At 36.1% G+C, this 144,179-nt stretch overlaps 2 protein-coding genes across 3 annotated transcripts in view; one reads left to right on the top strand and one right to left on the bottom strand.

The window, feature by feature from the left end:
• Positions 1–17,882, bottom strand: part of LOC123537778 (dnaJ homolog subfamily B member 11-like) — a 24,993-nt gene extending 7,111 nt beyond the window's left edge. Inside the window, exons 1-8 of the mRNA XM_045321563.2 lie at positions 17,763–17,882; positions 12,739–12,895; positions 12,194–12,288; positions 9,077–9,209; positions 6,193–6,335; positions 4,640–4,722; positions 3,389–3,446; positions 1,468–1,579 (exon numbers count right to left, since the gene is read on the bottom strand). Of these exons, the coding sequence (XP_045177498.1) occupies positions 1,468–1,579; positions 3,389–3,446; positions 4,640–4,722; positions 6,193–6,335; positions 9,077–9,209; positions 12,194–12,288; positions 12,739–12,895; positions 17,763–17,833 (852 nt within the window). The 5' untranslated portion in view covers positions 17,834–17,882. The remainder of the gene's footprint in view (positions 1–1,467; positions 1,580–3,388; positions 3,447–4,639; positions 4,723–6,192; positions 6,336–9,076; positions 9,210–12,193; positions 12,289–12,738; positions 12,896–17,762) is intronic.
• A 10,137-nt stretch (positions 17,883–28,019) lies between these two features.
• LOC123538004 (acyl-CoA 6-desaturase-like) lies at positions 28,020–141,819 on the top strand. Of its 2 annotated transcripts, none has more exons than XM_053530773.1 (13): positions 28,020–28,157; positions 82,361–82,560; positions 89,318–89,458; positions 92,811–92,957; positions 93,955–94,056; positions 106,845–106,904; positions 109,498–109,563; positions 110,838–110,898; positions 113,199–113,275; positions 118,421–118,518; positions 121,625–121,801; positions 129,980–130,105; positions 132,830–141,819. In XM_053530773.1, exons 2-13 carry the CDS (start codon positions 82,378–82,380, stop codon positions 132,888–132,890), a joined length of 1,299 nt encoding a protein of 432 aa, XP_053386748.1. In that variant the 5' UTR covers positions 28,020–28,157; positions 82,361–82,377; the 3' UTR covers positions 132,891–141,819. The 2 variants fall into 2 exon arrangements, with proteins under 2 accessions (XP_053386748.1, XP_053386747.1); XM_053530772.1 differs by lacking the exon at positions 28,020–28,157 and adding an exon at positions 69,566–69,664.
• Positions 141,820–144,179: the final 2,360 nt, after the last annotated feature.

The following is a 144,179-nucleotide window of genomic DNA, read 5'->3' as shown; positions in this document are numbered from 1 at the left end:
AGGGATCGATTCCGTATCATTTTAAAGGTAGATTTTGGAATAAAAATAACACTGCCCATATTTGTACTGATGTGCAAGACGTTGTGGTTCGGACAAGTTATGTGGACGCTTATTAGGCACAAGGAAAAAGCGTATTCTTCAAAAAAATCCGAAGTCAGACGCTCTGTGCACGTGCCGGAAGGACACATTTTTTAAATCGATAGTATATATCTCCTTCGGTATATCGCATGTTACCATAGAGGGATCGATCCCGGTTTTCATTGCTTTGCGACGAAAATCGGTAGGATCGATTCCCTATTAAAGAAACACAGGTTAGGTATAGATCAAAGTTATTTTACAGTATTAATCTTCTTTTTTACTGAAATACCTTGTAACATGTTTTAAATATTTATCAAGTTAGAAAATATATCTAGTACTAATACAAAATGATGTTGCTAAGGTAGTTCTGCTGAAGTAATGGTATAATGTCATTTATCTGGATAATTGACTCAGTGTGCCGAGATAAAAATCATTTTATGAATTAATGACAACCATGAGTAAATTTATCAAAACAGTAACAGGGCTGTCTTTTTAAAGTTAAAAGATATAAAAAAAAACATTTGACTGTGAAATAATTCCAAACAATGTCTTTAAAATTAACTTGAAATATGCAGTTCTCTTTAATCATATATTTGTGTAACTTTATATGGCATTAAGCCCTCTTTCTAATGAATTAATCTTTTTAAGGTAGTGGATCCATAATGACACTCGGAAATTTCCTTGTGATTACATGAGCCGCACCATGAGAAAACCAACATAGTGCGTTTGCGACCAGCATGGATCCAGACCAGCCTGTGCATCCGTGCAGTCTGGTCAGGATCCATGCTGCTGCTAATGGTTTCTCTAATTGGCATAGGCTTTGAAAGCGAACAGCATGGATCCTGACCAGACTGCACGGATGCGCTGGCTGGTCTGGATCCATGCTGGTCGCAAACGCACTATGTTGGTTTTCTCATGGTGCGGCTCACATATTCTAGCAAAGCGAATTGACAACTCTAAGGACAAGAAAATAGCTGTTCATGTACATGGCTTTCCGTAAAATCCGGAGAAGGAAAATCGTATTTGGAGAATTGCTGAATAATTGTGATAACAGGTGACTGGTCCACTTCTTAAAGTCAGATGGGAGCTCTGAAAGTCAGGCACAGCCTTACACAATATAATTCTATTTTCACAGTATCATTTAAAGTATCCATCTATAAAACAATAATTATTATTACTTGCCAATCATTCAGCGATGCCTGTATTCAGTAGATATTAAAGCTGCATGAACATGATTACACTCATATGGCAAACTTTAACAGTGAAACTGATGCAACTAAAAATATTTAGAACTTGCAGCATGAGTACTTTCAGTGCAGCCGGCTTACACATTCACTAAGCACAAACAAAGATCAGTTTTTAAATACATCAAATGGAAGGATAACTTACTATATGACCATCTAAATGTGGAATATCCATTTCAAAACCTATCATTGCGTCTACTAATGAGATTGTAACATTTGTGTATAAATCATCACCTCTACGTTCAAATCTTGCATGTCTGAAATGAGATTGTAAAATTTGTGTATAAATCATCGCCTCTACGTTCAAATCTTGCATGTCTGAAATGAGATTGTAACATTTGTGTATAAATCATCGCCTCTACGTTCAAATCTTGCATGTCTGAAATGAGATTGTATAATCTGTGTATAAATCATCACCTCTACGTTCAAATCTTGCATGTCTGAAATGTGGTTGTAACATTTGTACAAAAACCATCCCATCTACCCACAAAGCTTGCCTGTCTGAGATGAGACTGTTACATTTGTATATAAACACATCACCCCTACACTCAAATGTTATATTCTGAGAAGGGAAAAGCATTAAATTTTCTTAAGTTATTGCCAGGGGAGTAGTTTAGTTCAAACTGACTTGTTGGCACATTAATTTGGTGGGTATTGGGGGTCTGAACCCAAACCACGTCCCCTTTCCATTAAAAAAGCCCCCCCCCCCCATGTTTTGTGCAGCATTTTGGGTATATCTGAGCTAACTTCTGTTGACATGTCCTAGGAAAAATTGTGGGCTTAATTTTTCTACATTTAACATACCACTAAGACAGGTAACAAAATATTTTCTCAAACACTGATTTTTCACTGGTAAATTCAGTCACCTTTATTCATTGCTTCACTAAAGAAACAACAGTCAAACTAGATCGTGAACAAATAGTTCTTTATGAGTTTCCGAAGTCAGTGAATTCCACACAGACACAGTGTTACTTTAAGCATTATCATATGTTAGATGAAACATTTCATCGTGCATGCAATACTATATAGTCACTTAAAAATAGTCATTAATTAAAAAATTTATATAGTCACTTAAAAATAGTCATTAATTTAAAATTTACTTTTAAACGTGCAATTCTGATATGTATAACTAAGACTAAAATTGTTTTGTCAACATGGTGTCCAAGGTGTCAAATTTTAGACTCTCTATTATTTTATCATGTTTAAGGTAGTTCTGCACGTTTGATAAACCGGAAGTAATGACGTAATGTCATTTATCCGTAAAACGTAGAATAAAGCCTGGATTCGGCGTATGGAAATGAAAATCATTTTATGAATTAATGGCAACTCATGAGTAAATTTGTTACAATGGCAGCGTAACTATCTTTCTAAAGTTAAAATATGATATTAAAACATCTGACACGTTAAATAATTCAAAATAATTGCTTAAAACCAGCTTGAAATGTGTGGGTCACTTTAATTATTGGCAAATATCTCAAAAGCTAGCACACGGACCTATACATTTTATTTCACCATATTATAGGCCATATGTTTATTTACGACTGTGAGAAGTTTCATTAAAATCTACATTGTAGAAAAAATTCTATTCGCAAAAATGTTATGAAAATTGTGATTTTCCCATAGACTCCCATTATGAAAACTGGCGTGATGTCCTAATTTTTCAAACCAGTGTAGCAAAAAATCAAGCATACGACCATATCTTTTTTATTTGCTGAATTTTCAAAGTATATTTAGAAGTATTGAAAAATCTACATTGTAGAAAAAATGTTGATCCAAACGTGCAGAACTACCTTAAGTGCGGAATACATACCGTGCGCATTATACATGGGAATCTACGGTGTGTATTTTTCCTGCACAGACAAATTCCTGTTATCATAAAGCATATAGATCTCTTAAGGATCCCTTTTGAATTCTCGATTGACAGTCCTGTTCTGTAACTGCTGCATGGTAAATCATGAATAATATGCTAAGTTGTAATGGTTAATTCCACTTAGTTGCATATTGGTTATTTGAATATTCCAGATACATGCATACATTTACAGTATATGGTTTGAACTTTAACTTACTTTTGCTGCTTGATTTTAAATCTGAGATCTCCTGGATCACCATCTATATGTGGCTCACCTGAAAAATACGAAAGCATATTTATTTCATGTCAATTAAAAAAACAAATTAAACAGGAGAGCCACAAGGCCCTGGTTTCATATAGATCAGGTAGAAAATATAGCTTCTTGTGTGTGTTCGGGTTAACATCTTTTTCAACTATTTTTCAGTCATATAAGCTACAGTGTCTACATGTGAACAGTGAGCGTTATGCCTAACTTTATGCTGCTATCTCAATGGAATATCTCACCACAGACATGTGACTTGATACCCCACCCAGTCATATTATACTGACACCAGGTTGAAAGGTCCTACCACTATCTTCTTAACGTTGAGTGCCTAGTGAGGAAGCTACAAGTAACACTTTTCACATCTTTCGTATGATGTGGCCAGGAAGCAAACCCATGTCCTTTCACACTCAAAGCGGGTGGTCTACAGAGGATGTTAAAATGGCCTCTTGCGTGTAAACATGTTTCTTTAGGACTTAGCCTTGTGTCCTAGTTTTTTCTTTTATTCCAGATGACCCATTTTGAAATTTGGCCAAGATTTCATTAAGACAAACAATGATTTCACCTAACAATCTTTATATGACCGCAGATGATCAAATTTCTAACAGGTAGAAAAGATGGCTTCTGGAGTTTTACAGGGTTTTCTATGATTTGACTTTGTGACCTAGTTTTTGACTCTAGATGACCAAGTTTCTATAATTTGACTTACTGACACAGTTTTTAACTTGAATCTGGATTTTATAAAGACAAACATTCAGAAGAAAGTTTTAGCTCAATCAAGTAGAAAACATACCTTATACAGTGTAAATGCGGCTTTTATATGATCTGATCTAGTAAACTAGTTTTTTTACCCAGGATGACCAAGTTTCAATCTCTTCCAAAATTTTATTGAGGCAAACATTCCGACCAACCTTGTGCCAAAACGTGACCTCCAGTGTTATCAGTAAAAATAGTAAAAATGGAAGCCACTGACAGACACAAGGGAATCACAATAGCTCACATTGAGCACGGTAAAAAAAGAATAAAAAATTAGCATATTAATGTTACACATGTAACAAAAAATTGATTGTAAAGCTGACAATTATAAAATCAGCCTGAAAATGGCTTCTTTTATGAACACACTCTCAGACCACATTATAATAGCAAATAATACAGCAAGAACTGGATTCCCTACAAAACGTTTTGACTGTGTACCAGTTATCTTACCTTCAGCAACAAAAGGATATTCTTGACCATCCCTCATGCCTGGTTCTATTTCAACTTCTAACGTCTTCTCTTCTGGCACAAACCTAGAAATCATACATCAGAGAAACCTTAATTCCTGTATAAGGTCTCCATCATATATTATTGTCAAGAGCGCAGGGGTCAAACCTGTAAATTACTTTTGAATGATCTGTTGCCGTAATTATATCCTCACAGATTACATTTAATTATTTTAAATACTCAACACATAGAGAATCACTTCAGTCTGTAAATTATTTTTAGTTAAGAAAACTTCCTTTAGTTATTTTTGTTTAAACACAACAAAGAGTGAATATCATTTTTCTAAAAGAAACTCAAAACACAATTTTTCAACATTGTTTGATCACTGAACTTCATAAATATGTTATAAAATGTTGTACACCATAACAAAATCTTGGTATGCTAGACCTTTGAAATGGGCCATTATGGGGATCACAACATAACTGATCTAATTGATGAGTCATTCTTGTCAACTAGAAAGCAATTATACAGGTCTACATTTGAACCCTGCAGTTTTTCAACAGCATTTCTGTTAATTATGGTGGGCAGTTTACCTAACAAGTGTTCTTTGATTTTGCACTAGTATGATCTTCTGATGTGAACAATTTTGTTTGTTTGTGTGTTTTGGGTTAAGTGCAAGTAATTGCCAACTTCTCCGCATGATTCAGAGTTGGCGGACAAAATGACTCTGGATATAATGTCTATTATCAAATCGTCACAGAGAACATATGCCTAGCCTGGGGATCGAACTTGCCAGCCTGAGATCAAAAGACCTGCACTCATTCTACAGAGCTATGCTGTAGGGCAAATGTAATAAATTATATTATGATTACATGTAATCAAAAAATATGTCAGCCCGCCCGCTTAGCTCAATAGGGAGAGCGCAGATCTATGGATCTCGGAGTCATGAGTTCGAGCCCTGGGCGACGCGTATGTTCTCCGTGACGATTTGATAAAAGACATTGTGTGTGAAATCATTCGTCCTCCACCTCTGATTCATGTGGGGAAGTTGGCAGTTACTTGCGAACAACAGGTTTGTACTGGTACAGAATCCAGGAACACTGGTTAGGTTAACTGCCCACCGTTACATAACTGAAATAGTTGAAAAAAGGCGTTAAACCCAAAACAAACAAACAAAAAAAAGGTGTCTGACTACATGTGATTATGATTACTAATTATAATCATCTCAAGTCTGGTACTTTTAAAGTACTTTGAGTGACAGATTGACTGATGGGGACAAACTGTAAGTCCACTCTGGTGAAAAAAGTCAGAGGACTAATAACACCATGTGTAACTCACTTGATACTTAGGCTGAATGTTACCTACTTGACATCAGGGTTGAATGCCTATGTTGAATGTTACCTACTTCACACCTATATTGAATGTTACCTACTTGACCCATAGGTTGAATGCTACCCACTTGACACCCTGACTGAATGTTACGTACTTGACACCTAGGTGGAATGTTACCCACTTGACAACGAGGCTGAATGCTATCTAGGATGTATGTTACTCACTTGACATTAGGACAGTCATCACAAACTTGCTGTTGCTGCATCTGGAAACGTCCTGGTCCTAACTGTGTGGTCACCATTTCAGTTCGACAATTACATTTTCTTGTACCTTTTGCTGGTTTTGATACAGATTTATAACGTAAAACCTGGAAAACAAAATGCTAAAATATTACAACAAAAGACAGACATCTCTTATTAATAAGTTTTCATACAGTCAGTAATATTAAAGGATACAATTACAGGATGCAGACTCTTATTTTTGTTGATTTACTTAATATGGAAGCATCAGCTAATAATTGTTTTATTTAACAGATTTAAATTCAAACAAGAGGGTCATGATGACCCTGGATCGCTCTCCTGAGTAATATGAGCTACATGTTTCAAATGTCAAACTGATGATTTTTAGAAATTTTTTGGAAGATTTTCCGATGTACAATCAAGTAACCCCTGGGACGGGGCCAATTTTACCCCGGGGGTCATGATTTGAACAAAGTTTGTAGAAGTCTACTAGGCAATGTTACATATCAAATATCTAAGATCTAGGCCTTCTGGTTTATTTTTAGCAAATTTATGAAGATTTCTCTATGTACAATCAAGTAAACTCTGGGGCTGGGTCAATTTGACCCTGGGGGGTCAAGATTTGAACAAATTTTGTAGAGGTCCACTAAGCAATGCTACATGTCAAATATCTAAGCTCTAGGCTTTCTGGTTTATTTTTAGAAAATTTTGAAGATTTTTCTATGTACAATCAAGTAACCCCGGGGTCGTCATCATTTGAACAAATTTTATAGAAGTCTACTAGGCAATGCTACATGTCAAATATCTAAGATCTAGGCCTTCTGGTTTATTTTTAGAAAATTTTCCTATGTAAAATCAAGTGACCCCTGGGCCGGGGTAATGATTTGAACAAATTTTGTAGAGGTCCAGTAGGCAATGCTACATGTGAAATATCTAAGCTCTATGCCTTCTGGTTTATTTTTAGAAATTTTTTGAAGATTTTCCTATTTAAAATCAAGTGACCCCTGGGGCGGGGTCAATTTTGACCCCGGGGGTCATGATTTGAATAAATTTTGTAGAGGTCCGCTAGGCAATGCTACATGTGAAATATCTGAGCTCTAGGCCTTCTGGTTTATTTTTTAAATTTTTTTGAAGATTTTCCTATAGAAATCTATGTAAAATCAAGTGACCCCTGGGGCGGGGTCAATTTTGACCCCGGGGTCATGATTTGAACAACTTTAGTAGAGGTCCACTAGGCAATGCTACATGTCAAATATCTAAGCTCTAGGTCTTCTGGTTTTTGAGAAGAAGATTTTTTAAGATTTTCCTATGTAAAATCAAGTGACCCCTGGGGCGGGGTCAATTTTGACCCCGGGGTCATGATTTGAACAAACTTGGTAGAGGTCCATTAGGCAATGCTTCACACCAAATATCTAAGCTCTAGGGCTTCTGGTTTTTGAGAAGAAGATTTTTAAAGTTTTTCCTTTCGGTTGCCATGGCAACCAGAGTTCTGCATGGAATTCAATTCTTTGAACAATTTTTGTAGAGCTTCACCCAAGGAACATTCCTGTGAAGTTTGGATGAAATTGGCCTAGCGGTTTATGAGGAGATGTCGTTTAAAGTAAAAGTTTACGGACGCCGGACGGTGACTGATCAGAATAGCTCACCCTGAGCCTTTGGCTCTGGTGAGCTAAAAATTAATCTTACAAAATTTAGACTTCATATCTCAATGCAGGACTCTCTCTTCACTTTCGAATCATTTGAAACTTTAATTTTTGCAGCAAAATATCAAGCAAAAATTTAAGTCTTCATTTAACAATTTTGTTACGATAAAATGATATATCTTACGAAAAACTCTTGTGAATACTATTTCTTTAAGAACTAGCTTAATGGTACAGTCTCAAAAACAACAAAAATCAATGATTCTTTTGGGCCCAACAAAAAATGTTTCGTGATTTTTTAAAAGCTAAAATACTTGAAAAAACTATCATCCCTCAAAAATGAAGTAACAAGAGCTGTCACTATTAGTGACAAATGCCCCCGAAGCGTGCCCAACAATTCTACAGTTGTCTGCGTAAAATATGCCAGAATAGTTTAGGTATGAATCATTTTGTGACCTTGACCTTGACCTGAGAGACCCGTGTCATAAGCACAACACACCTTCTCAATATGGTTAACATTTGTGTCAAATTATTTTCAAATCCCTTGGTTAATGGCAGAGTTATGTACCAGACAAAAAAAAGACCATGTTAACCTTTGACTTCTAATTGTGACCTTGACCTTGGAGCTAGGGGTCTGGGTCTTGCGCATGACGTCATCTCATTATAGAGAACATTTATGCCAAGTAATTTTAAAATCCCTTCATCGGTGGCAGAGTTATGGAACGGACAAGAAACAAATCATGTTAACCTTTTACCTCTGTGACCTTGACCTTAGAGCTAGGGTCTGGATCTTGCACAAGACACATCGTCTCATTATGGGGAACATTTATGCCAAGTTATTTCAAAATCCCTTGATGAATGGCAGAGTTATGAACCGGACACCTGTTAACCTTTGACTTTTAAGTTTGACCTTGACCTTGGAGCCAGGGGTCTGGTTCTTGCGCATGACAAGTCGTCTCATTATGGTGAACATTTATGCCAAGTTATTTCAAAATCCCTTTATGGATGGCAGAGTTATAGCCCGGACAAGAATCCGGACACACGCACGGACAGCGTGATTTTAATATGCCCACCTTTGGAGGCATAAAAAAAATTTAGCCCAAAAGTGTGGAAGGAGGACGTAGTTGACAGTCAGTTGGGTAAGATGAAAAAATAATACCCTGTACACCGAAACAAGAAATATTTCTGAAATTTAATGTAAAATATGTTTTAAAGTAACAATGCCATACCTCTATAAAATTACCAGAATATAATTCTTCTAAAGTAACTTCTAAATCCATAATCACGTCACCGCCTTTAGGCCCTTCATTATCTTCTTGATGCATTCCACCTCCAAAAAAGCTGAAATCTCCTCCAAAGAAACTGAAAAAATTGAGACGAAAAATTCAGCACAAACTATATTTGAGCCGCACCATGAGAAAACCAACATAGTGCGTTTGCGACCAGCATGGATCCAGACCAGCCTGCGCATTCGCGCAGTCTGGTCAGGATCCATGCTGTTCGCTTTCAAAGCCTATTGCACTTAGAGAAACCGTTAGCGAACAGCATGGATCCTGACCAGACTGCGCGGATGCGCAGGCTGGTCTAGATCCATGCTGGTCGCAAACGCACTATGTTGGTTTTCTCATCGTGCAGATCTTTTTATTAACAATTACTCAAAGAAATTTGTCTGTTCTTGAAGTTGTAACTGCATTCCGATAATTCACTCAACTTTTACCCTGCTAAATTTCTAAAATGAACTGGTCCATCATTCAATTTGGGCAGTATCACTTGTTTATCAAATGGGTATTCACTGAAAATTTACTGAGTGAATAGCGAACATTGCAGACCATGATCTTGGTCTGCAATGGTCGCAAAGGCAGAATCACTTGCCACCAGCAGGCTTAAGCTTTTAAAAATAGTTCAAACTTATTTCACCTACAACTTTCAATTTTGATTATTTTTTTTTGTTTAAGGTAGTGGACCCACAACGACAATTGGTAATTTCCGTTCAATTTTGTTTGTTTTGTATGTAATCTAGGCATTCTTTAGTTATCTAAACCATTGCTCATATAAGCTACATTTGTAGCTTGGGAATGCCAAAATAAGAGATGAGGATATGAAATTGAATGAAAATTGCCAAATTTATGCCATTACTGGTCAACTAACTTAACACCATTTTTAAAACATCATTTTAGTTACGTTACGGGGGTAAATTAATATATCCAGTGTTTCATGATTCTGTACCAGTACTGACTTGTTCTCTACAAGTAACTGAAAATTTCTCCACATATATCAAAGGTGGAGGATGAATTTTTATGACTTCAGACACATTACTTAGAGAACAAGTCAAGTGGTTAATGTCAAAAGGTGGTAAGTGCCTTCTTTATTTATATGTTATTATGACTTTCTGGCTCCAACCCCTTGAAGTGCTTTTCCCATGACTGGGATTTGGAAATATCATTTCATAGTCTAGTATAATTTTAGAGGTATATTTAACATCAATTAACTTTAAATTAACCGGACACTTAAAATTTTGGATGTCCACAAGTATATACAGCAAGTATATAGCTTCATCTGAAAAATTCGCATGCACTTAAATTTTGATTTACAAATGTATGTCTTGGCTATTTGCTGAAAAGGGTCTGTACATATAAGCTTTTGAATAATGCAAGAAAAACTAGAGCTATCACTAAAGGTGATGAATGTACCCCCCCGCATGCACTGACACAGTACATTGCAATTTGACGCACACAAGATTGCATAATTATGTGGACTGTATATGTATAGACTGTATGTATACAGTATAGTAACAAAAAACAAAGTCCCATAACTATGCAGAATATTTATCTAAAAGAATGTTACATGCACCATGCACAACTAGGGTTGGTACTGATCACTTGTGTGAAGTTTCATTAAATTGTGTGCAAGGGTTTGGTAGATTAGGCACGCACAAGATTGCATATGCAGACTGTATGTACATAGTATGTTAACAAGAAACGAAGTCCCATAACTCTGCAATTTTTGTCGCTGAAAGAACCTAACATGCCCCGTGCACAACTACTGTTGTTACTGATCACTTGTGTGAAGTTTCATTAAATTGTGTCAAGGGGATGAGGAGAGATGGTGCGCACAAGATTGTGTCTATGTATATAGTATAGTAACAAAAAAACAAAGTCCCATAACTATGCAAATTTTTTTTCTGAAAGAACGGAACATGCCCAAAGCACAACTACTGTTGTTACTGATCACTTGTGTGAAGTTTCATTAAATTGTGTCAAGGGGATGAGGAGAGATGGTGCGCACAAGATTGTGTCTATGTATATAGTATAGTAACAAAAAAACAAAGTCCCATAACTCTGCAAACTTTTTTTCTAAAAGAACCTAACATGCCCCATGCACAACTACTGTTGGTACTGATCACTTGTGTGAAGTTTCATTAAATTGTGTCAAGGGGATGAGGAGAGATGGTGCGCACAAGATTGTGTCTATGTATATAGTATAGTAACAAAAAAAACAAAGTCCCATAACTCTGCAAATTTTTTTTCTAAAAGAACCTAACATGCCCCATGCACAACTACTGTTGGTACTGATCACTTGTGTGAAGTTTCATTAAATTGTGTCAAGGGGATGAGGAGAGATGGTGCGCACAAGATTGTGTCTATGTATATAGTATAGTAACAAAAAAACAAAGTCCCATAACTCTGCAAATTTTTTTTCTAAAAGAACCTAACATGTCCCATGCACAACTACTGTTGGTACTGATCACTTGTGTGAAGTTTCATTAAATTCTGTCAAGGGGATAAGGAGAGATGGTGCGCACAAGATTGCGTCTACGGACAGACAGACGGACAGACAGACAGACAGACAACCTGAAACCAGTATACCCCCCCTTACAACTTTGTTGTCGGGGGGGTACAAAAAAAAAGAGAGAGAATTTCCTAGTCAAACTGAAAACTAAGAAATCTGATTTTCTTCTATCTTAACAATGCACACCAAACTGGTAGAAACCTGTGACTGCTCCTTCAAGTGGCTGAACCATAACCTTAGGGTGTATTCCATTAATTTCTCAATCAAACTTAACCCTTACCCTGCTAAATTTCTATAATGAACTTATCCACCTTTCAATTTGCACACTACCATTTACCATTAAAAGGGGTGCTTACCAAAAAGATACTGACTGAATAGCAAACAGTGTAGATCATGATCAGACTGCAGTCACTGCACGGATGTGAAGGCTGATCATGATCTACACTGGTCGCAAAGGCAGAATCAATCGTGTCCAGCATGATAAGGTTAAACTTTTCATCAACAACAGATATATTAATAAATAACATTACGGTCAAAATGGAATATCAAAACAATACCTGCTGAACACATCCCCACCATCCATATTACTTTTTCCAAGGCCCTCTTCTCCATGTTTGTCATACACCTTCCTTTTATCAGCATCTGATAAAGCCTGTAAATATCAAACATGTACAAAATTGAAAACTTTTTTTGTGAGATTCTGGTAATTTTAAAAACATTTTACTTAAATAAGGACAATGTCACTGGGGTTATAACAGCTTTTTTTCAGTGTTTTGGCTTTCAGAATTTTACACATTGGCATATAACTGTCAAACAGTCATCTGTAAAGACTTACATTTTTTATAATATCTGTTATCAAATTTGCTGTATTTTTTCAGAGAAAAATAATTTAAATTCAAATAAAAAACTTTTTTACATAGTATAATTTATGAACTGGGAACTTTTGTCTAGAATTTGGGAAAAAAGATACCTTTTCCAATTATGAATATGATCCAATTATAAAGGCAAGTAAATCTGCTGAAAAGACCTGGTTCAGGTGTACTACCTGTGTAATTAGATCTGTGAAACAACTGCTTTAAATACAAAAACATGATTATCATACTTCATACGCTGCTCCTAGGTCCTGAAATCTCTCCTCGGCCTCAGGATCATCTCGGTTCTTGTCTGGATGCATTTCTTTAGCAAGCTTTCTGTAGGCTTTTTTAATCTCATTTGTTGTTGCTTTTTTGGAAACACCAAGAATTTTGTAAAAATCTCGCCTGTAAAATAAAATTTGATCTAGAATATTTTGCAGTGGTTTAAAAATTGCTATAATCTGGGTCATAAGACAGCAGGTCGTGTATCACTGACACCATTCCAGTACAGTTGAACCTGCATTATTAACCATCTGTGTTAAGCAGCCACTAGCCTTAAGCAGTCAGTCAACTAATTTCCCATATCAACTTTTTGTTCTATGTTCAACTTGTCTTAAGTAGCCACTTGCCTTAAGCAACCAGACTAGCTGCTTAATACAGGTGTTCTATTTAGCTGATGTCGTCTCAACCTCATTTTAGCTAAAGCAGCTTCTATACCATCAGGAGTAATATTCTTCAACAAAGAAGTTAAAATAATCTGAATAGAAGAAGGAAATATTCAGCCATGTTCTGGCAGCTGGGTATACAAATTACCATTTCCAATTAAAGGATATTTATAGCTTTCTTTCAAAAAATACATTTTTACTGTACTTTTCACTAAGTTTATTAACTTCAGTGTGTAATGAAACAGATATGAAATTGCAGAAGGTAAGGAAATAAATCATTTTATTTACTATGTAACAATCAACATATTCACTACTTTACTAACAAGAGCTACAGGTCACAGGAGACAGTGCGATGGACTATTTCAATGCTGGATAGTGAAATAGGGCACATTTGAGGAAGTTGGAGGTATTAATTTACTGGAGTCTTTAATGACTCCAGTGTGTATTATGAAAATGGACAATACATTAAGTCAGAGTCAAAAGTATTTAGCCATATAACACAGATACATTGAAAGTGTATCAAAACATTAACTAAGTATGAAAGGGACATAATTCACAGAATATTTCTTTAAGAGTAATTCACCATGTGTCATGTATATCATCTAGCTTACAATGTGGAACAACTATTCAAGTTTGAATCAAATCCAATTAGTAATAAATGAGATAAAGCAAAAGTGCATCACAACTTTTTGTATCATATGGTCATAAATTGCAAGTGACAAGAGAAGTTACTTTAAATTTATACATATAGACACCCACGGTAGTGTATACCTATTTTTTTGCATTATCTTAACAACTGATAAGAAATAAAGTGAAATTTCATTAAAGGAAGTGTCTCGCTGTCCGGTAACCAGAAACCTAGAAAATCCTTAGACAGGCTAGGCGTCCGGTTACCGGACAGCTAGAACGCACCATATATTCAATAAATCACTTGTACACTCTGACTAAATTAGTATTTCATACACTTAAAATCTGGGTAAATTTTATAACAGGATGACTTAATATGTTGGTTTGGCTAATCTGCTTATTTAAGCAGAGTATTTTGATTGTAATTTGTCTGTTCTTCTGCTGATCCTGTTAACTTTACATCAGTAGTGGTCCTATGTTGTAACAAGAGGGCCATGATGGCCCTATATTGCTCACCTGAGTAGAGTTGCTTGCTTGAACAAATTTCTTAGCTAAAGCTTTAAGATCTAGGCCTTCTGGTTTATTTTTAGCAAATTTATGAAGATTTCCCTATGCACAATCAAGTAACCCTGGGGCTGGGTCAATTTGACCCTGGGGGGTCAAGATTTGAACAAATTTTGTAGAGGTCCACTAGGCAATGCTACATGTCAAATATCTAAGCTCTAGGCCTTCTGGGGTTTTTTTTAGAAAATTTTGAAGATTTTTCTATGTACAATCAAGTAACCCCATGGGGCGGAGCCAATTTGACCCCGGGGGTCATGATTTGAACAAATTTTGTAGAAGTTTACTAGGCAATGCTACATGTCAAATATCTAAGATCTAGGCCTTCTGGTTTATTTTTAGAATTTTTTTGAAGATTTTCATATGTAAAATCAAGTGACCCCTGGGGCGGGGTCAATTTTGACCTGGGGGTCATGATTTGAACAAATGTTGTAGAGGTCCACTAGGCAATGCTACATGTCAAATATCTAAGCTCTAGGCCTTCTGGTTTATTTTTAGAAATTTTTTGAAGATTTTCATATGTAAAATCAAGTGACCCCTAGGGCGGGGTCAATTTTGACCCCGGGGTCATGATTTGAACAACTTTAGTAGAGGTCCACTAGGCAATGCTACATGTGAAATATCTAAGCTCCAGGGCTTATGCTTTTTGAGAAGAAGATTTTTTAAGATTTTCCTATGTACAATCAAGTAACCCCTGGGGCGGGTTCAATTTTGACCCCGGGGTCATGATTTGAAAAAACTTGGTAGAGGTCCACTAGGCAATGCTTCACACCATATATCTAAGCTCTAGGGCTTCTGGTTTTTGAAAAGATTTTTTAACATTTTCCTATGTAAAATCAAGTGACCCCTGGGGCGGGGCCAATTTTGACCCTGGGGGTCATGATTTAAACAAATTTTGTAGAGGTCCACTAGGCAATGCTACATGTCAAATATCTAATCTCTGACCTTCTGGTTTATTTTTAGAAATTTTTTGAAGATTTTCATATGTAAAATCAAGTGACCCCTGGGGCGGGGTCAATTTTGACCCGGAGGTCATGATTTGAACAACTTTAGTAGAGGTCCACTAGGCAATGCTACAGGTCAAATATCTAAGCTCTAGGGCTTCTGCTTTTTGAGAAGAATTTTTAAGATTTTCCTATGTAAAATCAAGTGACCCCTGGGACGTGGGCAATTTTGACCCCGGGGTCATGATTTGAACAAACTTGGTAGAGGTCCACTAGGCAATGCTTCACACCAAATATCTAAGCTCTAGGGCTTCTGGTTTTTGAGAAGAAGATTTTTAAAGTTTTTCCTTTTGGTTGCCATGGCAACCAGAGTTCTCCATGGAATTAAATTCTTTGAAAAATTTTGAAAGGGGGCCACCCAAGGATCATTCCTGTGAAGTTTGGTGTAATTCTTCCCAGTGGTTTTCAAGAAGATTTTTTTACAAATTGTTGACGGACGACGGACATCAAGCGGTCACAATAGCTCACCTTGTCACTTCGTGACAGGTGAGCTAAAAATAGATGTAGAAATTTTTCATCCCTGGTCCGAAACCTGTGGTACTGAGAGCCAATAAACAGGTCTAGGATTTCTGTAAATATACGGACAATCCATAAATTTAAACATTTTTCAGTCTATAAATTTACAGACTGGGTATATGAAATTTGTTAAAATTACAATTTAAATCAAAACCGCAGGTTAAAATGAAATGTTTCACTTATTACATGCATAGATAGAACTAAAAGAAAGAATTCAGACAGGTTGGATCACTTTAATTTTTTCACATTTTCCGAAAATTCAAAGTCATCAATATTGACAGAAAATCACAAATAACCTTCATTTATGCATGCAGTCTTAAAAATCTTCAACCCTTTAATACCCTGCTGAATTTCAATAATGAATTTGTCCATCTTTCAATTTGGACAGTACCATTAACTGTTAAAAGGGGTGCTTACCAAAAAGATACTGACTGAATGGCGAACAGTGCAGATCATGATCTACACTGGTCGCAAAGGCAGAATCAATCGTGTTTAGCATGATAAAGGTTAAGTTTAAACATGTGGTTTTGTTTAAATTGTAGTTTTAACAGATTTCATATACCTAGTCTGTAAATTTTCCGTATCCGCACGACGGTCGTGCTGATTATTTTTGTTATTCGCACGACGGTCGTGCCAATTATTTTCGTTATTAGCACGACGATCATGCCTGGAAAGTCATGTCGATTATTTTTGATATTGATACGACTAAAAATACTGTATACATATGTAAAATTTAGTTATAGTTTTCCCTGCTTATCAGATCTCCATAATGAATCAGGGACAACCCGGACCATGGGACAATCCGGACCACATTAGGGAAAACCCTGACCACATTGGGGACAACCCGGACCACGTTTTAGGACGACCCAAACCATGTTCAGCAGGTATTGTAAAATTGCAAGACATAAAATAAAAACATGAAATGAAAAGAAATTTTGTGAAATATCTTTCACTTCACTCGTGAACAACAGCTACACCACTCTTGCAAATATTGCATAGGAATTTTAGGATGTTCTTTTGGTGAAAGATAATTCGATGTCTTCTTAAACTGAAACAATTATCCTTTAATTATTTTTGTTTGATTGTTTGAAATGTAAATGACCCTTAATTTCTAGAAAAACGGAGGTCCGTACCCCTAGAAAACCCCTAACAGGCTTGTCTAGAGGTACGGATCCGTACCCCTAGACACTTCCAACAAAGTAACGATCAAATATTATACTGAATAACTGTTTTCATTGTAAGGTAACACGCGGTGACCGGTAAATCTTTTTTAATGCATGACATACTTATTTCTTTACTCTTTCACGTTTTACAAATATGGTATATTGGTAATACGGTGGGTGGGGTAGCGCCGATGTCGTGATTTTCGTTTCGGACCAATTGAGTTCTCAAAATTTCCGGAGCCCTGCTGTTAATAAACCAATCAATTTCAAGCTTCGATTTTGAGAATAAATGTAATTTCACCATTTTTCATACACACAATCTGTAAATTTATAGATCGAAAAATCTGTAAATTTATACAGATAATCTGTAAATATACCACTTTCCTAGACCTGTTCATGTATCCCTGTCATAAAATTTTGATGATTTTCTTACTTTCATTTTGCCTTTTTCATATTTCATAATTATTTTTGTTATCTGAAAAGTTAACAAAGTGTCTACTGCCTGGGGTAGATTTTGAAACCACGAATTTCTTGTTATAGGAAAACTGGCACTGTTATTTAAGGCGTGTTTTCCTATATTACACGGGTGGAACGTATTAGCCAATCAAATGACAACACGCAAACTGGCAAAATTAATATGAATTTTATCACTAAAATAAGTAAAAACAGACTATGAAATTGGCACTATTGCAAGAACATATTCAAATCTATTTAACGTGACAATAATTTGACATACCCTGCCATGATTTGTACAAAAAGTACAAAAAACATTATCGCTAGCACCGCAACTGACTCCTTCGTGGCCATCTTGAATTTAACACATTGCTTCCTGTTAAATCATTTTCGAATAAAAATTCAGTATTGTTGTCATCTGCATTTATAGTCGGCAAGCCGGTAGTAACCGGCGACTACATTTGATACGCTTTGGATTCTTCAGCTGGTAGGAGAAGTTATTAAAATATGACAATAAAAAATGATATTGTAAATAAAAGAAAAATAAGGCAATTAATGAAAGGCCTCCGTAAAGGAATTAGGAGCTGAAAATTGCATTAGATTTTTATTATTTCAAAAGATAGCTTTTTAGGAAAATAGGAAAAATGTATTAAGAACTTATCCCTATCCTATTCAGTCGTATAATAAATTAACGACTGCTAGAGATTTCTAGCGAGCACTGATTGGCTGAGTCTTTACCTATGTCCACGTCACACTGCGTATATTTGGAATATTCTACTGCAGACGAAAAAAAAGATCTACATGAGCGCATAAAAGACAAGGGAAGTAACACAGTCTAAGGGCAAATTCTGTGACTGTCTCTTGTCTGTAAGACAAGGGAAGTTCAAGTAACACAGTCTGTATATTAATATAATTAAATTTCGTGTTTATTTTTACTTTATTGTCAAACTATGGGCCTTTCATTAGAAGATAGTATATAATATAACTTGGCGAAATGTTTCGGTTACAAGAAACATTTTGCATTTATTGTTTGAAAATGTGAAAAATATATGGCGTCGTAGGTTTCCGTTCATTTCCGTTCTTATTCGTGATGATGCTGGCGCGTGGCTTAGCGTGTGCTTTGTAATTAAGATGGTAAGAGGGATTTAGGGTAACTTTCATCAAGGATGCGACGTATTTTCAGCCTTTCAACGGCACGCAATGAACCGCAATAGCAGATATAGCTTTACTAGCCTTTTTTCAATCCAATCTTCAAAATATTAGCCGATAGTTCTCCGGCGATTTGATGCTCTGCATCAAAATTTTACTTGTATTTTATTGTAATTATCACACAAGACATAACAGTAAATGTACATCAAAACATGAATATAATATAAGTGAGAATATAAAGAAAACATCAACGAAATGCCTTTCAAACACACTGGATCCTAGAAGGATACAAGAACATAAAAATAGAATTATAGAGTATGAGAAAATATATGTTAAAACAGTGTCAAAAGTTCAATTATAAACCCGAGCGCTTTCGGCTTTTTAAAAAGGCCGTTTTCAAGGGTAGCATAAATCAAAACAATACAATAATGGTGTAAGTTCCGCCTGTATAGTTCGATATATAAATGCTAACTGTTAACTATCAGTTAGCATTTATATATCAAACTATACAGTACAGGCGGAATTTACGCCATTATTGATTTTGATAAATAACGAGCGACGAACATTGGCACAATGGCTACATTTAAAAAAGAAATGTTCCACATTTTCAATACCATGACAACAAGAGCAACCAGAATAATCTCGTAAATGTAAATGGTTATAAAAGAGATCATTGTTTAAGTTGCTAAATCGGTTTCTAATACGTTTTTGAATTACATTATAGAAGCGTTCTCCTATTAGATAAAAAGAAGGAACAACTGGAGATTAAATTTGCTCTTCAGTTTGTTCTTAAAAGATGTAAGTGTGTTAGCATTGCGTGTCGGAAGGTCAAGGTTATTCCATAGTGTTATTGAATCGGGTTTAACTGATTTTAAGTAAATTTCAAGACGTTTAGGCACTCCCAGCCAGCATGACTATATCGGCCCGATATAGATATAATGTCGGAATGTCGGCAAATTGTGCCGATGTAGGGCCGACGTCGGGCCGTTGTGAGTGAGTGAGTTAGGTTTTACGGCGAATCGACACAAAATGATCATATATCGCCGAGATCGAACCGTTGAACTGCCGCAAAATATTGAAATCGGTAGATCGACATCAATCAGTCCCAGCCAGCATGACTATATCGGCCCGATATAGGTATAATGTCGGAATGTCGGCAGAATGTGCCGATGTAGGGCCGACGTCGGGCCGTTGTGAGTGAGTGAGTTAGGTTTTATGGCGAATCGACACAAAGTGATCATATATCGCCGAGATCGGACCGTTGAACTGCCGCAAAATATTGAAATCGGTAGATCTACATCAATCAGTGTAACTATTTCGTAAGTCGGATTGACATCGGGCCGATATTGGATTCTCTAATATAGCTATATTTTTCAAAATATTATTGATAAACGTGAAAAAGTAATCTAATTGTTTATGTGTGCTAATTTATTAAGCAAATATGATGTATGCCAGAATTAATCAAACTAGGTTCCAAACAAAATTTGTAGACTAGACGGTATTTATCAAAATTTTATTGTAATAAAGGGAGGTTATAATTAAGATGCATTTTTGTTTTATGTAGAATGCCGCCGTAGAAATATTTATATTTACAAAAAAATGAAAATATAAATATGTTTAAAATTCTGATTGAACAATTTTAATAGTGTTAAGAATATACAGAAAACTTACGTAACTGTATAAAACATGTAGTATATAGTTGTGAAAAATATTATATCAATAAAATGAAATAACCATCATACACATGATGCGAGACACATCTGTTCTCAAGTAAATTACTCTGAGAATTTATAAAGTGTATATTCGAAGAAAACTTTGATGAAGCACTGCGTGTCACACTATTTCGCGACAACGATATGATCTGCCGATATCATTTTGATGTTTGCCAAATATCGTTTGCCAATGTCGGACCGATGTCATTATGATGTTGGCCCGATATCGTCTGCCGACGTCGGGCCGACATCATTCCTATTTGCATCCGATATTGAAGCCGATATCGGGCCGTTATAGACAACGACGTCGGTTTGATATCGGGCCGATATAGAATGCTGGCTGGGCTGTAATAAAAAGTTAGTGTTATTTCGAAGTTTATAATTGTTAGAATTATGAATTGTTGGTGGGAAAATGTCTGTAAGGTAATCCGGAAGAAGTCCGTTGTTTCCTTTATATGCTAATATTAATTTCTGTATAATTCTACGATCTGCAAGTGAAACCCAACCAATTTCCGTTAGTAAATTTTGAATGGAAACAGAACGAGTCAAACAAGTAACTATACGAGCAGATTCATATTGAAGTTTTTCTAGAGTGTCCTTTTCATATTGGGTACAGCTTTCCCTTACAACAGACGCGTATTCAAGCAGAGGTCCCAGATACGATATATAAATGTTGTTAAGAGTAGATCGATTAACTTTAAATTCTAACATTCTCATCGAGCCGAGTACTTTTGAAGCTGAAGTAGTGATATTGTTCATATGGATGTTCCAAGAGCCGTCATGGCTTATTGTAAGACCAAGCCGTTTGTGATCGTCAATGAAGTTTAAAGGGATATTATCGAAGGTTAAAGAAGGTTGTGCTATCTCTAAAAGAGAAAAACATGACCTCTGTTTTAGAAGGATTAAATTTTACAAGCCACTGCTTCACCCAATTGGATTTTTTTCTATATCTAAATTTAAAATAGTTTCTATATAAACGGAGTCTGACGTAAGCTATCGTCAGAAAAGAGTCTAGCGGTACTTATAACAGAATCAGAAATATCATTTACAGATACAAGGAATAAAAGAGGACCAAGACCGATCCTTGAGGTACGCCTGCAGTTAATGTCATAGCTTTTGAAAACGATTGTCCTATAAATACTTTTTGAGATCTATTTTCAAGGTAATCTGTTATCCAATTGACGACGTTTCCTGTAATACCATACTGCTTTAGTTTAAATATAAGGCCTTTATGCCAAACTCGGCCGAAAGCTTTAGATATATCACAGAAAACCATACAAGTTGCTTTTTTCTCGTCAAGAGATTATAAATCTGATTATATATATCTACAAGTTAGTACACGGTGTAATGTCCAGGAAGAAATCCTGACTGAATTTTATATGTAAGATTTTTGGAACTTAGATGATTGTATCACTCGTTCCATTACTTTACCTACACAACTAGTGATATTGGTCTATAGTTAAATCTTTAAGGTAGCAGGGTACACTTTCGAATTTTGGCCCCCGTCAATATTTGTTATAAAGAGAACATCGTGATTTTGGATGTCTGTAAATTAAGGTGAGAGATAATGATTATTAATTCTTTAGAAAATTTATACAGCCGATACATGTAAAATTCTGATGTCAGTTGGAAAACTAACTGCTGGTAGCTTTGTATGATCAATGAGACACCATTTCGCGGAAAAATTCAATTCACGGAAGGGTTCTGTGCTTGTTGATTGATACTCAGGAACATTTTCGTTATTTTCCGAAAAAACGAGCTGGATGGGCCCCCATTCCGTTTATGTCCTGACGTTCAGTAAGGACTATTAAATTAAGAAATGCAATGAAATTGGACAGTGTTCTTGCAGCGGGATCATTGTAGACTGTTCAAAAGGTGCAAAATTGATGATTCTGGCACGCTATTTTTCATGGATGATGTAAACCTTTCGCTTTGATAACTTTCTTTATTCTTGTATGAGAATCCTGATCTTGCCATTAATTAAAAGCACAAAACATGCACGCAATTTATAAAATAGCCACCCAAATTTTGCTCTGCTCATAGGGGAAGTGCAATATTGCGACTCGCTACATGTAAGACCGTCCGTGCCCAAAATTTTCGCATCTAAGTGTACCTTGCTACCTAAAGACATGTCTGCTTTCTTTTAAAGTGGCATTACATTCTCAACTTTCCATGAAGCTGGGTATCTAGTTAAGATGAGCGATCTATTAAATGAAGTACAAAGTGGCTTAGCTATGGTTTTTGAACATCCCTTTAACATTTTATGACTAATACTATCTGGAAAACATGCTTTGTTGACAACTAAGTTTTGAATATATGCGTATTCTTGCAAGAGACACAATTCAAGTACGCTCTTCGGACCTTTTTATATATTTGTTTTTACCTATTAGATCTACAGCTCATAATACCCTTTACGTTGATATTGTTTACTACTGTTAATCATACTTGTCTAATTTAGCATATGTTTATTTGACTCAAAATAATTTTTATCTTATCTTTTCTGTTGGTAAAATCTCTTAATTAAGTCTCGTTATAAAATGTTTTGTTATGTCTTACTGAAATGTTCTTGTTGATGGATTTTTGAGGCAACCCGTCCGCTAAGTTTTTTAACCACGTGCAGTTTCTATGTGTGGCGGTGCGTGACTCTGGCTGTGTTTGCTGTGCTTCCAGGAAGTCTACCCTTACATTTTTATCGACGCTTTTGCAGTTATAACTTTTTTGTCTGATGTTGGGTTAGGACAACCTCCTGGTGATTAAAAGAAGAGAAACAAATGGATGGCAATGAAAATTAAACAAAGACACTGAATTTTCCATCCGAAATTCTGAATATTATTGAAATTGCGTAAGAGTAAAGAATTACTATATATGTAATGTTATATGAATTTATTAATTGTTTGTCGGGGTGAGATTTGTGCAACTTGCTGCGTTATAACCAATTTCATTTTTAATTTCATTTCAATCAGATATTACATATATTGATGGACAGCCTTGGGCCTTTTGAGCAAAACCAATCTGCTCTTTCTATAAAATGGTTTGCTAGATACATGTAATTAGATAATTTAAGAAGCAAGAAAGTGATATCCGAGTTATGTAAACAAATTAAAAGTTTAAATATAAATGATAAATAAAATCTAAAATCAGATTATTTGGAAGAAAAGAATGCAACCAAGCCAAATATTTGAATGAGTCCATTCATTCTATTCTATTTATGAGAGTGAAATTGTATTATACAAATACATGATTCCAACGTTTGCGGCTTTTGAAAGATTTGAAACGATAACTCATAATTAAAGAAGACTAAGACGACGGTGCAGTGTTAACTAGTGTGTTTCTTTAGCCGACGTCGGAAATAAGTCTACATAATGTCGGCTACATGTCTGTTTTGTAGACTTTGATTTGTTTACTGGGAACCCAAAAAGCACTTGGTATCCTTAGGAACAAAGGGTACGTGCATGACTCCCCAGAAGCAGTAATGATGCCTTTTTGATCTATATGGTTAATGTCAAGTGGTTACTGACCTCTAAATGTGTCTCTAAATATTTAGCCGATTGCAATTAAGGGACATATTCGTGAAGTGCATTATTAAAGGCAATAGTTGGGCATTGAGTTTGTAGTTTGGATTCCCGACACTGTTACATTTGCACTAGTCGTACCTACACAAGGACGACCAGGATGTCAATGGCCTTATCGGCATCACGGTATATGCGTTCTTATTAAAGGACACCGCCACTTACAGCTAGCCGAATAGTGTATCCTACACTGTCTGGCACATTGTTGGTATACACTAGGTCGTAGTAACAGTAACATGTAATCACAAAGGATTTAATGCACTTATGTCAAAATTATATACTTAAAATGGATACATTTAACTTCTAGTAATGAAAATATTTAGTGTGTTTTTAAAAGTGTTGTTTTACAAAATCTACTAACAAATGATGTCCTTTTTTCTAGTTTCTACGGTCACACCTAAAACTGTGTATACAGCTTTGCGGGTATTTGTCAAACAAAGTTAATTTGCGGAACATAGCCATGGACATCTGTAATTGTTTAAAAATTCAAAAGAGCGTGAACGGCACAATTAGAGAAAAGTGACGTCACACGGAATCTATTCTGGAAAACACACTCTATGGTGACAATTTAATTCTATGATTACTACTGTCATGGTTTTTGTGGATGTAACGCACCAGTGGGTTACAATTTTATTCAGTTTTAGATGAAGTCTTTGCATACATGTTTCTCATTTTTAGACACAGTATTAATTATCTGACATCTTTTATTTTGATGGTGGTTCAAAATAACTGTTCTATCCATTCCCGCCTTTGTTTCTTAACTAAACTGATATTTATTTTAAAACGAAGTCTTTACTTTGAAACTTTCCTTTATTCATTAAAATGTAGAAATGTCCCACTTCAACTTTTCTAAAGACCATATTGTTCTCCTTTTATTGTTTTATTTAATTTGTAATTAATTCACCTAAACGATAGCAAATACCACATTGTCCTTGTTTTCTTCAAGTTACGAACATAGAGTGATTTATTACTCCTTCACGGGGGAGGAAGTGTTACACGAAGGATGGAGTTCTTCTGATAACCTGTCATGTTTTCTTTTGATAACTGTTACGGAGTTCCTGGAAAACGTTACAGAGTTCTTCTGATATCTGTAAGTCAAAACAAGGAATCGGTCGTTAAAATGGTAATCATTTATCTTTAAAAATGGAGTATGGGTGTAAAACTAAAGTTTGATGATCAAGGTTGCCTAATATTTTGTGCTATGCGTCAGTAAAGACTGTTTAGTCTAATAATCAGCGTCACTTCTTTGAAATCAAGACATTTTGAGTAAAATATCGAAATCGTTTGCTTATTCATACATATCAATCTACTTATTCACGTTCTTCATCCTCACCACACGCAATAGCCTAATTTTAGTGCAAAGTTGCATACATAAACCACTATCTAACAATTTTATGCCAGATTTTTCAAATGTTACAGAGCTCAGGTGATAACTCTGAAGATGTCAAGAGTTCTTATGATAACTTTTGTTACTGCCAGAGTGTTTCTTGAGCTATGTTAAGATACTTTTTAGCTAATTTTATTATTTAGAAAGGGTGTTATGTTCTAATGTAAGATATTTATCCAAGGCACAGTAATGCGGTTATATAGACATTTTTACACAGAGCTATTTGCTTAGCAACGGGAAACAATTTTCTTTTGCCACACGTTAACATCAAAACATTCGCGGATTAGCATAGCAACCAATGACTTGTGAAAAAACATCGATACTCATAATCGTGATCAAGCTAACTATGTTGAATATTTGAAATACAAATTGTACATAAATGATGTACAGTGTCAAACAGTTACAGAAATATATTCTTATTTTCATTTAATTGGCTTAGAAATTACATTGTGTATTTTATTGTAAGAAAGTGCAGAATTCTCTTACTTAACAATAGTTCCAACTAAACTCAAAATGCCCTTCTATTCATCCTATAGCATGTTGGCAACTGCAAAGGTCGTTTCTGGTGAAGGACTGATATAGACAGCATTTTAAAATTCACATTTTTCACGCATTTTGATATTGTGTGTGTGTTCGGGTTTAACGTCTTTTTTAACATTTTTTTCAGTCATATTTTGATATTCTTTGAGACAATTAGTATATGCATGTATGAGAATGACAACCCCCTTTTTGGTAAGCAGTATTCAGCGCATTGAAAATTATATGCATTCTGTTATGACAATGCCAATTAAGTTTTATCGAAGTATTTACGCCAGTCAGATTTAAATTTACCAAGTCATCTATCTTGAGTCTGTGGTAAATACGCTATAGCATCATATGACTTACGCCAATAGATGACACATGAATCGGTAGCTTGCTCTCTGTGTAATGTAGCATTGTGACTGTACTCTTTCAGCGTCAATTTTAAAAATTCTACTATATGAAGGATTAGAAGAATTATGATGGTAAAGTTAAAATTATGTAACTGATAATATATAGCATTATTATTATCATTATTACATTCTTTATGAAAATCTATTGATATGAATACAACTGTATACATTGTATGCGAAAGCGTTCGGATTAAGGTCAAATTATTTCAAATTTAAGATAAAGGATTTTATTTTATTTCAGTGATCAATCCAAATGGAATCCACTAAACCGTTGTTCACGAACATCGGCACATCCATAGATAGAGCTAACAATAAAATTTACTGCATTTGTTACCTTTTCGTATTTTACTCTATATATGTCATTATACTGCACATAACTTTAAACTTTACAAAAGACTCATATCATACATTATATAACCACAATACTGTGCCGTGGATAAACATCTTACATTAGAACATGATTAACACCCTTTCTAAATAATAAAATTAGCTGAAAAGTTTCTTAACATAGCTAAAGAAACACCTTGGCAGTAACAAAAGTTATGATAAGAACCCTGTGACATCTTCAGAGTTATCACCTAACTCCGTAACATTTGAAAAATCTGGCATAAAATTGTTAGATAGTGGTTTATGTATGCAACTTTGCACTAAAATTAGGCTTTTGCGTGTGGTGAGGATGAAGAACGTGAATAAGTAGATTGATATGTATGAATAAGCAAACGATTTCGATATTTTACTCAAAATGTCTTGATTTCAAAGAAGTGGAGCTGATTATTTGACTAAACAGTCTTTTCTGACGCATAACACAAAACATTGGGCAACCTTGATCATCAAAATTTAGTTTTACACCCCATTCTCCCTTTTTAAAGATAAATAAATACCATCTCGTCGACTGATGCCTTGTTTTGACTTACAGATATCAGAAGAACTCTGTAACGTTTCCCAGGAACTCCGTAATAGTTATCAGAAGAAAACATGTCAGGTTATCAGAGGAACTCCGTCCTTCGTGTAACACTTCCTCCCCCGTGTCCTTAGCGGTCACATCATATATCGTCAGTGGTTTAGAGACATCATACATTGTTCTTAACCTTTAGCCTGCTGTCCGCAAGTGATTCTGCCTTTAAGACCAGTGCAGACCAAGATCAGCCTGCACATCCGTGCAGGCTGATCATGGTCTGCACTGTTCGCTATTCAGTCAGTAAATTTTCAATGAAAACCCCTTCAAATAATAAACGGTACTGCCCAAATTGAATTCCGTCAATGGCCTATATCATTTTGTGAAGTTTCAATGAAATGCCATGAATACTTTTCAAGTAATGCTCCGGACAAGCCTTATTTTGTATAATAAAGGGAGATAATTTAAAAACTAGATAAGGTAGAGCTATGATTCTTTGATACTGCACTTTGTCTCAATGGCCTCTATGCTTACATGAAGTTTCAATCAAATGCCATTAATACTTTTCAAGTTATACTCCGGACAAAAGTGTGACGGACGGACTGACGGACGGACGGACAGACGGACGGACAAAGCGGCAACTATATGCTCGCCCTTCGGGAAGCATAAAAATCCTTTAGGAAAAGCCTGACCACGCTTTATTTCTTCAATGTATTTAAAAAAGAATAAAATACGAAAACGATTAAATACACTAGCTTTAAAGGCTCGAATAACAATCATGACAATGTTAAATATTTATTTTACAGTGTAAATAATGTTCGACGTTATCTTTTCACCAGATAAATATAATAGCTGATGTTAAGTACGAATTACATATTGACCTTACACAGACTAAAACAACCTATCTGGAGATAGACGAACCTATCATTGTGTACGTACATACTGTACTGTTTTGTGGACAACGTACTCGTTGTTATAACTGTCTTTCTGTTTGATATTAAGAAAATATAGAGGCATATTTGTACTAATTTATCGTAAGTGATTTTATCTTAATTGATTTTAAGTACTTGCTATGAGATTTAAATAAATCAGCGACTGTTAGAATTATTTTTTTTCTTTTTTCGGTTCAGGGATTTGTATTTTAATGTGCTCTGTACAGGCTCATAGCCAATGTCTTAATATGTCATTTATTTATTAAAACTCATAGAGCAACACTATATTGTTGGGGGCAATGCCCCCAGATTTAACAAACCGTCTTTCAATTTTCTTGTCGAGCTTATGACCAACCTGACAACACACAGAAAACAAGTTCCAAAGTATTTACCAAACATAACTTTCATATTGCATTTTGCAATTATATTTTTGATCCAGATATGATTAAATAGATCTACACATTTTATATTAACAACAGTATTTGAAGAAAACTAAACTGCATTATAAATATAAATCATAATAGATCTTCTTAAGCGTAAGAATAATAAAGACGCTTGATTTGATCACGTGATCGATTCTGAAACCGACACTTGTTTTGATCATGTGACCTATTCTGAAATCCAATAACTAGTTTCAGTACGCTCAAAAAAATGTGTTCATGATTCTGCGTGAAAATAGCAACTACTAAGGAATTGCAACGCCACTGATAAGCCGATAGATTATTGATTTTTTCATCGCCGTGCCTCGACACTGTTGTGGATGTGTATTATGGAGAAACTTTATCAGCGGCGATCAGTACCGTTTATCAGTAGGCGAATCTATAAATATGCGGCAACATCCTATAGATCCCGATTCGCAATCTGTTAAAATATCTTTTCTGTGCAGGTATTATTTCTAAAATATTATTTCAGAAAATACAGTGCTGAAATGAAATACTTTTCGCATGTCTAAGAAAATATTTTCAAGAGATATGTTATTTATAAAAATTAATACTATATAAAAAATAATAATAATAAAAAATAAAATAAAAAACAGTGTTTTACTTGAAATAGAATAGGTGAAAAAATTCATTACTTTTTCGTCAGTTTGAATTTATGACTTATTTGGTTCGGGGGGTGGGGAGGGGGGAATTAATTTGACAGTTTGATTTTTTTGTAATTATTATCTAATCTAATAATCGTCAGTAGATTTTTCTCTCATTGTTCGAATTCGTAAAATCAACTCTGAACAGATTACTTCTGTTTTACACCAACTATTAAGAACATTTTAAAGCTTAAAGGCATATTTATGTACTTGGTCGGACCGTCCTTATTCGTGATTGTATATTATGTATAATTATATATTTTGATCTCGAAATCAGCTGTAAATCGTTAATCAAAATGTCTTGTCCACAGAAGTTGCATAAAAATGAATTGAATTTCAAATAGTTACTAAAATTTAATACACAATTGCACGGTGCATATCCATATCGACGGAGTCTTTGCGAAATATGCTTTATCGGCGGTTTCTTGCTATAAACAGGTTGGCAGTTATAAAAACTCAGATAAACACACCAAATTAATTAAGCTATAATGTTTCCAGATAGTCATTAGCCTAGAGCCTCTCTGTGCGTAATGCAGAGAGCCTGTCTGTGCATTAAAACAAAAAAAAAAAAAAACAAAACAAAAAAAAAAAAAACTGGTATGCAAACCGAAAGTAAGTGGTTTTGAAAAATTCCATTTACATTTCGGCCTATTTATCTTTATTATTTGGAAGAATATTGATAAATGAATACAAATAGTGCGCTTGATATGTATGATATCAAAGCAAAAACTGGTTGAAGACTGTGGAAAAAGTCGGGCTAGTGTTCCATGTCAGTACACCATCAACAAATTTCATCGAGTTGCGAGCAAAATCGCTGATAATTAAAAAGTAAACACTATAAAACATAGATAAGACAATCTTATGTTCCGTGCTCTACTTATTTTTGAGCAGCATACCTATGATCATGGATGTCAGCTCGATTTTTCGCCTCCCATACCAACCTGGGCACTGTTTATAGCAAATAATAGCCGGTGCTGACGCAAAGATACCGCCGATATAGCAGATTTCGCAAAGAGTGCGTCGATATGGATATGTACTGTGAATTGGGGAGAGCATCCTGAATATACATGTCATCTAGGGAAGGTTTGAATCCATGGAGATGTTGTCAAAAGTTATGGCATCAGAATCTTGCGGGCATGCAGTAATTTCAATAGCAACCACCACGCCACCGCAAATCAGGGGAGATATTTTTTTACTTTTTCCTGAAATCCGACCTCACTATAGGGCCAATAGAAACGCGCTTATTCTGGAAAAGTACAGCATTTCCCAAACTGAACATTTGCCCGATTCTTTAGTCTAAAGATCAGAACATTATGTATATGACGTTTTTAACATATAATGTTCGGGAAATCCTTGAAAAGGGACCGAAGAAAAAATTCATTCCCAGATTTTTATATTTAAAAAAAAAGCCATATATACGCTGATCAAACTGCTATTTATTTGCAGGAAAACTATCGTTTAACGTAAAAAGTGCGCTAAATACTATTATAATTGCGCGTACATATACGTATTTCATCATTTTTCAGACCGAGTAATTTCTGCTATGGGAGGTAATCCACCATTCCGCGATGATAACTTGCCGCAGGTGCCCGTTATATTTTGGCCTCATTTTCTTGGTAATTATCCCTGCAGGTATACATTTATGTTACCAGTTTAATGTATTTCATCTATCTGAGGGTGCAAATGGTTTCTGATGGTGATATTCGAAGGCAGAACCACCAGAAATCTTGTTCTTTTTCCACGGGCGTTTCGTATCCTAATTTACTCGAACCTAACTGTATACGCCAGTTCGGTAGGTTCATTGATATGCCTATCACGGTTTTCATAGTGTTTAATGTATTTCATATATTATGATTTTGATAGTTTGAAATACAGGTGTATATTAGATAACCTAAAATTGAAACAGACAATGTTATTTTGATCAACAAACATAACAAACAATATGAATAATAATATCATCATATATCATGTATGTTTTTAAGAAAACAGTTACTGAATTTTAGCAATAGTTGGAATGGAAAAAAGGTAGATCTATAAAAATATTTTTACAGGTGTTTGTGTGTTAACTAATGACGACTCCTTATTAAAATGATGCTTATTTGTAACAAAAAACATTCCTGACTTTTTTAATTGATAAGTATTGTACACATTAGAAAACATAGCCTAAATTTTTTCAATGTCAGTTCAAGGAAATCCTGTTCCTTTAAACTTTCACATATTGGAATATTTTGACTTTCTTTCCAAACTTTCATAAAGTGTTACAAAGTTTGCCTGTTTCTGTTGAACTGTCAAGAACACATGATGTATTGAAGAAATTGAAATACATTGTATAGCTTTATCTTTTTCATTTTATCAAACCTGGCAATGAAAGGTTTTTGTTTGTCGATGAACAACTGCTATTGAACAAGACTAGATTTTTTATCTTTACCTTTTGAACAAAATATAGAAGTGTATTGAACACAAAGTTAATAAATTTTATTGTTGTGCACTGTTAAAGTTGTGACCATTCCATTTCTTGCCACACACAAGTGCATTACATAATGCCTGCATATACTTCCCTGACATGAATGGGTTACATCAAGTCTTGAAACTGCAAAGCATTGCCCCCATCAGTCCTCTCAGTACTTTGATTTTTACACTTTTATTACTACGAGAGCTAGGCAACTACTAAAGTATCAAAGAGGCTAAACAGCATGCAGCAGTGTAACATGATATAGCACCTACGTCACAAGTATATGTAAACACTACATTCCATCTATTTAATAAATTGAAAATCAATTTCTTTATAATAATCAATCAGTTCAAATCATGTTAAAATTCAATTTACAAAATTACAGTTTTTCTGATCAATTGAAATTTCTAATGTTCCATCTCTCCTTTAATAAATATAAAATTTAGTATTAAAACATTTATCATAACTCACAAATTTCAAAATGTTAATTTTGCACTGGTAAAATAAGTTCTCACAAATTTTGCAAGTTTACAGTATAGTTTTCGGCAAAGTTCATAAATGTTTCAAAATGTTCTCACGTTTTGATGTCCTACAAATGTTTCAAAGGTAATTGTGGTTTATCAACATAATGTAAAGTTCAACTTGAAAAACGCGCTTATCGGATAATTGAAACAATTATTTACAACAACATGCGTCTCAAGCCAATTACTTTCAAATAACATCCAACAGTGTGGTCTAACTGTTTCGGGTGGTTTGGCTGGAACTTCCGGTGCCATTGGTGGTATTTTCCAAATTGGTTTGAAATGAGAAACATCTCGAGTAACAAATTTGTCTCCTTGTTTTACAGTTATCATTGGTCCCTTTTTGTTCACAATATCTCCAGGCTTGTAACTGAATGGTGCAGATAATTTATTTTCTTTCTTTTGTTTCAGAAGCACCGAATCAACAACTTTCATATGCACAGGTCGTGCTTTCTTCCTCTTGTCAGCATACAGTTTATTCTTTGTGCGCAAATTTTCACGCTTCCTTACGTATCTATCCGATCGCTTAGGTCTAAATTCCGGTAACTTAGTTTGAATACTCCTTCCAAACATAAGTGTACTGGGTGCAAGTCCTGTACTCGTGTGTGGTACAGCTCTATAGTTCAATAGAAACGTGTTCAGTTCTTTCTTCAAGTTTCATCCTTGAATGTGTGAGGCAAGAACAGTTTTTGTCAGTGTTTTCATGAACCTTTCTACAATTCCATTTGCTTCAGGATGTAATGGGGTGATTCGTCTATGTTTAAATCCCATTTCTGCTGCGAAGTTTGCGAATTCTTGTCCTTGGAATGGTGGGCCATTATCGGAACGGGTAACTGAGGGTATTCCGAACATGGAGAATACATTTCTTGGTCTCGGAATGACAGTTGCTGCTGAAATATTGTGCAATATTTTTATAAACGGATATCTGCTATAGTCGTCAATCACGACCATAAGATACACATTTAAATTCGGTATAGGTCCATAAAAATCGACACTAATTTCATCCCAAATTCGTTTTGGCAACGTGCACAACTTCATTGGTTCTGTTGGGTTTCGCGGATCAACGGCCATACATGTCATACATGATTTCACAGTGTTTTCACATTTTTGATCAATGAGAGGGAACAAAACTTTTTCCCGTAACAATTGTTTTGTTTTCACTAATCCACTATGTGATTCGTGGGCGATGTCAATGACCTTCTGATGCATTGTTTCTGGTATGACTAGTCGCGTGCCACGTAGCAGAATTGTATGGTGTTCAATTTCGACCACTGATAATTCTTCACGAACTCTAAAGACACAGTCATAAGTTTTGTTTTTCTTTCGCAGCTCTTTATCCCATTTATTTGAATTCACTGACTGCATTACTGTTTGTAATAGTTTGTCATCAGTTGTTGTGGACGCTATTTCATTCAGTTTCATAGCTTTGGGCACGGCGCTTTCAGCAACAAATCGTACATATTCCTCAGCAAGGAGATATTGAATAGTGTCTTCACTTTTAGTGTTTTCTAATGGATGACGGCTGAGAAAATCTGCGGGGTTCTCACTTCCTTTTTTATATTGGACGCGAAAATCATAGCCAACTAGTCTGAGTCTCCATCTTTCAAATCTCAGTGGTTGGTTAGCTTTTGGGTTGTTGAAGATTGATTCAAGACATTTTGCATCACTGATCAATTTTAACTGTTTTCCAAATAAGTACATCTTGAAATGTTCAATAGAAATTACTAGAGCGTAGCATTCTCGTTCTGATTGACTATATCGCTGTTGTACTGGAGTGAGAGCTTTACTTGAGTACGCAATTATCTTATTTTCCTGACTCAAGATACTGGCAAACCCTACACCACTAGCGTCGACTGTAAGTTCAAGTTCTTTGCTCGGATCATAATATGACATTACAGTGTCACTAGTTAATGCATCTTTCAATTTCACAAACGCATTTTCCTCTGCTTCTGTCCACTGCCACTTAATTCCTTTCTGAGTCATTTTGCGTAATGGCTCAGTCAGCGTAGAATAGTCGTGAATAAATCGCGACACATTGTTCGTCATGCCAAGAAAACTTCGTAGTTCTGCTACTGTCGTTGGACTGGCTGCTTTCTTGATAGCTGTGACCTTTTCAGGGTCTGGAGATATTCCCTGATCGGAGAATATGTATCCATAGAATTTGATTTGATTCACTTTGAAGATACATTTCTTTTTATTTAGGGTTAAGTTTTTGTTTCTCAGTCTCTGAAACAATGATTCCAGGAAATGATCATGACTTTTTTCATCTTCGGCATACAGAATAATGTCGTCTGCGATATTCATCACATTTTGCAATCCATCTAACGCTTGTGTTATTTCATTTTGGAAAATTTCTGGCGCTGCTGACACGCCATAGTTCAGTTTTTTTGTATCGCCATAATCCTATGTGCGTAGAGAACGTCGTTATATATCTCGATTCCTCTGCAAGAGTGATTTGATGGAATGTTTGATTTAAATCCAGTTTACTGAAGTATTTTGCATTGTTCATTTTTGCAATTATTTCGTCAATGGTGGGTGTGACATGTCTCTCTCTAATTATAGCTTTATTTGGTTCACGCATATCGACACATAATCTAATTTGTCCATTTTCTTTCGATGCGCACACTATTGGTGAGACCCAAGGCGTTGGTCCAGAAGATTTTTCGATTATGTCCTCTCTTTCGAGTCGTTCAACTTTTTGTTCAACTTTTTTCCTCATATTGAACGGAATCCTCCTGTGTGTCTCAGCAACAGGGGTTACATCTTTGTCAATGTGGAGCTTTATTTCTTTGTCCTTTAAGTTCCCGACACCTTGAAATCGGTCAGCGTAATTGTCCACAATGTCCTGTGTTTTATCGTACACTTCATTAATGACAGGCACGACTTGCAATTCTACAGCGGTCTGGTATGATAATAAGGATTCACATGTTTTCACCACATGAAGCTCCGTAGTTGTGATTTTATCTTTACTTTCTACAGAACACACACATTTCCCTATGAAATGTATAGGCTGCTTTTGACCATAGGCATAGGCTTTCACATTGGATTTTACCAATTTTGGCTTAGGTTTTAACAAGTTATATTCACGCTCATTCATGGTATTTAAGGTACTTCCTGTATCAACGGTAATATCCATTCTTGTGTTGCCGATTTTCATACTCACACGCGGTTTCTTGTTAATTATCGAATTCAATCCAAAGCATTCATTTTCTGACTCACTTTGTTCTTGAAATGATCGCACTTTTCCCGAACGGCAACAACGCCGGGCACTGGCCCTGATGTGGAAATTTTCCGCCACATAGCCGACAGTTTTTATCACGCTTCGCTGGGTTTCTTTGATCTTCATTCGGAAATTGACGTTTAGGACGTTGACGGCGTTGGCGACGTCTTCTAGGATTTATTTTAGATACGTCTTCGCGTTTTTCTTCCATAACACGTGCTTGGTCATTTGCGATTTCAGAAGTCCTACACATTATTATTAATTCCTGCAGTGATTTTTCTTCTTCTAAACATCGTCTTCGAAGTTTTTCCGATTGTAATCCTTGAATAAACTGAGTTTTGATCTGAGATTCTTTATCCTTGAATTCACAATCATTTGCTTTTTGCCGCAAACGTGTAACAAATGAGTCTGTAGTATCTTGATTTTGTCTGAGATTGCCAAATTCGTATCGCAGGAACTCTGTATTCTTCTCCGGTTTAAAATATTTGTCCAGTTCGGATTTCGTTTGAGCGTAGTTATCATCTGCATGTCCAAGATCTAATGTCTTGTAAATTTCGAACACTTCATCTCCTGAATAGTGCAAAAGTAACGCTTTCTTTCGTTTGTTCTTGTCAATTCCGAGTCCATTAAATAAGTTTTCTAGCTTTTCTATGTATGTTTCCCATCGAACACCCACATTGCTAGAATTTCTTTGACGTGAAATGGTGGAAACGGCGTTAGTCCCGTCATTATGTAAACAAGTGTCTTACACAGATTTTACATTGAGATTAATCCGAATTCCACTTTTTTTTAATTAAGTCACATTTTCATCTCGTCGCCATTGTAATGTTTTAATGTTCTCTGTACAGGCTCATAGCTAATGTCTTAATATGTCATTTATTTATTAAAACTCATAGAGCAACACTATATTGTTTTTACACTTTTATTACTACGAGAGCTAGGCAACTACTAAAGTATCAAAGAGGCTAAACAGCATGCAGCAGTGTAACATGATATAGCACCTACGTCACAAGTATATGTAAACACTACAGGATTCTTTGTGAATAATTCTATATTTGATTTGAGTTATGTAAAATAAAATAAAAGAAAAATGTTAGAATAGGATATGACGACCATACGAGCTTTAAACGCATAATTACAAACAATAGTTGATAGGCTATATGCCAAAAGATGAATGATAGAAATCTATGGTTACACGTGTAGTAAAGGGTGGTGATATGGTACCCCCATGCAGTAACGGTACCATATCGCCATCCAGGGAAATTTATGGTACCGGTACCATATCACCCCCAGTAGGGTACCATATCGCCATCCAGGGAAATTTATGGTACCCTATGGGAATTTAACATAGGGTGCCATATCACCATCCAGGACGGTGCCATAATTTTTACCAGTAGACAATAAGAAAAGGTACTTTCTTAAGTAAAGAAATGGAGTGGCCCTTGTGTTTTCATGACCTTCGTGTAGGGAAATTTTCAGAAAATCTAGCGTCCCAGTTCTTGACATGCGGTTTTCGGAAAATGATAGCTAAAAATAGCACTGGATTTTCTAGTAGCGTAAAAAAAGCAACACTTGAGCTAAGCCAGTGGGCGCGTTCGGCATACATACTCGAGCTAACCCGAGTCACCCTGGGTATTACTCGAGTATAACTCGTGTAACCCGGGCGATGGTAGTTGTGTCACCCGTATTCTACCCACCTCCTGAAGCTGGGAAAGGCGGGTGATCGTATCCGAATGCATTAACAATTTAAACATGGCGTCGATCGTTGATAACTGGTAAAGTTTTGGGTGCAATTACTATCAAGGCTTTATCTCAATAACCGCAGATGATATTGAATTAAAACTTCAAACAAGCCCCTCTGTGTACCTGTGTTTATTTGTTTTGTCCGTGTGTGTTTGCTTTGTGTGGTGTCCGTGTGTTGATCATGTGCGCGTTTGGGGAGGCTGCGTTTTTAGAACGCGACTTTCCCTGTTGGATATTCTTCCTTGTTTTTTTTTCAACTCACCAGACCTACCAAAATAATCAAGTTAGATATCTCTTGATCGAATCTAATGTAAATTATGGGTCTCATTTATATACATATTGCTTTGAAAACTAATTTTACTTTTTAAGGTCATTAACTAACCGCAGATTATCAAGTCCCATAATATTACTCTAACATGTATTTTGACAAAATTATGCCCCTTTTGGACTTAGAAAATGCAGTTTTTAGTTTACATGCAAGTTAGTATAACCAAACTAATGCAGATGTTTGGTTAAAACTTCACACATTTCTTCTGGTCTGTAAAATAAGGTCATATCAACATATCACAAGCCTCATAACTCTTACTTGAGACAGACCCCTTTTTTGGGGTTAAAGTTTTGCATGCAAGTTATATTTTTTTGAAACTAATGCAGATACTGGGTTGAAACTTCACACAGGTCTTCCATGTTGTAAAGGACATAGCATCAACTTCCTTAACCCGTACTTGAACTTTGGCCAGGTTATGCCCCACTGTTTAAATTTAGAAAAAGCTGGTTAAAGTTTTGCATGCAAGTTACTATCTCGGAAACTAATGCAGACATTGGATTGAAACTTCCATACATGTCTCCAGTGTTGTAAAGGAAGGTCGAAGCATCAATTCCCATAACCTTAATTTTGGACAAGTTATGCCCTCTTTCTTGTGCATAGATATTGTTGGGTTTGCATGCAAGTTGCTATCTCCAAAACTAATGGGGGCATTGGGTTGAAATTGCTCACATGTCTTCAGGGTTGTAAAGCAAGGTAAAAGCATCAAGTTCCATAACATTTGCTTTAATTTTGGCAAAGTTATTTCCCTTTTTTGTAATCAAGTTGCTCTTGCCAAAACTAAGGGCGGTACTGGGTTGAAAACTTCTTATATCTATTCAGAGTTTAAAGCCAGATCATAGAATCAAGTCAAATAATCCTTGAATCATTATTTCAATTCTAGAACCGAAAATCATTTATATTGACTATTGCCTTCGAATAGTGTAGCGTGCTGTCATTGTTCTTTTAAAACCTTTTATTTTCTTCTAAATGCAGAGTAACTTTGAAATGCTCTTTTGGCATTCATGCCCGTCTCTGTAAATACTGCTGAATAGGACAGAGGTTGAGAAATCTGCTTCTTACAGCAACATCTATATCAAGCATATTTCGAGGGTTCTCGATCTGATTCTTAAAGCTTGTAAGTTTTCTTTCTAGGCTTAAGAACACATAATGGGTGATAAGAACAAATACACAAAAGAAGCCACACATTGATGCTGAAGTTATAAGTAAACAATTTAACCTCCCTACTTGTCGACAAACCTTCTTTCCACAGACACATATGGTACTGTTGTCTGGTTATCTCAGTAGTTGATGCATTGTACTACCAGTTAAAGGGTCACGGGTTTGATCCAGTTAGCGAAAAAAAAAAATGCCTTCCATGGCCATTTGCAGTCTACCTCAGTTCATGCGAATGTAGAGTTGTCAGTTCCATATGAAAGTGCTCTTAGGTTGCTAAGTTTGCCAGGGAGAGTGAACATTAGTTACCATTAGAGACTGTCTGTCATATGTATGGCAATAAGATTGTTGGAAATGGTGTTGAACCCAACTGAACAACATCAAGAACTGGTGTTTGGTCTTTTAAAAGTCAAACTAGCATTTAGCACATTTCATGGCTGTACTACGTACAAAGTTTGAATAAAGCATAATGTTTGTTATGTGCTATTTGTGAGCATGGTGGATTCAGTTATGTCATTTTAAATAAAGACATTTTCATTCAAAAAAAGAAGTTCATTAGCATGGGGGAATAGAGACAGCAGAGTTGAGCTTATTCATTTTCGTAACATATTTCTTCAATGGACATGGCTAAGTGATAGATCAACGTTCCTGGCTAAAGGTTGCGGATTCGATCACCTGTCAAGATATACAAAATTAGTTGAAAATGGTATATGTATCAGCAACTGTCCCTGGCATTCAGCTGAAATGTGGAAAGTGGATTCTCTCACCGTGACCTGCGTGGCAATGGTTACCGTCCAGAGTGATTATTATGTCCAGTGTCCTATACATGGGTCTTGGCAAACAGTGCAGATTAAGTTGAACACCGCAAAACAGTTCATGGGAACAGGGTCTCCACTGTTTCCTTAAATGAATTTCAGTCACAACAATGAAAAATAAAAGAAATAATTATACCAAACACTCTTTTAATTTGAAATGGTTCGGGGCAGTAGAGTCATGTTTAGACATAAGAGGATTAATATAAGTTGTAGCTCTTGCTTCTGAAATGAATTAAAGTATAAATTAACATAAATAGAAATTTCTAGTCTATTAAACATTATGGGCTGAACATTTTTTCCAAGTGTTACTTGATCCCAGAGTCTGAAAAGTCGATTGATAATAATCCAGGCTAATGTTTCACTCTGAAATCGTAGCAGTTCAACTCTAACAACGATACCAGACTGTCTGTCCTCATTATGTTCATCAAACATATCTATATTAGGTTCTTCACAAAAATCATTTATTTCATTGTCATTGAAAATGAAAACATTATTCAAGATAACAGCACTACACCACATACATGTAGACCACTAATTCAACACAATTTCTGATACGAGGGATACTGTTTCGTCTGATCAGCTGTTTATTTTGGAAAATGAAGTCATTATGTGTCAAAAGTAGCAACCATTCTTTATTCTTGTTACAGCTCAGAAGCTTTTGAACTGTTAGCATATAGGTAACGTTCTCCATCATTTTCAGTTACTCGATAAAGCGTTCGGACTACAATTGTTACTCGTGTCACTCAGGTGAACTCGGGTGATCTAGTCAGAGTTACACGAGTTTGTATGCCGAATGCGCCCAGTGAATAGTCTCGTTCGGAAGCTAAATATTTTTTCTGTAAGAATGTAACAATAACTAGTTGATATCACTAATACTTTTCTAGCTAGTACAAACGTTTAACAAATCCCGGCAGCGATCCCTGTGTGTTGAAAAAGATAATTAGTATCACCTTTACACTTAACTGGAAATTCTGGCAAATTTATTCAAAAACAAGAAAGGCCTTAACTTTTCAATGTGACATAGAACAAGAAATTCTTGTGCTAAATTAATAAACAATTTGCCTATGAAAATTGCTCATTTTCAGCCGTGTTCCGTTTATGTACTTTGTCTCTTATTGGAAGCTAAGCCTAGGTTATGGTAACACGAAATCTTAGCATGCATTTATAAGCACATTTATCAGACAACTTAAGGTATGACCCATGTAATAGTGTACCTCCTTTTGAAGAGTATTCAATTCCTACAATAAACCTACTTTGACTTAAAAAAAATTCAGGGGGCATAGGTTCAAGCCCCACTGGGACCATTTTTTCCCCTTATATTCCTTTTTTTCTAGTAAGTTTTTACTTTTTTTTTCAAGACTTATTATTGATTTATTGTACAAAAGTGATTTTTTTTCATTTGATAAGTGATTTCTTGCTGTTCAAAGTGAATTTACCTCTGAAACAGAAGGGGGCAGAGTTTGACATCTTTAAAAATACTGAGTTAAATGCGGTAAATGTTCTCTATTTTTGCCCTTACTCTTTAGATTACACATTGTGGAAGAAATGTAGGTAGGTTTTACTTCTGCCCCAAGGCTATTTTTGAATGAAGTGAGAAAATTTAAAACAGTCCAACAGGACTCGACCTTAATTTTTCAATGTTGGAGTTAGAATTATGTCTCATTAAATCCTTTTACTTGAGGCACCCTAGAAAAAAGTGATATTCACAGATTTTTTGTGTTTTATAATTGTTTACCAATAGTTTGACGTTTCTTTTATCAAAATTAATGGTATACTGAATTTTCTGCAAACGTTTTGGACAGTGGCCATCACTTTGAAATTTGTCTCTGCTTGAGCTTGAGGAAATATCATGAATTATACAAAATTTATAAAAAAAAACAAAACGGCACGGTAAAAGTTGTTTACATTTTGCATACAAATCTCTCACTGGATACAGTATATTGCTGTAACATTGTTTTGAACATTTGAAATATTCACCATTAGGTGGGTCATACCTTAAGATTTAAGAAGATATGTGTTCGTCAATGCATCGACAACATAAGAGGCTTGAAAAATTTGAACGATCTGACAGCACTTGCGAGAAATGCTGACATGTTTGGTAAACAGAATTTAAATGTGCAGTAGTTTCCTCCTACAAACTTAATCAAACAGAAAAGGTGTCATTCACTGACACAAATGGGTGCGTACCTTCCATTATGTACCCATAATTCTCCAACCGCTTTTCATTAAAAAAAAATAAAATCCAGCACCGAAATGAACTGTTTACACTGCACTTTCATTTTGCCTCAACAGGTTGGGAACCAGTAGCCGGACAAATTTTAATATTTCGGCTCCATTATTTGACATAAATGAAGCACACACTGCACAAACTTCAGCTCCTTCTGCATCCGATGTTGTAATCAGCATCGCGATGTGACGTAAAATATGGGTCCCATGGGGCATCAAATGCCAAATGGGGTCACAAAAAGAAGTTATTTTCCCCGTGAGGTAAACCAGTAGCCGGACAAGTATTTTGACGATGTTTTGCTGTTATTTTGATATCGAAATAGATAATTAAATTATTTTTACACATTTCTTTATCATTAATCTCTCCAAAAATGCACATGAAAGATAACCCGACTTTCAATAGCAGCCACGAAAGCAAAGAGAGGCTAACTATAAAAAACGCGAATTTCGTCTAACACGAATTCTTGATTATTCCAATAGATATAAAATAAAATTAGTGCAAAAATTGACAGCCCTGCATTTTATGTAACTATTACCGTAAAATTAAATGTAGCACATGTTATCAGCAGACAATCAATATGTAGTTTAATTATTTCTTCCCCACTTGATACCTCGACAAGTGTAAATAACTGCGCATGTGCAATGCTATCTTCATGCCCCGTGAAGACAGAAAGTTGTTTTGTAAACACAGGTGAGGTATCATCATAAAACCTAACATTATACAGCCTTGTAATATAGTGGTTTGTTGTAGACATGTAGAACAAACATCCAAATGATCCAGATGAAATAATTACGCGAATAACGACGAAACGGTTATTACATGTGTCCGGAAAGAAACTCGTCCTGTCCGAATACTAGTTCCCAACCAGTACCGCGTGACGTTAAATTCAGTACACTAGAACACGACTATGTACCGAGGCACAATTGATACTTTTTTGATGAAAACTTGTTCCCGATTCTTAATATTTAGATAGAAAAGTTGAACATGTGTTATAGATACCATCAAATTTGAATGCATACTGTACATTTAGTATGTAGTTTTGAGAGGAAAAAAACTAATACAACTTAAAACATATATACTTCTTATTCTTGTACATTAATTTACTAGATTTTGCCTAGCTGTCAAGTCATGAAAATTCCCGTTCGACGTACGTCGACTTCTGAAAACCACTTTTTTGCACATGTATGCATGTTTTCAAGAGTAAAACAAAATGCGTATTTGAAAAATGTCGTCAGTTTATTTAGTACTAGAGAATGACTGCACATACTTTTCTCTGAGGCAGTGTTTCTAACAACCAATGTGTATGCTATACAACGTATATTTTTTTGTAGAAACGTTTTATTTATACACGTTTCGAGAAAAGACTCAAGCTTATGATTATCACAAACGTTCAGAAATCTTGCTTCAGAAATATTGATAAAAGTTTATTGTATGGCTCTACAACCAAGTCAGATTTTTTTCTATCAGGTAGCACCTACCGTATTTATAAGTGTTTTTTTTCGCAAGACTATCACTTAGATTAGTTTTTGTCAGTATAAAAGAGACAATCATTAGGAGTCGTCTTGTATCATTTCTGCCTAGGCAATTATGGCCGCACCACGTAAATTAGTACCTTACTCAGATACTTCTAGTAGTACTGAAGATGAAGGAGAAGAAATAAAGAAGCATCGTTCATCATTAACGAAAACGAAACAAATATTAGCTAGCAGGAAAGAACGGCGTGATCGTATAGAAAATAAATGCAAACAAGCAAACATGACCAATACGGTGAGAAACGACATGAGGTAGCCAGCAATTACTTTAACATTACACCCAGAATGGAGCGCAAATCAAGAAAATTCAAGACACAAAGTAAAGTGTACGATGTCTCATTCAAACCCTATGACCAGCCGTATAACTTTACCTACGATCTAATTCAATGCTATGGTGGACCAGATGAAAAAGGACTGTCAGACTAAGCCAACGGATAAAGTTCGACTATCCATTTTTCATCCCAGTTTGAAACTTGGAATACACATACCATTTGACTATGCTTCAACAGTGACAGGAGAAACCTTGCTTCAATAAATCGAAAATGTCATGCAAAGCAATAAAGATTTCAAGATTCATGATGGCCAACTGCATGCCGAAATCACTCATATTTCCATGCCTTAAGGATCCGGCAAAGCCAGACGAGAAATGCATCATGGATCGCATGTCAGTATAGGTGGTGAATCAATATATAACAGTGTAACATAAGGATACTCTCATTCATAAACATGGCATCAAATAAACTGGACGTGCTTTCTCCAGATATAAGTCAGCGGGTATATCGAGATTTTGTAAAAAATACCATGGAATTCGTTATATCATATTCTAGATTTTGAACTGTATGCTGTGGTTTTATTTCACATCACATGTGAAGAAGAACGGCTTGGATCAAAGCGCCAGATACGTGCATGGTTGAACGAACCTGGCACATTTCAACGTTTTAAAACTATTGTAACAAAAGCAGTAGAAGAAGGAGAAGCAAACATTAACCTTGAAGCTATATAACAGAACTGACTGGAAAGTTTTCGTTACTGATAGTGAAAGAGTGTTTTTACATATAGACGACTGGAGAAGGGGTGGTACTTTTTCACATGAAAAACGTTGGACATTTTTAAATGAACAAGAAAGTTGTATTGATAAAGCTTTGCGTTTACTTAATTGAAGCAGTTTAAAATATGACTTGCTAACATGCGTGGATGCCAGTCATTTTTTTACTATCCGTTGCCATCCTAAAGGATATAAGGAATAGACTCCCACCGACTAAATCATTCTGACTTCAACATTTGAAGCAACAAATCATAATAAAGTGTTGAATGAAAATGGTATTAGCAACAGCAAAAATTATGTTATTACTTTAGACAAACGGATACAATGAAAACATTAGGGTTACAGAGGACATGATATTCTTTTACGGAAGAGAAAAGCCCTTTCAGCAACATGTACAAATCAAGTTTTACTGAGAACAGTGTGACTTATGTATGCAGTGAGTAGTATTTTCAATTTACAAAAATGATGCAATGTCAAGAAAGAGATCATGCTTTGTGCATCATGAAGACGACGAATCCTTACGAGATGAAACGTTTGGGAAATATGAAATCAAAGAATTTTAATGTGAAACAATGGGATCAACAATCTACAGAAGTGCTTTTCAAAGGCTTAAATTCACACAGAATGAAAATCTAATAAATCTTCTTCTAGCCAAGGGGTCTAAAATCCTTGTAGAGGCCAACCCACGAGACCATATTTGGGGAATCGGAATGAATATGTGGAATTCAAATGCAATCCATCCTAACAGGTGGAATGGAAGAAATAGATTTGGATCCATCCTAATGGATATAAGGAATAGGCTCCGACAGACTAAATCATTCTGACTTCAGCATTCTAACGATAAAGATGGAAAATAGCTCGGCAGTATTCCCGACAATGGTGAATTCTTTCACAAGTTATATAAAAGATATATGTAAAGTACATCACAAAGTATCGAGAAGAGAAGCGCATTACAGTAAAGTACATCTAGGGTTTTCGTCAGACACTTGGATAGAATTACATACAAAACTATATCAAGAACAGGACGGAATTGAATATGAGTCTCTCTACATGGATGTACATGCTTCAAAAATATATGAGTACATATCATCCTAAAATTGAACTTGAGTGGTGTGAACTGAACATTGTTAAATAACTGTTAACTATTGAAAATTTATGTTTTGTGAACATTGTTAAATAACTATTGTAAACATGTTTTGTGAACATTGAAAAAATGTTATTTGTAAAAGATGTTAGTTGTGAACATTGTTTTGTCAGTATAAATAAACATGTAAAAAAGAATATGTTGTCATTATTATTGAAACCATCATGGAAGAAAGTAGTTTACTTTTTCAACATCCTTGCAATATATTTATCTCTGGACCAAGTGGGTCCAAAGGAATATATTGGCAACAGACAGCGCTGGTTGTGGATGCAGAGAGACGGGTCCGAGGATGAAGATGATGGGGATGAATGTTTTGAGACCAGTTCCTACTTACCACCTACACCACCTAAGTCTACAAAACGTGAACCCAGAGCTTCAACGTCCCAGTCTTGGGAGGCTTATTAACATGGACAGTAAAAGAGAGGTAATGCTTCATAAAATTTACTACGATCCTAAACATCCTGCAGGATTTTCGGGCGTACAAAAACTGTATCGGTCAGCTCGAAAACAGATCAAATCTTTATCTTTAGATCAAGTCAAATCATGGTTGCAGGAACAGAAAACCTACACGTTGCATAAACCTATTCGCCGGAAATTTAAAAGACGTCAAACAAAGGTGGAAGGTATTGGTCATCAGTGGCAAGCAGATTTAGCAGATTTACAAAGGTTAATGAAAGACAATGATCAGTTTCGTTATGTGTTGTGTGTCATTGATGTGTTTTCAAAATATGCTTGGGTTGTTCCAATTTACAACAAAACGGGTCAAACTTTGATTCAAGCGTTTGAGTCTATTTTGAAAACTTTAGGTCGATCCACAAAGTCCTTGCAAACTGACAAAGGGTCTGAATTCAAAAATAAAGACTTTCAGAAGTTCTTAAAGTCCAAACATATTCATTTTTTCACCACAGAAAATCCTGAAACTAAGGCGAGCATTGTTGAAAGATTTCAAAGAAGTTTGAAATGTCGCATGTGGAAGTATTTCACACATGAAAAAACGTTATATTGATATTTTAGATGATTTGGTTCATGCCTACAATCATAGTTTTCATCGGAGTATTCAAACAACACCTACATCTGTCAGTCACTGAAAAAGCAGAACCTGAAGTATCACAACATTTGTATGGATCAAAAACAAAATCAAAACATATCTCGGTCAAGGTGGGTGATTTAGTTCGCATCAACAAAACAAAGCGAACTTTTGACAAAGGGTATCTCCCAAACTGGACCAAAGAATTATTCAAGGTCATTCACATTCGCCGTTCTTTACCACCAACCGTTCAGTTAGAAGATTTGGGTGGGGTAAAAATTGAAGGATCCTTTTATTTGCCTGAAACTCAGACTATAAAAGACAAAGATATTTACGAAATTGAATCAGTCCTTGCTCGTCGCACAAGGAAAGTGGGCGGTAAAAGGATGAAAGAAATTAAAGTTCATTGGGAAGGTTATCCAAAGAAATTTGACAGTTGGATTCCAGAAAGTCATTTGGTATAAAAGACTCTACATTTTTGCATTATGTTTCAGTCAGATACGGCTAGCGTGGAGGTGACAGACAACACGACGACTTGTAAAACTCGTGAGCCAAAAAATCGTCTCACTTACATGTCACAGATTCTTGCCATTTATTTTGTGCTGGTGGATTTTATCATTCAACTCGGCCTAAAATCTGAAGACAGGATTTGGTTAATTCTTCTCAGTAGCACACTTGGTTACATTTTACCCACCCCAGGTTTGAAATTCATAAAGCACCCTACGTTGCAAAGTCTATCTATTGGGCAGCAGCGATGAATTCGTTTTTCATAACGGTGCTATAAGTGACAGCTCTATGGGTATGTTTTCTAACAATACCAAGAGTGAATTCAGGACAAAATTACCCAAACCCATTCATGTCAATAAAGATGATTATAAAATGGCTTTGGTAGAACTCGTCATTCCTTCTCAAATTGTCAATGTGACAAAGGAGGAATCTCAATTTCAAATTGTTACAATCCATTCCAAACTTGGCAAGGATTTTAGTAAACTTCCTTCCAATAAGTGTAAGAAAATCAAAGATCGGTACACGTTTCATTGCTGCATCAAATCTGGGGTGTATTCTTCCCCAGAGCATCTCATTACTGAAATTGACAATACCATTCAAGAAGGACTTGGAGACACTCTCCATAAAAATTCCATGGTGTTTCATATTGGTTATTCCAAACCAAGGAGACGTATCAAATTCAATGCTGATACATCGCATGTGGGTATTCATTTCCATCCTAGTTTATTACTTAAGCTAGGGGGGCATCTGGGATATGTTTATCCGGGGGATGAAGATACTTTTCCTTACGGTGTGAATTTGAATGTTGGAACTAATCATTTATTCATTTATTCTGATCTGGCAGATTTTACTTTTCTGGGAGATATTGAGGCACCAATCCTTCGTGTGGTTCCATTTGAACCGAGCAAGAGAGATTCAAATCATGTTCACGAATAATTTGTCAATTTGCATTACGTCCCAATCTCCAAATCCAGTTTTGATGAAATAGGTATAAATATAAGGGGCGACACTGGACAAACCGCAGTTTGTTGGTGGCAAGTCTATGGTGAAGTTGCATTTTCGAAAGAAATCACGTCTTAACTTATGATCACAATGTATCCCGTGTATCGTGGTGTTCCTCGCCAATATGGTCATGAACTTGGGTCTGTCTTTAAATCTGCTATCAAAACACCTTCTCCTTTTATAAAACCCATGGCTAAATTAAGGCCCTCAAACATGAAGGTCTGGGTGCAGTCAAGGATATCATGTTAGGAAGAAGTCCAAAACAGGTGTTAAAGTCTCGTGGAGAAAATGCGTTAAAGTCTGTTGGAAAAGCAACAGCTTTATCCTTGGGAGAATCTTTGATCAAAAGGATAAAAGGTTCTAAAACGAAGTCTCGTCGTCAGTCTTCATCTAATAGAAAAAGTGGAAACTCCACAGATCGTTCAACACGACAAAAACGAAAATGTTGCAGGCTCGGTTTGATTGAGCCTGTTCATGGACGGTAGTGGAAATGCATGCTACCGTCCACGCCCTCTAGCCCCGGGTTGAGCAGAACTCAACATTTACACATGCTAAAAGTACAAAAAGCAATTTAGAGACGTGTAATTCCATGAAAAGCGGAGTATGGTCCCCAGATAAAATAATGGGTTTGCCCCAAACGAGAAAACAATGGGCAGAACTAAACAAACTGGAATTTAGAAGGGGGATCTGAGGTTATGGAGCCTGCATATCACAGGAACTGTCAAAAGACAAAATTAAAAAGCAGGCACCATATCCAAGGGGTGATTATACAATACCCAAGGCTATGAAACCTGGAGTATTGGAACCACCCAGGCCGAAACGGTCATGCTGAGAAACTAAGCAGTACCAATAACACGACATAAAAGTTGTGCTGAACGATCTGAGAAGATCGAAATATAACAGCACTGATTGAATGTGCGGGGAGACTTTTTACGGCCGCCACACGGCACAAAGAACGCTGCTGTGATAATAAAATAGAAAAAGTGGAAACTCCACAGATCGTTCTCGTCGAGGAAGGACGTTGAGACGTAGTCACAGAAGGTTCAGACATTCTAGACCTCTTGATATTTTCGACTAAAATATGATGCAACACGGTTCTTGCGAGTGTAGCAAAACGGAACTTGATGTTTCTGCTGTACCTCCAACCATGTCAGCCATGCAAGATGGACAATGGACGCAACATTACCCGATTTCGGCTTTGCATAATTCAGCTCCCATCGAATTTATTATTCCTCCACAAACGGAAAAATGGACTGATTTAAATCAGTCCTATTTGTACATCAAATTCAAAGTGACTAAGCCTGATGGAACAGATCTGGCGGGCGACACTGAAACTTCTGTGGTCAATAACTTTTTCCACAGTATGTTCAGTAGCATTGATCTGTATTTGAACAATAAACTGATTTCGAGCAACTCGCACACCTATCCGTACAGAGCCTACATGAAAAATCTCTTGTCCTACAACAAAGAATGTAAAGACACACAACTGAGAGCTCTTGAACTCTGGGATAAAGATACAGCTACTCGTATGCAGGATAATACACGAACTGCAGCTAATGATGGATGAAAACGCCACAGAACTCGTATTGCCGAAAGCAAATCCTGTGAACTCATTGGAAGATTACATCTGGATTTATTCCTACAAGAGAAATACTTCCCTAAAGGAATTGAAATACGCCTCAAGTTGAACAGAGCCTCCAACAACTTCTGTCTCATAGGCACCGCCGAAGGAAAAGTTGATATCCAGCAAGTGGGATTCAACGTGAGAACGGTTGAATTACTTCCTGTGGTGGCCAACGATTTGAATCAGGCCATTTCTTAGCATAACATGAAGATCCCGATACGACGCGCAGTAGTGAAAACATTTACGATCCCCGATGGACAGAGATCTAAAATTGATGATCACTTGTTTCTTGGGCAACTTCCAAAACGACTCATCATTGGTATGGTGAGGAATGCAGATATGAATGGAGACCCAGCCACTAATCCGTTTGATTTCAGACATTTTTATTTGTCTAAACTAGAAGTCAGTCTTGACGGGAAAACGATTCACATCAAAGCCTTCCAACCAGATTTTGAAAATGGAGAATTTATGCGATCCTACATGTCACTCTACCAGGCAACAGGAGCTCTTGGACTCAACCGGCCGATTGAATTGACTATGACAGAATATAAAAGTGGCTACACTCTCTGGGGATTTGATCTCACCGCAGATCAAGGTTGCAAGGAAGGTTAACTTAACCCTATAAAAACGGGGAACCTGAGGATAGATCTTCAGTTTGCACAACAACTTCCTACCGTCGTGAACGTGATAGTGTACGCAGAATTTGACAATCAAATTGAAATCAACGGGCTGAGAGAAGTCGTCAAAGACTATTAAATATGGATGGTCATACCTATGCCAGAAAACTCAGAGAAGATGCTGAGAAAGTGAAATATCACGAACCGATATTTAAAAGAAAACTGCAGAATATGCGAGCCACCTTAAACGATTGTGTTGTGAATGAACTTCAAACACTCATCTTCGATGAAGTACATAAGAACTGTTTTGGATGTCAAGTGGATCATCCCAGTCAATTATAACATCAACTGTGTTTGTTTACATCTACGAACGAGTGGGTGGAGTTGTACATTGAAAAAGCTCTTAATCAACTGAATCTCTACAATGTCATGGAAAAGTGGTATTCAAAACTAGAGCTCATGGAAGTCAATGGCAGTGAGAAAGTACAAGCCCTACATATGTGGGTAGATATAAGGGAGAAGTTAGCCCGTCATCAATCAGATCCACGAGAAAGCTGGATGAGTATATGGGCAGAACGAGTGAAAGACGCCTGGAATCATGAATACCCATGAACTTCAATACATCTTGGATAAATCGTTTATATTGAGAACACTCAATGGAGAGGTGTGTCCCAAGGATCATCTACCAAAGCAGAAATCCTGTCATGTAAAAGCTTACATAGTGAACACACATGACTCAGATCAACCTGGAGAACATTGGGTGGCTATTTACTTCAGAGAAAATACAGCCATCTACTTTGACTCTTATGGATTACCACCCGTAGAAGAAGCTATTCGACCCTTCCTGGACAACAATACCCGAAGCTGGACTAGGAGCAACATACGACTTCAAAGTGGAAGCAGTGCTATGTGTGGTGTTTACTGCATATTTGCTCTTGGCGCTTTAGTCAGAGGATATGATTTAGAGACTATGTTGACTATCACATTTCGTTTGGAGTCAAGATATTGGCATCTCAATGACAAAGATGTTGGAACTTGGTTTAAACAATTCTATGGACACTTGTATGCAAAAGCTAGATCACTAGCTAAACCTGAACATTGTCAATGTTGTACAGCAGATCAGTCTGATAAACTTGCTTTACATTTGTTTAAATTGTATGTGTTAGACCATGATTATTTGTATCCTTAATGTTCTTTGTTAATACAGTTACTTGTTCAATAAAAAATGTGTACACACAATATTCTTGTTATTATTCCCCTATATAGTGGTAGTAGTAAGGTGCCATAAACTCATCCGTCAAAAAGACCAGAGGTCCTGGTCTTTTTCAACTTAGCCATGTAGATTCTGGTCCTCCATGTAAGATCAAATCTCATTGGCTAATATATTGATTCTCTATCCGGTCCGCGCGATCCCCATATAAGCAAGCTCATTGACCTACATTCCAGCATTCGTTCACAATGGAGTCCATTGCCGAGCAGATTGAAGAGTTACAACAACTCGGAGCCAGAGCTGCTGTTCTTCAAAACAGCATTCTAAATACGCTTAGAAGAGAAGAAGAGAGGTGGAGGGACACCCAACGAAAGACGAAGGAGGCGTTAAGGATCATCCGATCCTTAAGAGATAGAGAACAGTGGAGGCGGACAGAAAGGCAGAGAATGGAGGAGAGATATATGGTTCACCCCTATATCCAAAGTGCCCCTGCTGATAGCACCACTGACTAGAGATGCTACTCAAACACAACGGCCCTTTTCAGGGCCACTCCATTTTCTTTACGAAAGAATGTACCTTTTCTTATTGTCTAGTGGTAAAAATTATGGCACCGTACTGGATGGTGATCTGGCACCCTGGATGGTGATCTGGTACCCTGGATGGTGATCTGGCACCCTGGATGGTGTGTTAAATTCCCATAGGGTACCATAAATTTCCCTGGATGGCGATATGGTACCCAACTGGGGGTGATATGGTACCGGTACCATAAATTTCCCTGGATGGCGATATGGTACCCTACTGGGGTGATATGGTACCGGTACCATATTACCACCCTTTACTACTTACACGGTGTGCATTATTCATTCTAACTAATGAACTACGCTTTATGCTTACCATATTCAGAATTATATTACTTTTTATGGAAATCATTAACTGAGACTTTTAAAAACTATTGAAATTGAATTGTAAATCTTGGATGATATTTTCTATTTTATACTTATACTCTGTCTTACAAATTGTCATTGAAAAACGAAAAAAAAAATTCTTTTTTCCTAACTGACAAACTTTATTTAAATTAAATCTTACAAAAGATGTAAGTATACCCCAGTCGCATATAAAATTAGTCTAAATGAGCAGAACTCTATATTTATAGTTACCTTGTCTGTCTTAACATGCCCTTCAAGTGGTGTACCATTGTGATCCGTTTGTTTGTTTAATAAATGCCAGATTATAAATGTTTGTGAATAATATGACAACCTTATAATCTTAATTTACAATATATCGTCTGAAACATTTCAAATTTAGTGTATAGATTTACCATTACCTTGGCTGGAACTATGAGAAGAACCTTTCGAGGCAAATATTGACAATTAGGTCTGACAAAGGCCAGATTACTACCTCATACAAAAATATGAACCATATATTAATCATTCTGGTGGGTTAATTTTTAATGTGTGTAAACAACGAGTATTCTTTTACTATGTAACTGTGTATGTTTTATTTTACAAATTAAAATCCAGCAGTGGTCTAATATCGGTAGGATGACGTCAACATCGGTCCAGCTTGTAACCGATGTAGGTATATTGTGTATAAGCTATAGCTTTTACTTTTATGTCTGGTGCAAGTTGTTTGCTTTGAACAGCCTGTGTTAAGATTATGCATTCGGCTCATTTGTCTTGTTGATATAATGTGCTGTCTGTGATAGAACAACACCAAGAACAGAATGTTTTTATCATGTAAAGCATCATATATTGTCAAAAACTATGGTGGCATATTTCTGCCAACCACATATCCACTTATTTATGTAGGCAGTTTTCTCTAAAAATGTCACATATCCAGTTATTATCTGGCAAGTGGCAAAATTGCGTGTTATCCAGATGATTATGTTAACAGGACAAAACTGCCAGTTAGTGCCCACTACTGCCATCCACATATTCACATAAATAAGTGGTTACTGTGCAAGTTTTCTTGATACCCATTTAATATTCGTACCCAAATTGGCGATTAACGGTTAGACTTTTCGTAACAATTGTTCTCAAAATGAAGAAAAGTGCCATACATATTTAAATTTCTTGACAGTGGTGTTAGCTGTTGGATCTCTTTACATTTAAGTATATTTTATGTCATTGACTCGCTTTTTAATTAAAAAGTTTCTAAACTATTTTCTCAAAATATGAAAATTTCAATTTCTTTCAGCCTAAACCTGAGGACTTAAAATTCCTACCACCATTTCCATTTTATCAAGAGAAATATTTAAACAATCAAACTGTTTTAAAACTGTTTTCTGCCCTTTCCCTTCAGCATAATTCATTTTAGAAAAATCTTTGTCAACGTTAACACGGTTTTGTTCTTCGTCAGCTACCCATTTTTCGACTTTTTTCTCGGTCAGACAAAAGTTGTAAGGCAGTCCAGCACTTTCGTGATGCCTGTTTTTATATATAGCGGACTTTGAGATAATAGAGCAAGGATACTTTAAAATGCAAGTCACCTTGGTTCAAAGGCCAGTTTTTGCCTTATTGTTAGGTGACATTTGTAAAAAGTTTGACTATAATTATGCATATCAAACATTAAACACATAAATACTTAACTTAAAAAAATAAAATAATCAAAGTATAAAACTAAAAATATAAGACACTGTTTATGGATGTTTGTTCCAGACGTACGTACTGTGTAATAAGTTTGGTGTTGATTACCGAAAGAGGAATGGGCATAGCCATGCCTACATTAAGATGACAGAGCCTTGTACCTTTAAGGAGTTGCAGAGTGAGTTACAAACTTAATACATAGAAACAACGACATATTAACAACACGATACACAATATACAACAATCCTTAACAAATGCACAATAACCCTTACAGAAGTAGTAGTATAAAACTTACTTATAGACATACCAATAAAAGTAACACAATAAAGTGGGTTTAAAAATTAGCATAAATTAACTTTACATGCATGTACAAAGCAGTATCCGGAATTTCGGTTGGAATAAAAGGCCTATACCCCCCTATCATATGAAATAAATGTGGCAAATAACAATGCCTACAATATAATAAATCAATATTTAAAATAAAATAAAAAATAAAATTATTACACACGAAAAAGGTAACCTTCTTTCTGGCGCATTCATCAAACTGAAAACGAAAGGAATTTTCCACGTGATGTCCGACACAAATTGCTTTCTTTTCTGCTCTTTGATTTCTTTCCTGCTTCTTTTTTTTCTAGTGAAACATATTTTTTTCGTTTTGTGTTGTTAAATCTGATGCCATTATTATGGGCCAGATCAGACATTAAAAATAAAAATTTGAAATTTTTCAAATCGAAAGGAAAAAATCGTCATTTACGACATACATTGCACCCACAAAAAGCCATACCAAAAAATTCCATTAAAGACTAAATCAGTGTGTATTTATAAGTAACGACAGGCAGTGAATTAATTTTGAAAGACATTTCAGACGCTGAATGTTTTGCAAAAAAGTATTTGTTATTCTGATTTATAGTCAGAATTATTAATATATCACGTTCTGTATAACATGGATTCTGACCTATATTCTATAGTAATCGGGTCACGGAATAGCTGCCCTCTGAAAAGATAAACCATTACTTAGTCTTAAATGATATTGAATATCAGAAGGCACATATTAAATAGAGGATATTTAGTAGTTTTGTTACCCAAAACTAAAATGAATTATTCTAATTTCAAAGTCTTTAGTAAATCATCATCGCAAGAGAAATCGAAAGTAAACTTTTTCCCCCGTTGCGCACCTCGCTTAGGTAAGCTGAAAAATCTTAAATTTCATGAAAATAATGACTATGCAAACAACAACAATGTGCAAATTAAATTGAAAAATCACTATTCCACCATACGTAAGTATTTACCTATTACTTTACCTAAATAAAAAAAAATTCAACTGTTATTGAAGTTCTCCCAACATGCAAATGTTCAACTGATTTCAACTTGATTTTTTGCTTTACGTTTTATAAAAACTGAGAACTTAATAGAGTAATTAGAATCGTTTGGGTCACTAGTTATTCAAAAGCTTCTAGGGTTTTATTTTTATTTCTAGTCCAACTAATTGTATGCGGGCCGAGATATTGTGCTAGAGGGTAACTTATGGGGGATTCTGACCCAACACGAAATTATTTCAGAATCAGCACAGGACGTCAAATCATTTTGACCTTATATCACTGGAAGGATACCTATTGATCATTAAAATTTGCTGCTTAGTTGAAATATTTGCAAATGAATCGTGTGTGCATAGATGCATATCCAAATCTTTTTTGTCTGTACATCCTGTTTAATTCTGCATTTTCCATTCGCCAAACATTATTACCTCTACGCCGTTTGTCTTTTTTAAAGACATTTCTTGTTTTCAGTATTTTACAAAATGATTAGCAGCAATATTGCAGCCACCATCAGTGCTTTGAGCGTTTTGATGTAGAGAAGGACCGAACAGTGTTTATTTTTAAATATCGTTATCATAACTGACTAACTGACAAAAATCAAGATACCTAGTTAACGTAAGTGAATATGAGGATGGCAATGGGCACTAACTGGCAGTTTTGTCCTGTTAAGATACTTAAAGAGAATTCCTATAGTTTTTTTTCCTTTCATAGATTTTTTTTCAAATTCACATATATGATAGGAAAATTTGAAAACAATGAACACATAAAAACAATGGGTCACCAGTCTTGTTTATGTGAAACATTGTTTTAAACATACCCACTGTTGCTGAAATTCCTAGCGTTTTTTTAACATTTTCATAGTTTTCTGCTTTTTTATAAATACAAACAAAAACATGAAGCAAGACAGCACAATAGGGTTTATTCTTTTTACAGATTTTATTGTATCATATACTTATTTCATATTAAATTCATATTTGTAATACTATATCATTACAATGATGGGTACAAATGAAAAAAAATGTTGTTTCATATTCTCTTTTGTGAACTTTTTTCAATGAAAAATACTCATAGAAAAGAATAATTTTTTTTAAATTTTGAAAAATCTGTATCATAGATTTTTCCCCCGTTTTCCTTGTGTATAGATAATTGTATTGCGAACATAAAAATGGCCAAAAATGTATGGGTCACCAGGCTAAATTGCATGTTAGGACCGCTTGAATACAACATCGGTTCGGACAAAGGAATGGCCTGAACCTGACCAAATTGATTATATCTGCTAGAAGTTAAAAAAATTCTTAATCCTTTCTATAATTGAATACTAAAATGATCGGAAAGGAGATATTGTCTTATCAGTACAAAGTAAATTGTCTAACATTATATTAACAATACTGTCTTTGTACTAAAAAGCGCTGTCAAAGCACAGCCACAAGTGGCAAGTTGCATGATACATGTCAGGCATGATACATGTCAATACAACATAAACTAGTATCAACATTTGATTACTGATAAAGCTTATTGAAAAATGTTATTTTATACAAGATTCCTCATATTTAAGATTGTCTGTCACATGTTTCAACAAATGCTGACTTCACTGCAATTTTCCATAGATAGTATCGGCTGCGCAGAAAGATGCGCATAAAAAACTATAGGAATTCCCTTTAAGTGGATAACACGCAGTTTTGTCACTTGCCAGATAATAACTGAATAAGTGACATTTTTACAAAAAGTGTCGAGATAAAGAAGTGGATATGTGGTTGGCAGAAATTTGCCACCATAAAAAACAAATGAGACGAAGGTCTGCGTTGAAACGTACGGACTAAAGGTTTATTTGTAACGTTCCTGCAGTAAGATAATTTTGAACTATCCTATATTTTTTTGACTTTAGGAATTGTGTTTCAAACATCTACATTTTCGTTCTACTGAGCTACAGCCATTTACGATTAACATACCGAGCCGGAAGTCATGGAGTCCATTCATTTTGTTCTCTCCATTTATGTATAATAGAATTCCACTCTTGAGTAATTACGCGTATGTAAACATTTAATCAGTGAAGAAAACTAAAACTGGAAATTCTCAATGAAAGTGGTCTACATCTTTTTTTCATTAAAATAACAAATTACAAATAACTCTAAGCCAAAAATATAATTCCCACATCCACGTGACTCATTATTCAATATTTCGTCAGCAACATGGAACTGCAGTTTGGACTACTGCACATGTAAAACTGTAATCACTTTCTACTTGTTGTAAATAGTCCTTTAAAAAAAATTAATTTCATTTAATTTGTAACAGAAAACTAAATGAATGAAAAATGCCATGTTTCAGCTTGATAAAATCACTTTTCTATGTCCAGGACTTTTCAGTAACGTATGTTAATTTTTTTAAAGAGTCAGATTTCCTCCACCTATTTATAACTATATTTCCTGACAGGGGCTGTTGCCATATTTTTAATCCTTTCTTACTCTTAAATACAAACCATTTTATTCATTTATTTATTTGTTTATTTTTTGATGGGGTAGGAGGGGGTAAATCCCAAACCCCAGAGGCACAACTTAACATGCTGAACAACATTGCTTTTTCCTGTATAAATGCCGTCCAAAATCGTGCTATGAGATACTTTTTCGGAGTAGGAAAGTACACACCAAATGCAACTGTCATGGATGAAATGGCTTGGCAACCACCTTTATTACGGCAGTGGAAAAACATCTTTAGATACAGGGCCCGTCTTTCTAACATGAATATTACTAGACTCAATAAGCGCATTGCACTCTGGGCTATTTCTAAAGCAAACATTAAATGTAAAAATTGGACATTTATTGTATAGAGTCAGATAAGCTTGTTTAATTTGAATGAATTTATAGCTATAAGTGTTCCATTTCCTGTACATTTTTTGTTGTTGAGACGATGGTTGAGAAACAAATGAATAAATTTAAGCATGATTGGTTACACTCTATTGTCAGGGTTGACAGTGCTTCTGGGCACGGTCTTAATAAATTATGTACAAATAGATTGTTAAAATGAGAAGTAATGTAATATAATTCTTCCACTAAGACACAGAGCTGCATTTAGCAAATTTCGCTGTGGTATGGCTCCTATAAGACTGGAAACAGGAAGGTATGAAAACCTTAGGGTTGAGGACATATTATGTCATTTTTGCAGTGTTCTAGAAGATGAAGCACACGTTTCGTTAAACTGTAGCCTTTATGAAGACTTGCGTACCAATATGCTAGATATTGCTGTCAAAGTTGAACCCTGTTTTAGAAGCAAGACTCTCAATGAAAAATTAGTGTTTCTTCTTACCCATCCTTCTTTATTACGTACCTGTGTCAAAACCTTTTTTAATGTCTTACAAAGACGCAGTATTTTCTTTGTAGATAATTTCGGTTAACATTTCTTAAACCTCTTTTATATAGTTTTATCACATCTGAGTAGTAGTTGTTAATTAATCCACTGTCTGTATGATCGAGGTTGGTAAATGTTCTTCTCCTCTTTTTAAGCTGTAAAAATTGTTGCTTTTTTTTCAATATAAATCCTCCTTTTCTTTTTTATTAACAACTGCTCCACAGCTCCTCAGTTTGTTTCTTTTTTTAACTTGTAAATATTCCTGTAATGACTATGATTTTTATCTGTGATAAGTCTCTTATAATTCTGACATAAGAATGGCTATGTACCAATTTGTAATCATATATGTTTTAATATTGTATTGTACATAGAAGAGACTGAAATAAAGAAATAAACTTGCTTTAAAATGACTCGACTTCAAAGTTTGTTGATATGCATGTGACACAAACTTTTAGGCCCTTGAGTTATACTTTGACTTAGTCAAAGACCATAATTATGGTCTTGAAAGAGATCCAAAACAAAACTTCACATGTTGAATAACAATCTTATGATGTTTGATGACTCTAGGTCAAACACCTTTTGAGATATGCAGGACACAAATTCAGACGGACGGATGGACAAGGGTAAATCTGTGTGCACCCAAGAGTCGGGGATGGGGGAGGGGCACAAAATGTAATTGCCATATCTTTATATGACCCATTTAACCATATTTCATCCACAGCATTGAAATACATTTTGGACTACTTTAATTACATGTAACACATAGTAGTCACCTCCTCCTTGATGTGAAAAGTCCTACGACAAGTAAAAAATAAAACATAATCATTTTTGAAACGTTGATTCCAATCATAATTATAATTCGGTTAATCAGCTAATATTTTAGACATTGATTTTTTGTTCATATAACTTGTTTTCTCATTCTTATTTCATTTATCTGTGGCCGTATTGTGTCAAAATAAATATAAATAGGTAACCCAACTAGTTAGTCTGTATCAAAAAGTTTCTTTATTTTCGAATAATTCTCAAACTCCTCAACAAAGCTGAAACGTTGTTCCTAGTATCACTATACATTTATCAGATGCGAATGTTTCCATCGTTGTATTATATCATTCACTCAATGCAATAAAAGTAAATTTGATTACTAATAAAATGATTAATGCATGCATTTTAAGAACGTATTATAACTTTTTCTGATTAAAACATCTCTGACTTTGTAAGTGTAGGCTATTTCAAAGAAAATACATATTGAATCTAATGTTGAGTCTCTGGTGCTGTTCGGTGACTTTAACATCCACATGGATAATAAGTCAGATTGCTACACCAAACAATTCCAGCAGTGTTTGAAATCTTTTGGACTGGTTCAATATGTTAATACTCCAACTCATTCTGGTGGTCATATTCTTGACCTGATGATAACAAAGCTAGAAGACAAACGTGTGAATGTCTCAGAACCTTTGTCAGACTATTACATCTCTGACCACTGCTTTGTTAGTTGTAACATTGAACAGTGTCGTCCTCCCTTGATCAGGAAAGAAATCAAATCTCGCAATTGGAAATCTGTATCCAGTGACATATTACAAGCAGAATTCGGACAATTAAACAACATTGTAGTGAACTCGTCCAATGTCAATGATCTTGTGTCTGAGTTCACTAGAATCACGTCAGACATTGTTCAGAAACATGCCCCTCTAAAGGAAAGAACTATTCTCTGTAGACCGACAGTTCCTTGGTACTCAGGATACCTAAAACAGCTGAAACAATACAAACGATCAATAGAGGAAATCTTTATGAATGACAAATCTGACCTGTCAAAGAAAGTATATAGTGGTGTAAGAAACATATATAGTGCTGAACTTTCTAGGGCCAAGGATGAGTACTACCAGAACAAGATTGGAGAAGCAGAAGGAAAGATCAAAAAGCTATATGCTGTTACATCAGATTTACTGGGAAGTTCGAAGAACAATCCGCTCCCATTACACACAAGTGCAGTATCTTTGGCAAATGACTTCCTACGATACTTTGCCGATAAAATGATCAAGTTGAGAAATGATCTTGACAATATATCAATTGAAACACCCAGCAATGGTAATTCTTCCTACTCGAATCCACCTGTGATTATGAATACATTTACTGCGTTCAAACCACTTTCCGAAAATGATATTTTGAAACTTGTAAATGCATCAAAATCTACAACTTGTGAACTTGATGTGATTCCAACTAAACAATTAAAGGAGCATTTTTCACAACTTGCTCCCGTTGTGACAGAAATTGTAAATCGATCACTGCTATCTGGTGTGTTCCCTGAGGAATGGAAAAGTGCTGTGATAAAACCTTTGTTGAAGAAGAAAGGTCTCCCACTTGAACTGCAAAACTATCGCCCGGTGTCAAATTTAACATTCCTCTCCAAAATTCTTGAAAAAGCTGCACTAAACCAAATCAATAAGCATATTGAAGCTAACAATCTCCTCCCAGCTTACCAAAGTGCCTATAGAAAATATCATAGGGTTGAAACAACATTGGTCAAAATGTATAATGATCTTTTGGAAACCATAGATAAAAATCAAGTAACAATCGTGGTCATGATCGACTTGAGTGCAGCGTTCGATACCATCGATATCCCGATACTGATTCAAATCCTTCATGATGAATTTGGTATACATAGCACTCTCTTGAAATGGATAGAATCTGATCTCACGAACAGAACAATGAAAGTTTTAGTCGAACAGTCAGCATCTGACACGGAGCCACTGAGGTTTGGTGTCCCGCAAGGTTCTTGTGCCGGACCGGTGATCTTTACCCTGTTTATATCGGCTCTCAACCGAGTGGTGCAGAAATATCCAGCCGATCTCTATGGATACGCGGATGACCACAATTGCGTTAAAAATTCAAGCGGGAAATTCTCAAAATGAGACAACTGTTCTTCAACAACTCGACAGTTGTCTCAATGAAATCATATGGATGACAACCTTCAAACTGAAAATGAATCAGTCTAAAACTGAAATAATTATGTATGGAACCAGACAACAGTTAACGAAATTGAACATAACAAGTGTAAACGTTGGTGGGTGTGACGTAAAATGCGTCGATCATGTCAGAGACCTGGGTGTAACCATGAAAAATACACTCAACTTTGACCATCACATCCAGAAAAAGTGTCAGATAGCTCATGTGCAGTTACGAAACCTTAGAGCTATACGGAAACATCTCACACAAAAGTCAACTGAATCATTAGTGCATGGAATGGTTCATTCGCACATTGACTTCTGCAACAGTTTATTTACCGAAATTCCAGCCTACCAAATCAACAAACTACAGCGAGTCCAAAATCATGCCGCTAGAGTAGTCATGAATGCTTCCTATGAACAACCAAGTGCTGAACTTCTGAAAGAATTACACTGGCTTCCAGTTAAGGCTAGAGTCATGTTCAAAGTCCTAGTAATGGTCTTCCGTGTCATCAATGGTACAGCTCCAGTATATCTGAGGGAAATGTTTGTACCTACTCGACAACGGTACAGACTATGCTCACAAAGTGACACTAACTTTAACATCCCTAGACGGCGAACAAAATTAGCAGACAGATCTATGACCGTCGTTGGTCCCAAATGGTGGAACGATCTACCTAGCTATCTGAAAGACATTCAGTCTGAAGCCAGCTTTAGATCAAAACTGAAAACACATTTGTTTAGTCAGTTTCATGAACAATGAGTGTACTCTTGTTAAAATACAAAATATCATATGTGGTATAAAATAGTATTTATACATGCCTAAATCTCTAAATCTAAGTTCTAGAATCCTGTTCATATTTTGAATGTATATATTTTAAATGTGTGTTATGTAATTGTAAAGCGAAATAGAATATTTTATAATTTTTGCGCTATATAAATGCCATGTATTTGTATTTGTATTTGATAAAATAGGCAATATATAAATGTATCAAACTTTACAGTATAATCTTGTTGATGAATATAATTATTAAAGATGCAATTATGTTTAAACTGTCGTACTCGCTTTAAAATAACATACGAAAAGTTAATTAAACTGTAACATTGTGCCTGCATAAAATTCAATGACGCATCTGCTAAAGGAATGAATCGAGGTAACAAACAATATAGACTTTTGAATGAATGTAGGAAATATACAAACATGTTTAATCATGAGTGTTTCACTACAATAGGACCATTCAAAATAGTGTAGGCACATGAAAACTGTTAAAAAGTATAGTGACTGCAAATAACTTTTCTAACAATTATTTTTGTAAATACAGCTTAGAAAAATAAATACTTGAATTGAATTTGGCCATATATATTATATACATAAGTAAAGACGTCACAATGACATCATTAAACGTCTCTGTTTGGTAGGTAAAGGTCATAGTACACCGATTCAGAAAACACGAGAAACTGGTAAATGCATATTAATTCTCAGTCCGTTCCGATTGGTTGAAGTCTTTTTTTTCTATCAAAATCCAAGCATTTTTCCAACGTTTGCAGTGTGTGATTATATATTTTGACAATATTTGCTACTTTTGATATGTTTGAAAAAACATTTTACATGATTTTCTCCCACAATGCCAACGATGTAAACAGAGCGTCATATCATTCGCGCAAAAATACTCGTATAAAGAATCACTTTTCATATGTTTATAATTATGTCCGTTACTTCGATAGAACTAAGAAATTTCTTGAACAACACGTGATTGATATACATGTATTGATTTAAAGAAATCCATACACGTCATAAAGTTATAATGGAGGACTAAGTGAAAACAGTTGGTGGCCTATAACCTATAATGACCCAACTTTTTCTGGTCACAGATGTCGCGACAATAAAAGAACCAAATGGCGTATTCTATGTGTTGGATGGTAACCAAAATGCATTCAATGTATTTGGAGATATATATGCATCTTAACTGGGAGATGATTTTAATGGGATATGTATAACATAATAATCCAGATCTCGATATTGGCCTTGGACTTCGGACCATTCTTATCTACGGGAACTATTGCTTATCTTTCCAATCATTTGTAAGAAAGATGCCAAAATCTATTCTGGTAGCAAAGGCTAATACCTCCTAATGTATCTCCTTTAAGATTCATCAGGACCAGGAACTTCGTTAGGTAATTACCCTATGAGTATGCTATCTACACCTTCAACATAACAAAAATTATGTAAAATTTTCAAATATCATGTGGGCTGTGCCTAAATTGACCAAATCCTATAAATCATGATATTAGAACTTAATATAAGTTTATAAAGCGTTACGTCTTGATGATTGGCAGTAACTTGCAGCATAGACTAGCCACTAGACTGATAATAATTATATTTCTACATTTTCCCCTTTTTTGTCGAATTCAGTTTCATAGAGACAAAAGCCAGTCTATTTTAGAGATTTTCACAGAGGAACGATGTTAAAATTATTGGACATAGGATATAGACTGGCTCAGTTCACTATATTCTTCTTTTTCTTCCCGTTATGGAGTGAACTCGTTACTCGAGTGTTGCTACTCCAGCGCAAGGTGAACAAACAGCTAAAAATTCTTTATTTACAATTAAAAACTGTTAAAAATCTTCACTGTCTAACTACTTAAGAGGTCGGACATGTTCATGGCTTGCATGGCAGTCCGGAAGCTGTCTAGGGATGGTACCCTCTCATAGGCGGCGGGATGTTGTTCCACAATTTGATGGTGGCTGGTAGAAAAGAGTATTTATATACATCCACCCTGGCGCTGATCTGCCTGATGTTGTTGGCAGTGGAGCCTCGAGTCTTGTTGGTGGTATAATGAAGAAGGTGGAGCACGGGAACCTCTACAATATAGTTGGTAATCTTATAGAGCATGATGATCTTATTCCTGGCTCTCCTGTGTGAAAGTGGCTCCCATTCTAGTTGTTGTAACATGCTGTGACGCATCCAGGGTCTCTCGAGTAAAAGTTACCAGTAGCAAATCTGGCTGCCTGGCGTTGGACATTTTCAAGCTGTTGGATCTGCTGGTGATGGTAAGGGTCCCATACTGTAGAGGCATATTCCAAGACAGGCCTGACAAGTGTTGTATATGTCTGTGCCTTAATATCTTGTGGACAGCTCCTTAAGTTTCTCCGCAGGAATCCAACAGATCGATGTGCCTTTGCTGATGTCTGATTAATGTGCTCGCGCCAAGACAAGTCCTGGCTGATGTAGACTCCCAGGTACTTGCCTCCAGATACATTTTCCAGGGTGTGGCCGTGTAGGTGGTAGCTGGCTTTGACCGGGTTTCTCTTCCTTGTTATATGAATGGTGGTACATTTTTCCGGAAGGAATGTCATCTGCCAGTCTTTTTCCCAATTTTCAAGTGAGGTTAGGTCATGCTGGAGTATGGTGGTGTCACTCTCTGATTTGATGGTCCGGTATATAAGGCAATCATCTGCAAAGAGCTTTACAGACGAGCTGACAACTTCCGGAAGGTCGTTGATGAATGCCAGAAATAGCAGAGGCCCCATAACAGTGCCTTGTGGAACGCCCGAGGCTACATCTGCCTCATTTGATATGGCCCCCTCTGTGAGAACATGCTGTTTCCTTCCACTGAGGAAGCTTTCGATCCAACTCAAGGTGGAACCATGGATCCCATAGTGGCAAAGTTTGTACAGCAAGCGTTGGTGGGGAACTTTGTCGAAGGCTTTGGCAAAGTCCAGGAGAATGACATCTAGATGATTGCCCTCTGACAGTCCGCTAGCCAAGTCCTGAATCGTGGCGATCAGCTGTGTTTCGCATGAACGCTTGCTGCGGAATCCGTGTTGGGCGTCTGTTAGGATCGAGTGCCGTTGAAAGTGGTCCATGATGCTGGAGTGAAGAATATGTTCCATTACTTTGGCGCAGATGGAGGTAAGTGATACCGGCCGATAGTTGGCTGCCTTGCTCTTATCTCCCTTTTTGAAGATCGGACATGTTCCATGGGCCATGTTCCAATCTTCTGGGACACATCCAGCATCCAGAGAAGCTTGATACATGTGTGTGAGGGCAGGAGCGAGCTCAGTTGATAGTTCCTTCAGGAGGCGTGCAGGTATGGAGTCCGGTCCTGTGGCTTTGTGGGGTTGCAGGTTTCGCAATAGCTTCTCAACGCCTGGTGATGTCACAGTAATAGGAGCCATAGGGTCATATTGGCTTGGACCTTTGTTTGGCATAGTGGTTAGGTCCTCCTTGGTGTATACTGACTGGAATTGGGCGTTGAGGATGTTGGCTTTTGTGTTAGAGTCGCTATGGATTAGACCATCCGAGCTTCTCAGGGGGGAGACTCCCGAAGACTCTTGCTTCTTTCCTTTTATGAAGGACCAGAACTTCTTTGGATTCTGTTTTGCCTCTGGACTGATAATGTTTCGCATGTAGTTGTCATGGGCTTGGCGGATAGATTTCTGACATGTTGACTTCAGGCGATTGTACCTTTGTATGTCCCTTCGGTTTCGGATATTCAATCATAAAAATGTAAAAAGATATATCATAGTCTAGGAGCTAGTCTACTTGCAGCACTTCTGATTGCTTGAAGTATTTTTTCCCATGTAATGTGATCTTACATTGGTGTACTATGTTAGATGTGTTTGAAAATTGTCTTATTTCATGGTAAAATAATTCTATTTCATGAATTAAAATACACTGCTGGACCGTGGGTAACCGATATCAAAGAGAAGCAAGAGCCATGTTAGACATGGCTAATCCCCCCGCCGGGCATATTATAATTGAAGGCTAAAGTTCCTGGCAAGTTAGTGTCTGAAAGTATTAATGTTTTTTATAGTAACAACTAAAGGAAGTTAATCTTTAAAAAAAAAAAAAAAAAAAAAATTGCAAGTCCACACAAAAATCTTTATCAGGTAGAGATTGGTCAAAATACACCTCAAAATTGGATTTAGCATGCTTGTTGTACTACAGAAAAGTGGTCTCGATTTTTCCCTACAACTAGTAATGAAAAAGTTACAATAAAAGCTATTTAAAGTAACAACAAAGGGAAGTAATTCTAAAGAAGGGAACTGCGCATGACACTTCGTCTCATGATGATGTATAATTGTGCCAAGTTACATCAAAATCCCTCCATGCATGAAGAAGAAATGCTTCGGACAAAGTCATTCTTGTATCTGACCTTTGACCTTGACCTTAGGCCTAGTGACCTGGATCTTGCGCATGACACTCCGTCTCGTGGTGGTGAACATTTGTGCCAAGTTATATCAAAATCCCTCTATGCATGAAGAAGAAATGCTCCGGACAAGGTTTTTATTCTTGTATCCTTTGACCTCTAAGTGTGACCTTTACCTTAGACCTAGGGACCTGGTTCTTGCGCACACACTCCGCCTCATGGTGGTAAACATTTGTGCCAAGATATATCAAAATCCCTCCATGCATGAAGAAGATATGCTCCGGACAATTTTTTTTTAAGAAAATATGATAAAGGGGAATAACTCAAAAAATAGGCAAGGTAGAGTTATTGTCCTTGCACACTGCACTTCCTCCCAATGTGTTCTATCAGTGTATGAAGTTTGAAGAAAATCCCTCGAATACTTTTGGGGTTATGCTCCGGACAAAATGTTTTAAGAAAATATGATAAAGGGGAATTACTCAAAAAATAGGCAAGGTAGAGTTATTGTTCTTGCATACTGCACTTCCTCCCAATGTGTTCTATCAGTGTATGAAGTTTGAAGAAAATCCCTCCAGTACTTTTGGAGTTATGCTCTGGACAATTTTTTTTATGAAAATATGATAAAGGGGAATAACTCAAAAAATAGGCAAGGTAGAGTTATTGTTCTTGCACACTGCACTTCCTCCCAATGTGCTCTATCAGTGTATGAAGTTTGAAAAAAATCCCTCCAATACTTTTGGGGTTATGCTCCGGACAAAATGTTTTAAGAAAATATGATAAAGGGGAATAACTCAAAAAATAGGCAAGGTAGAGTTATTGTTCTTGCATACTGCACTTCCCCCCAATGTGTTCTATCAGTGTATGAAGTTTGAAGAAAATCCCTCCAGTACTTTTGGAGTTATGCTCTGGACAATTTTTTTTATGAAAATATGATAAAGGGGAATAACTCAAAAAATAGGCAAGGTAGAGTTATTGTTCTTGCACACTGCACTTCCTGCCAATGTGTTCTATCAGTGTATGAAGTTTGAAGTAAATCCCTCCAGTACTTTTGGAGTTATGCTCCGGACAAAGATCGTTGCGGACGCACGCACGCACGCACGCACGCACGGACGGAGAGCATTTCTAATATCCCCTTCGCCTTTGGCGGGGGGATAAAAAAGTGGCCCAAGTGAAAGTCATTAGGTAAATTTGCATTTTTGGTGGGTCTTGGGATTTTGTTTTTCATCATTGGTAGGTGACTTTAAAAAATAGGCTCTAATCTGTATCTGTATCTGTATCAGTTACGTAGTAGAAGTCCAATTCTGGCACATTAACTACGGGTTTGCGCGTAGGGAAAGTAGTCCCTTTTCTGTACGGCACATTTAAAGCCGTGTAGTGTCTCTGCACGTATTTGATTGTCATTAAGGGCGTTCCAGTCAGGTATTGTTTTTAAGAAGAAACTGTTTCTGTAAACTTCAGTTTTGGCAAGTTCAACTTTGTAACACTGAGAATTATTTGTTTGAAATTTGGACACAATATTACTGGTTTTAAAATCGTCAAATGTTTTCACTTTGATTTGCCTTTTAGCTGGAATTTTTTGAAGGAACTCGTCAGCATTGATTGCTGGTACCATACCCCTAGCGATCTTGAATAGCATTATAAGTCGTTTTTCTTTCCTTCTATCTTGAAGAGGTGGTAAGCCAAGTTCATTAAGCATTTCAGTTACACAACCATCGTGCCGAGATTTATAATCATTTTTAATAAACCTAGCTGCTTGTCATTGAATTTTTTCAAGATTAGTAATATCACTTTGTTTATAGGGGTCCCATACAATAGCCGCATATTCAAGTGTTGACCTTATTAATGCAACATATGCTAGTCTTTTACTTTCCATAGGAGCATGCTTCAAGTTTCTTTTTAAGAACCCAAGTGTTGAATTTGCTTTTTTAGAGATGTTTCTTATATGGGTGCACCATTGTAAGTCATTTGAGATAGTAATTCCTAAATACGGGTTTGTTTCAACCTCTTTCAGAATTGTATCGTAAAGCTGATAAAAAAATGAAGAGCGTGACTTTACACTTAGTATATAACACTTTTTAGCATTAAAACGCATTCCCCAATTCTTAGCCCAGTTTTCTAGGTTGGATAGATCGTTCTGTAGAGTTTGGTGATCACTTTGGTTTCTTATTGGTCTATACAGTAAGCAATCGTCTGCGAATAAACGTACTTGTGATTTTACTACATCTGGTAGGTCGTTTATGTGACATAAGAACATTAACGGTCCAAGCACAGTGCCTTGAGGAACACCTGATAAAACACCTACTTCTTTAGAATGTTCACCTTCTACAAGTACCTTCATTTTCCTTTCCTTCAAGAATGACCCTAACCATTTATGAATGTTTCCAGTAATACCATATGATTCAATTTTATGTAAAAGTTTGTTATGTGGGACTGTATCGAACGCCTTTGAGAAGTCTAATATGGCTATGTCCATTTGTATGTTACGGTCGAAGTTTTTCATTAGGTCCTGCATGGTGACTAGAAGTTGTGTTTCTGTGGAATATCCAGAACGAAAACCATGATTTAGATTTGTCAAGATGTTATTCCTTTCTAAATGACTCAGAATAAATTTACAAAGTATGTGCTCAAGTAATTTACATGACACTGAAGTTAAGCTAACTGGGCGGTAGTTTTCTGCTTGGTGACGATCACCTTTTTTGAAGACTGCCGATATATTTGCATTTCGCCAATCCTGAGTTAAAGTTCCTGTATCCACTGATAATTGAAATATTCCAGTAAGAGCTGGTGCTAGTTCTTCTGCACAGTTTTTTAGTACAATGTTTGGTATACCGTCTGGCCCGATCTGGCCTAATTTGTAAAGGAAATAATGAAAAACTTTACGATGTGGGTCTCTGACCATAAATATTATGAAGCAAGTTGCACGCGGTATTTATTCTAACGGCGCACCAAGTTACAGTTGCCAAAATTTCGGGGAAAAATTTTGATGCTGCTGGTTGCCAACACCCGGACTAACAAAAGATGTAAATGGCATTACTTATAACTTGTTTGAAAACATTTCATGTGAAGTTCATTATTTTATTTATCGTTGCATGTAATGCCATAGTTTAAATACATATATTTATTGCAGTAATTTATGTGCAGTGACAGCGCCGGAACTGAGTTTGAGAACGAGTCCGGTTACATAATACGGAATCAACTTCTTTACCGGAATCTACCGGAATCTACACATGACAGCTCTACTGATAATTTTAACTGCATTTTTCGATGATTATGACTTTTGATTCGGTTATATAAACTCCCAAATTGACATTTGTCCGATTACCTAACGGGTAACAATGTCATCTGCCGGTTAGCTTACCTGGTAACAACGATAGAAATTCCCGGCCATGCACGAAATCCAACAAAATCTTCTCGTGTATTAAATTTGTTAAAATTGAATGCATTATCTTGATTAAGAAAATAAAAGAGTGAAAGTAGCAACAACACAACTAATTATGCTTGTAAATGACCTTGTCAAATCAGTGTACAACAAACAACAGGTTGACTATTAGATTTTAGCAAAACATTTGATAAAGTGACCCTTACGAAATGGTCAAAAAGCTGCGAACATGCCGTGAACATGCTGCGAACATACCTATTCGCAGGAAGTATTCGCGGGATATTCGCTGCTACCGTGATCATGCCGCGATTGATTTGATACTGGTTCGCGGGATTTTCACTGGAAAACCAATGATTGCGGCATGTTCGCGAGAAGAACTTAGAAGATTACAATCTTTTGGTAAACTGTTAATGAAGAGCTTTTATAAGAGCAGGTAATTGTAGATCAATTAATTTGTAACATTTTCCTCACAGTATGAGTCTGATAAGTTAATTACAACCAGATATTCTGGACATGTTTAGAAGGAAATCTGTGTGCATTACAGACAGTTTTCATAAGTGATTCTTAGAGGCTGATAGGAATTAATATTTTCTTTTTTGTGGTAAGTCAGAAAATTTATGTTTGATATCTATACTCATATATCTCAATAAACATATAAGGAATTTTGAAAATGAAATAGATATGCTTAAACTTTTGCAGAGCTGTATCAGATTATCTAAAATGAAATATAAAACTAGCTTATTTTGACAATTTCTAAGCTTCATAAGTCTGATAATTAACATGTAAAACTATGACAGATTTGTAGTGATACATATAACTTATAAGCAGTGTGAAGAAAAAATATTGGGATGAAATGAATACATGCACTCAGACACTGTTATTGAAATGACAATTAACAGTTAAAATTCAAACATATTCAGGGGTTTTTTTTTCGCCCGATTTTATAGCCGTTATTCGGTCATGTTCCCAATTGAAAATAGTATCTTTTTTTCCCAATTGAAAGAACAAAATTCCCAATTCAAAGCCAAAAAAAATCCAAGAAAAATCGATCTGTTTTACTGAGAAAAACAGCAAATATGTCTTTATTCCCGCATCTTGATTTGTAAATTTCCTCGATGGAAAGTCGCCCGCCATCTTGAAATTTGAAAAAATACATCGGTATGAAAATAACCGATAATTTAGCGATAAAGTTATAAAAACTTATCGAGTTTACAATGAATCAATTATAAATGCAATGCCCTAGTTATGTTTTCATAAATAATTTGTCAAAATGTTTTGATATGGCCGAAATTTGAGTTCAGAGTGCCTGGCCGCAAGCATCACTATACTCCGAAATTTCGAGTTGAAATTTACACAAAATACGTTCGTTCAACTTACATGATATTATTTATTTTGCATTTAGGGGTTATATTTGTCTAGCATTGAATTTAGATAATAAAAAGGAAGAGAATTAAGTTTAAATTACCAAATTTCTGAGTTATATTGGAAAAACAACAGACAGCGATGCTCGCGGGCACCTGTTATAACTCAGAATTCGGAATACATCTTTTCGGATACGAACGTTCAAGCATACTTTATCCTGTTATGTGTGACGGCTTTCTAGCGTTTAATTTTCATTTTGAAGTTTAATGGTGAAATGTTATGCAATTATCGCCTTCTGTAGCACAGTGGAATATCCTGGTGACTTCTGTCAGAAGATAAAAATTGCTGGGAAAAAATGTTGAAAAATGATTGACTCAACTTCTTTCAGACTTACAGTCATTAAAACATTCAACTTTATATATTTGTGTAAGATGACTTTCTCTTCGAATTATTATAGTTGTGCTTAATTCTGTGATTGTTCTTAAAAATCTGTTGAAGGACAATCTGATCCATCATTTATATTTTATTTAATTCTAAAAGCCTTAATTATTAATCATTATCAAAAGCTTGTTAGTGTTAGTTTGATGAAGAACCTACGTGCGGCTGCACGAAGTTGACTTAGCCAAGAGTCGCTGGACAGTCTGATGAGGATATGTATCCACAAAGTCATCAGTCGCTTTCACCAGCACAACTTACCTTGGTCAAAACTTGTTGACTGTTTTAAGAATATGAAAGTCTAGCTGTGAAATTGATCTGTAAATCTTATCACACTGAGTTACAGTTAATTAAACATAAAAATCAGCAATTGTGTTCATTTTGGCTTTAACAAGAATAGATATTGAAATTTGTACTTTTTCCCAATTTGGCAAAAATGCCGCGAAAATTCCCAATCCCAGGGGTATGGGTCATGTTCCCAAAATGGTGAGAAAAAACCCTGATATTTTATCATTAAAACTCAAAATGCTCCAAATATGATATGAAAAAGTTCAGACATTGACAATTTGAATTTGTTACAACCTCAGTGTTCAAGTTTATTCAATAAATTTATATCCCTGATTCCTATTAATTTATTTGTTTTTGCACTTTTTCTGTACATGCTTTTTTGTACACAATTTCTGTAGTGATGGTTTTCAGCTAGTTTGCGGCATGTTCGCAGCAACTAGTTTGCGGGATGATCGCAGCAACTTGTTCGCGGGAAGTTCACAGCCACTTGTTCACGGGAGTTCGTGGCAAAACTAATTTGCATGTGAAAAGTGAACACCAAACGAACATCCCGCGAACAATTATACCAATTGTTTCAAAAGTGTTCGCGGCATGTTCGCTGGATATTTGCGGCATGATCGCAGCAAGTGTTCGCGGCAAACTATAATATTTCCGTAAGGGGAGCCATGAGAAAGTCCTGTTTAAAATGCATAACTATGATATACGTGATGAAACCCTGAAATGGATTAAGAGCTTTCTCAACAAGCGGCTTCAATCCGTAATCCTAAATGGTACAAGCTCAGAGCCCGTACCTGTCTCTTCTGGAGTTCCGCAGCGGTCTGTGCTTGGGCCCCTGCTCTTCCTTGCATATATAAATGACCTCCCACAAAATATCCAGTCTAAAGTGCGTCTATTCGCAGATGACACTGCAATATACATGTCACTTACCTCTGTCAGACAATCTAATACCCTCCAAAATGACCTTAAAACACTAGAAAAGTGGGAGTTGGACTGGGATATGGAATTCAATCCCTCTAAGTGTCAAGTTGTCCACGTCACAAAAAGGAAACATCCTATTCCCTCACAATAGTACCTGCATAATACACTTCTAGAATCTGTCACCTCAGCAAAATACCTTGGCGTGGATATCTCAAACGATCTCTCGTGGGACGCCCACATAAATAGGTCAACCAAAAAGGCAAATCAAACTCTAGGTTTCCTCCGCAGGAATATAAAGGTTAACTCCAAACCCCTTAAGTCCATGGCATATCAGACCCTCGTCAGACCACAGCTGGAATATAGCTCTGAAGTCTGGTCTCCATACACACAAACCCAAATAGACCAAATAGAAGCGGTCCAAAGACGGGCAGCGTGTTGGGCTATGTCCGACTTTGGCTGCACCTCCAGTGTCACTGACATGCTATACAGTGGCGCAGGCTAGATCTCCGGCGCATTGACTCCCGACTCTCTAATATGTATAAAATCTCAAATCAGCTGGTTGCAATCCCCATGGAAGATTATCTCATCCCCCTAACTAGGCAATCACGCCATTATCATCCGCTGTCTTACAGGTTAATCTCTGCAACCACTGACTACTACAAATACTCCTTTTTCCCCAGGACTATAGTCCTATGGAATAATCTTCCACCTGACATTCCCTTTCTTCCAACCCCTGAGCAGTTCAATGCCGCTGTTTGCAGCATTGAACACACCACCATAACCTTGCTCTTCACCCCTGTTTTTATCTTTTAAATCACTATCAAATTTTCCTTTCCCTTTTTATTTTGGCCCGATTTTCTTTTTTTTTCTACTAACAATCTTTGTGGCTTGACACGCACGAAAGTGTCTGCGTCCCAGTAAAGGGTTAGACAGTAACGGAAGATAGATAGATAGAACACAATTTTTAGCTCAATGTTTTTGATAAAGTCAAATATCTCTGTTACTATCAAAGCTATTGACTTGAAACTTAAAATAGTTATTTACTATCAAAGTCTACACCAGGAGAAACAATCCCCATAACTGATTTGAATTTTGACAGACTTATACCCCTTTTTAACTTAGAATTTTTTGGTTAAAGTTTTTGATAAAGTCAAATATCTCTGTTACTATCAAAGCTTTTGACTTGAAACTTAAAATAGTTATTTACTATCAAAGTTTACACCAGGAGAAACAATCCCCATAACTCTGATTTAAATTTTAACAGAGTTATGCCGCTTTTTAACTTATAATTTTTTGGTTAAAGTTTTTGATAAAGTCAAATATCTCTGTTACTATCAAAGCTTTTGACTTGAAACTTAAAATAGTTATTTACTATCAAAGTCTACACCAGGAGAAGCAATCCCCATAACTCTGATTTGAATTTTGACAGAGTTATGCCCCTTTTTAACTTAGAATTTTTTGGTTAAAGTTTTATTATAAAGTTTTTACTGGCAAAGCTCTAATTCAGAGTCAAGCACTGAGAAAATTAGAGCGTGCTGTCTTATGGACAGCTCTTGTTTGGTTGGTATTTACTATAATAGGATCAAACTCGTGTTTTTTTACCTTAAGACTTAGCCTTACATTTTGAGGAAAAAAAAATCAAACAACACCAAATCATAGAAAGAAAAGGTTGTTTCAGATGAAAATTGAACAGCATATAAAACGTGTATAAATTATTACTCTACACAACAACTGTCAGTTTACTGGTATTTACATTGAATTCCGGAAAAGGGCTGCATAAAAGGGCCACGCTTTCGAACAGTTCAGCGCCTTTAAAAACACCATTTTCAAAGAACTGTAACATATCTTCGTTTCGGTGCATTTGCAATAATGTCCCAGTGCTGAAATTTCACATAACAAGGTTGACGTAGTTTTCAGCAATTGTTTATTTGCTCACCTGTCCCAAAGTGACAAGGTGAGCTTTTGTGATCGCGCAGCGTCCGTCGTCCGTGCGTCCGTCCGTAAACTTTTGCTTGTGACCACTCTAGAGGTCACATTTTTCATGGGGCCTTTATGAAAATTGGTCAGAATGTTCACCTTGATGATATCTAGGTCAAGTTCGAAACTGGGTCACGTGCGGTCAAAAACTAGGTCAGTAGGTCTAAAAATAGAAAAACCTTGTGACCTCTCTAGAGGCCATATTTTTCACAAGATCTTCATGAAAATTGGTCAGAATGTTCTCCTTGATGATATCTAGCTCAAGTTCGAAACTGGATCACGTGCGGTCAAAAACTAGGTCAGTAGGTCTAAAAATAGAAAAACCTTGTGACCTCTCTAGAGGCCATATTTTTCACAAGATCTTCATGAAAATTGGTCAGAATGTTCACCTTGATGATATCTAGGTCAAGTTCGAAACTGGGTCACGTGCGGTCAAAAACTAGGTCAGTAGGTCTAAAAATAGAAAAACCTTGTAACCTCTCTGGAGGCCATATTTTTCAAAGATCTTCATGAAAATTTGTCAGAATGTTCACCTTGATGATATCTAGCTCAAGTTTGAAACTGGGTCACGTGCCATCAAAAACTAGGTCAGTAGGTCAAATAATAGAAAAACCTTGTGACCTCTCTAGAGGCCATATTTTTCATGGGATCTGTATGAAAGTTGGTCTGAATGTTCGTCTTGATAATATCTAGGTCAAGTTGGAAAGTGGGTCATGTGCGGTCAAAAACTAGGTCAGTATGTCTAAAAATAGAAAAACCTTGTGATCTCTCTAGAGGCCATACTTTTGAATGGATCTTCATGAAAATTGGTCAGAATGTTTACCTTGATGATATCTAGGTCAAATTCGAAACTGGGTCACGTGCGGTCAATAACTAGGTCAGTAGGTCAAATAATAAAAAAACCTTGTGACCTCTCTAGAGGCTGTATTTTTCATGGGATCTGTATGAAAGTTGGTCTGAATGTTCAACTTGATGATATCTAGGTCAAGTTTGAAACTGGGTCAACTGTGGTCAAAAACTAGGTCAGTAGGTCTAAAAATAGAAAAACCTTGTGACCTCTCTAGAGGCCATACTTTCAAATGGATCTTCATGAAAATTGGTCAGAATGTTCACCTTGATGATATCTAGGTCAAGTTCGAAACTGGGTCACGTGCGGTCAATAACTAGGTCAGTAGGTCAAATAATAAAAAAACCTTGTGACCTCTCTAGAGGCCATATTTTTCATGGGATCTGTATGAAAGTTGGTCTGAATGTTCAACTTGATGATATCTAGGTCAAGTTTGAAACTGGGTCAACTTCGGTCAAAAACTAGGTCAGTAGGTCTAAAAATAGAAAAACCTTGTGACCTCTCTAGAGGCAATACTTTTGAATGGATCTTCATGAAAATTGGTCAGAATGTTTACCTTGATGATATCTAGGTCAAATTTGAAACTTGGTCACGTGCCATCAATAACTAGGTCAGTAGGTCAAATAATAAAAAACCTTGTGACCTCTCTAGAGGTCATATTTTTCAATGGATCTTCATGAAAATTGGTCAGAATTTTTATCTTGATGATATCTAGGTCAGGTTCAAAACTGGGTCACATGAGCTCAAAAACTAGGTCACTATGTCAAATAATAGAAAAAACAATGTCATACTCAGTTCAAAACTGGGTCATGTGGGAACAGGTGAGCGATTCAGGACCATCATGGTCCTCTTGTTTTTATTTCTTTACAAATGGTATTCAGTTTTAAAGGGGGACAACTTTTTGAGAATATTTTAAGTATCCATTGTACGGGACAGTATAGCAGAACATGTAATGGTCAGGTAGATTGTTGGTAAAATGTTGCTTGTTTATCAAATATTTCTGTGTTTTGAAGATATACTCCTAAACCGTAAGATATTACAGAATTAAAAAACAAGTGTGTTTTTGAACATGAGATATACTGATGTGGTTAAGGCATGCCCTAGATTTTGACATATAACAAATTTTGAAAGGCTGGTGCCTAGAGTCGTCCCCAACTTGGTAATTTGTGTAGAAACAAGTACACAATATTGAGTTTGTTAGAGTGATAGCCCTTAAAACGTAGACATGTAACAGAGTACACACCAATGTAACAAATGTTTAAGGATGAATTTTATTTGTTATCCCCCCGCCAAAGGCGAAGGGGATATTAGAAATGCTCTCTGTCCGTGCGTCCGTCCGTGCGTCCGCAACGATCTTTGTCCGGAGCATAACTCCAAAAGTACTGGAGGGATTTTCTTCAAACTTCATAGACTGATAGAACACATTGGGAGGAAGTGCAGTGTGCAAGAACAATAACTCTACCTTGCCTATTTGTTGAGTTATTCCCCTTTATCATATTTTCTTAAAATTTTTTGTCCGGAGCATAACTCCAAAAGTACTGGAGGGATTTTCTTCAAACTTAATACACTGATAGAACACATTGGGAGGAAGTGCAGTGTGCAAGAACAATAACTCTACCTTGCCTATTTTTTTAGTTATTCCCCTTTATCATATTTTCTTAAAAAAATTTGTCTGGAGCATATCTTCTTCATGTATGGAGGGATTTTGATATATCTTGGCACAAATGTTTACCACCACAAGATGGAGTGTCATGCGCAAGAACCAGGTCCCTAGGTCTAAGGTCAAGGTCACACTTAGAGGTCAAAGGATACAAGAATAAAAACCTTGTCTGGAGCATTTCTTCTTCATGCATAGAGGGATTTTGATATAACTTGGCACAAATGTTCACCACCACGAGACGGAGTGTCATGCGCAAGAACCAGGTCACTAGGCCTAAGGTCAAGGTCACACTTAGAGGCCAAAGGTCAGATACAAGAATGACTTTGTCCGAAGCATTTCTTCTTCATGCATGGAGGGATTTTGATGTAACCTGGCACAATTATACACCATCATGAGACGAAGTGTCATGCGCAGTTCCCTTCTTTAGAATTACTTCCTTTTGTTGTTACTTTAAATAGCTTTTATTGTAACTTTTTCATTACTAGTCGTAGGGAAAAATCGAGACCACTTTTCTGTAGTACAACAAGCATGCTAAATCCAATTTTGAGGTGTATTTTGACCAATCTCTACCTGATAAAGATTTTTGTGTGGACTTGCAATTTTTTTTATAAAGATTAACTTCCCTTAGTTGTTACTATAAATAACTTATATTGTAACATTTTTATAATTGACCCTAGGGAAAAAACAAGACCACTTTTCTGTGGTACAACATAGATGTTACTCTCCAGTTTTAGGTGTATTTTATTATATATAAGGTATCTCTACCTGGTAAGGAGTTTTTTTGTGGACTTTAAAAAAACAAAAGACTTACAATGATTACTAAACAACCACAAAATTAACATTCCATTTGCAAATACAGCTGCTAGAGTAAAGAAATTTGCTTTGACGGGCATATATTGTGACATTCTGGCACTCTTGTTCCCTGTTAGCTTTCCATTCCTTCTATTTACAGTAGCCATATAGAAAAACATCATAGCTATACTGTTCATGAAAATTAATAAAATTTAGCAGTAAACCACCTCACTACTGACTTATTCTTTCTTCCACATCTTAAAACCCCTGATGCGGACCACAACTAAACGGTTCTTCAAAGCTTTCCCCAAAATTAATACTTTCAGACACTAACTTGCCAGGAACTTTAGCCTTCAATTATAATATGCCCGGCGGGGGGATTAGCCATGTGTAACATGGCTCTTGTTCCACATTCATATGATGTTTGAGGAGCTATGTCTGGTGCATATACTTGGCAGTTATTTACTCATAGGATTCTGAAAGGGGCTTGTGCTTCTTGGCAAAGTGGTTAAAAGGTAAATTTTATTTACCGTCGCTTTGTGAAACAATGAACATAAGCAGTTATTAAGCTCTGTAGAGCTTTTGAGCAACCCTATTTTAAGAACAGTTAAATTTTAAAACCAATTATACCTTACCCCCAGCAATTTGCTGGTACCCATTTACAGCTGGGTCGACTGAGGCAATCGTACATGATAAAGACATTAAAGTGCCTTGCCCAAGGACACAGCGCAATGGGAGTAGCCAGGATTTGAACCTTGGGCCTTCACCTCCATAGGAAAGCGTCTTAGCGCTCTCGACCAATGCGTCCACTGGTGTATAACATTAACCTTTTTCTTGCCCTCCCACAGTGGAACATCCAGAAATTCACTATATCAAAACACTTCTGAGTTATTAAGACTAGAAATGTATCATTTTTTTCTTCCCAAAAATGTTTTTTGGTGGGGGGCACTTAGAGTTGCCCTTGTCCGTCAGTCCATCTGTCCGATTTGTGTTGTGCATACCTCCAAAAGTATTTGACCCACAGTCATCAAACCTCAAAGGGTTGTCATTCAGCACGGAATGTTGTGCACCAGGGGTTTTAGTTTGGATCTCACATAGCCAGACCAGAGTCATGGGTGCCAGTTATGGGCCTTGACTTAGTCAAAAATATACACAAAAAGGGCCTAAGTTTGTGTTTCAGTATCTCTAAAAGTATTTGACCCAGGATTAGAAACACATTGCAGGAATATTATTCAGTATGTGAAGATGTGCACCTGGGGTTTTGCTAGAGACATCACCGAGCCAGACCAAAGTTATGGCCATTGACTTGTCAGAAGTATGCATAAAAAGGCATAAAAGTTTGTATTGCACATATCTCAAAAAGTATTTGACCTGTGGTCATGAAATATCATAGAAATATTATTCAGCATGTGAAGTTGTGCACCTTGGATTTTGTTCTGGATTTCTGTCAGTCAGACCAGAGTTATGGCCCTTGCTTGTCAAAAATATGCATAGAGGGCATACAAGTTTGTGTTGCATGTATCTTAGTAAGTATTTGACTTAGAGTCACAAAACATTAGGGGATTGTTATAAGGCATGTGGAGTTGTGCATCTGGTGTTCTGTTTAGGGTTTCTTTGAACCAGACCAGAGTTATGTTCCTTGACTTAGGGAGAATTACACATAAAGTGCTAAAAGTCTGTGTTGCATATATCTTAAAAATTATTACACCTTGAATCATGAAACCATGCAGAAATGTTATTCAGCATGTGAATTTGTGCTTCTGAGTTTTGTAATTATTTCACTTTGCTAGACCAGAGTTATGGCCCTTGTCTAAGTCAAAAAATAAAATTTTGTATCCCAGGCATCTCAAAATGTACTTTACCTAGAGTAATAAAACAGAGGATTGTTATATAGCATGTGAAGTTGTCTACCTGGTGCTCTCATTGGGATTTCACTCAGCCAGGCCAGAGTTATGGTCCTTCACTTAGTGAAAAAATGCACAAAAAGTGCTTAAAAGTTTGTGTTGCATATACAGTTGAATATCGTTACCGCGATATCAGTTTGCTCGATACTCCGGTTAGCACGATGTGTTTTATTCGGTCCCGATTTTTATGCCCCTGAAGGGAGGCATATTAGTTTTCAACTATCCGTCCGTTCGTGAGTAAGTTCGTTCGTCACAACGTTAACTTTTTGCATGAAGGCACTTTACTCGCGAACCACTGCACCCAGGACCTTCAAACTTCACATGCTGATAGTACTTATTGAGTACACCACCCCTACTGAATTTGGGGTCACCAGGTCAAAGGTCAAGGTCACAGGGGCCAACGTTAACTTTTTGCATGAAGGCACTTTACTCGCGAACCACTGCACCCAGGACCTTCAAACTTCACATGCTGATAGTACTTATTGAGTACACCACCCCTACTGACTTTGGGGTCACCAGGTCAAAGGTCAAGGTCACAGGGGCCAACGTTAACTTTTTGCATGAAGGCACTTTACTCGGGAACCACTGCACCCAGGACCTTCAAACTTCACATGCTGATAGTACTTATTGAGTACACCACCCCTACTGACTTTGGGGTCACCAGGTCAAAGGTCAAGGTCACAGGGGCAAACGTTAACTTTTTGCATGAAGGCACTTTACTCACGAACCACTGCTCCCAGGACCTTCAAACTTCACATGCTGATAGTACTTATTGAGTTCACCACCCCTACTGACTTTGGGGTCACCAGGTCAGAGGTCAAGGTCACAGGGGCCAACGTTAACTTTTTGCATGAAGGCACTTTACTCGCGAACCACTGCACCCAGGACCTTCAAACTTCACATGCTGATAGTACTTATTGAGTACACCACTCCTACTGACTTTGGGGTCACCAGGTCAAGGTCACAGGGGCCAACGTTAACTTTTTGCATGAAGGCACTTTACATGCGAACCACTTCACCCAGGACCTTCAAACTTCACATGCTGATAGTACTTTTTGAGTACACCACCCCTACTGACTTTGGGGTCACCAGGTCAAAGGTCAAGGTGCTGCGGGGGCATTTGTCACCATTAGTGACAGCTCTTGTTCCCTTTATATTTTAATATAATTATTTATCATTACCTCGATATGATAAGCTCAATATTTTGTTTAGCTCGATGAGATTTTTCAGTCCCGTCACCTTACCTGTACTGTTTTTACACCTGGTTTCGTCGATATTACAGCTTGTCAAAAAATATCCATGTTATTTGTAAGGTGTGAAAATCAACCTATTGTTGTTTGGCAATGTATTAATCATAATCAAGCTAGTTTGTGTGTTTATTTTGTTTGTTATTTAATCTTTAATCCAATTTAAATGTCATAAAGTTTGCATTTAATTCCAAATAGTTAGTCTTATAAAAAGCGTGCAAGCATGCAAGCTGTTTTCCAATATAACAACTAATTTGGATGAAATACTTTTCTGTTTGACGGAGTAAAAATCTGCCATTTATGATTGAGTAACAATATGCGTATTTAACAGGCAAATTTTCGTTATCGAAGCACAGTCAAAATGACTACTCAACTTGGAACATTACTGCTGCATTCAGACTTGTTTGGCGAAGGAATAAAAATGCTAATGTTTACACGTATATTTTGAAAAATTAAAAAGTTATATGTATGTACATGTATGTACTATTTAATTAAGATGTTTTATTTGTCAATAAAATTAAAATCGTATTTACGTTTTATATTATTTCTTTCGCCTTTCAAACCCTCTGAAAAACGCAATGGATATAATGACAATATAGACGTCCGACACAAGTACAAAGTAGTCCCAGACAGTCGATATCGGATACGTCGATGCTATTTTTACAGTCCCTTGAATATCGAGGTAACGGTATTCGACTGTATCTAAAAAATATTTCACCTAGATTCATAAAACCATGTACATTGACAGGAGTGGGGGGCACATGTGTCCTATGGACAGGCATCTAGTTTTTTCTTAAATTCATGAATTCCATTTGAGGTCATAATTTGCTATTTAGCCTGCCCCCTTTATGTACATTGGTTTGAAATCTCAGACTCTATGAAACCAATATTATTCTTGATTTTTTAGAAAATCTTACCCAAGAGATGGGTCGTGGCGGCCAAGGATCACAGAAGCTCAGAATTTCCTGGAGTGAAATAGAACAGCATAAAACAAAGGATGACAGGTGGATTGTGATTGGTGGAGAAGTTTATGATGTAACTGCCTGGTCCAATAAACATCCAGGAGGCTCAAGACTCATAGGTCATTATGCTGGCCAAGATGCAACAGTAAGTTTGAAAAAGGCTATGAACTTCTGACAGTTTCATTTGTATTATTTTATTTTACAGTGCAACCTCTTTGGAGCGATGTAAAATGGAAGACAGATTTTTTCACTGTACAAAGGTAGTTGCTCTGTAGTCATTCATTTATATAGCAGGCATATCTTGTTCACAAGAAACCACCAAGGCCCACATTCATCAATGTTTTAGGTCTGAAATTTAGACATTGACTTTACCGTTCTAATTGAGCCGCACCATGAGAAAACCAACATAGTGCATTTGCCACCAGCATGGATCCAGACCAGCCTGCGCATCCGTGCAGTCTGGTCAGGATCCATGCTGTTCGCTTTCAAAGCCTATGCAATTAGAGAAACCATTAGCGAACAGCATGAATCCTGACCAGACTGCACGGATGCGCAGGCTGGTCTGGATCCATGCTGGTGGCAAATACACTATGTTGGTTTTCTCATGGTGCGGCTCAATTATTCTTTTTGCTCTATCATAGTAAACTTAGCACAGATTCTATTGAAACTTTGCTACAGACAGCCCAGCAAAATTTCATTTCGGTATAAATTTTCTATGAATGAAGTTATCGCAAATTGAATATTTGCTGCATTTAAGTCTAATGTTTTAGTCGTTTAACAATTATGAATATGGGCCCTGTATTTTTATAGAGTTATTTACTCTTCAAAGATCATCACAGTCATTTTAAAAAAAGATACCATTATGGTTTAGTTGTAAAGTAAAGCTTCATGAAGGAGGCCTCTTTATAAAAAAAAGTGACATTGTTTTAAGACGAACCGTGGTCATGACCATAATGACGTTCCAACTTGTGACTGTCACTACTCCAGGGTTCAAGGTCATAAAACTGAGCTTGGAGACCAATGTCAAAATGAAACCTTGCCATTGGTCAATTTCATGACTGAATGAGCTCAGAATCAACCAATCAGACATGCTGACATTTTGAGACTGATCTGTACATTCAGTTGTATAACGTTGGGCCCTGCTCTCTATATTGAAATATTGTATTTATTATCCCAGTGGGCACAACAACGTCAGACTTCAACGTTGAAACAACGTTGAAATATAGTTGGATTTGAAAGGTGAAATGACGTTGAAATTTCAACGTTGAAACAACGTCAGGATTTCAACCATATTTCAACGTTGAAATATGGTTGAAATCCTGACGGTTGCTGGTTGAAATATGGTTGAAATCCCGACGGTTTTTCAAATTTGAAATATGACGTATCTTAAAAGTCATTTTTGTGATGCATTATAATGATGTCTTTATGACAAGAAAAAAATAAGGCATTAATGTCTGTTTTAAATGTGAATTCCAACCATAATCCAACGAATATAAAAGAACTGGTATTTTAGGCATTGTTTTTTTTTTATTTATTTAGCACTTGTAATCAGCATACAGTACAGCTAGCGCGGCACCTTCAAAAACCCTTCGACCCTCGCGGGTAAAAAAAAATTCGGGTGTTCAGTCGCGATGACCGGACACCCGTCGGCCCTCGCGGTCATGATCACAGCGGTTCGCGGTGGACGGCCGCGAGGATTCGCAGTGTTCACGCGCGAGGGACCATCGCGGTCAACGTTTTATTTTAACATAAAATTTTTAACAGTATATTGTAGCACTTAATTGTTAAATTTATCATCTACAAATGTATACTGTATTTATTGTAAATATGCAATGTATATCATTTATTCATTTTTCTCGTCTACCTTTATCGGGCCTTTCTTTTGTAAAGGAACTGTTGTTATCTACGTCCGATATTTTTAATGTTTTGATTTTAATTTATTGCCACTGACGATTATATCTTTTAATAAATAAGCAAGAGGGTGTAAAATAACAGACTGTCTATTTGTATTTGAACAAAAATTTCATATTCGTCTTCTTCTCAAACACCAAATTCGCCGCTTACGTTTACCTGTAATTAGAAAAAATGCAACTGTTTCTATTGTTTATAGAAAAAGTAAATACTACAACAATATGCGGAATTCCGAAAACGAAAGGTATGTACCTAAGTCTCATATATCATAAAAGTGTGTATTAAATATTCATCTAGTAAGTAATGAAAATAATAAATCAAAGACTCGAGTAAAAAGTTTTGAAATTCTATTAAATATATTCATCTTATCAAAGGTTGTTAACAAATAAATTGTCAACAGATAAGATAGTAATTATATTATTAAACATATTACGAACAAATAACAATAATTATTTGATTAGTAGCAATCATAGAACAGTGTAAAGAAACTTACCAATAATTTCTAAACATCTGAAAACTGACAAACAAGCGAAACAAAAGAGCGTATTAGGTACCATAATAAATAAAACAGAGTAAGAAACAGGTGTTAGTAAAACATAATTTGTAAGGTATTTGTTAGAAGAGGTGCGAATAACATAAAATTAACACAACAATCGATTTAGAAATGAACAATAAGATCAAAGATTTATACGCTTGCAGTGACCTGAAAATAGAAATAAAACTGTTGAAACAAAACAAAGAATATGCAACTCTAATTAGATTTTACAGAAAATAAAAAACAATATAATTATTATTATACATCATCACATCGCAACTGATTACGAGTATACGGACGAGGTATACATTCTAAATAATTAGTTAGTATATGCATAGACATTTTAAGCATTTTATATTTACAAATTATGAAATAAATAATTCTTTCAAAAAGTATTGAATGAACACCAGGGTTCCTCGCGGCCGACCACCACGACCATCGCGTCGTCCATCGCAACGCGCGCGTCCTCCTCGCAATGCCATCTCCGACCTGCCCGTCCGGCAGACATTCCGAACACCCGAAATATCCGATATGACCCCGTCTGGCGACAGTAAAAACGAACGCGAATTTGGAATCGCGCGACGCTTGTTTCAAATGAAGTTCCGCGCTGGCTGTACTGTATATATTTTCTGATCTTTATTTCATAGATCTGTGATCGTCTTTTATCTAAATAACATAGTAAGTCCATTAATAGCTTAGTTCTCAAAATCTTCATCACGGCAAAACAACTGGACCTGGTATCACCTGAAATGTATTAAAAAGGATTTGAGTGTTTTACAATTATCATTTAAAATTTTCATGTAAATTAAATAAAAATGCAAAAACAGTGATGATGAATAACGTGCTGATAAAACAATTAATGGATGCATTTAAAGTATTATCAACATTTTCTGATTAAGCTATATCACCTCCAAGTTTTTAAGTATGAGTCGATTTTAAAGAAAAAATGCAGATTAAAAAAAACTAATGATATTAAAGTACATACACGTCAGTCTTTTAAACATAATATTATTGATGAATATAATTAATAAAGTTATAATAATGTTTAAAGTATTGTACTCACTTCCTCTGCACCATCCTTTTGTACATGATGTATAAACAGCTAGCTTAAACCTCTATCAGACTAACTGAATTAATGTGTAAGCCAATACCAGGATACAGGCGTGACTAATAGATAACATGTGTAGAGAGAGATGGACCTTTGGTTACCATGGTTACAAACGTGTTATAAATTTTCCCAACAAATCCCAGTATAATCATCCCGAATATTTTAAAATGTATGAATATTATTATTAAAAGTAATTAAACCATTTCGAAAAGAGCTAGACAACACACAAATTACAATAACAATGAGGAACATTTTTCGGGAAGTGCAAAAATATCATCTACAAGTTTTAGTCCATTTTCATGAATTTTGGAACGCTAATAAATACATTGTATTTTGAAAATACAATGAAAAAATTTACCTGTCAGTTCTATAATGAATTAAGGAAATTATCAAACTTTTGAACCAACATATCTATCTAATATCATATTTTTCCCCAACAGTTTAGATACATGTTCATTTTTTCGCGGAAAATTAAGGTAGATTTCTTATACTACATAGGTATTTGTAGATGCTTTGAATTGTTTTGTTTCAACTAAAAGAATCGACAAGACAATGCATATATATATATAGTTTATATCTCTGACACTGGTCAGATATCAACAATTTTTCAACGTTGAAACAACGTCGTAATTTCGACCATATTTCAACGTTGAAAGATCAACCTTATTTCAACGTTGAAACAACGTTGATTTTCGACAGCATCTCTTCGTTGAGAGTCCGACGTTGAATCAACGTTGGATCAACGTTGTTTTATGACCTGACCATATTTCAACCATATTTCAACGTTGAAATGACGTCGTGTGCCCGCTGGGATGCCCCCCTTCGAAGAAGGAGGGGTATATTGTTTTGCAGATGTCGGTCGGTCGGTCGGAATGTAGACCAATCCGTTTCCGGATGATAACTCAAGAACGCTTGGGCCTAGGATCATGAAAGTTGATAGGGAGGTTGGTTATCACCAGCAGATGACCCCTATTGATTTTGAGGTCTGTATGTCAAAGGTCAAGTTCACAGTGACCCTGAATAGTAAAACGGTTTCCGGATGATAACTCAAGAACACTTGGGCCTAGGATCATGAAAGTTGATAGGGAGGTTGGTAATGACCAGCAGATGACCTCTATTGATTTTGAGGTCAGTATGTTAAAGGTCAAGGTCACAGTGACCCTGAACAGTAAAATGGTTTCCGGATGATAACTCAAGAACGCTTAGGCCTAGGGTCATGAAAGTTGATAGGGAGGTTGGTCATGACCAGCAGATGACCCCTATTGATTTTGAGGTCAGTGTGTCAAAGGTCAAGGTCACAGTGACCAGGAACAGTAAAATGGTTTCCAGGCAAAAACTCTAGAACGCTTGGGCCTAGTGTCAGGAAAATTGACAGGTTGGCCATGACCAGCAGATGACCCCTATTGATTTTGAGGTCATTAGGTCAAAGGTCAAGGTAACATTGGCCAGGAACAGTTAAAACTGTTTCTGATCTTCTTGTCCAAAACCATAGGGCCTAGGGCTTTGATATTTGGTATGTAGCAAAATCTAGTGGTCCTCTACCAAGATTGTTCTGATTATTTCCCTGCGGTCAAATATGGCCCCACCCCGGGGGTCTCATGGTTTATATAGACTTATATAGGAAAAAACTTTGAAAAACCTCTTGTCCAAAACCACAGGGCCTAGGGCTTTGATATTTTGTATATGACATCATCTAGTGGTCCTCTACTAAGATTGTTCAAATTATTCCCCTAGGGTCAAATATGGCCCCGCCCCAGGGGTCATATGTTTCATATAGACTTATATAGGGAAAAACTTAGAACCTTCATGTCCATAACTTACATCATTCAAATTTGGACCACATGTATAGTTTTGAGTGGCAAGATGAACCTTGACATGAGTTGACCTTGATCTTGACCTAGTGACCTGCTTTCACATTTCTGTAGCTACAGCCTTCAAATTTGGACCACATGCATAGGTTTGTGTACCGAAAAAAACTTTGACCTTGTTATTGACCTAGTGACCCTAGTGACCTACTTTCACATTTTTGAAGGTACAGGCTTCAAATTTGGACCACATGCATAGTTTTTTGTTCCAAATTAAAATTTGACCTTGATTTTGACCTAGTGACCTACTTTCACATTTCTCAAGCTACAGCCTTCAAATTTGAACCACAAGCATAGTTTTGTGTACTGAAATGGAATTTGATCTTGAGATTGACCTAGTGACCTACTTTCACATTTCTAAAGGTACAGGCTTCAAATTTGGACCACTTGCATAGTTTTGTGTTCCGAAATAAAATTTGACCTTGATTTTGACCTAGTGACCTACTTTCACATTTCTCAAGCTACAGCCTTCAAATTTGAACCACATGCATAGTTTTGTGTACCGAAATGAACTTTGATCTTGAGATTGACATAGTGACCTACTTTCACATTTCTGAAGCTACAGGCTTCAAATTTGGACCGCATGCATATTTTTGTGTTCTGAATTGAAATTTGACATTGATTTTTACCTATTACCTACTTTCACATTTCTCAAGCTACAGCCTTCAGATTTGAAGCACATGCATAATTCTGTCTAACGAAATGAACTTTGACCTTGAAATTGATCTAGTGATCTGCTTTCACATTTCTCAAGCCACAGCTTTCAAATTTGGACCACATACACATTAATTTGTACCGAAATGAAATTTGACATTGATTTTGACATTGAGCTTGTCTTGAAATTTGGAACATTCAAAAATGGCTCAGTGGATGGCACCAAGATCACTCTGTAATCCTTGTTAGGTTAATAGGTTAAAGGTCAAGGTCAGATTAAACCAGAATGGTAGAACTTTTGTTTACAGTGAGCATATAATTTCTGTTCCTTGTGCAATTACTGAATGCATCAAGGGGGGCATTACGTGTTCGACGAGCTCTTGTTGTATAGTGTTTTTGTCAGTGCTGAGCAGAGGTAGGAATCTTGTAAGTTGCTACCTAATATGCTAATAAATAAGTAATCTATATGTAAATTGAAATATTAAAGACAGATTCAAAGTCAGTTTCGTTTTACTTAAACTGCATCCTTATAGTATTAAACATCGCCTGGATAAAATTTTAATGTCTAGGTAAAGACACATTTATAGCTTTTTACCCGTAAGCAAACAGTATTCTGAGCGTTTACAGAGAACAAGTTAGTGGCCAAAAAAATCCAGAAACGCTGTTAACTGACTGCTGTAAAATGACTGATAAAGGAAAATGCTGTTGAATTCCTGAGTATTTCCATACAGAAGTCATAATACAACTAGACAAATAAATATCACAATACTAATATGAACTCTAGAGTTTCTTACAAAGTTACTGAGTATGATTATAAACACCGTTACAGGAAGCTGTTGGTGCATTTCACAACAATGAGACACAAGTGAAGAAGTACCTTAAAACTATGCATGTTGGAACAGTAGAAGACAATGTGGAGTTGGACATTGCTAAAGACTTCAGGAAACTTAAGGAGGTTTCAAAAGAAATGGTAACAAATTAATTTTTGTCATATTGTCATACTGTACAGGGCTCCCCCACCCCCTGCAATAAAGTTATCTCTGATAAAAGGAAGTAATGTCAAAGCAAAAAGGTATGTATTTTCCAAATTCAAAGTTAAACTTTCCAAATGATTTTAAAGGTTTTTTTTTTTCCAACAGTTTTGCTACTTTGCCAGCATTCCTATGAAATTTGGTAAGCAAACAACAGCTACTTCTGAAGAATTATTAAGCTGCCATCCCACATTATCCAACAAAATTCTTTGTGTATGTATCTTGTTAATTTGCAATCTTTTCCCAATTTCGACAATTTACAGAGATATTTTCCCAATTTAACTGGTGTTGGTTGCATTCCCGAAATGATGAAAGAATGCCTGCTGTACACAACTTGATCATGATTTCTAAGTCTGCCTTTGATACTGTAAAATCAATATTATTTGTGGGGGTACTTATTTTTGTGGTTGCATTATTCCTCAAATGTTTGTGCCTGTGAAATCTAAGTCAAATTTGAAACTGGATTATCTGAGGTCAAAAACTATGTCACAAGGTCAAATCATAGAAAAACCTTCAAGAGGCTACTTGTTATGCCCCCTTTCAAAGAAGAAGGGGTATATTGTTTTGCAGATGCCGGTCGGTCTGTCGGTCCGTAGACCAATTGGTTTCCGGATGATAACTCAAGAACGCTTGAGAATAGGATCATGAAAGTTGATAGGGAGGTTGGTCATGACAAGCAGATGACCCCTATTATGCCCCCCTTCGAAGAAGGAGGGGTATATTGTCATGCAGATGTTGATCGGTCAGTCTGTTGGTCGGTCCGTAGACCAATCGGTTTCCGGATGATAACTCAAGAACACTTAGGCCTAGGATCATGAAAGTTGATAGGGAGGTTGGTCAGCAGATGACCCCTATTGATTTTGAGATTAGTAGGTTGAAGGTCAACGTCACAGTGACCGGGAACAGTTAAACCGTTTCCGGACAATAACTCTCAGAACGCTTTGGCCTAGGATCATGAAAATTGATAGGGAGGTTGGTCGTGACCAGTAGATGACCCCTTTTGATTTTGTGATCAGTAGGTCAAAGGTCAAGCAGTGACCCGGAACAGTTAAACCGTTTCCAAATGGTAACTTGAGAATGCTTGGGCCTAGGATCACGAAACTTAATAATGAGGTTGATCATGACCAGCAGATGACCCCTATTGGTTTTGAGATCAGTAGGTCAAAGTTCAAGGTCACAGTGACCCGGAACAGTTAAACCGTTTCCGGACAATAACTTGAGAACGCTTTAGCCTAGGATCATGAAACTTAATAGGGAGGTTGATCATGACTAACAGATGAACCCTATTGATTTTGAGATCAGTAGGTCAAAGGTCAAGGTCACAGTGACCCGGAACAGTTAAACCGTTTCCGGACGATAACTTGAAAAATAAAACAGATTACTGGATGCATCAAGGGGGGCATTTCGTTTTCTACGAGCACTTGTTGTACCTGGTCTTCATGAGACTTGGTCAGAATGTTTGTTTAAAATGTATGTTAGATTTGTAACTGGGTCACTTGGTCTCTAGGTCAGCTCATTGAAAAACTTGGTTAATTATTTACCTGAGTTATGTAAAACATGGTTATGCTACCACCGTATAGGTTTCTTCATGATAAGGATTTCACTCCAAAGCCTCTATCCTGTACATAGAAAGAAAATGACACTGTAAATTGATTTTTGTTGGGGATTAATTATGTCTCCCACCACACAGTGGTGTGGGAGACATATTGATTTACTCCAGTCTGTGTGTGTGTGTCTGTGTGTGTGTGTGTCTGTCACAAAGCTTGTCCGCACTCTAAGTCGAACATTTCTCATCCGATCTTCACCAAACTTGAACAAAATGTGTTTGACCATGAGACCTCGGGCAAGTTCGATAACTAGCCAAATCGGTCCAGGCATTTTAGAGTTACGGCCCTTGAATTACCGAAAAAATCCGTCTGTTTACTCTTGTCCGCTCTCTAAGTCGAACATTTCTCATCCGATCTTCACCAAACGTGAACAAAATGTGTTTGGCCATAAGATCTTACCCAAGTTCGATAACTAGCCAAATCCGCCTAGGCACTTTTGATTTATGGCCCTTGAATTACTTATTGGATCCACTCATCCAGACCATCTAATTGGATCGACTCGTCTAAAACATCTAGAGAAACTAACATTTTTCATAGGGGCAGTTGTGGGAGACATGCGCTTTTCTCAAAAGCATCTCTAGTTTTCCTGGATTTCATGGTTGAGTCAGTATGCAGAATTTAATCCCAAAGAAGCTGTGAGATTTCCATTTGTTATTTGTTCAAAGGTCAGTTTCTATAAATCTATATCCCTGTGAAAAAGTCGTTTTGGCCCAAAGCACAAAATGTTGAACCCACAAAATTAAATGATTTCACAGTATATTTGTAAAAAAATGTGGGATGTTAAATAATAACATGTAATGATACAATGTCTTTATAAAGTCTTAACCTTAGCCTGCTGGTGGCAAGTGATTTTGCCTTTGCGATCATGGTCTGCACTGTTTGTTGTTCAGTCAGTAAATTTTCAGTGAATACCCCTTCAAATAATAAATGGTACTGCCTAAATTGAAAGATAGACCAGTTCATTTTAGAAATTTAGCAGGGTAAATGTTAAATAAGGATTTCACAGGAGTTTTGTTCACTGATTTTATTATAAACATACATTTTGTGCCATTTAAGCTGTTAGGCACTAGTTTAATATCAGAGAAATGATACTTTTACACAGCAGGCAAGAGAAGCTTAACCCTTATCATGCTGGACATGATTGATTCTGCCTTAGCGACCAGTGTAGATCATGATCAGCCTGCACATCCGTGCAATCTGATCATGATCTGCTCTGTTCGCCATTCAGTCAGTATCTTTTTGGTAAACACCCCTGTTAACAGTTAATGGTACTGTCCAAATTGAAAGATGGACAAGTTCATTATAGAAATTTAGCAGGGTAAGAGAAGCTTAAGGCAGAGAGACAAGAGTTTATCATGAAGCTGTGCATTGGCTGAAGTTCGTTAAATTGTCATTTTTCACTGCTCAAAATATCAGACTTACTTTGTAATTATTAAAAGTTCAAATCACCATTTTGGCTTGCATTATACCTCTCACTTTAATGTCCTAAAACTTTTAAAAGGGAGGAAAACTTTATTTGAATGCAAGTGGAAACACTTATTTAATTTTTTATCTGAAATACCGGTAGTCTTGAGCCTTTTAATAGTAGTTTGATTTGGTTAGAAAAAAGTCAGGAAATATTATTTGTCCTTGTTGGTAACAACCCTGAAATAAGCTTATATTTTAATTATCTTTGTATTTTCAGGGCTTATATAAACCAAGTTACACATTTTATGCGGCAATTCTTGGACATATTGTGTTACTTTTGGTTTTGGCATATTGGATGTTGCAGTGGTTTGGCAATACATGGTGGAGCATTACAGTTTCACTCATTCTCTTTTCTACTGCTCAGGTAATAAACTTATTTCAAATTTCTGTCAGTGTGATTTGTCTGAAGCACCACCTTACATGCTTCACAAGATCTCTCAATGCCAGCAGCATAAATATAGATTAGTTTTCATTGTATAATGACATAGAGTTATTACACAGAGATAAATGTTCACTTGATTAAACAGGCCTTTGTGGCCAAGTGGTTGAGGTCTCTTTCCCTTACCTGTCTGGTCATCATGTGAGGAAGTCATCCATCTGGCAAGCAGACGGCTGGTGGTTCTACCAAGATGCCTGTTGGTGCCTGAATTAATGCCCAGGGTGTGTTTATCTAGCTGAAAAGTCTCCCTGTGACCTGTGTTAGTGTGGCTTACCACTTGAAACAAATCACTTGAGAAAAAAAATCATTTAACTTACTATGACAGGCAAATTAAATACAATAAAATTGAATATTCCGGGTAAACTGTTGAATAACTTGACATGAAGATGCAAGTGCAGATTTAGCCTTCTAACCTTAGGTCATGGTTTCAAATCTTGCATGTGAAACTGATGAGGTCTCCTTCTCTACAGTTGTAAAAAATGAGTTTTGAGACCAGTCTAAAAAATCATCACCTGATTGGTTGATCCTGAGCTCAATCTTGAAATTGACCAATGACAAGTTAGCATTTTGAGACTGGTCTCCAAACTCAGATTTTTCAACCTTGGACCCTGAACAGAATTTCAGGAAGAAGTTACCAAGCATATTTAACCACAGCTGGGAGAAATTTCTTTGCAGATTTTTAAAAATACATGTAGTGAAATGTTGCTCTCTCAAGCATTGGTGGCTTGAGCACCTAGGCTCGCTTGAGAAATTCTTGTAGTCCCAGACTGTTTTCCTCATATTTCTATGTTAGGATCCCTTGAAAGCCTAGATAATTCAAACATTTTGGTTGTCCCCTTGCAACTTCAACCGATCCGTGTTTTGCTGTAATAGAAATGTTTAAACATAGATATGAAGTATCTAGTTCATATATATTTCACAGGCACAAGCTGCTTGGACACAACATGACTACGGGCATTTATCTGTTTTCAAGAATTCCAAGATTGACCATTTCTTCCACCATCTTACAATGGGCGTTATCAAAGTATGTATGCAGAAAGTAGTTTTACTACATGTTCTTACTAAGGGGTGAACATATTGACTTAAGAATACAAAATCGCTTACTGTAAAATGAGATATTTTGATGTGATTTAGAAACACTGTATTATTACCAAAGTTTAGTGTTCCCATAAGTGATAATTTTTTCCCTAAAATGTAATAAAAGTCCATTTTCACGAGTACTAATTTTCTTTAGTATCAGAATTGCCCACTTAGCTCCTATAACCTTAAATATGTTGATGTGGCCGAAAACCTTAAGAAAATAACAAGCATCCCCTAGAGCTTCTTATGTTCTTAGTAATTCAATACTAAATTCTGACAATTGTGGGCTGGCTTGGAAGTATTGGTTGATTCAAGCTAGACTCTACATACCATATACCTTTGGTATTTACAATTTCTAGGTTAGCAATTTCTTGTGAACACGATAGAGACCACATTTTGCAATCGATTTTAATCAAACTTGCACACAACTTGTATTGGCATAATATCTCGGTTCCTTTTGAAAACTGGCCAGATCCCATCATGGGTTCCAGAGTTATAGCCCCTTAAAGGGCCAAAATTTGCTCTTTTGGCTTGTGAACATGATAGAAACCACATTTTGCAATAGATTTTAATCAACTTGCACACAACTTGTATTGGCATAATATCTGAGTTCCTTTTGAAAACTGGTCAGATCCTATCATGGGTTCCAGAGTTATGGCCCCTTAAAGGGCCAAAAGTGGGGGGTCCCAGTTAGGTGTCTGCGCAAAATGTTTTTTGATTTTCTTTATATTTTATGACAATATACCTACATGTATTAAGTTTCATTAACAAGTGTTACTGTTACCAGTTTTGACTTACTTGTATAGATATTCACATTTAAAGTGGGTGGGGTAATTTGACATGTTACCAGCCAGGAACACAATTTCCGTTGTTTTTTTAAAAATGGTTCAAACTTTTTACCTTGAACTTTCATGATAAAATAACTACCGTATATTCGCGGCCATAAGTCGACCTCGGCCATAAGTCGAGGGGTATATTATGGTGGGAGAAAGCTCGTATTTTACCTGAACTCGGCCATAAGTCGAGGGCAATTTTTTAAGATATTTCGTAGGTGTATAAGTATGTTCAATGCTCTCCTTAGGCATAGTTTTCCGTTTGAACACTACAGCTGGCTTTAATTTAGTACCATCTGCCATGCAGGACAAAATTACTGTGAAATGTGATTTTTCATGACCTGTAGTTTTCACTGACACTGTCTTTTCACCTATCGGATGCACGGTTGTGTTCCCCGGGAGATCAAAAAACATGGGTGTTTCGTCCATGTTTCCAATCTGTGAAGTTCAAAGTCAAATTCTTTCCGTTCACGGATAACAAACTGGTGAAATGATGTTACGTGATTCTCAACATCGCTGGGTAATTTCTGTGCGATGTGCGTCCTCTGGCGCAGAGTTAGTCCATGTCTGTTCATGAATCGTGAACACCAGCCTGCCGATGCCTTAAATACACCTTTGTCTATGGAATACTTAGCGTCCTTTGCCAAGTGCAAAGCCTTAATTCTAATCACATTTCTTGTCACAACAAAAGCACTTTCCCGTAATTCTAAAATCCAATTTAACAAGTCTGTCTCTAGCCCCTCGTATGGGCTCAAACGCACAACACGACGTTTCTGTCCTTTAGGACCTTCGATAATTCTGTCCTTGGACGCCAGTCTCGTACAAGTTTTTCGCTGACCCCAAACTCGCGTTCAGCGGCACAATTGTTAGAAGATTCTGCGAATTCTATTACATGAATTTTGAATGCATTATCATATGCAACACGCTTCCGTTTAGGCATTTTGTCACAGTTCTATCAAAATAATAACGGATAATCCGATGCGTGCGTGAAATTTAACAGTTTTATGACAGTTTATATCTCAAACAGAAATCAATACAAGAATGAATTCATCATAAAGGTATCTAACATATTTACGAAACTGTTACAACAATTGATGTGCATAATTACTGAAGACACGCCTTCGACCTATGAAAAAAATGCTTGACATTGAGTAATAAATTTTGATTGGTTATGGGAGTGCCAAACGACTGAGTAAATATTTCTGATTGGTGGTGGTTCACGGGGTGCAGTGTTTTTGTGCATATCATTAACCGCAGGGTTTGTCGGTGTGAATGTCGCTTTGACAAAAGATAAAAGAGCCGCCAATTCTTTTGATATCGAGGTGATTCGGCACCTGCTAGCTGTCATGTTATTCACACGGATTAACTTGAGAGGACAGTACCTATTTAGTGACTCGGTTCGTTTTTGTTCTACTGTTACAAACAAAGTATTTTTAATTATGTTTGCCGATACTTGCTAAAAATTTCTTCATGCCGAACGCGGATAAAAAGGGATATTGTATTTAATAATTAAAAAGATTGACTTTATTGTTTTACAAATGAGTGCCATTCCTACTTTATTTTTAATTATAATGTTTGCCGATACTTGCAAAAAATTTCTTTTTGCCGAACGTGGATTAAAATAACGAATACCCGGTAAAAGCTTTACGAAAGATTGACTTTATTGTTTTACAAATGAGTGTCATTCCTACTTCTTTTTTAATTACGTTTGCCGAAACTTGCAAAAAAAAAATTCTACAAATGCCTGGTAAAAGCTTTTCGATACTGTATTTGAAAATAATTAAAAAGATTTAATTTATTGTTTTACAAACGAGTGTCATTGCAACTTTTTCACTATACTTTATATAACTTGCATAAGAAAACATTGTCACTATTTTACGAACCGTCTTGCCGATACCGGTAACGGGTGGATACGGCGTCCGATATTTATACAAGACAAACATGGCGCTCGGTTGGGAAATGACAAAAACATTATTTTCATTTGATATTGCAGCCATAAGTCGACCCAAGAATGTAAACTGTATATTTGATCCTTGAAAACTCGACTTATGGCCGCGAATATACGGTATGCACTGGACATTCACACAACATGTTGCATTTTAAATTGTCTTGAATACTTTTTTCATCACAGAGCCACAAAGTGGCCTAATCAAATTTACTGATTTTCAATGGAAAAAATTCGCCAAAAATCTAAAAGATTTTTTATTAGTTGAGATATTCAGGTGTTATTTTCAGCAGATATTGTTAACTAAATAAACATTAAAATGACAGTATATCAATACACTCTGATTAATATTGGACGAGTGGTACACTCTCAAACTTGGAAAAAGTGGGTGGGTAATTAAACATACGAAGCAACACTATTATAGGAATAAAAATTGTGCAGTTCAAGAAATGGCCTCAGATGGTCTACTACTATCTTAATTGTGACCCCCATGAGTGGTGGGGGTGGGGCATATAGATTTGGTCTTGTCCGTGCATCTGTGCGTCCGTCCGTCCGAAGTTCGTGACGCGCCTAGCTCAAAAAGTATTTGATATAAATTGATGAAACTTTGCATGAGTCTTTATCATGATATGAACTTGCGTACCTCCTATTTTTTTGTCTGGCTTCCCCCTTATTTCCAGAGTTATGGCCCCTGACACAGTCAAAAACACACATTTTCACCTTGTGACGCGCCTAGCTCAAAAAGTATTTGATATAGATTGATGAAACATTGCATTCGTCTTAATCATGATATGAACTTGAGCACCTATTATTTTTCTACTGGCTGTGCCCCCTATTTCCATAGTTATGGCCCCTGAAATAGTCAAAAATGCACATTTTCACCTTATTATGTGCCTAGCACAAAAAGTATTTCATATAAATTGATAAAACCTTGCATGAGTCTTTATCACGATATGAACTTGCGCACCTTCTATTTTTAGCTCACCTGAGCAATGCTCAGGTGAGTTTTTCTGATCGCTCGATGTCCGGCGTCTGTCGTCTGTTGTCTGTCGTCTGTCTGTCAACATTTAGCTTGTGTATGCGATAGAGGCTGTATTTTTCAACTGATCTTCATGAAATTTGGTCAGAATGATTACCTTGATGAAATCTAGGCCGAGTTCGAAAATGGGTCATCTCGGGTCAAAAACTAGGTCAAATCAAAGAAAAACCTTGTGTATGCGATAGAGGCTGTATTTTTCAATTAATCTTCATGAATATTGGTCAGAATGATAACCTTGATGAAATCTAGGCTGAGTTCGAAAATGGGTCATCTCGGGTCAAAAAATAGGTCACTAGGTCAAATCAAAGAAAAACCTTGTGTATGCGATAGAGGCTGTATTTTTCAATTAATCTTCATGAATATTGGTCAGAATGATAACCTTGATGAAATCTAGGCCGAGTTCGAAAATGGGTCATCTCGGGTCAAAAACTAGGTCAGTAGGTCAAATCAAAGAAAAACATTGTGTATGCGATAGAGGCTGTATTTTTCAATTAATCTTCATGAATATTGGTCAGATTGATAACCTTGATGAATTCTAGGCCGAGTTTGAAAATGGGTCATCTCGGGTAAAAAACTAGGTCACTAGGTCAAATCAAAGAAAAACCTTGTGTATGCGATAGAGGCTGTATTTTTCAATTGATCTTCATGACATTTGGTCAGAATGATTGCATTGATGAAATATAGGTCAAGTTTAAATATGGGTCATCTGGGGTCAAAAAGTAGGTCACTAGGTCAAATCTAAGAAAAACTTTGTGTATGCGATAGAGGCTATATTTTTCAATTGATCTTTCTGAAATTAAGTCAGAATGATTGCCTTGATGAAATCTAGGTAGAGTTTGAATATGGGTCATCTGAGGTCAAAAACTAGGTCACTAGGTCAAATTAAAGAAAAACCTTATGTATGCGATAGAGGCTGTATTTTTCAATTGATATTCATGAAATTTCCTCAGAATGATTGCCTTGATAAAATCTACGTTGAGTTTGATTATGGGTCATTTGACTCAAAAAGTAGGTCACTAGGTCAAATCAAAGAAAACCCTTCTGTATGCGATAGAGGCTGTATTTTTCAATTAATCTTCATGAAATTTGGTCAGAATGATTGCCTTGATGTAATCTAGGTCAAGTTCGAAAATGGGTCATCTCGGGTCAAAAAGTAGGTCACTAGGTTAAATCAAAGAGAAACCTTGTGTATGCGATAGAGGCTGTATTTTTCAACTGATCTTCATGAAATTTTGTCAGAATGATAGCCTTGATGAAATCTAGGTCAAGTTCGAATATGGGTCATCTGGGTTTAAAAACTAGGTCACTAAGTCAAATCAAAGAAAAACCTTGTGTATGCAATAGGGACTGCAATTTACACTGGATTTCATAAAATCTGGTCAGAATGGTTGCCTTGATGAAATCTAGGTCAAGTTTGAATATGGGTAGTCTGGGGTCAAAAACTAGGTCACTAGGTCAAATCAAAGAAATACTTATTTATACTCAAGTTTTTTTGCTCCAATTTTAATGATAATTGGTCAGAATATTTTTTTCCATGAAATCATTAGGTCAAACATGTTTACACTGTTATGGTGTGTTATGGTGTGTTTCTCAGGTGAGCGACCTAGGGCCATCTTGGCCCTCTTGTTAGCTCGACTATTCGAAGAATAGTCTAGCTATTCTACTCACCCTGGCGTGGGCGTGGGTGTCGCCGTCGCCGTCGGCGTCACACCTTGGTTAAGTTTTTACATGCAAGTACATACAGCTATCATTTAAAGGCATATAGCTTTGAAACTTATTTTTTCTTTTTCTAGGTCAATTACCAACCTCACTGGGTCAAGTTCCGTAACTCTGACATGTATTTTGAGCAAATTATGCCCCCTTTTGGACTTAGAAAATTCTGGTTAAAGTTTTACATGCAAGTTACTATCTCCAAAACTAATGCAGATATTGAATTGAAACTTCACATGTGTCTTTGGGGTTATAAAACTAGTTGATAGCATCAAGTCCCATAACCCCGACCTTCATTTTAGCCAAATTATGCCCCCTTTGGACTTAGAAAATTCTGGTTAAAGTTTTGCGTGCAAGTACATACAGCTATTACTAAAAGGCATATAGATTTGAAACTTAATTTTTCTTTTACTCTGACATGTATTTTGGGCATATTATGCCCCCTTTTGGACTTAGAAAATCCTGGTTAAAGTTTTACATGCAAGTTACTATCTCCAAAGCTAATGCAGATATTGAATTGAAACTTCCCATGTGTCTTTGGGGTTATAAAACTAGTTGATAGCATCAAGTCCCATAACTCTGACCTTCATTTTAGCCAAATTATGCCCCCTTTGGACTTACAAAATTCTGGTTAAAGTTTTACATGCAAGTTACTATCTCCAAAACTAATGCAGATATTGAATTGAAACTTCACATGTGCCTTCGAGGTTATAAAACTAGTTGATAGCATCAAATCCCATAACTCTGATATGCATTTTGGTCAAATTATGTCCCCTTTTGAACATAAAACTCTCTTGATATTTAACATTTTGGGTAATATTTTCCTGCTTCTGGGACAATATTTCGAATAGTCGAGCTTGGCTGTCTTACGGACAGCTCTTGTTCATCTGGCTCTGCCCCCTATTTCCAGAGTTATGGCCCCTGAAATAGGTCAAAATGCACATTTTCACCTTGTGACGCACCTAGCTCAAAAAGTATTTGACATAAATTGATGAAAACTTCCATGAGTCTTTGTCATGATATAAACTTGGGCATCTCTTTTTTTCGTCTGGCTCCGCCCCTTTTTTTTGAAGTTATGACCCCTGAAATAGTCAAAAAAGCACATTTTCACCTAATGACGTGCCTAGCTCAAAAAGTATTTGATGTAAATTCCTAAAACCCTGCATGAGTCTTGATTATGATGTGACCTTGCACACTTGGCATTCTTCTTGAGAATCTTATTGCTTATTACAGAGTTATGGCCCTTAAAATAGCCAAAATAGTGGATGTTTTGTTTGTGATGCTCATAGGTCAAAATGTATATGGCCTAGAATAATGAATCCTTTATATAAAATGTTTGTTGAGGCTATATCTCCTTAAAACTGCAAACATGAATTATTGAATTATTTCCCCTTATTTATGACAAATGTACCAGTGGGGGCACACCCTGTGTCCTACAGACACATTCTAGTTTTATTAACCCTTAGCCTGCTGTCTGCAAGTGATTCTGCCTTTGCGACCAGTGCAGACCAAGATCAGCCTGCACATCCGTGCAGGCTGACCATGGTCTGCACTGTTCGCCATTCAGTCAGTATCTTTTTGGTAAGCACCCCTTGTAACAGTTAAAGGTACTGTCCAGATTGAAAGATGGACAAGTTCATTATAGAAATTTAGCAGGGTAAGAGTTAAATACAGCCTTGGTTGATAAACTTTCTGGAACTTAAAGTTGCTTATTGAGTGCAACTGGTATATGTTCCTACCTGGAACTAACAATACCTAGATTGCTGTATGTTCCTGCTTTGGAAAAAGTGTAGATAATGTTTGTTCCTTCCTTGAACTTACTTGATGGGTTCCTTCTTGGAACTAACAGTGTCAAAGTACAAAATTTAATGCAAATGTATAAGTATTTGTTCTTTCGCAGAACAAAAGTACTTGAAGCTTGGTGCAGATTTATGTTTCTGCCTAGAAATTAATGACCAATGTGTTATGTACATGCAGGTAAATGACCATTGACAGCAGTGCCTGTACTGTATATTTTATGCAGCTACTGACAAAGCAGATAGAATATTAAAACTACCTGCACTAAGGCTACCTGAAAGAGACTGTCAAAGACCTATATTCATGTATATTCTAAACTACATTGAAATTGCAAATGCAGAAAATTTAATTTCAATTTTAACAATACCTTTCCTCAAAATATACTGCCGCAGGTAAAACCTTTTGTTAAAAACTTTGATCTTTCAGGGTTAATTTTGTTTGTCTACATGTCATGTTCAAGGTCTATGCTTTTTTGTATGGCGCACATGTATATAGTGGACAAATTTTTGTTAAAGTTTATCACCCAAGGCTGTATTTAATAAAATTAAGATAGTAGTAGACAATCTGAGGCCATTTCTTAACAACTGCACAATTTTTGGTTGCGGGTTTATCCCGCTACCAAAGTTAAGTGTATTTCTGACAATCATGTAGCATCTTTATTTGATTCCAAATCACATCCAAAGGAATTTGTTCATGTGCTACACAAAGTAGTCCCATTCATGAACAATGCGGATGAATTATCAATGATCAAGCAATTCTTATTTATCCTCTATCCATTCACACTGGCCATTTAGATTATATAAGATCTGTCAATGATTAGGTATTCCAGCTCATGGTTACATCACTGACTTCCTGCTGTTCATGTAAGGTCAAGCAGAGTTTATCTTTGATATGAGGCACATTAGTATTTGTTTCTTATATATGTATAGTTATACATTGGCATTTAAAATGAAAATAACCCTAGCAAAACCCGCAACCACCAGACATCTCAAGGCTTTGATTATTCCTGCAATAGTGTTGCTTCGTATGTTTAATTACCCCACCCACTTTTTCCAAGTTTGAGTGTGTACCACTCTTCCAATATTAATCAGAGTGTACTGATATACTGTCATTTTTAGCCCACCATCATCAGATGGTGGGCTATTAAAATCACTCTGCGTCCGTGGTCCGTCCGTCCGTCATTCCGTCCGTCCGTCCGTTAACAATTTCTCGTTATCGCATCTCCTCAGAAACTACTAGGGGGATTTTGACCAAACTTTGTCAGAATGATGTATTGGTACCCTAGTTGTGTCCCCCTGAAAATCAGACTGGTTCAACAATTTATGAGTGAGTTATGGCCCTTTGTTTATTTCTATAATTTACATAGATTTATATAGGGAAAAACTTTGAAAACCTTCTTGTCCAAAACCACAGAGCCTAGGGCTTTGATATTTGGTATGAAGCATTATCTAGTGGTCCTCTACCAAGATGATTCAAATTATTTCTCTGGGGTCAAATATGGCCCCCCCTGGGGGTCACATGGTTTATTTAGACTTGTATAGGGAAAAACTTTGAAAAACCTCTTGTCCAAAACTACAGGGCCTAGGGCTTTGATATTTTGTATGTGACATCATCTAGTGGTCTTCAACTAAGATTATTCAAATTATACCCCTAGGGACAATATGGCCCCACCCTGGGGGTCATATGGTTTACATAGACTTATATAGGGAAAAACTTTGAAAATCTTCTTGTCCAAACCACAAAGCCTAGGGCTTTGATACTTGTAATGTAGCATCATCTAGTGGTTCTCTACCAAGTTTGTTCGAATTATCCCCCTAGGGTCAAATATGGCCCCGCCCCGGGGGTCACATGGTTCATATAGACTTATATAGGGAAAAGCTTTTAAAATCTTCTTGTCAATAACTACAACATTCAAATTTGGACATGTATATTTTTGAGTGGCAAGACGAACCTTGACATGAGTTGACCTTGATTTTGACCTAGTGACCTACTTTCACATTTCTATAGCTACAGCCTTCAAATTTGGACCACATGCATAGTTTTGTGCACTTGAAAAAACTTTGACCTTGATTTTGACCTAGTGACCTACTTTCACATTTTTGAAGGTACAGGTATCAAATTTGGACCATATGCATAGTTCCATGTTTCAAAATGAAATTTGACATTGATTTTGACCTAGTGACCTACTTTCACATTTTTGAAGGTGCAGTCTTCAAATTTGGACCACATGCATAGTTTTGTGTTCCGAAATGAAATTTGACCTTGATTTTGACCCAGTGACCTACTTTCTCATTTCTCAAGCTACAGCCTTCAAATTTGGACCACATACATGGTTTTATGTACCGAAACAAACTTTGACCTTTACATTGACCTAGTGACCTACTTTCACATTTTTGAAGGTACAAGCTTCAAATTTGGACCACATGCATAGTTCTGTATTCTGAAATAAAATTTGACCTTGATTTTGACCTAGTGACCTACTTTCACATTTCTCAAGCTACAGCCTTCAAATTCGGACCACATGCATAGTTTTGTGTACAGAAATGAACTTTGACCTTAAGATTGACCTAGTGACCTACTTTCACATTTCTGTAGCTACAGGCTTCAAATTTAGACCACATGCATAGGATTGTGTACCGAAACAAACTTTGACCTTGACATTGACCTAGTGACCTACTTTCACATTTTTGAAGGTACAGGCTTCAGATTTGGACCACATGCATAGATTTGTGTTCTGAAGTGAAATTTGACCCTTGATTTTGACCTAGTGACCTACTTACACATTTCTCAAGCTAAGCCTTCAAATTTGGACCACTTGCATAGTTTTGTGTACCGAATTAAACTTTGACCTTAAGATTGATCTAGTGACCTACTTTCACATTTCTCAAGCTACAGCTTTCAAATTTGGACCACATGCACAGTGTTGTGTACAGAAATGAAATTTGACCTTGAGCTAGTCAGTAAGTCTTGAAATTTGGAACACTCCAAAATGGCACATTGGTGGGCGCCAAGATCACTCTGTGATCTCTTGTAATGTTTATTTAGTTTACAATATCTGCTGAAAATAACACCTGAATATCTCAACTAATAAAAAATGTTTTACATTTTTGGTGAAGTTCGTCCATTGAAAATCATTAAATTTGATTAGGCCACTTTGTGGCTCTATGATGAAAAAAGTATTCAAGACAATTTAAAATGCAACATGTTGTGTGAATGTCCATTGCATAGTTATTTTATCATGAAAGTTCAAGGTAAAAAGTTTGAACCATTTTTAAAAAAAAACAACGAAAATTGTGTTCCTGGCTGGTTACATGTCAAATTACCCCACCCACTTTAAATGTGAATATCTATAAAAGTAAGTCAAAACTGGTAACAGTAACACTTGTTAATGAAACTTAATACATGTAGGTATATTGTCATAAAATATAAAGAAAACCAAAAAACATTTTGTGCAGACACCTAACTGGGACCCCCACCCCTTTGCTATTTTGGCTTTTGCAGCCATATAGAGACTTCATTTATGGTTTGATTTGATACAAACTTGCAAAATATCTTTAACAACAATAGATCTTGGATTCCATGATGAATCCGTCAGATCCAATCATAGGTTCCAGAGTTACAGCCCCTGATTGACCCCTGAAAGAGCCAAAATTTGTTAATTTTTACCTTGTGAACACGATAGAAGTGACATTTTACATTCGATTTTAACCACACTTACACACAACTTAAGTCACAATAAGATCTTGGTTCCTTTCGAAAACCAGCTAGATTCCATCATGGGTTCTAGAGTTACTGCTCCTGAAAGGGGCAAAATTTTCTATTTTGGCCCTTTCAGCCATATAGAGGTTTCATTTATGCTTTGATTTGATACAAACTTGCACAGAATATTTATCTTGATGATCTCTAGGCCGAGTTCGAAACTGGGTCATGCAAGGTCAAAAACTAGGTTACCAGGTCAAATCAAAGGAAAAGCTTGTTAACATCGTAGAGGCCACATTTATGACCCTATCTTCATGAAACTTGGTCAGAATGTTCATCTTGATTATTCCTATGCCAAGTTCGAAACTGGGTCATATGGGGTCAAAAACTAGGTCACCCAGTCAAATCAAAGGAAAAGCTTGTTAACACTCTTGAGGCCACATTTATGAGCCTATCTTCATGAAACTTTGTCAGAATGTTTATCTTGATGATTCCTAGGCCAAGTTCGAAACTGGGTCATGTGGGGTCAAAAACTAGGTCACCCGCTCAAATCAAAGGAAAAGCTTGTTAACACTCTAGAGGCCATATTTATGACCCTATCTTCATGAAACTTGGTCAGAATGTTTATCTTGATGATTCCTAGGCCAAGTTCGAAACTGGGTCATGTGGGTTCAAAAACTAGGTCACCACTCAAATCAAAGGAAAAGCTTGTTAACACTGTAGAGGCCACATTTATGACCCTATCTTCATGAAACTTGGTCAGAATGTTTATCTTGATGATTCCAAGGCCAAGTTTAACAGGTGAGCGATATAGGGTCATCATGAACCTCTTGTTAACATAAAGTTGGTGTGTTTCTAGCAAATAATAGATTTTCTTGAACTGCATATATTAATTCATGTTGTCTGCATTCGCTGGGATTTGAAGCGTTATGGTTTTTACCCCACTTGATACCACAAATGTAAACAAAATATTGCGCATGCGCAGTGCAATTTTCATGCCCCGATGTGACGTAAGATTGTTTTGTCAACACAGGTAAGGTATCTTTATGACATGTTATGCTTTTCGTAACCTGTGGGCAATTGTGTTTTCCAACTAAGTAAACACAAGCGCCGGGATGATATGAATGAAACTACAGCTCGAATAACGCTAGAATAAAGCCGTTAATTAACTTGCCCAAAAACTATTCCTGTCTGGAAACTGGTTCCTAGCCAGTAGAAACCTTAAACATTTGAAACAAAAGGCAATGTTCTAACTTAACATATGTATTACTTTACCATTGTTTTTCTTAAATGTAACATATTTATGAAAGTTTCACTTTTAAAAAAATTCTTATATGAATGTTTTACGAGGCATTTTTCCTAGTTTTATAGGCCACCCCAATTTCCAAAGCATGGAAAAAGCACTGTTACCTCTGACAGGTCATCATGTAGGGATTATGTGTTTTACAAACAGATCTTGTTTACTTTTGTTGGTTAGTTATGGTTGCATACAATTTCTTCTATACTTTTGATCATTTACCTTTCTGTTAAAAAAATGCAAAAAGCTTGTATCATAAACATGGTGTGGTTTAAATTTTCATTTTTCTGTCTTCAAACACAGCCTCCTTGCTGTGACTTGATATTGTATATCAGTTCATGGTTCCAGTTAGATTAAGCTGTATAGGGACACATGTGCAGCATGTACTAAAAGTTTGTTCACCATTTTACAGGGTGCTTCAGCCCATTGGTGGAACCATATGCATTACCAGCATCATGCTAAACCAAATATAGTAAGTAATTACCAACTTTGTAATGTGCTACATAATTGTCAGGTAATTGATTACAGATTTGAAACGCAACAAGAGAGAAGCTTCTGTGACCAAGACCCATACATGTGATCACTCTGAACTGCAAAAGTGGTAGATTTGTTTCCAAAAAGTGGTAGATTGGGTATCAAAAGTGGGAGATTTTTTTCTTGCCGTATTTACCTGGTTTACCGTAAATACAACAAGATAATTTGTGACACAAATAATTTTTTTTTATTATTATTAATCAATGAATACATTTTTGTTTGTACAGACTACAGGCCTCTTTTGAAGATCTGAGAAGTTTTTTGCTCACACTAAACCTAAAAATTCACTGTCCTCATTGAACTTACACCTTAACAATGAATTCAAAGTTCTGTTTGCCAAATTGTCTCTGTGATCTGTTTGAATTTTTCTAACCATACTAAAACACCTCTCGAGATCAGCATTGCTGTGGGGCAGAAAAAGGACAGTCAGAGCTACTTCACTGAGCTGTCCAAACCTCTTTCCATCTTCAACCAGAAACTGTCAAGACTCGTGTCTTCACTGATAAATGGCAGCTCCGAGTCTGCACTCAGCTGGTAGTCAGATACTCATCCATCAGCTGGTCTGCTTGAACATGGCACCCAAAACAAAAGTTTGTTGGCCAGACTTAATACTGTAAAAAATAAAAAAGACAAAATACTTATTTGCAGAATATTTGTGGAAAATACCTCAAATTAAGAAATGTGTGTAATTAGCACTTTGTACAGGCTTGTAGATAGACAGCACTGTTACATTACCAAATTTGCAAAACCTTTTAATAAAATGTTTAGATAAATAAAATTATGTCAGCTATGATCAGAGTGAAGGTATAATAATTCATTAATCATGTTAATTGCTCTGAAAAACGTAAATAAAAATTGAAAAACAACATACCTCCAGCACCCTCTAAACTCGCTAATTGACACTAATTGGAAAGTCATCTTTTCACACCTCCTGATTTCTGGCCTTAGACTGTGCTTTGATGTGTTTTAATCCTTCTGCCCAATTAACAGCTTGATAAAGTCATAATTGACATGTGTTTTTGTGTACACAGTCCCAGGTCAAGGTAAACGTGACTGGTTTACATTCCGTAAAGTCAAGTTAGACAAATGTTAATCGATGTCATATAACCAGTCTCTACTTGTCTGCTTCACTGGCTTTATCACAGTAAATCATACGCATAACTCAAACTTCGCAAACCAGTCCCATTTTTTGTTTACCGTGAAAAAATCAGCTGTTTTAACAAATTAAAAAAAATTGTCGGCGATCTATTTGAAAGATCGGTAGATTATTAACCAAAATTTGTAGCGCAGGAGTTACCATTGAAAATCGGTAGTCCACCGCTGAAATCGGGAGAGATCACCTGTATGAAGACCACTTGCCCCAATCCTTTGTGGGTTCAAGCAGTGTGTGGCTAGTTTTGTGAGGAAGACATTCAGTTGGCGTAAGGAAGGTCTGGGGTTTGAACAAAGTGCACCCAGTGCCTAAAATAATACCTGGAGGGGCAACCAGGGTTCTTTACCATTAAAGTTTGTAAAATCACCTTATAACCTGAACTGTGTCATTGTGACAAAAACTCAACATACAAATAAACTAATGTGACAAGAAATTATCAGCATTCTGTTATACTAAATACAAGTTTGTTAAGACAGTGCAAAATTACATGAATTTTGTTGAATGAAATATATTGAGTATTATCACCTGGAAAATTCAGTGACTGACTGCCACTGTAATGCTTAGCCCAAAGTTGTATGAATATGTAATGATCAGTGTCCAGTGTAGTTAGAAGTCAACCGAAATTTAACAGTTTAATACTAACTTGATCCAAAGTAAAATACATGTATATATTGACTAATTACCAATCTCACAATGTTTTAATCACCCACCTCATGATAAATGTAGTAAGTACTTGCCAACTTTGTGATTTTATACCTAATTGCCAGTCTTGTGAATTAATCAGTTCAGATGTAAATTGATAACAAATTCTAGATATTTGTTTGCTGGTTTTTATCTTGTTTTTTTTCTGTAATTCTTCTCTTGTAAAAAAAACCCCGAAGAAAAATGGATCATAAATAAATGAAAGATATTATTAATTTGTGAAATAAGCAGTACCTTAGCATGGTGTATTGTCTGATTTGCCACAGTTTCAGAATTCAGATGTGCAGGAATTTAACCACGGGCATTTGGCCCCAAGTGCTGAAATATCCAAGCATCTTAATGATGAACCATGGTAAATCAAATGTTAAATCAGAAGAAAGCCATGTTTATTTTCATTCTTCCATGTTAATTGAAATACATGTATTATGATAAAAATTATGCTAAGTTACGTTTATCAGAGTTATAATGAACTGGACGTCATGCAGTAGTTTCACTTCATGATTAACATCATAATATTCTCTCACCGGTCTGCTCATGAACTGTGGTTTATTGCAAATGTAATCTCTTTTGTTTACTTCTTTGTTTAACTAAAATGTATCTGATCGTGTAACAATAGAGAATAAATCTATAGTTGTTACATTCTTAATGTGTTTTATAAAAAATGTTATTTTTGCAGATTGATAAAGACCCAGATGTGAGAATGGACAGGTTGTTTGTAGTAGGAGATGTTATGCCAGTAGAGGTAAGGCTTGGTTATTGGCATTTCCTGTATGTTGGGAAAGCATTCTTTGCTTTTTAATTTCATGTTGTTTTATAAAAAAAATACAAAAAGGTACGACATTTTACAGAAAACATTTGATGGTGGGTCTTTACAATTTTTGGGTTCCTAGGACCAAATTTGGGCTTCCTCAGGGGTCAATGGATTGACATATTTATGCATGGGACTAACAGCATTATTGTAAACTTTAATAAATCATTTTTCCCGAAGTTACAAGGCTTAGAGGTGTGATATTTTACATGAAACTTTTGCAAGAGGTCCTCTTTTTCATTTTGTTTAAGCTGGGTACAAGGGACCAAACTTGATGCTGCTTTAGTGTCAGTGTTTTGGTCATTGGCATTAGGTAGTAGTCCTCTATTAAGTTTGTTCAAACCTGGTCAGAGGAACCAAGTTTAGGGCAATCACTGGGGTCAGTGGATTTGTATAGAGTTTCATAAGGAAAATTTTAAAATAATGTTTTCAGTTAGCAACACTTTAAGGTAAAAAAGTTATTTTCTGTATACAATATAGTATTATTGATACTTGTGATTAGACAGTGTTCTTTCCTTTTAACATCCCATCTTCATGGTCAAGGTCTCACAGCTCTTACTCAGTCATACCTGTTCCTGAATGATTTTCACTCTGAACATTATTGTTATATTGGCACGTCAGGGTTAAAAGGTCAAGGTCAGAAAAGAGCACTTTACTGCCAGTTGTTGTTAGCTGGTCATGGCATTGCCCTTAAGTCAGGGTTAAAAGGTCAAGGTCAGAAAAGAGCACTTTACTGCCAGTTGTTGTTAGCTAGTCATGGCATTGCCCTTAAGTCAGGGTTAAAAGGTCAAGGTCAGAATAGAGCACTTTACTGCTAGTTGTTGTTAGATTGTCATGCCCTTAAGTCAGGGTTATAAGGTCAAGGTTAAAAAAGAGCACCTCACTGCCATCATGGCTATCTTGATGGGGAAACAACTTTTACAACTAATGTGTACTGGCTTTAGCCGCAAATATCCCCATAATGTAGAACTGATGCTCATATTTTGATGCGATCATTTTAAAGAGGATAATACAAATAAGAGAATTGCTTACTTTTATTAGCTATTTGATTGATTAAACTTCAGATCTGTATCATAAATAGAAAACTTTGAGATTTAAGACTGGGAGTCCAAGTAGACTATAACAGTTTCATCTGCCAGAAGAAGGACATGTACCTTTTTTGCTATGATTTTGTCATGCTTAAGTATACTGATATGTCTTATTTACAGGTTGCAAAATCCAGAAAGAAAAGTATGCCTTTCAATTGGCAACATAGGTACTTCTTTGCATGTGAGTATTTTCACCATTGTACAGTTTTTATGCCCCCCTTCCAAGAAAATGGGAAACTGTTTTGCTCATTGTTGGTTAGCTAGCTGGCTGTTCTGGCCATTGGTTGGTTGGTAGACCATTCTGTTTCTGACCAATAACTAGAAAGTGCAGTTTCACAAAGGTCAGACTTCTTAGGCTGATTGCCTGTGGTAAGTAAATGACCCCTTTGTCTTTCTGGGTCAGTAAGTTGAACGTCAAAGTGATCTTATCGGTTTGGCCTAGTCTGTTATACTTCACAAGGTGATTACCTGTAGTAAGTAGATGATGCCTATTGTTTTGGAGTCAGTTGGTGGAATTTCAAGGTCACAGTGGTCTCCAGAATGAAAATGGTTTCCTATCAATGAACTAAAAAAAGTGGAAACTCCATAGGTCGCTCAACACGACAAAAACGAAAATGTTGCAGGCTCGGTTTGATTGAGCCTGTTCATGGACGGTAGTAGAAATGCATGCTACCGTCAATGCCCTCTAGCCCTGGGTTGAGCAGAACTCAACATTTACACATGCTACAAGTACAAAAAACAATTTAGCGACATCCGCAGATGTGTTCATACGGCGGTGCACATGGAACCTTCAATGATACACAAGCGTGTAATTCCATGAAAAGGGGCGTATGGTCCCCAGTTAAAATAATGGGTTTGCCCTAAACGAGAAAACAATGGGCAGAACTAAACAAACTGGAATTTAGAAAGGGGATCTGAGGTTATGGAGCCTGCATATCACAGGAACTGCCAAAAGACAAAATTAAAAAGCAGGCACCATATCCAAGGGGTGATTATACAATACTCAAAGCTATGAAAGCGGGAATATTGGAACCACCCAGGCCGAAATGTTCAAGCTGAGAAACTAAACAGTACCAATAACACAACATAAAAGTCGTGCTGAACGATCTGAGAAGATCGAAATATAACAGCCCTGATTGAATGTACGGGGAGACTTTTTACGGCCGCCACACGGCAAAAACAACGCTGCTGTGATAATAAAATAGAAAAAGTGGAAACTCCACAGGTCGCTCAACACGACAAGAACGAAAATGTTGCAGGCTCGGTTTGATTGAGCCTGTTCATGGACGGTAGTGGAAATGGATGCTACTGTCCACGCCCTCTAGCCCGGGTTGAGCAGAACTCAACATTTACACATGCTATAAGTACAAAAAACAATTTAGCGACATCGCAGATCATCTGAGATGTGTTCATGCGGCGGTGCACATGGAACCTTCAATGATACACAAGCGTGTAATTCCATGAAAAGCGGCGTATGGTCCCCAGTTAAAATAATGGGTTTGCCCTAAACGAGAAAACAATGGGCAGAACTAAACAAACTGGAATTTAGAAAGGGGATCTGCATGAGGTTATGGAGCCTGCGTATCACAGGAACTGCCAAAAGACAAAATTAAAAAGCAGGCACCATATCCAAGGGGTGATTATACAAGAACACTGGCCTTCAGTCATCAAACCTCATAGGTAATGTTAAGCCCAACCAATAAAAACAACAACAGTTACTTGTAATTTTTTCAGCCTTTGCCCTTTTCATTTTATTCTGTTCAGACATGTCCACTGTATTTATTGATTCTGATTTTATCTGACCATCTGAACAATACATATAGGGATATTCCAGGTGCATCTTTCACTAAAATGTTTTATTATTAGATGTTTACTTTAAAAATCCTCATCAAATGTATTTAATATCATGTATGTAGAGCTGCTTTCACAGTTTAGTGTCATGTAGTAACAGCCCATGGTAAAAAATCTGCATAGTGTGTGTACTATTTTTAACCTTTTACATGATAGTATTTATACACACAGACATATTTATTTCAGGTTTACATAGATGCTGGCTGTCTAGAAATTATTCATTTTTAGTCCCTTACATTTGGAACACTGGAGGGGACTATAGGAATGCCCTCTGTCCGTCCATCCGTCTGTCTGCAAACCTGGATCCTGCAATTACTCAAAAAGTATTCTAGCTAAGTTAATAAAACTTGGTATGTGCATTGATGGATTATCTTAGTGCTACACACAAACGTTCCCCATGATGAGACAATGTGTCAACACATGATCTATGCTTGTTGGTTAAAGGTCAAGGCCAACGGTAGGGGACAAAATTTAATCCAATGAACAAGTAAATATATCATTTTATGTTTAGAAGTTGAAATCAGTGGATTTGTATTCCCACAAAATAGCTGTTTTGACCATGAAAAACCACGAAATTTCTGGCCCACAAAATTAAATGATTTTACAGTATTGCATATGATCATTTTTCAGTGGGACCACCATTGCTGTTTCCAGTTTACTTCCAGTCTATGCTGTTCAGACATTTGTACACTAGGAAACTATGGATGGTGAGAACTGTTTTCTTAATCCTACACAACGGCACTTGAATTTGAAGCCTTCTTAGCTCATACGACATTATAAAAGACGCTATGAGGTATCGTTGGCCTTGCTGTTGGTAAAGATTCCTTGTTTAGGTCCATGTTTCATAAAAACTGTATTAGCTATGGCTTTCAGGGCTTTTCTTCCTATATAATAGAGGCTGATATTTAGTCACTTCCCAGTTGAAAACAAGATTATTTTTTCCCAATTGTGGCAGAGAAATTTCCATAAATAAAAAAAATAAATAATTTGGCAGTTATATTTCAAAAGTAAGGAAGAGGTGGACTCATTTAGGATTAGTAAAACACCTTTCTGCTTCAGTTACAGACATCTTTTGCAGAAGGAAAAAAGTGTCAGTTTTAATTAAATGCTCTTTTCCAAAACTAAGCAATTATTGTGTATGAATTTCCCACTTTAAAAGTTCAAGGCCTCTTCCCAATGGAAAAGCCTAGCTTTGAAACTTTGTACACTTGTTCGTCATCATTGGATGAGCAAGCAGGCTAACTCTATTTGCATTTTGTTAGCCCACCATCATCAGATGGTGGGCTATTCAAATCACTCTGCGTCCGTGGTCCGTCCGTCCGTCATTCCGTCCGTCCGTCCGTTAACAATTTCTCGTTATCGCATCTTCTCAGAAACTACTTGGGGGATTTTGACCAAACTTTGTCAGAATGATGTATTGGTACCCTAGTTGTGTCCCCCTGAAAATCAGACTGGTTCAACAATTTATGAGTGAGTTATGGCCCTTTGTTTATTTCTATAATTTACATAGATTTATATAGGGAAAAACTTTGAAAATCTTCTTGTCCAAAACCACAGAGCCTAGGGCTTTGATATTTGGTATGAAGCATCATCTAGTGGTCCTCTACCAAGATGATTCAAATTATTTCCCTGGGGTCAAATATGGCCCCGCCCCGGGGGTCACATGGTTTATATAGACTTGTATAGGGAAAAACTTTGAAAAACCTCTTGTCCAAAACCACAGGGCCTAGGGCTTTGATATTTTGTATGTGACATGATCTAGTGGTCTTCAACTAAGATTGTTCAAATTATCCCCCTAGGGTTAAATATGGCCCCACCCTGGGGGTCATATGGTTTACATAGACTTATATAGGGAAAAACTTTGAAAATCTTCTTGTCCAAACCACAAAGCCTAGGGCTTTGATATTTGTAATGTAGCATCATCTAGTGGTTCTCTACCAAGTTTGTTCAAATTATCCCCCTAGGGTCAAATCTTCTTGTCAGTAACTACAACATTCAAATTTGGACCACATGTATATTTTTGAGTGGCAAGATGAACCTTGACATGAGTTGACCTTGATTTTGACCTAGTGACCTACTTTCACATTTCTGTAGCTACAGCCTTCAAATTTGGACCACATGCATAGTTTTGTGCACTGAAAAAAACTTTGACCTTGACATTGACCTAGTGTCCTACTTTCACATTTTTGAAGGTACAGGCTTCAAATTTGGACCACATGCATAGTTTCATGTTCCGAAATGAAATTTGACCTTGATTTTGACCTAATGACCTACTTTCACATTTCTCAAGCTACAGCCTTCAAATTTGGACCACATGCATAGTTTTGTGTACCGAAACAAACTTTGACCTTTAGATTGACCTAGTGACCTACTTTCACATTTTTGAAGGTACAGGCTTCAAATTTGGACCACATGCATAGTTCTGTGTTCCGAAATAAAATTTGACCTTGATTTTGACCTAGTGACCTACTTTCACATTTCTCAAGCTACAGCCTTCAAATTTGGACCACTTGCATAGTTTTGTGTACCGAAATGAACTTTGACCTTAAGATTGACCTAGTGACCTACTTTCACATTTCTGTAGCTACAGGCTTCAAATTTAGACCACATGCATAGGATTGTGTACCGCAACAAACTTTGACCTTGACATTGACCTAATGACCTACTTTCACATTTTTGAAGGTACAGGCTTCAAATTTGGACCACATGCATAGATTTGTGTTCTGAAGTGAAATTTGACCTTGATTTTGACCTAGTGACCTACTTTCACATTTCTCAAGCTACAGCCTTCAAATTTGGACCACTTGCATAGTTTTGTGTACCAAAATAAACTTTGACCTTAAGATTGACCTAGTGACCTACTTTCAGATTTCTCAAACTACAGCCTTCAAACTTGATGCACATGCATAGTTTTATGTACAAAGAACTTTGTCCTTGAAATTGATCTAGTGACCTACTATCACATTTCTCAAGCTACAGCTTTCGAATTTGGACCACATGCACAGTGTTGTGTACAGAAATGAAAATTTGACCTTGAGCTAGTCAATAAGTCTTGAAATTTGGAACACTCAAAAATGGCACATTGGTGGGCGCCAAGATCACTCTGTGATCTCTTGTTGAAATGATGGCCCTTTTTAGCTCACCTGAGCACGAAGTGCTCAAAGGTGAGCTTTTGTGATCGCCCTGTGTCCGTCGTTGTCCGTCGTCGTCGTCAACAATTTGACTGTTAACACTCTAGAGGTCACAAATTTGAGCCAATCTTAATGAAACTTGGTCAGAATGTTACCCTCAATGAAATCTTGGATGAGTTCGATATTGGGTCATCTGGGGTCAAAAACTAGGCCACCAGGTCAAATCAAAAGAAAAAGCTTGTTAGCACTCTAGAGGTCACAATTTTGGCCCAATCTTAATGAAACTTGGTCAGAATGTTACCCTCAATAAAATCTTGGATGAGTTCGATATTGGGTCATCTGGGGTTAAAAACTAGGTCACCAGGTCAAATCAAAGGAAAAGCTTGTTAACACTCTAGAGGATACATTTTTGGCCCAATCTTAATGAAACTTGGTCAGAATGTAACCCTCAATAAAATCTTGGACGAGTTCGATATTGGGTCATCTGGGATCAAAAACTAGGTCACCAGGTCAAATCAAAGGAAAAGTTTGTTAACACTGTAGAGGTCACAATTTGGGCCCAGTCTTAATGAAACTTGATCAGAATGTTACCCTCAATAAAGTCTTGGACGAGTTTGATATTGGGTCATCTGGGGTCAAAAACTAGGTCACCAGGTCAAATCAAAGGAAAAGCTTGTTAACACTGTAGAGGCCACATTTATGACTGTATCTTCATGAAACTTGGTCAGAATGTTAATCTTGATGATCTCAAGGTCCAGTTTGAATCTGGGTCATGTAGGATCAAAAACTAGGTCACCAGGTCAAATCAAAGGAAAAGCTAGTTTACACTGTAGAGGCCACATTTATGACCATATCTTAATGAAACTTGGTCAGAATGTTAGTCTTGAGGCTGTATAGGTCAAGTTCGAATCTGGGTCAGGTGGGGTCAAAAACTAGGTCACTAGGTCAAATCAAAGGAAAAGCTTGTTAACACTCTAGAGGCCACATTTATGACTGTATCTTCATGAAACTTAGTCAGAATGTTAATCTTGATAATCTTTAGATCAAGTTCGAACCTGGGTCATGTCAGGTCAAAAACTAGGTCACCGAGTCAAATCAAAGGTAAAGCTTGTTAACACTGTAGAGGCCACATTTATGACTTTATCTTTATGAAACTTTGTCAAAATGGTAATCTTGATATTCTCAAAATCCAGTTTGAATCTGGGTCATGTAGGATCAAAAACTAGGTCACCAGGTCAAATCAAAGGAAAAGCTAGTTTACACTGTAGAGGCCACATTTATGACCATATCTTAATGAAACTAGGTTAGAATGTTAATCTTGATGATCTATTGGTCAGATTCAAATCTGGGTCATGTTGGGTCAAAAAATAGGTCACTAGGTCAAATTAAAAGAAAAGCTAGTTTACACTTTAGAGGCCACATTTATACCATATCTTAATTAAACTTGGTCAGAATGTTAATCTTGATGGTCTTTAGGTCAATAGGTCAGGTGAGCGATACAGGGCCTTCATGGCCCTCTTGTTATACTTAGCCCTACCTCTTAGCTCAAGATGGCAGAGTGAAGATATACAGATTATGGGGTTGTGAGTTTGTTAGTAAAGGAGATTGTGGCTATCATATGCTATGTTTTTTAGCTCGACTATTCGAAGAATAGGGGAGCTATCCTACTCGCCCCGGCGTCGGCATTAGCGTTAGCGTGAGCGTGAGCGTCACACAAATGTTAAAGTTTGCGTACCACCCCAAATATTTTCAAAGTCCATTGAGATATTGCTTTCATATTTTGCATACTTGTTTACCATCATGACCCCAGTCTGTAAAAAGGAGGAGGCAACTCTATCAAGCATTTTGACTGAATTATGGCCCCTTTTCAACTTAGAATAAATGTTAAAGTTTGCGTACCACCCCAAATATTTTCAAAGTCCATTGAGATATTGCTTTCATATTTTGCATACTTGTTTACCATCATGACCCCAGTCTGTATAAAGGAGGAGGCAACTCTATCAAGCATTTTGACTGAATTATGGCCCCTTTTCGACTTAGAATAAATGTTAAAGTTTGCGTACCACCCCAAATATTTGCAAAGTCCATTGAGATATTGCTTTCATATTTTGCATACTTGTTTACCATCATAACCCCAGCCTGTAAAAAGGAGGAGGCAACTCTATCAAGCATTTTGACTGAATTATGGCCCCTTTTCGACTTAGAATATGCTTATTGTAATGTTAAAGTTTTACTCATAGCTTATATTATACTATCAAGCACTGAGAATAGTCGAGCGCGCTGTCCACTGACAGCTCTTGTTTATATATGGGATTAGGAAAACTTGTGGGTTATTTAATATATGCATATCAGGGTTTAAGTTGATATGGACGTTGAGACTTCTGTATGTGCACATTTCGGCCTTTTTAAGTAAAAGCAAGTGTCTGCTATAAATGATCTTATACCTGTTATATAATCAAGCTGTGCTTAAATTTACACATTTCGATCTGCATGCCAAGGTTTTATAAGTACTCTTATAAATGTTATTTGTCTAAAATTGGATGAAATTTTAGGAAATATACTACATTATATAACAAAATTATACTCGTACATAAAAAGAATGAAATCACAATCTCTTTATTTTAACCTGATAATTTACAATTAGTTTTTCATTTTGGCCTAGTGGAACAATATATACAGCTGTAGTAGGTACATCTGATGGAATGCTGGTTGTATTTTCAGGAATTAACAATAGCTGTATCGGCAATGGCGTATTTCTTCTACCTCTTTATACCTATGTTGGGTGTGGCAGGAAGCATAGCGTATTTCTTCACTGTCAGGTAAGGCATTACACTATTTACTACAGCAAAATATCTTTTAAATGTTTTGACTATACTGTGAAATCGTTTCATGGGCATAACATTTGGTGGTTTTGACCAAAACGGCAATTTCATGGAGACATAACCTTGTTGATTTTTCATTTTTAGCTCACCTGAGCAATGCTCAGGTGAGTTTTTCTGATCACTCGATGTCCGGCGTCCGACGTCTGGCGTCTGTCGTCTCTCTGTCTGTCTGTCTGTCTGTCAACATTTAGCTTGTGTATGCGATAGAGGCTGTATTTTTCAACTGATCTTCATGAAATTTGGTCAGAATGATCACCTTGATGAAATCTAGGCCGACTTCGAAAATGGGTCATCTGGGGTCAAAAACTAGGTCACTAGGTCAAATCAAAGAAAAACCTTGTGTATGCGATAGAGGCTGTATTTTTCAATTAATCTTTATGAATTTTGGTCAGAATGATTACCTTGATGAAATCTAGGCCGAGTTCGAAAAGGGGTCATCTGGGGTCAAAAACTAGGTCACTAGGTCAAATCAAAGAAAAACCTTGTGTATTCGATAGAGGCTGTATTTTTCAATTAATCTTCATGAATTTTGGTCAGAATGATAACCTTGATGAAATCTAGGCCGAATTTGAAAATGGGTCATCTGGGGTCAAAAACTAGGTCACTAGGTCAAATCAAAGAAAAACCTTGTGTATGCGATAGAGGCTGTATTTTTCAATTAATCTTCATGAATCTGGTCAGAATGATTACCTTGATGAAATCTAGGCCGAGTTTGAAAATGGGTCATCTGGGGTCAGAAACTAGGTCACTAGGTCAAATCAAAGAAAAACCTTGTGTATGCGATAGAGGCTGTATTTTTCAATTGATCTTCATGAATTTTGGTCAGAATGATTGCCTTGATGAAATCTAGGTCAAGTTTGAATATGGGTCATCTTGGGTGAAAAAGTAGGTCACTAGGTCAAATCAAAGAAAAACCTTGTGTATTCGATAGAGGCTGTATTTTTCAATTGATCTTCATGAAATTTGGTCAGAAGGATTGCCTTGATAAAATCTATGTTGAATTTGATTATGGGTCATCTGGGGTCAAAAAGTAGGTCACTAGGTCAAATCAAAGGAAACCCTTCTGTGTGCGATAGTGGCTGTATTTTTCAATTAATCTTCATGAAATTTGGTCAGAATGATTGCCTTGATGAAATCTAGGTCAAGTTAGAATATGGGTCATCTGGGTCAAAAAGTAGGTCACTAGGTTAAATCAAAGAAAAACCTTGTGTATGCGATAGTGGCTGTATTTTTCAACTGATCTTCATGAAATTTTGTCAGAATGATAGCCTTGATGAAATCTAGGTCAAGTTTTAATATGGGTCATCTGGGTTTAAAAACTAGGTCACTAGGTCAAATCAAGGAAAAACCTTGTGCATGCAATAGGGGCTGCATTTTACACTGGATTTTCATAAAATTTGGTCAGAATGGTTGCCTTGATGAAATCTAGGTCAGATTCGAATATAGGTAGTCGTGGATCAAAAACTAGGTCACTAGGTCAAATCAAAGAAAAACCTTGTGTATGCGATAGAGGCTGTATTTTTCAATTGATCTTCATGAAATTTGGTCAGAATGATAGCCTTGATGAAATCTAGGTCAAGTTCGAATATGGGTCATCTGGGGTCAAAAACTAGGTCACTAGGTCAAATCAAAGAAAATACTTATTTATACTCAAGATTTTTTGCTCCAATTTTAATGATAATTGGTCAGAATATTTTTTTTCATGAAATCACTAGGTCAAACATGTTTACACTGTTATGGTGTGTTATGGTGTGTTTCTCAGGTGAGCGACCTAGGGCCATCTTGGCCCTCTTGTATAGATGTAAAAGAATATCATTTATATACTTTCATTGGGATTTAATTTCATGGAATGACATAACTACGAAATCCATGAAAATAGTCCCCTACAAATAATAATGGTTTCACAGTAGGCTGTTTGTTTTTCCATCAGGTTGAACAGGATATATTGTTTCATGTTACTAATTTGTCTAAGATAATAGAAATGCCTTTGAGACCAGTCACAGAATGCAGCCTTGCCATTGGTCAGTTTCAAAATTATGTTTTGAAACAACCAATCATATGCTGGAGTTTACAGACTGGTCTCCAGTTTCAGTTTTATAACCTCTGACCTTCTAGTTTTGGTACTGTTGTGATGGTTTCTGTTTTGCTATCAAATTGGCAGACAGTGTGATGGTTTCTGTTTTGCGATCAAATTGGCAGACAGTGCACCTTGTGGATTAAGAAAGGATATTGAATATTAACCTGGATTACCTCCCTTAACATAAGTAGCTCAGAGGCAAATTCACATTTTTAACTGCACAAATAAAGCAGTTGATGATGAAATTGCAAAATAAAATCAAACTACAAAATCAACCAAGTCACAGTATCTGTATACCAATTTCAAGATATGATATTAGCCGCGCCATGAGAAAACCAACATAGTGGCTTTGCGACCAGCATGGATCCAGACCAGCCTGCGCATCCACGCAGTCTGGTCAGGATCCATGCTGTTCGTTTTCAAAGCCTATTGCAATTAGAGAAACCGTTAGCGAACAGCATGGATCCTGACCAGACTGCGCGGATGCGCAGGCTGGTCTGGATCCATGCTGGTCGCAAACGCACTATGTTGGTTTTCTCATGGCGCGGCTCATATGAACTTTGTAGTGAGATAATTTTATACCCAAATTCATATTGCCTGGAAAACTACAAAGTGTTAGCAGTTCACTTGGAGTTGGAAAATGTGGAAAGTCAGGGTGACATTACTTACTATAAATTTTGTAGACTTTTTTTTTTTTAACAACTCAGAATAAGTTTAACATGAACACTGCATCAAAGTGCTTTATTGGCAAGACTGGAGCAGACAACATATAAGCAGCTTTTTTACTGAAATACGTAGAAGATATGAGGCTGTAGCTGCCACCCTAAATCATGAAGCTTATTTGATTTTGTAGAAAGGCTTGTGAGAAAATATGAAGCTCATTTGATTGTGAAGGAAAAATGAAGCATTTTTTATGTGAAGAACACACAAAACTTGTTAAAATCATTCTTGAATTTACTTTTACAGGTGTATTGAAAGCCATTGGTTTACATGGGTAGCCCAGTCCAACCATTTACCGATGAATATAAAAAATGACGAGGCTAATCCATGGTTAAAGCTGCAGATACATGCAACATGTAATGTAGAGAAGTCTTTCTTTAATGACTGGTTCACGGGACATCTCAACTTCCAGATTGAACATCAGTATGTATATCTATCTTTAAGGAATGAATTGTGGTTTTGTAATTTTCATTTTGGTATGAAATACATTTCGCAGTTTTATAAATTGTTTTTACATCAAATTCCTTCATACAGTCTTTATATGAAGGCAATGTATTTCATATCCTAACGAAATTTCTGGAACTGCAGTTCATATACAAGTAAACTGTATAAAAATACCATACAATAGGGAGACAAATATTGTTCTTTATTTTTCAGTGCTGTTTATTCACAGGCTTAAGTGCAAATGTTTTTTTTTATTATACCCCCACAAACGAAGTTTGTGGGGGTATATAGGAGTGAGCTTGTCGGTCGGCCGGTCTGTCGGTTGGTGCGTTGGTTTTCATGGTTTCCGGACAATAACTCATGAAAGGCTTGACAGATTTAAATAATTTTTGGTACACAGGTGTAACATCATAAAATAAGGTAAAGTTCGACTTTGGCTACAAACCACCAATTTTTTGACGTTGTTATGGCACCTTTCCAACTTAGAATTTGCCAAACTCATGGTTTCCGGACTCATGAAAGGGTTGACAGATTTAAATAATTTTTGATACACAGGTGTAACATCAGTTTTTTCACCTTCAAGTTAAACAACTTAAATTGCACCTTCTTGTGGCCATTTCTTTCTTATGGTTGCCATACTTCTGTGACAAGGCTGTATTGTGGGGGTATTATTCGTCACTCCTGTGACAGTTCTAGTTGTCCCCCGCCTTTTTCGAAGAAAAAAAGGGGGACAAAGAAATAGGCTGCTTCCTTCCGTCCATCCATCCGTCACACTTTGTGTCCGGTCCATAACTCTGCCATTCATGAAGGGATTTTGAAATAACTTGGCATAAATGTTCCCCATAATGAGACGACGTGTCATGCGCAAGACCCAGATTCCTAGCTCCAAGGTCAAGGTCATGCTTAGAGGTCAAAGGTTAACAGGGTCTGTTTCGTGTCCGGTCCATAACGCTGCCGCACAAATGTTCCCCATAATGAGACGATGTGTCTTGCGCAAGACCCAGACCCCTAGCTCTAAGGTCGAGGTCACACTTAGAGGTTAAAGGTTAACATGGTCTTTTTCTTGTCCGATCCATAACTCTGCCATTCATCAAGGGATTTTGAAATTACTTGACACAAATGTTTCCCATAATGAGACGACTTGTCATACGCAAGACCCAGACCCCTAGCTCTAAGGTCAAGGTCACACTTAGAGGTTAAAGGTTAACATGGTCTGTTTCTTGTCCGGTCCATAACTCTGCCATTCATCAAGGGATTTTAAAATGTTCTCTATAATGAGTTGATGTGTCATGCGCAAGACCCAGACCCCTAGCTTCAAGGTCAAGGTCACACTAAGAAGTCAAAGGTTAACATTGTCTGTTTCTTGTCCAGTCCATAACTCTTGTCCAGTCCATTCATCAAGGGATTTTAAAATTACTTGGCACAAATGTTCCCCATAATGAGTTGATGTATCATGTGCAAGACCCAGACCCTAAGCTCCAAGGTCAAGGTCACCTTTGGAGATAGGACACTTTTGGTAATTTTTCTTTGTCTGGTCTGTAACTTTTTTATCCATTGGTGTATATTTAAATACCTTGGCATAAATATTCACCATTACAAGACATTGTGTCATGTGCAAAGTCAAGGTCACAGGCACCAAAGTTAACTTTCTTTTTTTGTTTGTACATGAAATTACCTCCCTTTTATAGGATAAAATACAATACATGTGTTTTTATATCAGTTTTCCCACTAATTAAAAATTGAAATTAAATTTTAAGTAAGATGATTGGTATTGATAGATATGAAAAGCTATTAACAATTGTTAAACAATAAATAAAGCAAACCCAGGCGCAAGTTATGGTATATATAGGTAAATGCAGCATTACTGTGGTTGCAATACATTAGGTTGATATGTAGTGCAGCTCTGCATTGACCAACAGTAGAATTAACTTTTTCTGGTGTGTAATTTAAAACAAGTTTTTTAGTACCATATAAGTGTCATGCATTTCATTTGTTTATTAATTACCTCCCTTTAATATGATAAAATGTTTCATTATATTTTTATTTATTTTTCCTTACATTAAATCTTTAAAATACAGATATTAGCATTTGAAAGCATTCACCAACTATAGATTTCCAGACATTTTCAAACTTCATAATGTCTTCATGAATTATATGATATATAGTTATGAATCATAAAGTATCTGCCGTGAATACGGTATGGAAGTCATGTGCGTTGGCTTTTAGACTAGTTAGGTACACGGTGTCAATGCCTCGGCAATTTTATCCCAGCAAGTATTTTCTCGGAAAAACATCGAAATTTAAACAAAGTAACGATCACATATAACACTGAATAACTGTCTTCATTGTATGGTAACTCGCGGTGACCGGTAAATCATTCTTAATGCATGACATGCTTATTTCTTTACTCTATCACGTTTTACAAATATGGTATATTGGTAATGGGGTGGGTGGGGTAGCGCCGATGTCATAATTTTCGTTTCGGACCGATTGAGTTGTCAGAATTTCCGGAGCCCTGGTTATGATTTATATACATTATTAGTATGTTGCCCTATTACTTAGAAGATGTTGTAATGGCATGCAATATGTTTTGTGAAAAATGTCCCTAGGCAGGGGACGTTGGTAACTCTGTTACAAATTCTTGTTTAATCTAAATTAAATACTCCCCTTCTAAGAATAACTCCTCCTTTATACTAGGTTACCTGAATTTATTTTCAAGACAGATCAATATCTGGGAATTGAGGTTACTTTATTATAGACTGGTTATTATTTCTGAATGCATCAGGCTTTTATTATACTTTTTGCAAACTATTTGCTAGCAGGTTACAAGCTTTTAAAGTAGGAAACTCTAAGAATATTTACCTGTAATTGTCGTAAAAAAAGATGAAAATGACAATTTCTGAACTTTGGTATAGCAGGTAAAATTGCAAACTTAGACTTAATTTGTACTGTTACTCAGAAAATGTATAGTTTTATCTGATAGACTCAATATAAATTTGATACTTAGATTATATTTACAAACAATTTAGTTATTTGATGGCCTACTTTTATATTTACAAACAATTTAGTTGTCTGATGGCCTACTTTTGTGAAAATTGCCTTTATTATATATAATTATGCCATTTTCCATGCGTCCAATATAGAATTACCATTTGACTTTCCTGTACTTTCATTGTTCCCATTGTCTTACTTCTTTTATGAAGGAAACAAGTAGGACATAGAAATTGTCTGAGTCTGTTACACTTTTTGTCTGGTCCATCGATAACTTATCAACTGAGCCATATTGATCAGCTGACTTGTTTTCTGTACAATGACAATATTTGTCTCACCTGGGTCCAAATTCATCAACCTTTTAAGTATGAAACTTAGACATTGAAATGCTAAGTTTTCATTTAGCTCCGGCATTGTCAAATATGCATAGATTGCAAGGAACCTTGGCAGGAATCTTCTTTATGCAGGTAATGAGTGTTCAGCAAAATTTCAGTAGTATGCATATGCTATTTGCAAAGTTATGGCAAATTGAATAGGCCATTAGTTTTGAACTAACAGCCTGAAGGTTGATGTTTTTGTGCTCTCTTTAATAACCATTATCCCAGGAATATGCAAAAAGAATGTCTGAAATAAAATATACCCCAGGGCTTGTATATATATTCATAAAGTTTATATGAAATGAAAGATACCACTTGGCATGTATATGTATTCATCAAAGTTTAAATGAAGTGAAACATGCACCTTGAACCATATATGTATTCACCAGAGTTTAAATGAAATGAAAGATGCACCTTGGCCCATATATGTATTCACTAGAGTTTAAATGAAACAAGAGATCACAGAGTGATCTTGGCGCCCACCATTGAGCCATTTTTGAATGTTCCAAATTTCAAGACTAGCTCAAGGTCAAAATCAAGGTCAAATTTCATTTTGGTACACAACACTGTGCATGTGGTTCATGCATGTGGTCTAAATTTGAAAGCTGCAGCTTGAGAAATGTGAAAGTAGGTCACTAGATCAATTTCAAGGTCAAAGTTCATTTCGGTACACAAAACTATGCATGTGCTAATTTGGAGGCTGTAGCTTGAGAAATGTGAAAGTAGATACGAGGCAAAAATCAATGTCAAATTTCAATTCAGAACACAAAAATATGTATGTGGACCAAATTTGAAGCCTGTGGACCAAATTTGAAGCCTGTAGCTTCAGAAATGTGAAAAAAGGTCACTAGGTCAATCTCAAGATCAAAGTTCATTTCTGTACACAAAACTATGCATGTGGTCCAAATTTGAAGGCTGTAGCTTGAGAAATGTGAAAGTAGGTCACTAGGTCAAAATCAAGGTCAAATTTTATTTCGGAACACAAAACTATGCATGTGGTCCAAATTTGAAGCCTGTACCTTCAAAAATGTGAAAGTAGGTCACTAGGTCAATGTCAAGGTCAAAGTTTTGTTTCGGTACACAAAACTATGCATGTGGTCCAAATTTGAAGGCTGTAGCTACAGAAATGTGAAAGTAGGTCACTAGGTCAAGATCAAGGTAAACTCATGTCAAGGTTCATCTTGCCACTCAAAAATATACATGTGGTCCAAATTTGAATGTTGTAGGTTATGGACAAGAAGATTTTAAAAGTTTTTCCCTATATAAGTCTATATGAACCATGTGACCCCCGGGGCATGGCCATATTTGACCCTAGGGGGATAACTTGAACAAACTTGGTAAAGACCCACTAGTTGGTGCTACATTACAAATATCAAAGCCCTAAGCTTTGTGGTTTGGACAGGAAGATTTTCAAAGTTTTTCCCTATATAAGTCTATGTAAACCATGTGACCCCCAGGGCGGGGCCATATTTTACCCTAGGGGAATAATTTGAATAATCTTAGTAGAGGACCACTAGATGATGTCACATACAAAATATGAAAGCCCTAGGCCCTGTGGTTTTGGACAAGAGGTTTTTCAAAGTTTTTCCCTACACAAGTCTATATAAACCATGTGACCCCTGGGGCGGGGCCATATTTGACCCCAGGGGAATAATTTGAATAATCTTGGTAGAGGACCATTAGATGATGCTACATACCAAATATCAAAGCCCTAGGCTCTGTGGTTTTGGACAAGAAGATTTTCAAAGTTTTTCCTTATATAAATCTATGTAAACTATAAAAATAAACAAAGGGCCATAACTCACTCAATTTTTTTTTAACCAGTCTGATTTTCAGGGGGACACAACTAGGGTACCAATACATCATTCTGACAAAGTTTGGTCAAAATCCCCCAGTAGTTTCTGATAAGATGCGATAACGAGAAATTGTTAACGGACGGACGGAAGGTCCTACATATGGATACTTATGTGGCTACTCTTTTGTTCTCTCTATTGTTCTTTTAGCCACGTAAGAGAAAAATAGCCACATAAAAGCCTTACAGAATGAATGACATCAAAGAAAAAGTACAGTTACCTATTGTTCCTATAGCCACCTAAGTATGCAAATGTGAGCTCGGACGGACGGAAGGACGACGGACCACGGACGCAGAGAGATTTGAATAGCCCACCATCTGATGATGGTGGGTTAATAAAAGTCTGCACCTTGGCCCATATATGTATTCATCAGAGTTTAAATGAAATGAAAGATTCACCTTGGCCCATATCTACATTCATCTAAGTTAAATTGAAATGACAGATTCACCTTGGCCCATATATGTTGTCGTCAAAGTTCAAATGAAATGAACGGTACACTTTGGTCTATATTTGTATTCACCAGAGTTTAAGTAAAATGAAAGATTCACCTTGACCCATATATGCATTCACCAGAGTTTAATGTCTCCCCCTATCGCCCCCTCCCATCCTTTCCCCTTGCATTTGCGCTCCCTTGCTTTGGCATCACCTCTACTTTTACTATGAGTAAGTTATCATCACCTTCATTTTTGCTGGCGGAATCCTTAGGCGGTGCCCGGCTGTTGTTTTTTCTTGCTTATGTATGTGCGTGTGTGTGCTTGTGCATCTGTGTGTCTTGGGTGGGCCCTACAGTGTTGTTATAACTTACTTGTCTGTTTGTTTATCTATGTGTGTTAGTTATGACTTGTGTGTGTTTGTCTTTTGTACGTGAGTGTCTGCGCTGCTGTGGTTCACGTTGTAGGGTAACTGTGATTAAGGAACCTAGCATTCCCTTTTGAATATTCATCCTTGTTTCACTTCCCCTTCAACCAACCCCCCCCCCCCCCCCCTTTTTTTTTTACCCCCTTCCCCTTCCTCCCCCTTTTTTAGCTCGACTTTTCGAAGAAAATGTAGAGCTATTGCACTCGCCCCGGCATCGCCGTTGGTTAAAGTTTTTGATAAAGTCAAATATCTCTGTTACTACCAAAGCTATTGACTTGAAACTTAAAATAGTTATTCACTATCAAAGTCTACACCAGGAGAAACAATCCCCATAACTCTGCTTTGAATTTTGACAGAATTATGCCCCTTTTTAACTTAGAAATTTTGGTTAAAGTTTTTGATAAAGTCAAATATCTCTGTTACTATCAAAGCTTTTGACTTGAAACTCTAAATAGTTATTTACCGTCAAAGTGTACACCAGTAGAAACAATCCCCATAACTCTGATTTGAATTTTGACAGAATTATGCCCTTTTTTAACTTAGAATTTTTAAAAAAAAAATTTGATAAAGTCAAATATCCCTGTTACTATTAAAGCTTTTTACTTGAAACTCAAAATAGTTGTTTACAAACAAAGTCTACACCAGGAGACACAATTCCCATAACTCTGATTTGAATTTTGACAGAATTATGCCCCTTTTTAACTTAGTATTTTTTGTTTAAAGTCAAATATTTCTGTTACTTAAAGGTTTTGGCTTGAAACTCTAAATAGTTATTTACTATCAAAGTCTACACCAGGAGACACAATTCCTATAACTCTGATTATAATTTTGACAGAGTTATGTCCCTTTTTAACTTGGAATTTCTAATTCAGAGTCAAGCACTGAGAAAAGTCGAGCGCGCTGTCTTACGGACAGCTCTTGTCTATATTTTGCATAAAATTTAAAATGTACTTGTTGGATTTTTGAAGCAACCCGTCTATAATAATTTTCCGTTACAGCTCCTTTTTGTTGTGGGCCTACTTTGCAAATGCGTAGCTCTGTGGCTGTGTTTGCGGTGCTCTGTGCTCTGAGAAATCTACCCTTACCTATTATCTTTTGCTATCATACTGAAATCTAAGAGGCCTGTACTGGTTTTTCCTAGGAAAGATGGCTTCGTGTGTATTGGTGCTATACACCGGGCATGTTAAAGAACCACACTGTCTATTCGCAAAGATATAGGCTAAGTTAGCCGGACAAGCCTGTATCTAAAAAGGATTTCTCTCTATCTGTTGTGGGGGCTTTTTCTCATTCTGTCCCTCTGGTCAGATCGCTCTGTGTCTGTACTAGTAGAGGATGAATTTTGCACCCTGTGTGGCTGCGTTTGCTATATGTAAAGCACCTTTGAACGTGTTTATCATGAAAAGGGCACTATATAAATCTGGTATAATAATAATAATATAATAAATCTTATCAATAACCTTTCAGAATAAGAACTAAGGCTGAACTCAGAAGGTTAAAAACAAACCTTGACAACTTGATCAGAGTGTATATAAAGTCTGTAAACTATTGCATTGTTTGTCAGATATCATTAGTTAGTTGGTCAGTTTATTTCTTAGAGTTTGAAGAAGAGACGTATGTTTTCAAGGAACTGAAAGTATACTTGATCCAGCAGGCATATAGTGTTTGAAATGCCCATCTATTAGTCATTCTATTCATCTGTCCGTTCATTTGGCCGGCCCCGACTATCTTCTGTAATTATTTCCTGCAGTTAATATCCAATTCAAACTTGGTAGACATTATCAACATGAAATGTACATATGCATATTAACAGGACTTTCATTATTTTTTACTTAACCATATTACAATAACATCTGTAGTTGAACTTTTTGTCCTAAACTCCTCTTACAGTATATAGATGACCTTGACCTTAATATGATCTTCATCTTTAAACTTAAAACCTCAGAAGGCATGACTTTGCATTTTGAAAACGCAGCTCCTTGTTGAATTTATATTTTAATCTATCATAATCAAGCATTTTCATGGGGCATTTGTCATACAATGTTAACATTAAATGTTATTTATATGTTTGGTGATTTCAGTTTGTTTCCAACGATGCCTCGGCATAACTTATATAAGATTGCTCCTTTGGTGCGAAGTCTGTGCGAGAAACATGGTGTACCGTATACTGTGAAACCCTTGTGGCAGTCCTTTGTGGATATTATCAGGTAAAGAATTTACTTTCAGTCATTTTTAACACATTTATTTTGGCTGTTTTATGGTGAAAGATGTCAGCCTGTTTGAACCTCTTTTGAGTTAGACGCAGTACTTCAGTGTTAAACAATTTGACAACAGAGGGTTTTTATGCCCGCACTTTTGGTGGGGGGGCATATAGATTTGCCCTTGTCCGTCTGTCCGTCCATCCGTCCGAGAATGTTGTGTCGCGTGTAGCTCCAAAAGTATTTGACGTAGAGTCACAAAACTTTACAGGAATGTTGGTCAGCATGTGTAGTTGTGCACCTGGGGTTTCGCGTCCGGATTCATTCAGTCGTGTAGGAGTTATGGCCCCTGACTTTGTAAAAATTGGTCATTTTAATGTTGTGTCGCGCCTAGCTCCGAAAGTATTTGACGTAAGAGTCACAAAACTTTACAGGAATGTTGGTCAGCATGTGTAGTTGTGCACCTGGGGTTTTGCGTCCGGATTCATTCAGTTTTGTAGGAGTTATGGCCCCTGACTTAGTAAAAAATTGGTCATTTTAATGTTGTGTCGCGCGTAGCTCCAAAAGTATTTGACCTAGAGTCACCAAAGTTTACAGGAATGTTGGTCAGCATGTGCAGTTGTGCACCTGAGGTTTCGCGTCCGGATTCACTCGGTCGTGTAGGAGTAAAGGCCCCTGACTTAGTTAAAAATTGATCATTTTAATGTTGTGTCGCGCGTAGCTCCAAAAGTATTTGACCTAGAGTCACCAAAGTTTAAAGGAATGTTGGTCAGCATTTGCGGTTGTGCACCTGGGGTTTCGCGTCCGGATTCATTCAGTATTGTAGGAGTTATGACCTAGGAAAAAATTTGTGTCCTTTGTCATGTAGTGGGGGCATCTGTGTCCCATGGACACATTCTAGTTCTGTTCAGATTTTCTATTAGTTTTTAGCTCTACTATACGAAGTATGTAGAGCTATCCTACTCGACCCGGTGTCGGCGTCGACGTCCTTCCGCCTCCGCAATTTGGTTAAAGTTTTGATGCACTTTCTCTTTATCTTTGTTATTACTTGATGGATTTACTTCAAACTTAAAATAGTTGTTCCTCATCATCACCCACATCATAAGGCACAAGGGTCATAACTCTGGCACCAATATTTCATGAATTATCCCCCCTTTTTACTTAGAATTTCAGGTTAAAGTTTTGGTGCACTTTCACTTTATCTCAGTTATTACTAAATGGATTTGATTCAAACTTAAAATAGTTGTTCCACATCATCACCCACATCATATGACACAAGGTCCATAACTCTGGCACCAATTTTTCATGAATTATGCCCCCTTTTTACTTAGAATTTTATGTTAATTTTAATGCATTTTCACTATATCTCTGTTATTTCACAAGGGATTTGATTCAAACTTAAAATAATTGTTCATCATCACCACCTACATCATTTGAAACAAGGGCTATAACTGTGACACCTGTATTTTATGAGTTATCCCCCTTTTGTACTTAAAATTTCAGGTTAAAATTTTGATGCACTTTCACTTTATCTCTGTAATTACCAAATGGATTTGATTCAAACTTAGAATAGTTGTACTACATCATCACCCACATCATATGATATAAGGGCCGTAACTCTTCTGCCAATATTTCATGAATTATGCCCCTTTTTACTTAGAATTTCAGGTTAACTGTGGTGCACTTTCACTATTATCTTTGTCATTACTTAATGAATTTGATTAAAACTTAAATTAGTTTTTCCAGATCCTCATCCTCATCATATGGCACAAGGTCAGTCACTCTGGCACAAATGTTTTATGAGTTATATCCCCTTTTTACTTAGAATTAGTTTAATTTTGATGCTTTTTATATCTCTGCTGTTACTAAATGGATTTAATAAAACTTAAAATGGTTGTTCCACATCATCACTCACATGATACAACACAAGTTCGATAATGCCGGCACCTGAGTACGTTCTGAGTTATGCCCTCTTTTTACTAAAAGAATTTCCAGTTCAAGTTGCGATGCACTTTTCCTGTATCTCCAGTATTACTAAATAGATTTGATTAAAACTTAAAATAGTTGTTCTGCATTATTAGCTGCATGATATGACACATGGTGCATTACTTTTGCAGAAATTTTCCATGAATTATGTTCCTTTTATACTGATTTAATTTTTTGAGACTTAAGCTATTGTCCAATATCTTCATCCACATTTGAGTCATTAAACACTCCAGTGACAGCTCCAGCTTCCTCAGATGTACCCAATGTCACTATCCAGCATCGAAATAGTCGAGCGCGCTGTCTCCTGTGACTCAAGGTCAAGGTCACAAAATGATGTGTGACTTTTTTGTGTGTCCGCTTCGGGGGCATTTGTCACTAATAGTGTTAGCTCATGTTGATAGATTATTTTATTTGACTGTTAACATTTAGGACATTTACAATATTCTAATTTTATACAAGAATGTCATACATAGAGGTATGTGATTACAAAAAATTGTTCCGTGAGGTCAACTTGTATTTAGTCAGAAAGAATTGACTGAAAAATTTTTTTGTTCGAAGTCAACAAAAACTGTTTTATATATTAAAATAATATCAGTATTTAGTTCATGTAGAAATGATGAAAATCTCTGACGATGTTAAAATGTTTTACTTGTATTTACATTGATTGCTAAGTAATAGCTAGGTAATTTCTTTAGATGTATTGGAAGTCTTTGGTTTGAAATAGGAATCTATTTTTTCTCTTTTCAGAACATTAAAGTCTTCTGGGGAGCTGTGGGAAGAAACCTACAAAGAATTCCATAGTGGCTGATTTTGATAAAATGTTTGTTTAAGCCTTTTTCCTGCCCTTTGCGGTCACAATTATATTAATAGTGTTAACTGTGTCACAAAATCAATCATGCTCCTATTCATTCAGACCCTTTGTCTGAAATTTATTGTTTAACTTATGGATGTAAAATTCTCAGTTTCCTCTGTTTGCTATAATATAATAATGAATTGGACTTTTTGGTTTGGTTTTGTTATAGTAGAATCACTTTAAGCTAGCAACTTTGTCAAAATTTAACTACAAATAGTTAAATGTACTGAAAGTACCAAAATTACAGTTCCATGATAAATTAGGTTTAAGTGAAATAAAAAGATGGCTTTATTTCCTATTTGAGATACTCTGAAATTGTATGTACATGGTTCGCACAGGTCTTGAAAAGTACTTGAATTTGATGCCTAGTACTTGAAAACTACTTGAATTTGAAACTGCCAAAAACTCCTTGTAAAGTACTCGAATTTTGAAAAAAACGAGTAAATTTTGATAGATTGTCCTTGAATTGATGTTCTGCGAATAGAAAATCAGAAAAAAAACCAAATCAGACCAAAATATCGAAAAAAAGATGAACAAATGACAGACCCTTACCGACGAGTAAATGATAGTACGGTACGGTATCGGGACGGGTTTTAGTACTCTAAATGCAATTATCCGGGTTATTGTCGCGATGTTTATTTTGTAGAAAATCGACAGAATTCGTCATGAGTAAAAGAAATAAATCCGACAAATGCGATTTTGTAGTCCTTGAAAATGGGGAAAACATCCTTGAAAAGTACTTGAAAAGTACTTGAATTTTGTTTTGAAAGTTCTGTATGAACCATGAATTGTATTCCTCCTTCTTTCCTCTGATTTATTGGAAGTGAACAAACTGATTATTTATTTGTCTGTCTGTCTTGTCTGTTTATAGTTATAAAGATGAAGGAAATCAGTTTGTCTTATATTGCGCAAAGTGCTATTTATAATATACATTGAGATTTATTTTTCATAAAATTGTTGTTATTATTATTTCTCTATGCTCTGTAATATGAACATACCTTGGTACTACTCAAGATGTGTTCTTGCAATGACCATTGTGTTAGCTATTTTCTTGCCTCCCTATATATGATAATCATGCTCAGAATTGAAATTTTGACTGTCTTTAAAGATAGGTTTAGGTGAACAATCAATTAAGTGATAGTTATCAACTTGAGTGCAGGAGGAAGAGTTGAATGTTGTTTTATTTTGTATTGTTATAGTTACAGTTACACAGTCCAACAAATAAATACAATGCTCTTATTTTCATGTTAGTATTTAATGAATATAAGATAGAGAAATATTTCTTCCCTTTTTTTGTTTTTCACAATCATCTCATTTTGACCATAGTTTTTGCTGTAAGTAATTTAGCAGTGTTAGTTTGGTATTGTAAACATGTTCTGTTAATCAAAAAACACAGTTTTATAGTCAGAAAACTGTTTAAAGTTTGCATAATGCATAATACATATTATGGTTATAAGTTACTTTAGGTTGGGTAATTTTCATGTAGGTCTTATCTAGCAATCTTATTCACCGTGTTAACCCTTACCCTGCTAAATTTCTATATAATGAACTTGTCCATCTTTCAGTTTGGACAGTACCATTAACTACTTAAAGGGGTGTTTACTAAACAGATACTTAAGGACATGGTACAGATTGATATTTCTTGCACAGGATTTTGCCGTGTTTTAGCAGGTGCTGGAAAAACTTGTCTTACACTCCGGGGTGTAAGATGACTCACATGCTGTAATTTGATGAATGAGTGCGTAAATTCATACGCTGCTGTAATATAATAGTGCTTAAGAGAAAAGCATTTTTTTTTCTTCTATCAGTTAAAGAATAAGGCATGCAAGAAAAAGAATCTATCACTAGTTGAAGATATGGATGGAAATATCTGGCTCTCTTATAACTATTTTGCAGTAACTCAGCAGAGCCTCATTACAGCCTAAACAGTTACCCATTGAGTCAGATATTTTCAGCAGCACCTTCTACTAGTGAAAGATTCTTATATCACCAATAATTTGAGTATATGAGTGGCATTATACGGGAATATTAGCAAAAATAAAACCATAAATGCATCCCAATCTACAGTATTGCTATGTTTAGTTACTAATTTTAGTTTAGTGTTGTAGTTCTCTTAGATGTCTTCTTGTTTGTTAATTTATCTTTGTTTACTTTTTTTTCTAATCTTGCTTCAAAATTGTTTTCAACTGTTTTCAAAGGAAATAAAAAATATTTAAATTTTTGAAAGTTGAAGGATTCTTTTTGGCAACAAATACTGTAAAAATTGTGTAACTTTATTACACAATCAAACTTAAGACTGATGGATAAGTTAGCAACTTACTTACGGAAAATTTGAATTTCAAAATAGCATGATTGAAATTAAAGCAGTAATCAAAATAAAAAATGTATTCACTAAGGTAATGGAGCTGTTACGACAGGCAATTTTCGTACAACTTTGTATTATCATCTGTTATCTTGGCATTCTTTGACTGTAAATGTAACTCATATAAATTGTGATTTCTGTAATTGAAAATGCAGAAATCACATACGTAAATGAAAGAAACGTAATCCAACGGATATAAGTGATTGTCGTTTCGGGTCCATTACCTTAATCGGACAGGAGATAAATAGCAACCTTAGAAATATAACTAGAATATTGAGGTTATATTTTTACCTTTTTTTTACTTGCATTGACATATCAAATGTTCAAACATAGTATATAATTATGTGCATTCGTTATTTTTATTTTACATTTTTTTGTCATAACTTATCTGGGTAATAAGTGGTTTAAAGTCAGTGTTGTACATTACCGGTGCATTAATTCAGCTATTGCTATTAGTTTCATATATTGCATATTGTCATGCCAACATATGGACCAAAAATATGACAGAGGTATGAGCCTCAGCATAAAATTTGGTACGACATATATCTCCTTGTAGTCTAAAAATACAGAATAGTGATCAGTTTTGATTTTTTGAACTACTTCTTGTCAGTTTACATCGTATATTTATTTCCCAGGTGTCTAAAGCTTTAATAGTAGTCTAAGGTTTTCAATTGTGATATAAAATAGGGGGAATTTACGTTTATTTCATATTGTGTTCCTAATGTATCGTGTGAGATAATAGTGATTTTTGTTTCTTGACATATCATAGCCATTGTCGTCTGTTCTTTATATGTTAGACCAAAATTAATATTTAAAAATATGAATAATTACTGCATAGTAACTATGTAAACATAAAATTAACACGTTTGTGTGTGTAAACTGTACTGTGTATTAGGCTTAAAATAGTACACACCTAATACATATATGCCTAATGTATTCTACCACAAAAATAACTGGAAGTTTTTTTTTAACAAAATATGGCATTTATTTGTGATTGTAGGTCTAAAACACAGTTAATTTAATATGTATTCAGTTAAGTTAAATTTACTGGATGATGATTTTCTTTATTTAAAGATAATATTTGAAAATAAAGTATTTTATAGAAAGACATGCATTTAATAACTTTAAATTAATATCATGATATATATCTGGAATCAAGTCTGTCTAAATCATGTTTCAAAATTGATATGTCAATGAATTCTGACAAGAGCAGGTGACATTCTTTGTCACAGTTATAAATAGCTTTGAATTTTGGCAACTACGACAGTAGTCATGTTTTTCAGAAAAATATTAAATTTTTACCTTTATAGTATTGCAGAGAAATATTTTGTTAGCTTCTGAACAAAACAGTTTTTCAGATACTGAAACGCTGTTCATTTAATAATTTATATAATTATATTAACTTTGATAGTTATATTATAAATGTTAGGTACATACCTGTTCTTGTACTCATTTGTCATGGAAAATTAATGTCGTTTTTATTGTTAATTTATTTTGTTATCAGTTTCTTTCTATTAAATATGTTTTTGTAGAAGGACCAATTTGCGTAGAGAATATTTTACAGTGTTTGCTTTTTACATACGTTTAGTATGGCTTACCATCTAAAGCATGTTAAATCAGTCGTATCTGTAGTAAAGCTTTTGCAGCAGTTGGGACCAATTCGTTTTTTTGCCTGTCTGATTAAGGTGCCATTACAGTTTTGGTACATTTTATGTTCACTTTCTCTACACAGCCATACAGAATTATTTTTGCTTTGCGCATATAGTTTTTTTTACACATTTGATTATTTATCATGTTTATCATGTTTATGTATTTGTTGAACAAGTGTTTTTACATAAGTTTCAGCTAAGTTTCAGCTTGGCAGGAAGGTAATGTTTTGTACTCATCATGGCACCGCCTTTGCTTCTAGATTAAATATTTATGGCAAGGTTCTCAACTGCACTATTCTCCTGCCTCTGTTATCATCAAGTTTCTCTTGGTGTTTGAGTCAGATATCCCAAAGGTCAAGGTCTCTGGGGTTAGTTGTTGTTAGTGCTGTTAAATATTTATGGCAAAATTGTCTGTTTGACTTAACTTTTTTTAAATTTTTACACTGAGGAGGTATTGATTTTTTCTAGAGAACAATTTAGAATGAAGGATCTTTGTTTCATGGCAACATTTTCAAGTATTCTCAGTTATTTTTGAAGAAAAGGCAACAATATAAATACAATATAAAAGCACTTTTTTATGTATGAATTGTGTTCCTTAGATTAAATGTAAACTACCAAGTTTTGTTCACTTTTTTTAAAATTTATTTCGTATATTGCTTGTCAATTGCTTTGTGCAGTTTTTAATGCCTTTTTGTTGTACAAGTCTACCATATTTGCTTCCCAATCTATTGCTGCTTTATACACATTGTCCTAGTGAGTATAGGGCACTTTTGTAATGGGCAATTATTAATTTTGTATGACATATCAAAATTTAAATATACAAGTTTTGCAAACATGACATGCTTTTTATACATCGTTTTTGTTAAGACTTGATTAAAATGGGCGTATCTCGTGATTTATATTGCAGTTTAATAGGATTCTTATGTGGGACGCATTAAGCTTCAACTAGAAGTAGTAGTCAGTAATAAGGGCATATTGTGAAAAATTCATATCTATGCATTGTTAAGGAATAACTTGTAAATTTTGGAAGTTGTTTACTAAAATCATATAACCAAAGCCCCACAAAAAATAATCTTAATGTGGAACAGGAAAATGACACCCTGATGATCTATTTTATTCACGAAAATATCGAATTTATCACGAAAGTATTTATCAGCTTATAATAATATTTTTCAATAAAATGTAAGTCTTATTCATTTATGATAAAATTATACAATATTGCACATATAAGTTATGTTTTTGGTTGGACATTCTGTTAATGATAATTGTGTAAAATATAGAAAAAAACGTGCAGTGTAGCACTTCAGAATGAATTAGCAAAATATTTAACAAAAGCATTGTCAGATGTACCCATTTAACTAGAAAACATATATGGTGCAGATAGTTATTTGTATTTGTTACTGGTTAATTTTGGTGCCGCTTCTATAGTTAGTGATTGATATTTTTTGTATGTTAATTGATTTAAGTAATGCACATTCAGTATGTTAATTGATTTAAGTAATGCACATTCAGTATGTTAATTGATTTAAGTAATGCACATTCAGTGCAATACAGTTGAAACTCAGTATCTTGAATTCCAATGGATCGAGAGTTACTTCGAGATATCCGAAATGTTACTTAAAATTATGCATTTTATGCACATGTTTTCAGTACGGGACTTGAAAATATCTTCGAGATAGCCGTAATATTGAGATAAGCAAGTTTCAGCTGTATCTGAATCATTTTCAAAGTGTACAACTCCTTTTGTTTAGTAGATCGTTTTTTTAATAGAAGTTCAGTACAAACACTTGATGTTCTTAGCTGTAACAACAAATTAACAGTCTTATAAATGTGCATGTTATTTAAAGTGATTACATGTATGCAGCAAATGCAATGTAACTAAGTAATCATAGAGGTGCAAACAAATAAAGTGTTACTTTAGATGTATCTTGATTACTCACCCAATATTTCATGCTCTTTTGGTATTAATTGGATGTTGTATTTGCTTATTGTAATTTGCTGTGACTTTCATCCACCTATTTAGGAGCTGGAACAGATGATATGAAATATGATTTGATTTGGAACTTTAGTTTATGTTGCCGATAAGTATTTCTTTTTTGGAAACGTTTTTAGCTCGACTATTCATAGAATAGTGAGCTATTGCACTCGCCCATGCGTCGGCGTCCGCGTCGGCGTCCGCGTCCGCGTCCCGATTTTGGTTAAGGTTTTGTATGTAAGCTGGTATCTCAGTAACCACTTGTGGGAATAGATTGAAACTTCACACACTTATTCACTGTGACAAACTGACTTACATTGCACAGGTTCCATAACTCTTTTTTGCTTTTTTACAAAATTATGCCCCTTTTTCGACTTAGAAATTTTTGGTTAAGGTTTTGTATGTAAGCTGGTAACTCAGTAACCACTTGTGGGAATGGATTGAAACTTCACACACTTATTCACTGTGATGAACTGATCTACATTGCACAGGTTCCATAACTCTATTTTGCCTTTTTACAAAATTATGCCCCTTTTTCGACTTAGAAATTTTTGGTTAAGGTTTTGTATGTAAGCTGGTATCTCAGTACTTACTAATGGGAATGGATTGAAACTTCACATACTTGTTCACTATCATGATCTGACATGCACTAAGCAAGTCCCATAACTCTACTCTCTTTTTTTTCAAAATTATGCCCCTTTTTCGACTTAGCAGTTTTTGGTTAAATTTTTGTATGTAATCTGATATCTCAGTATCCACTAATTGGAATGGATTGAAACGTCACACACTTGTTCACTGTCATGATCTAACATGCACTGTGAAGGTCCCATAACTCTACTTGGCATTTTTACAAAATTATGCCCCTTTGACTTAGCAGTTTTTTGTTAAGTTTTTGTATGTAAGCTGGTATCTCAGTATCCACAAATTGGAAAGGATTGAAACTTCACACACTTGTTCACTGTCATGATATGACATGCAGTACAGAGGTTCAATACCTCTACTTTGCATTTTACAAAATTATGCCCCTTTTTCAACTTTTGTATTCATTCAATTGACAAGGCTGTTGAATAGTCGAGCGTTGCTGTCCTCCGACAGCTCTTGTTCTATATAGAAATTGTGAATTTTTAGCTCGACTATTCAAAGAATAGTAGAGCTATTGGACTCACCCGTGCGGCGGCGTCCGCATCGGCGTCCGCGTCCCGATTTGGTTAAGTTTTTGTATGTAAGCTGGTATCTCAGTAACCACTAATGGGAATGGATTGAAACTTCACACACTTGTTCACTGTCATAAACTGACTTACACTGCACAGGTTCCATAACTCTATTTTGCTTTTTTACAAAATTATGCCCCTTTTTCGACTTAGAAATTTTTGGTTAAGGTTTTTTATGTAAGCTGGTATCTCAGTACCCACTAATGGGAATGGATTGAAACTTCACACACTTGTTCACTGTCATGATCTGACATGCACTGTGCAGGTCCCATAACTCTACTTTGCATTTTTTTCAAGATTATGCCCCTTTTTTGACTTAGCAGTTTTTGGTTAAGTTTTTATATGTAAGCTGGTATCTCAGTATCCACTAATTGGATTGGATTGAAACTTCACACACTTGTTCACTGTCATGATATGACATGCAGTGCAAAGGTTCAGTAACTCTACTTTGCATTTTTTCAAAATTATGCCCCTTTTACAACTTAGCAGTTTTTGGTTAAATTCTTACATGTAAGCTATTATCTCAGTACCCACTAATGGGAATGGATTGAAACTTCACACACTTGTCCACTGTCATGAGCTGATAAGCACTCTGCAGGTTCCATAAGCCTGTTTCCCATTTTTAGAAAATTATGCCCCTTTTTCGACTTTTGTATTCATTCAATTGACAAGGCTGTTGAATAGTCTAGCGTTGCTGTCCTACGACAGCTCTTGTTACTTATAGGCAACACATTTATTACTCAGAGTTTCAGAATTAGTGATATATTAATTGTTATCATAAATGTTGGACCAGCCTATCTGTAAAGAAAGAGTTCGTTTTAAGATTTTCATTTTTAATATATTTACCTTTTTGTTAATGGCTTTTTATTGGTCATGATCTTGTGGATACTTAAGCTCGTATAAAGTTCAGATCCTTTGTGTAAAAAAAAATCGTCAGTTTGTTATTTTGTCGGCAGGTTTTCTTGATAGCAGTAACCTTTTTAAGAATGCGTAATATCACACTATAGTAAGTTGCAACTTGTTTATTAACACTCCTCTTTGTCAATGCTTTTGGTTTGATGTCACGACTTGTTATATAAATGCATATATAATCAATGCAGAGTTTGTTAATTGTTACTATGATGATATAGATGTTGATTTGGTAAATGAGAATTACCAATTAAGACATGAACTTGAAGAAAAATGACACAAAACAGAGTTGAACTGAGAAGAAAGGTTTCAGTCTGAATTATACTTACATGATGATTTTACATATTCCTGGTAGAATTTGACTTGATGAGCGCTAACAAAACGAAGGAATAAGATAAATTTGACAAAAGTATGAATTCATATTAGTGTAAAATGCAGTTTTTAACATAAGAACTTTTCATTAAAAGATAGAAAGCAAAGGATTTGAAAACATATGAAAATGATTCACTTTATGAAAACGAGGCCTGTTCCTGCAGGGTTTAAATATCTTTTGCCACAAAAGATACAGATGACCTGTTTTATATCTTGGCTGCAAACTTGTTTTGAAAGTAATTAATTAAGCAAAACAACATTTACTAGGACTTGTGTCAATACTGGCATGTTAATATACAGGAATATGTAACAAACGATACTATTTTCTGATACTTTCGTGACTGGTATGTTTCAGTTCTTGATTTCATTTGTGATAAAAAGTGATTAAAATCAAATTGCGGAATTATCGTATCTTGTTTTCTTTCTGGTGCAGCCATAGTAAGGATGTATGATCATTTTTTTTCTATAAGATTATTTTTCATACAGTGTGAGCTTAATAGAACATTAGCATCTAAGCCATAATTGTAAGAGCAGAAAAAGTACAGGACACCACACTTGTTTGTTTCATAGGGCATTTTCTTCACCCACTGCTTAAGCATTTCTGAAATCAAGTAAAATTGAAAAATTTAGGCAGTCTTATAAAACAAATAAAATCTCACTTAATGTTGTAGGGACTTCAGGGCTTACAGGTTACTATAAATACATGGTGATATCAGTAATAATAAACATAAAGGTAACTTACAAATCTCTTCCATTTTTATTCCTTATGGGTTCCAGAGTTATAGCCCCTGATAGGGCCAGAATTAGCTATTTTGACCTTGTCTGCACAATAGCAGCTTCATTTATGATTTGAATTTAATCAAACTTGCACAAAACTTGTGTCACAAGAAGGTCTTGGTTCCTTTCTTGAACCGGCCAGATCCCGTTTTTGGTTCCAGAGTTATGGCCCCTGAAAGGGCCAAAAATAGCTGTTTTGACCTTGTCTGCACAATAGCAGCTTCATTTATGATTTGATTTTAACCAAACTTGCACACAACTTGTATCACCATAAGATCTCGATTCCTTTTTACGAAGGGACATATTATGTTATCGCCTCGGTGTCCGTCTGTCTGTATGTCTGTTGGTTAGCAATTTCCCTTCCACTCTGTAACTCTTGAATCCCTTGAAGGATTTCAAAGAAACCTGACACAAATGTTCACCTCATCGAAACGACGTGCAGAGCGCCGATTTTTAAGGGTAGCGTTTCTGGCCGTTTCTGTACTTATATTTGAAAGTGGGTGAGTGCTTGGTCTTCTAGGACCACCCTAGCATGAAATGCAAGCAAAAAATCCGGGTTGCCAAAATGACCCCAAAACTCGAATTTCTTACAGGTCCCGACCTGGAGAGAAATGCCGATTTTTACGGGTAGCGTTTCTGGCCGTTTCTGTACTTATATTTGAAAGTGGGTGAGTGCTTGGTCTTCTAGCACCATCCTAGCATAAAATGCAAGCAAAAAATCCGGGTTGCCAAAATCACCCCAAAACTCGAATTTCTTACAGATCCCGACCGATATCGTTTAAGTAAAGTGTACTACTTTTATACAAAACTATTAATTTGAGGAGCCAGTGTACCCGGGCCAATGTTCGTATTTAGCCTAGCTCTACATGTTCGCATGAGTTTGATTTAAACTTCTCAGGTGAGAACACTAACATCAGAGTAAGAATTACACGTCAAGCTCACGATGTACAGCCGTACTTAATCATCCTCTTAAAAATGGGAAAATCTAACTCTGGCCAATGTTTAACCAGATAAAAGGACCAAAAATGTTTGTTTTTTCATACCAATGTGCCAACAAAGACGGACCGTCAGGGCACTGATTGGGACTACAATGTACTTAATATATACAGAAAATGCAGATTACTAAAAGTAATTGAATTAATAAATCTGTGGCGCTTTATTTCAATGAAGTTTTTATAAAGTAGCGTCTCGATAATTGCTTACTCCATAATTATGTAAATTGTACGTAACTTTTTATCACCGATATTTCCAGTGGCTTCTTTTAGAAGTTAGGTCCATGTTTCGGAGAAAAAAAGTTCGAACATCATCAAATGATAGAAAGAAAGCATTTGTTTTACATGAAAATTTAACAGCATATAAAATTTATATTATTCTACAGAAACATTGTCAATTTACTCAAATATATATTGAATTCCGGAAAGGGACTGCATGAAGGGGCCACAGTTCAGCGCCTTTTAAAACTCACCATTTTTAAAAAGCTGTTACACGTCTCCGTTTTGATGCATTTGCAACAACGTACCAGTGTTTAAACTTAACATAACTAGGTAAAACATCGTTTTTGACAATTGTTTACATTTATTTCTTTACAAATGGCATTCTTTTTTAAAGCCTGATATGACTATTGTGGAACCCTTTACATTGAGTCTATAAAATCCTTACGTAAATAAAGCCGTTATGATGTCATCCTTTCCTTTTATTTCTTAGGGAATGGTATTAACTCAGATACGAAAGAAAGCTTATCAAACAACAAAAATATAATAAATTCACGTCGATTTTTGGATAAAAGCATGCCATATTTTTCTGTTTTCTGTTTGTCTTTCCAGTCTGAAGTCGTTGTCGTAGAACACTAAATTTGTTTCATAAAGCTGTTATTGCGTTCTTGTATTTTGCCTCCCGCAATGACCTTGACCTTTGTCCATTACATATTTTCTTAAAAATAAAAACCAACTTGTTTTATGTATAGAAATAGTTAATATTCATTTTTGCAGA

The sequence above is a fragment of the Mercenaria mercenaria genome, chromosome 18 (genome assembly GCF_021730395.1).
Source record: "Mercenaria mercenaria strain notata chromosome 18, MADL_Memer_1, whole genome shotgun sequence".
In the NCBI taxonomy this organism is placed as follows: Eukaryota; Metazoa; Mollusca; class Bivalvia; order Venerida; family Veneridae; genus Mercenaria; species Mercenaria mercenaria.
This window is presented reverse-complemented; position numbering and strand designations above follow the sequence as displayed.

Excerpts from the sequence above, each read along its gene's own strand:
- LOC123538004 (XM_053530773.1), top strand. The coding sequence starts at position 82,378 with ATGGGTCGTGGCGGCCAAGGATCACAGAAGCTCAGAATTTCCTGGAGT. Across the intron at positions 106,905-109,497 it reads ATCATGCTAAACCAAATATA|ATTGATAAAGACCCAGATGT; the intron begins GTAAGTAATTAC and ends TTATTTTTGCAG. Across the intron at positions 110,899-113,198 it reads ACATAGGTACTTCTTTGCAT|TGGGACCACCATTGCTGTTT; the intron begins GTGAGTATTTTC and ends ATCATTTTTCAG.